The sequence below is a fragment of the Drosophila yakuba genome, chromosome 2R (genome assembly GCF_016746365.2).
Source record: "Drosophila yakuba strain Tai18E2 chromosome 2R, Prin_Dyak_Tai18E2_2.1, whole genome shotgun sequence".
NCBI lineage: Eukaryota > Metazoa > Arthropoda > Insecta > Diptera > Drosophilidae > Drosophila > Drosophila yakuba.
Window position 1 is genome coordinate 7,393,982 of NC_052528.2, and position 142,754 is coordinate 7,536,735.

The 142,754-nt window shown below is 39.6% G+C and overlaps 5 protein-coding genes and 6 long non-coding RNA genes across 17 annotated transcripts; 6 read left to right on the top strand and 5 right to left on the bottom strand.

Moving 5' to 3' along the window:
- Positions 1-2,447: 2,447 nt before the first annotated feature.
- On the bottom strand, positions 2,448-2,992 carry LOC120321128. 2 transcript variants are annotated; one of them, XR_005560697.1, is made up of 3 exons: positions 2,931-2,992; positions 2,532-2,872; positions 2,448-2,462 (listed from the first exon to the last, which is right to left on the bottom strand). XR_005560697.1 is itself a non-coding variant. In XM_039372785.2 (2 exons), the coding sequence occupies exons 1-2, from the start codon at positions 2,959-2,961 to the stop codon at positions 2,799-2,801; spliced, it is 105 nt and encodes a 34-aa protein (XP_039228719.1). In that variant the 5' UTR covers positions 2,962-2,976; the 3' UTR covers positions 2,644-2,798. The 2 variants fall into 2 exon arrangements, 1 of the variants encoding a protein (XP_039228719.1); XM_039372785.2 differs by lacking the exon at positions 2,448-2,462 and having other exon boundaries at positions 2,644-2,872; positions 2,931-2,976.
- A 138-nt stretch (positions 2,993-3,130) lies between these two features.
- LOC120321129 lies at positions 3,131-4,281 on the top strand. Its single transcript, XR_005560698.2, has 3 exons — positions 3,131-3,349; positions 3,458-4,043; positions 4,102-4,281. It is a non-coding gene; the product is annotated as an uncharacterized LOC120321129 (long non-coding RNA).
- A 2,346-nt stretch (positions 4,282-6,627) lies between these two features.
- Positions 6,628-9,077, top strand: LOC6529568 (cell division cycle 7-related protein kinase). Its single transcript, XM_002090529.4, has one exon. The coding sequence runs from the start codon at positions 6,900-6,902 to the stop codon at positions 8,871-8,873; it is 1,974 nt and encodes a 657-aa protein (XP_002090565.1). The 5' UTR covers positions 6,628-6,899; the 3' UTR covers positions 8,874-9,077.
- A 12,330-nt stretch (positions 9,078-21,407) lies between these two features.
- On the bottom strand, positions 21,408-21,628 carry LOC26534681. Its single transcript, XR_001454192.3, has 2 exons — positions 21,560-21,628; positions 21,408-21,501 (listed from the first exon to the last, which is right to left on the bottom strand). It is a non-coding gene; the product is annotated as an uncharacterized LOC26534681 (long non-coding RNA).
- A 164-nt stretch (positions 21,629-21,792) lies between these two features.
- Positions 21,793-23,204, top strand: LOC120321169. The gene is made up of 2 exons (XR_005560757.2): positions 21,793-22,397; positions 22,607-23,204. It is a non-coding gene; the product is annotated as an uncharacterized LOC120321169 (long non-coding RNA).
- A 9,204-nt stretch (positions 23,205-32,408) lies between these two features.
- LOC6529570 (fasciclin-3) lies at positions 32,409-104,406 on the top strand. Of its 6 annotated transcripts, XM_002090531.4 has the most exons (8): positions 32,410-33,045; positions 94,753-95,070; positions 95,216-95,557; positions 95,758-96,192; positions 98,578-98,608; positions 102,540-102,852; positions 103,477-103,547; positions 103,658-103,844. In XM_002090531.4, exons 1-7 carry the CDS (start codon positions 33,003-33,005, stop codon positions 103,519-103,521), a joined length of 1,527 nt encoding a protein of 508 aa, XP_002090567.1. In that variant the 5' UTR covers positions 32,410-33,002; the 3' UTR covers positions 103,522-103,547; positions 103,658-103,844. The 6 variants fall into 6 exon arrangements, with proteins under 6 accessions (XP_015052386.1, XP_015052385.1, XP_002090567.1 ...); XM_015196900.2 differs by lacking the exon at positions 103,477-103,547 and having other exon boundaries at positions 32,409-33,045; positions 103,658-104,406; XM_015196899.2 differs by lacking the exons at positions 102,540-102,852; positions 103,477-103,547; positions 103,658-103,844 and adding an exon at positions 99,637-101,639 and having other exon boundaries at positions 32,409-33,045.
- Positions 68,184-70,445, bottom strand: LOC6529572 (accessory gland protein Acp36DE). The gene is made up of 2 exons (XM_002090533.4): positions 70,199-70,445; positions 68,184-70,141 (listed from the first exon to the last, which is right to left on the bottom strand). Exons 1-2 carry the CDS (start codon positions 70,433-70,435, stop codon positions 68,267-68,269), a joined length of 2,112 nt encoding a protein of 703 aa, XP_002090569.3. The 5' UTR covers positions 70,436-70,445; the 3' UTR covers positions 68,184-68,266.
- On the bottom strand, positions 88,234-89,553 carry LOC120321212. The gene is made up of 2 exons (XR_005560801.2): positions 88,706-89,553; positions 88,234-88,639 (listed from the first exon to the last, which is right to left on the bottom strand). It is a non-coding gene; the product is annotated as an uncharacterized LOC120321212 (long non-coding RNA).
- LOC26534894 (trypsin-2) lies at positions 90,034-92,915 on the top strand. The gene is made up of 3 exons (XM_015197364.3): positions 90,034-90,327; positions 90,381-90,654; positions 90,713-92,915. Exons 1-3 carry the CDS (start codon positions 90,101-90,103, stop codon positions 91,085-91,087), a joined length of 876 nt encoding a protein of 291 aa, XP_015052850.1. The 5' UTR covers positions 90,034-90,100; the 3' UTR covers positions 91,088-92,915.
- Positions 104,407-104,822: 416 nt separating the features above from the next.
- Positions 104,823-106,527, bottom strand: LOC120321213. Its single transcript, XR_005560802.1, has 2 exons — positions 105,256-106,527; positions 104,823-105,182 (listed from the first exon to the last, which is right to left on the bottom strand). It is a non-coding gene; the product is annotated as an uncharacterized LOC120321213 (long non-coding RNA).
- Positions 106,528-117,453: 10,926 nt separating this feature from the next.
- LOC120321143 lies at positions 117,454-118,089 on the top strand. The gene is made up of 2 exons (XR_005560718.1): positions 117,454-117,593; positions 117,671-118,089. It is a non-coding gene; the product is annotated as an uncharacterized LOC120321143 (long non-coding RNA).
- The last annotated feature ends 24,665 nt before the right edge of the window (positions 118,090-142,754 follow it).

A 142,754-nucleotide genomic window follows, 5' to 3' on the forward strand; every position in this document is an offset into this window, starting at 1 on the left:
GACAACTTGAACAAGCATAAAATGCAATGAAGCAACAACTTTCCGCCGGCGAGGGCGGAACTGTGAAGGCAAGGACATTGGTGCAGCTTTGGAAAAGCTCTCCAAAGTGCTTCTTAACTAAGCTTAAAAGCAATGCCATCGGCCACAGAAGCAACTTCGATTTGGTGTAGAAATTGCAGTTCACTCTAAGACTTGCCCCTCCCACTGAATGGCTCCGTACCACAAGCCGGCATGGCTTTCCTTGACAACTTTTCAGCTGTTATTTGTTTTTATTGCTGTTGTGGCCCATTGAAGTGTGACAAAGTCGCCATCGTTGCGGCTATTAGTTGACTTCAAAGGTGGCCCGAAGGTTGCAGGAAGTGTGTGTAAGGACACAGTCGAAGGAGAGCGCCGCTGCAACTTGGTTTATACCGAGCTGGAGAAAGGAACTAGGTTCTAAGCATTCTGTTGATCTGTCAAATCCCATTGAGTTTATTATCTGTAAGTCTGCCGATGGAGTGAAAACTTAGATGCTTCAGGAGTGAGCTAAACTGGAATCACAGTGATATTTAAGCATAAACACTTAGTGATTTTGTTTATTCAATGTGTCTTGTTTTATTTTATGAAATCAAGGCTAAGCCAAAAGCTACAGTATAAGCCCAAGTGTAGAGTCTTTCTAAACACTTTTCCTATTGACCCATGCCCACAACTTCGACTTCTGATATCCATGGCCAATTCACTTAGGTCCAAACATCAGCAATAGGATTCCTAGTGTAAGCTTCAAAACGCCTACAGACTCATCGCATAAACCGGCCTGGGTGAAAAGCAAGCAGAGCAAGGGAAATGAGCGGAAGGACTAAAACATCAACTAAGCTCATTTGTGGCCGCAGTTATCCGCAAGTGGCTGCCCAGGAAGCCGCTGAAATCCTTAGCCACCCAAGCGCAACAAAGCCGCGACATCCTTTTCACCTGCTTTCGACTTCGATGGCGAAAGTTTCACATTTCTCGGCACTGTCATCATTTGTGGTTAATTTTGTCCCGCTGCCTGCGCTTATCCTTTGCCAACTGTCACAACTTGGCGACAGGAGCGGAGTAGAAAGTTGCAGTTCGGGCTTCAAAGACTCGGATCGGGATGCACTGGGAATAAAGGATGATACAGCTTCAAGGAAAAGAGCAAATTAGATAAAACATCTCCACATAAGGTTAAACATTAATTAAGTGCCCTTTAATGAATATTTATTAAATGATTATCTCATTAAAACTGTGTCATTTCAAATTTATTTTTATACCCGTTACTCGTAGAGTAAAAGGGTATACTAGATTCGTTGAAAAGTATGTAACAGGCAGAAGGAAGCGTTTCCGACCATATAAAGTATATATATTCTTGATCAGGATCAATAGCCGAGTCGATTTGGCCATGTCCGTCTATCCGTCCGTCTGTCCGTCTGTCCGTCCGTCTGTCCGTCTGTCTGTCCGTATGAACGTCGAGATCTCAGGAACTACAAAAGCTAGAAAGTTGAGACTAAGCATACAGACTCCAGGGACATAGACGCAGCGCAAGTTTGTCGAATCATGCTGCCACGCCCACTCTAACGCCCACTCTAACGCCCACAAACCGCCCAAAACTGCCACGCCCACACTTTTGAAAAATGTTTTAATTTTTTTTCATTTTTGTATTGGTGTTGTAAATTTGTATCGATTTGTCAAAAAACTTTTTGCCACGCCCACTCTAACGCCCACAAACCGCCGAAAGCTGCCACGCCCACACTTTTGAAAAATGTTTTGATATTTTTTCATTTTTGTATTAGTCTTGTAAATTTCTATCGATTTGCCAAAACACTTTTTGCCACGCCCACTCGAACGCCCACAAACCGCCAAAAACTGTCAGTGTTGAAGACCTCCTTCGCACTTCCACTAGCTGAGTAACGGGTATCAGATAGTCGGGGAACTCGACTATAGCGTTCTCTCTTGTTATTACGTATTTTTCCTTAGTGTTACTACTACATGTCTATTATCCTGACACAAAAAGGGAAGAAGAAGGGAATGGGGAGGACACCGAGGCACAGTGCCTGCACTCTTTTTATTCCCCTAATTTCCGTCGCTTTTCCCGTGTCCCCCGCCTTTCTCTTGCGCTAATTGGGGACACCGAAAATCCATAAACAGTCCTCTCAGTTCCGCAGTCCTTATCGTTGTCCTTGTACTTGTACTTGGTTTTCGGCGTTCTGTGTGAGTACCTCCGGCCCGTTTAACGTGCGTCCTTAAGCACAATAAATCTGTTTATCTCCGGCAAATGTCCTGCGCTCCTCTTAAATCGGGAGTCCTTGTTGGTCTGCTTAAAAGTTAACCTGGCCGGCGATAAAAGTTTCCCTTTGCTGCTGCCTGTGGTGTTCTCTCCGTTGTCCTGGGTGTGCTGGCAGACAAAATTTGCTGGCTATTTGTGCGGTATTGTCCTTGCTGCCAGGAGTCGGGGAACGGAATGGACACTGAAAAGTGAACCCTTCGCACGGTAGCATCAATCATCGACGGGGAAATTAAATTGCACTTCGGCTTACCTCAACCCGAGACTGGGCTACAACAGCCAAACAAAATTTACAGCAAAGATAAGATCGATCCAAGCTGAGGCCACATCCCAATACCCTCTATATAAGGTCGATACATAATTAGTTCTTTTGAATCCTTTTTATTGTGACTTAAAAAAATATAAAAAGGTTTATTAAATTTTTAAATCTTTTTCTACTACTTTTCATGCACATGCTTGTTTTGTTGCAGTTATTATTAGGCAAATATATCACTTCCTGTAAACCTGACGCACACTGAGATCAGATGTAATTAGCCGAATTAAATTTAATCCTGCTAAAACAAGCCGGAGCCCTACATCCTTGAACTATAATCGCTAAGAAATGTATTATTTTCGTAAAGTTTCTCCAGTTTTATGATTCTTAAAGACTTACCAATGAAGTAAAGAAAATTAGCGAAGCTCATATTGTTTCAGGATGTAAATAAACAGTATATTAAACGTTTTCGTCTTTAAAAACTATTTTTTCATCAATATATTTTAACCGAAAAATTTTAATTTCCACACTGAAATGTCTGCTGTTTTTAAATGCCAGCATTGCTAAATATAAAAAAATAAATCTAACAAAAATATTACTAAAAATGCTCAGTGCGATTGTCATTAATATTAGTTGAAAATACTTGTACATAAAAGCTTTGAAAGACATAATTTTTTTTAACGAAAGGGTATTATTTGGCCAAAGCCTTAGCAATGATAAAATCTAACAAAAGGAAGTAGACCAAAAAGTGTCGGACACCTGCCCCAACCGAAAGCCAAAGAAGTGACTTTGCCATTGTACATTTTCCACGAGCTTCAGTAAGGACTAAACCCGTCTACCCAAACGATTCTTTTGTGGCCTTTAAGACTGCCAGAGTTCCTAAATTTTGCCCCTCAAAATTTCCACATGCGTTCCCCTTTTTTCAGACGCACTGCGGTCATTTGCAAGGCTCGGCAACATACCCCACCACCTGTGCCATCATTTGCAACCGCAAAATGGCAAAACAATCAACAAGCAGCACGACGGGTGTGCGGCCCAAACAAGATTTCGAGTGTCCAAACCCACCTTCATATCCATTCCTACACCACCCCCATTTCAAAACCCGATCGGCGTGCCTCTGCTGACCGCAACATGTTGCGGGTAAGAAAGGCGAAATTGTTTGGGCAAAACTGCAGGGAAATGGATCTAACGGCGAGCGTAGGATGTGGTGTTGGGCTTAAAGGAAGTTATTAAATGTTAATTTACAATAAAAAAAAAAGGCGTGAAAAAAGTTAATAAATATTAATTCACATTCAATTACCCTTATGTAAAGGTGTAAAGCCATATTAGCTATTGCCCCTAATGTAGACTATTAAATGTTAATATGAATAAGCTGTATTAATCAAAGATTCGATGCGCTTAACTGTAACTAAAAAGTTATCGACACTTATTAAGCAATTCTTAAAAAGCCCTCAACTAGTCTATGAAGAGCTTATAACAATATGAGTTTTGGAGGCATCTTATTCGTTCTGGGTAAATATCTGCGCATTATAGTCGTGCTGGAAAGGTCTAAACATTATTTTTCTCATAGCAATCTTGTCGCACTCACCAAGATCTCCAACTAAAGTTGCAAAATGTAGTCCTTTGGATTGTAGAAACGGGGATTAGCTATATTATGACTATATATGATAAAACACTACTGCAACAAAGTACTTTGTTAGTTTATTTAAACCTTACACTGCTGGAAAATACACTGTTCTTCTGACACTGACGTAATAGCAAGTGATACAGCTGGGAAACTGAAATTGAAGCTGACAATCGAAGAGAAATATGACCGAGCATCTAGAAAACTAGCAGAGCAGAATACTATTAGTTTGCGTCTATGGGGATGAGAAAAGTTTTGGGGGTTAAAGTATTACTCATGAGCCGTAGTGAAATTAAATTACATCATTTTAGTTTAATCTAGGACGAATTTTAACTTAAACGTATATATACTTTATATATATATATATATACTATAGATAATTAACTAAATAAGACAAAAGACTGATTAAGAAATTTAAAAAGTCCTAGCACTGCTTACCCTAAAAAATAAACGTATAACTTTGTATTCCTCTTGCCTCATTACCAAGGCTTTTGCAACAAGCGTTTCGGGCAAACCTATTTGTACACGGCAATCTAAGCAAATCGTTTTGTCGAGCTTAATTTGCAGTTTGCCACCAAACGAGTGTCTAACCTGGATCCCAGGCTGACTCGGCTCCTTCTGGCCATCAAGGCTAATCCCAACTGACTTGGCTGGGAAAGTTTCCGTTTGGCGCTTGCCACGACGGAAGGCGCCAAGGAAATTCGGTCAAAGGGAGTTTCGCTTGATGAGGAAGTCGTTCTCGGTGGGCGGTGGAACTCACACCACCCTTCACTCTCAAGTCTCCATTGAGCTGTGGGGAAGGGGGAAGCAGACAAGTGTTGTTCTGCATTGTGTTTTGGCCATTCAAGAATTCCCGGAGCCAGCTCCAAGTCTCGTTGGGCCCGGGCGCAATTGACAATAGTTTTGCACAAACTTCGAAAAGGCCAGTTGCACTTGACTGCCGGCAATGAATAAACAGGAGGTTGTGGGGCGGAAGAGCGTGGGTCGTAAAGCGGGGGAAATCTAAATGAAAACAGCGCCAAGGAAAGCATTGGGTAATTGTAATTCCCGCTCTTACATAAATGCCAGTTAACCAGTTTGCCTTGTTGGGCAATTACTTTGGGCCGGGTGAAGTACCTTCTTTTGCTCACAAAACTTTCGTAATGAGTGAACACATTCAATTCCCTTTTATATTTTCGACAGCCAAATGGCTTTCTAATGGGCAAAGCCAAAATTGATTTACACAAATTTAATCAGCAATGTATACACAGTGAGAAAAGCTCTACTGCTGTTACTGTAGTTGCCTAAAAGAGCATTAGTTGTAATCAAGTGTAAATTGATGAGTGACGTTATTATATTTAGTTATATTTTTAAATGAAGACAAGAGCCTTTGAAACGAATGGAATATTTATTAGAAATTCGTACCGAGTTCAACAGTAGGAAATGTACTACAACTGATCGGCAAGACCCAATTCGTATTTTTATTTTATCCTTGATCAGGTGGATCACGGCAACGTGGTCTTGTTGGAGGACATTGATCCGTTCGTAAAAGTACTAAAAGGGCTTATATTAATTATGTTTTTGTTCATTTACAAATACGTACCAAAAATTATAAAAAGCGGTAGAATGTGCATAATGATCATGTCTAAAGATCTGCTTTAGTGACTCGGTGCTGTTCTTCGGTATTTATAGATCAACAAAATTAGTTCCGGAAAATATTACATTATAAGGTATAATATTTTATAAATAATGTCATGGGAACTCAAATGCCTTTTGGGTTTTTAAACGTGATTGTGCCATAAAATATTCATGTAAAAATCGTGTAAAATTTGGAAATGTATTTTATTATAAAATATAATATAGTTACTGTTATAACAAATAATAAACGAGGTTTTTCTATGTTCATTGACCACACTTAATATCCTAGAGAATAATGTTACAAAAGGTTCAAAAAGTCTTTACCTTTGTGCAAGAAATGGATTTCCTGTAAAAGAGTGTAAAAAGCAGGAGGATTTAGATGCAGCTTAGTTTCGCCTACAGTTTCAGCTGTTGCCGCGGAAAAACTTTAAGCATCAAGTGGAAAACAAGTGGACATGCAGCTGTTGTTGACACCACCCTTTTTGGACGGGCTAAACTTCACCTAAAATGGGTGAACACTTTTAGGGTCTGAGAACAACAACAAACACGTTGCCGCTAGGTGGCGACACCGTACAGGCAATCAGACTCAACAACAGCCACATCTGCTGTAGATTTTCCACAAGAACCCAGTCAAATAGAGTGGGGAAAATTTGAGTAGCGTGAGTGAGTCAGATGCCATAAATACATTATGCTCTGGGCGGAAAAAGGCATCGATCAACGGCTTAATGATACATATGAGTTTAAAAATGTACCCCCACTCAGGGCACCACTAAAGTTGACGTTACGCATAGAATGCAAAAGGTTGCTTTGGGAAAACGTAATTTTTTCTTATTAAATCAAAAGCTTTGCTTTTATTGTCAAATGATGATTAGAAAAAAACACAAATACATAGTCTATATTTAGTAGCTGATCATTTTTCTAACACCAAATTCGGACCAAAAAAAACCCCGAATACATTCGAAATTATTGTGTTCTTACCGCGGTTTACCGCTTCAGCTTAATAGCGCTGTACCCCAGAAACAGACCAAGAAACCAGCGTTAAAACTAAACGGTTATAAGCCAAATTGAAAGAGACCTTGGATTGTAAATGGGTGGCGCATGTGCTTACTAAAATTCCAATTAACAAAATGGACAAGAAAGAAGTGCAACATCATCGCAGTCAGCAGACGATGACAAAATCTCTATACGCCATTGGGATGGGTCTTCTGGGAAAATCGGCGACCAACATGGGTGGTGCTAAAACGAATTTGGAATCGGCAGGGAAGAGCTCCTCAACGAATTATAACAAAAATCGGCTCTATAACGAAAGGCTCGTTGCGATGGCCTCCGGAGCTCTGCCTTCCGTTTCGGGGACTAACCATCATTATAAGCAACAGCAGCTCCTAACTCAACATGCTCCCAAGTGCACTGCCGATCTCAACGAGAAACTAGTAAAGATCAACCGGCAAAACGCCTATAAAGAACTTTCCACCATGCAGGCAAGGGATATGCAATCCGTTGACAAAAACGAAGAGGCCCTAAAGGAATTGCAGGAGAGCATTCCGGAAATCAACAAAATCTTCGATGTGCACTGTCGCATCGGCAGTGGAACCTTTAGCACAGTTCTCCTGGGAACCCTGCAGCGGGAAAGATGTCTCGTGGAAACCCAGAGGAGGAGATTCGCCATCAAACATCATAATCCCACAAATCATCCGGAGAGGATTCTTAAAGAGTTGGAGTGCATGTATCGCATTGGTGGAGCGGAAAATGTAATCGGAATTAATTGCTGCATTAGATATAATGAAAACGTGGCCTTTGTCATGCCCTATATGACCCACGATCGCTTTCATGACATTTACCGAAGTCTGAATTTTCCAGAGATTCGCGACTATCTGAGGAACTTGCTAATCGCCCTGCGACATGTTCACAAGTTCAATGTGATTCACCGGGACGTCAAGCCAAGTAACATTCTATATAACCGCAGGACCGGCAAGTTTTTACTCTGCGATTTCGGATTGGCTCAAAGGATCGCCGATGATGGCAGTGTCGTGCAGTCAAGTGACCTCAGCTCCCGGGAAGTATTCACCTTCCTGAGGGACCTGGAGAGTGGTAGAAACCTGATGCTGACGGATGGCAATTCGGCCCAAGCCGAGGCTGAGGATTACATGGCCCGTCGAAGGATGCGGGCTCTAGGTGGCGGTGGGGGCGTGGAACGGGCTCTGCCTGGACCTCCGAGTATTCAGAAACTACGCGAGCAAGCGGGTGGCCATTTGACCAAAAAGGATGTGGCGAACCAGAGGGCTGACACCATGAGGCTGCTGAACCGCCTGCGACTCATGAGCCCGAATGTAGATCCCAATAACTACGTGGTCTCCACAAACACCTCGAAGAAGGAGATGCACGCTTCTAGGGCTGGAACCCCAGGATACAGACCCCCGGAGGTTTTGCTTCGACATCCCCAACAATCCACTGCGGTGGACGTGTGGGCAGCTGGCGTTATAATGCTCTCCTTGCTCTCTGGTCTTCATCCGTTTTTCAAGGCCCCCCACGACTGCGGCGCTCTAGCTGAAATAATTAACTTGTTTGGCGATATGCCGGTGCGGAAAACTGCCTTCCTGCTGGATAGGCTGATTTTGCTGGCGCAAAAGGTAAACACTTTGGATCTACGGAGGGTGTGCATGAGATTTCGCCATGCGGACTTTTTCCTGGCCCCCGAAATACACCGTAAATATCGAAGGCCCGATGGCACTACGGAAATGTGCCGCAGTTGTGAGCAGCCCACGTTTAATTGCCTTTGCAGCAACAGTGGGCATAATTTGGAAAGGTACGATGGGCTGGACATGTTTCCCGCCGTGGCCTACGACTTGCTGTCCCGCCTGCTGGAAGTTAATCCCCAAAAGCGTATCACCGCCGAGGAGGCCCTGAAGCATCCGTTCTTCAGCGACCAGCATCGCATTACGCCCGGAATACCTCTGCACCAGCAGCAGCATATACTGCAGCATCAGCAGCAGCTGAGAGCCAGGGAAACACTTCCTTCGTCGGCGGCCCGAACTCTGAAGGCATTCGTGTGCTACCCCATGGAGTTGGCTTCTACGGCAACACAGGCAGCGGGTAATACCTGACTCTGGTCTTTGGTCTCCGATATTTCTTTGTGTGTATCCTGCCTTCTTTTGAGTCGGCGATTTGAGTCCTGAGAACCAGATGAACTGGAAGAATGCTTTCAGCTTGGCCTTTTGTGGGCAATTAAAATTGTATTGTGCACAAACCAAAAAAATTGAATATATGGAAGCTGCAAAATGTTTACGAAATTAACATCAAAAATAAAAGGTATATTTATGTTTTCGTTCATTTCAAATTTATCAAGGCACCTACATCACTTGCGCTATCTTTCTTCTTCAATTATTTTTCTGGGTTTTAATTGTACCCTTTTCTACAACGAGCAACGAGGAACTATAGAATTCGACCAAAATTAAAAAATAAATTAAGACATTCTAAAAATGCGTTTTTATTCGACGATAGAATATATTCCAGATAAATGAATTCTAAAAACGGCCATCTTCTATCGTCTTTCAATAAACATCAATGCACGAATGTCGGAACCAATTTCTGCCTTCAAATGATTTTGTGACAATCAGGTTTCCTTTTAATATTTTACACGACAGCCATTTTCACAATTGGCTTTTCTAAGGCCTGAACAGAGGAAAAATTTTCCCTTTGTCTTATCAATTTGCATTTTTGACGCTTACAACAAACTTTACTTTGTTGTTGCACACAAAAAGGTTATGGGAATTTTTCCTTTCGGTTGAGTAATTTTTTCATTTTAACATTTGTTTTTGTCCGTCGGCAGCCAAAAATGCATGGCTCACTGCGAATTATGTTGACAATTTCATTCTGTACCCCAGAAAAGAAATCAGATTTCTATCTTGTTTGAATGTTTAAAAAGACAAATTTTGGGGGTGATGGCGAGTCACCAAGAAAGAAACTTCCAGCTGTCGACGCTGCAGAATAGTTTATTAAAAAGTTTTCCCTCCTTTTTTTATCGAAGTGAAAAATTGTTGCGGCCAAAAGCATGCAGCAGTTTTTTACTCAAAAGCCGTACTCAGCGTATTATATTGCATGCTTTTGTGCCGCCGGCTAAATGGCAACAGCCGTTTATTTAACAGAGATTATAGAAATATTAAAACAATCCTTTATATGTATACAATATAATAAAGTAATACTATTTTAATTACATTTGTGCTAGGGCAAAAAACTTTAGTGGACTGCGGAAAGAATGCTTCACCAAAACTATGGAAATCTGCCGCATGTAATAAAATAGGGAAATACCGCCCAGATCTGCTGTTTAACATCTTCCGGCCTCCAGTATCCACTGTTCATCATTCCGCGGACAGGGGGCACAAAAGGCTTTTAGCCGCTTCGTTGGGGATCAACATGGCCAACTCGTTTGGCCAATACCAACTGCGCCATGGCAGTCACACCCACTACTGACACGCACACCGACACACCTATTCTTCCACTCAAAAACAAGTGCACTAAAATATTAATGAAAAGAAAATATGATTATTATATGTAATAGTTAACAACTGGGATAAATCAATATATTTTACGATTAATTAAGTATTTAAATTGCTATATTCAACGGTAGAAATGCAACAAATCGGTTGCTCTACGAGAAGCGGAAATATTAACTAAACATCTTGTGGTGAAATCTATTTCTCGCTGTGCATTATCGCACTCAAGGATACACCTCACACGCCACGCCGACAAACACTGAGCCCCAGCTCCCCGCGGAGCCATAAACATTTCTAGTGCTGCACGGACCGCTCGACCACAAAAGCCGCGTGCGCAACTCACCGGACACAATGCGGCTTATCAACACGGATAAAAGGAGGAAAGGCGGGAAAAAGCGGGAAAATACGGGAAAGGTGGGGAAGAGCGGCAGGAAAATGGCCGAGGATGGCGGAAAACTAAAGAGACGGCTCCCACAGCTCTGCTTCCCTCTGTTCCAGCCGGCTCCTCGCATTCCGTTTAGCGCTTTATGGCACATGATAGATTAGTCTGGCCACAGGTGCAACCAGTGCGGCTTTTTCGGTGGCTCCTGCTGGCTTCTCTGCTGCCCGGCCTGGAATCCTCCATCCGGATGCTACACTCGGTTTCCCAGCGATGGCGAGGCACGTAATTAAGTAATTAGAGGAGGCAGCCCAGCAAAAGCTGCACGGGATGATGTGTTGGATTGAAATTGTTGCAGTCGCTCAAAGTGAATACGTTACGTCCAGAGGAGGTATTTTTATACCCCCTACTCTAAGAGTAAATGGGATATTAAACTCGTTAGAATGAAGCGTTTCTTATCTAATATTCTATTTATTCTATTTATAGTTATTTCTTGGGGATCAAAATTATGGAACTAACTTTTAATGCACTTATAAGCTCGCAGCAGCGCACTTATTTAAATTAAAAAAATAATTATCTCTATTACATTAAAACATTTGCAAAAATTTATGATCTCAATGACAGCGTTTCTAAATCAAAATCGTACAGTATACGTAATTTCATAGTACTCAACACCAATAATTGGATTAATATTTTTCTGTTTTAAGTAACGGAAAATAGATTTATCAACTGCTCAGCAACAGTTTGAGCTCGGCAGTAAAATAATGCCTAACTCTGCCCTTTCCTTTTCATAGATTTTTAAACCAATCAGAATGTAATGTTATATATTATTCTTATATGACACCCTCCATCTACCGATATTTCCCCCTGCTGTAATGTAGGCAACACTTTAAAGGCGAAAAATGGAGAGCAAATACCGCAGGGTGCAATGTCCTGGAACCGCAAGCTCCGTTTGACTGTTGACTTCGTTCGAGGGCCCAGTAATGCCATCGCCACCCCCTTTCGCACCACCCCCTCTGGTGCCCACACCCCTGCACCACCATTCATCTGTCTCAGTGGCGCATTTCTGCTGTCAGTTGAATGTTTGTTTGTCCGCCTGCCGCGCATTGTTTGTTTTCCGCATGCGTTGCACACGTCCTCCCATAACCATCTCTTGCCATATGATGTCACTGCTGCAGCATCACCACCCACCACCCACCGCCCAGCCCCCCTAACCCCTGGAAAAGTGGGCATGGAGGTGCAGAAAATGGAACCACATCGATGATGATGATGATGATGCTAGAGCCAGAGCCAGAGCCACCAGCTGCTGACATCCTACGCTCGTGTCGGGTCACTAAATGAAGAATGATGGACACAAGGCGAGACAAAGATGGCACCACAAGGAGTAAGAGAGATGGCTAGAGGGGAATTCCCTGAATATTTTGTCATCTTCAAATGGGATTTATGCTGCACGGCACTAGCAGCACGACGGTGGCATTGTCATTCAACGCGGTCAGCATTTCTTCGTGGCACTCCTTCAACTTTAAAGTTAATTGGAAAATTTTAGCAATTTCCCTGGCCTTCCACCTATGATTTCCGCTGCTTGTTGTTGTCGGCCAATCGTGAAATTCGCTGCAGAAAATATGGATTTATGTCAGCAGCAATAACAACAAGTGCAACAAAAGACGTGAGTCACAACAATGTCATGTCAGCCACATAGATGTCATTTTCCCCGCTCTTTTACACAAATAAAAAAGATGATTTAAATGTCTAAGGTTCTTTGAATATCTGTGTGGCATAAAAAATCGATGTTTTGAATAAATGTAAAAAGTTAAGCAAAGCGGATTGTATTTCGCCATTCTTTTCACAAGTCTTTGCGGCATATACGAACCTAAATTTGGTAAGTCATTTGGGCGAAAACAGGTCATCGCAGTGGATTCAGTTTCCAGGTGCCTCATTTTCGCTGAGTGTAATGCTCTTCATGGTTGTCAGCTGCTGGCTGTTGGCAATGCATCACTGATTATGAAAAGCTCGCTAAAAGCTGGACTCGTGATATATTGCTTTTGTTGTTGCCCCCCGCCGTGTTGCACGTTGGTGTTGCCGCTGCTGCTGCTAACGCTGCTGCTATTTTGCGGTATCATTGCCGCTGATGCGACTGCCAGATGTTAACGGCATTCTATTGCCATCATCGCACGTAAGCGACACGACACAATAATGAAGTTTTATGCTTTGCCACCTGCAATACATATACTCGTACCACATAAACCAATCCACCATCCAGTGGCTCGGTGGGCGGCTGAAGGTGGCACAAAGAGGCGTGGCAAAAAGAGACAATCCAACAACAGCACCTGCAATCAACTGAAAACGCTAGAGATTTCTCCTGACTTTTATATGTGCGCGATAAGTACGAGCATGTGAAGGAGCTGAGCTGTCTGGGAGTTCGTTAAGGGAACCGTCATCAATAATACCTGCAACGGGTCAGAGAGATAGTGTATCCAAGGAAGAAGCTGACTCAAAGACAGGAAGGTATCTGCAAATAATGAAAAATAATAACCTGTGGTCCTAGCTGTTTCGTAGGGTTCCTAGAATGTATTTATGACAGATGCGAGAGTCGTTCCCATTAATTGCTGCTTTAAATTATGGAAAATGTTGAAATGTGAATTAAGAAATACAAAATCGCTTAATTGATCCACTTATTTAAATAAAATGATTGCATTTTATTGTTTCACATCCTTAAGGCATATTCCATAATGAAAATGCAGTGACAAAAAACATTCACAAGAATTCCAAAAATAATGTAACCGACCAACTTATTAAGGTCACATGCGAGTTAATTTCCCAGGCAATATTAACTATTAACCCACATAACCTCTTTGGGGCTCGTTTATAAATTAAACAATGGTGCTCAGCCACACCCAATTCAATTCTCTGGACGTCTCACCTGAAAAGGTGTGAGCTGACATGACGTCAGGTGGCATTAATGGCAGCAGAAATAACAGCAAGCCCCGCTAAGCCAGAAACTTCAGGTGACAAGTGACAAGATTAATTAACTGCCTCCGACAAACAGAAAAAAGGACGCAACAGAACGAGGACGACAGGACAATGAAACATAACTGAACATGGCCATGAAACAGTTGTGAAATCACAAACTGTCCAAGGACTCGCAGGACCCCCACCCCACACACACACACACACACACTCGCACTGTGCAGTTGCCACGTCACACGCCCTGGATTGCGGCTCGCTAAGGGCCACATACAACACACCACATACAACAGGATACGGATACGAGTACGAATACGAATACGGATCCGGAGTCAGAGCCAGAGAATCCCTGCGCCTAAATGACAATGGCAAAAGTTGCCGGTGCCAGGTTTCGTTATCCTAATTTTAATTAGCTGCAACAGGAGACCACAACAAGTTGGGGAAAGCGCTGCGCACGCGGATGCTAATTCTTGATACCTATTGATATGGGAATAGCCAAAATGTATCTTATTTGTCTAGCTGTTTTACATGGGAGTTTGACAGCAGACTGCCTAAATGATCGATACTTAAATAGCATTTTAAAAAATTCAATACTCAGTTGGGTTGTATTTAAATCAATGTAACAATACAAAAGCAAACATCGTTCGTAAATAAAAGGACAATTATTACCTATTTTATGTTTGGTAAACTAAAGTTAAATAGTTAAGTAGATAAGCATTTGATTACATTTTGAAAGGTTTCACTAACAACCATATGTTTATATAATTTACATGTAATCGCACTAATAATAAATATAGTAATTTTTGCAGCAACCATAATTAATAAAATCATTTTCTCCTTAGGTCCACCAGTCCAGCAAAAGTCCGCCAAAAAACGCTAATTCGAGGGTATTTGGGTCGAAACTGTCCCCGCATTTCTTGCCACATGAGTTTGCCAAGGGGTAAATGCCGCTTGCTGCAGGTGCGTGTAGCATTTATGAACTCGTTACACGTAATTAGGGTCAGTGTGTCTCTCCCGTTACGCGTTACCTCTATCGCTCTATCCATCCCTCGCCACAAGTTGCTATCTCCCTCTCAGGATCTCCTGCGTTTGTGTTCGTGCGCGGAGTGACAATTAATTACTGAACTGAAGTTGGGATGAACGGACAGTTGGGCCTATTGAAATACAAAACCGGGTTTTTTGGGCGCCGCCATAGTCATAAAGCTTCTTTATGTGTTGACTTTAATTATGAGTGCATGCACCTGGAAAAAATCTACTTATAATTTCATTTAAAAGTACGAATAATTATTGACTTACTCTGGTACAATTTTATGTGCAATATTTCTACTAGGTATTACAAATTAATGCTATAGAATCGACTAAAATTATCTAAAAATATGTTTATATTTATGTAAGTAGTACAAAATCATAAAGCACTAATTTTTATAAGCAGGGGCACATGTAAATTGGGGAAGTTCAGGTGCCACGCCCCGCCAACGAGCCAACTATTTATTATGGGAATTTCATGCATGTTGAGTGGGTGTGTCGCGGTCCTCTTGGCCAATGGCCACCTTAATTGGCAGTGGCCAGTCGGTTTTAATTAGTTTTCGCAACGCTTGAAGCCTGCTCCTGTTCGGCGTTACTGTTCCCTGTTCAAAGTTCCTGTTCCACTTCCATGCGTGAATTATTATGCCCAGCGCAGTATATTTTATAAACCGTCGACTCCTGGCAGCGGGAAATTATGCAACGGCGAATATTTAAGCCACACAGTAGCCGTCGTCCCGCCGAACTTAATTGAGTTGCATGTGGCGCTCGCAACTCCCTATTTTCGCTGCCCTCCTATAATTTTCCCATATGGTTTTCATTTTCAGACCGCGGTTTTGGCCCCGTTCGATTCAGTTGACCAACAGCAAGTTAAGCTGTTAATAAAGCGGACGAACGCACCAGCGTTCCAAACCGGGCTCATTTGTCAATTGTGCCGGCCTGGATTTTGGCACTAATTACATGGCCAGCAATGGTTTATTGTTTGGGAAGAATTTGCATTGCCTTCAAACCGAAAAGGAATGCAAATGTTACGGAAAACTTTTGATCAATTAGTTGAAAAGCGGAGAGAATAGAAGTAGACATGATCTTTGAGATTGAAATTTATTTAAAAATTCTTTAAATACTTTAAGTTGTATATACAAGCAGTATTTGTTTGGGAATATGCCCTAAATCAAAAATAACACGAGAAATAACAAAATACTTTAAAATTGTAGCTTAAATATATTTGAATTTAGGAATTGTGTAAAACTTAAAAGTCCCATTTTTAAATACTTCAACAAAGCTAGATCCCAATTTAAGGAGTGACCTAAGGTGCGAGTTAGTCGGAAGTAGAGCCAACTTGTGATGTCAAAGGTGAGAGAATCAGTTGATTTCAGAAGTGTTTGTTTGAACTGAAAATCAGAAAAATTTGTTGCAAGCCATCGAAGCGTTAAGCCCACAACAATCAATTATTTGGAAAAGAAATTACCAAGCAAACTACGGAAAAGTGTTATCCCAGAAACTCTAGGCAGAGCAACCGAAATACTGAAAGAACCAACTCATGAAATTTAATGAAATTATTTCAAGCTACAGACTGACTATATGGAATTGGAATAAACTTTCTATGAAAGTCCCGGCTCACTTGGCTGTGCATTCAATTAGAAATATTTCCGATGTCCAAATGATGTGGGAAAGCATACATATATGTATGTATTTTACAAACAAATCAAAGACGAAAGGCAAGCGTTTTCCATACAAGTCTTGGACTATTTTAATATGGAAATTGATATGAGGGGAACACTTTGCGTTCGTTCTGCTTTTCATTTTCTTTACCTTGCTTTGCTGCCGAGCTTATTTATGCATGAAGATGACTTTACATTCCATGGCAACGGCAACACTTTTACGGTTGTCCGTTTGCTCATCTGTTTGGTTACGGACTGTTGGACAGTGAAATCCAGGGAGATATAGTAGAAAGGGCACGGTGGTTAAGGCGGAGAGGGGCGGGGGCGTCCTGAACGAGTTGTGTCTGTGAAAAAAATATTTATTTGACTACCTTGAAAGAAGACTGTCCGGCCCAGCGCAGTCCCTGAAATCCCTCTGCAATTTATAATGCTGCAGCTGCACTTGGAAAAAGCGGCATATACTAAATAAAAATACGAAAACCCATGTGTTTTGTTCTGGAATATTTAACAAGATTTGATTGAACTGTTATCTAAACTATTATCTAGAGATACATAAATAATATTAAATAATTTAAAACATTTAAGTGTATCACCATAACACGGATAAAATTATTTCACTAATGATAAAATTTTACTTACAATATAATATATATTTATATTATATATATTTTATTACTATAATTAAGCATTACACGTTCTAAAAACTTTTGGGATAATATTTTCGATTTTTCCAGTGTTTTCCCAAGCGTCTTTCTTCTCGAGTATCTGTATCTTTTGGAGCGTTGTCTTGACCTTTTTGTGGTCAAAGTGCATACAAGCATGAATCGAGAGAGGTCTACCTGGAAATGTTTTCCTTCTTGGCTCAACCCTAGCTGTCTCGCTGTCTGTTTGCCCTGCTCTCATATAACAGGTTTCCCGGTTTTCATATGGGTTTTCATGCCGTCCCCACACTTTTCCAACTGCTCATTTGATAGATGTTCGGGTTGTCTTGAGCCCCGCTCCCCCTCATAAATATTGATTAATAATATAGTTTTACATTCGCTGGAATGCACTTTAGGGGCAGCTGTCGGTGGATTTGCCCGGGATCATCATCAAAACAACTTCATTGTGCAATTGACTCACTCGGCGGACAATGGAACATCCTGGGCTAAGTAGCTCTTGGATAGTCGAATTTTCCGGGGTTGTTTCATTCAGTTACAGGTGTTGTTTTCTTCACACGGTTTCCTAGGGGTTTTACTTTCTGGCCTACATCTTAATCGAGGGTGATGTGTATTTATTACTCTATTCGGTTCCCAGCCAAATAATTGGCCCTGTCTTGAAGTCTAGTATTTTGGTTTGGCTTCTTGGGGAGTTTTCCGGCTTCGGTTCTTAAATGGAAGTCCTTCGAAATGGATATGAGTTGGTGGACTATATAAGTGATCTTTAGGAAGTTGTTTTGAGATCTTGAGTTTTGCATAATGTTACCTTGAGTTTTAGAGAATTTCTTATTAAACTAGGGTGAATTGGTCGAAATATTTTAACCAAGTTTCCGAAATGATATTTTTCATAGGCATTACAAAAATATTTATACTCAAAAAGTTATTCATTGAAACACTGTATATATGAAATTTTTGTTTCTTATCGTTCCTAAAGTTGATCGTCTAAGGTCTTAAAGAGGCTCAAGCTAAAACTGTCTAACCAACTAAAGCTCTGAGAGAAGCCCGGTGACCACTTAAGCGGCTGACTCATTGCTGGCCATTACCCAGCCCCCAATTGGACCTTAACCCCTCGCTTAAACCGCCTTAACACTCCAATTTAGCTGTCTTCGTGCCCTTTGGAATGGGTGGCACTAAACAATTAGAGAACTTTTGCAGTCATGCATTAACACAAGGACAACAATTTAAATGAGCTGACATTCGGGTGGGAAAAGGAGTCCGGGGAAAATCACAAGCTGCTGCTACTGCCAGGCTAAAGTAACAATAAATTAATTAAAACTTTTTAGCCAATTCAATTTGTGTTGTGTTGTCGCCTGTCGCCTGTCTGTCGACTCCTCGCTTTTCCTCCAGCCTCTATTGGGTTTTTATCTATTTTCCCTTTTTTCCTGTTGCTGTGTCTCTTTGAATTATAAATGCACATAAATTGTTGCGTACTGGCCAGGATTTCTGGTCCTCCTGTTCCCATTTTATTGCCTGATTTTATGTCTCTTCGTTCCCCACTGGCCGACACATGAATTTCAAAGTGATCTCGCCACTTAACAGATTTGAATAGCAATCAAAGTTTGTTTATGTGCAAAGTTTAGTTTTAGACGGAATTAAGTGAAATATATAATGTAGCTGGGACTGTTCGGGTACAGTTGCATTGGTCGCAAAAGGGATATGATTTAGTATTATATACGTAATTATTTAAGCTAAATCAAATTACGAGCTCTGCAGACTTAGATGAACCAAGTTGTGTGTGTTTCAAATAAATAACATGAATAACTAACATTTTCTATCCTAAGCCCTTTCTGAAAACATTATTACCTTGCCACCTGAGGAGTCTGGACCACGTCTCACAAAATCAAGGTTCAATTGCACAAACTCAAATAAAACCCACAAAAAAAGGGTCTGCGGCAAAAACTGTTTGTTGTGCTGTGACATTTTTATTGAATTTTAATTTATACCCCTTCGAGTGTCGGACGTTCAACAAAAACACACAAAACACGTCAAGTATTTATTGTCTCAGAGAGAGAGAGAGGGAGAGACAAATCACAGAAAGTCAATAACCTGACCAGATTTTCCCTATGATGCTGCGGCAACAAAAACCAATTCCAGCTCTTAAAGCGTGACATCAAATGACATCGAAAAAGAATCTCCATTGGACACGGGACACCCAGACTATCGAGGAGGAACGATTCAACCTCTACCTGAATGATTCTGGATAGATTATTGACATTCTGTCTCCCGTGGTGCGATAGTTGCCCCAGAGTTCATTCCCCCAGAAATCTGAGATTGAAATAGATAGGAAAACTTATTATACTTAGGACCGTCACTTTTGGAGGGCTAGGATAAGGAATTGTATTTTATTTCATTTGCCGAATATATTTATGTAAATTTTCCTAATCAGAAATTCCAAGCAGAGAGTAGAAAAATTCAATTTTCACACTCTGCTTGGTCGACTAGGCAAACATGTGGCATTGGCTAATAACCTAAGCAGCAAGTAAACAAGTGGCAAAAGTCGTTTGTCCTTCCCCTTATTGCTAAATCTCCTCCATCCTCTCATATCTCTCAACCGACTAACCAAAACCCCAAGTATGTCCAATGCACTTTATCCAGATCCTGTTGCTGACAAGAGAACAGTCGGCTTACATGGCGAGAAAATTATTTGTATTTTATAATAATAATTTTAATAATATATTGGATGCTCCATTATAAATATATTTATTAAAATATATTAAACTTTTTTTAAATCTTAACAAGATTTTGGTTTTATTAATTTATATTGCTAAAACCAGAGAATATTTCAATTTGATACCTTTTAATGGATTTATATTTGCTCGGAAACACAATTTTGCAAATTATGTAACAGTGCATTGGGAGACAGGAGCAAAACTCATACGAAAAACTAATAAAGACAAGTGGCAAGTCAGCACCAGCAACAGGACATATAGCTCCCCAGACATCAGCTTCCCGTTCCCTGGTTTTCCCGCAGTTTTCCCCCATTTTCTCCAGCATTCCGCAGCCCTTGTGTGGCCAAAGCCTTTGAGCAAACAGAATACTCTCGCCCATGTCTCTGGGTTTCCCCCATTAGTGCCAAGCGCTAATCGCCATTGTCCACCCTTGTCAAAAAAGAACCAGGACTTCCAATTTTCCTTCAGGCAGTCCCCTTACTAACCATCTAACCACATTGGCTGTCACAAAGATCGTAGCTAACAAAACCAGCGTGTGTGGAAAATTTATCTCAGTGTGTGGCAAGTTAAAAGCGCAAATAAATAATCAGCAACAGTTGCCAGATAGATCGGAACTTTTTCCCCCAATGATGTGCTATTTTTTTGGGGGGCGTTACTTACTAACGTGACTTGTCCGGGCGGTTTGTCACCATCTAATCCGTGTTGCCCCAAGACATTGGCCACCATCTCAGCAGCGCGGCACAATAAATTGCCAAAGATTATTGTCAGCAAGATTGCAGGAGCAACCCTCGCATTTGTCACACTTCTTATGTGGGTGTAATCTCTGCGCTGCATGCGGAAACCGAACCTAAACTATATATTGAAACAGATGTAAATCGTCGATAGCGGGCAATGAAACCACTTAAGGATAGCCAATGGTCCATGAGTGGCAGCGAATGGATATGGATTTTGTATGGCTTTGCTAATTGTTTCCAGGGCGCTGGAAGCCCCATAATTGAATAAGTCCCAAACGCAAAACAAACCAAATTTCTATTGATATTTCGTGAGAAATCACGGAACGCTGGAATTGCAGTGTGAAGTATGGGTGGTTGAAAAATTCGGATAAGCCCAGAAGAGATTATTTTTATGATAGGGAATGTAATAAATATGATTTGTGTCCGTCGCCTTCTGCGCCTTGAAACGTTACCCAATGCCCTCACCTATTATATATACATATGATATTTTAAAGCAAAGTATTCATAATTTTCTTGTTTGTTATACTCGCTAAAAAGCTTGTAACAGGTAAAAGAAAGCGTTTTTGACCCTATAAAGTGTAAGTCGCCCTGCTAACCAAATTTTTAAATTTTCCTAGCTGTCCTACTAGCAGTAAGAAGAAGCCTTTTCCTTTTTTGTTTTAATTGACTTTAAAATGTTAAGAGAAATCAAATATATAGAAGCTATATATAAGCAATCAGATAAAATTTAATCAATTCAAATTAAATTGTTTTCTACCCCAACAAGCTGGAGTCCTACATCCTTGAACTATTATCGTTAAGAAACGCATTATTTTCTTATAGTCTCTCAAGTTTTACGATTCTAAAAAACCCACCAATAAAGTAAGGGAAAGTAGCAAGGCTCATATTGTTCCAAGATGTAAAAACCCTCCACACTAAACGTTTGCGTCTGCAAAACCACTTTTTCATTAATTTATTACAACTTTTTTGCAGTAATTATTAGTCAAATGTATATAGGAAATTTATTATAGGAAGTAATAAATCTAAATCAACTGAGGTAAGATTTAATTATCCGGTTCTAATTTCATCCTGCTAAAACAAGCCGGAGCCCTACATCCTTGAACTATAATCGCTAAGAAATGTATTATTTTCGTAACGTTTCTCCAGTTTTATTGTTCTTAAAAACTTACCAATGAAGTAAAGAAAATTAGCGAAGCTCATATTGTTTCAAGATGTAAATAAACTCTATATTAAACGTGTTCGTCTTTAAAAACTATTTTTTTATAACTATATTATAGCCGAAAAATTGTAATTTCCACACTGAAATGTCGGCTGCTTTTAAATGCCAGCATTGCAAAAAAAAAAAAAATTAAAGCAAACAAATAAATTTCCAGTGCGATTGTTATTAATGTTGGTTGTATATACTTGTCAACAAAAGTTTTTAAAGATATGATTTTTTACGAAAGCGTATTATTTGGCTAAAGCCTTAGCAATAATAAAATTTAAAAAAAGGAAGTAGACCAAAAAGTGTCGAAAACATCCGCCCCAAACCGAAAGCCAAAGAAGTGTCTTTGCCATTGTCCATTACCACGGGCTTAACTTTTTGGTTAGGACTACACCCGTCTACCCAAACGATTCTTTTGTGGCCTTTAAGACTGCCAGAGTTCCTAAATTTTGTCCCTCGAAATTTCCACATGCGTTCCCTTTTTTCAGACGCACTGCGGTCATTTGCAAGGCTTGGCAACATACCCCACCACCTGTGCAAAACAATCAACAAGCAGCACGACGTTCCTACACCCCCAAAGATAATGAATGATTCGTTTCGCTTAACCGTAACTAAAGTTATAGTTATGCTGAAAATATCGAACCTTTTTTTCCCATTTTTGCATCGAAATTGGTCGTAGAAAAGAGGATTAGCAATATCATCATGCTAACACCATTAGAGCAATGTAATTTGTTAATTTCTTAAAACTTAAAGATTTGGTACATAGAGTGTGTTTTTTACATCCGTTGCTCTTAGAGTAAAAGGTATACCAGATTCGTTGAAATAAATGTAACAGGTGGGCGGCAGCGTGTCCGTCGCTATGCCAAGCCTTTTGCTGCACTTCCACTCAATCTGTTCAAATATTCGAGCCGCAAAAAAAGTTCAGCTTATGCAGACGAAAAGTTTACGCCCTTAATACATATCATATTGTCCAGGAATAACTTTTTACTGCTCCTTCTCTTACAAACTTCAGCAACTTTCGTTTAACATAAAACTGCAGGCCAAAAGCAAACACAGTTGGCTAATGTATTGCCTCCGGGTCGCAAAGCCCCGCAGCTGACCATTGGATATTGGCCAAACCCCAAATTTTACCACACTCTCGGCCCCAAGTAGTTGCAACTTTTAATTGCGCTCACGGATTTACTGGCAGCGCTCTGGACAAGGCCAAGACAATGGATAAAGCTGAGGCCCTCGGCTCAACTTCAACCCTAACTTCGACTGCGCGTAGACAAAACTACTAAATGTCAAAAGTGTCAAAATTTTCTTAGAATTATGTCTAGCGAACATCAAAAGTTGCCCGGGAAAAGTGCGCCATGTTGCTGTTAGCCGGCAAAAGTTGCGGTGGCTAATGCACTGCGAGCAATGTAATGTAGAAAATGAAATAATTTTCATTTATCATAGAACTTTGAAGTACGATTCACAGAACAAATAAGCACAATGTATTGTTCTTGAATTGTTAGGTTAGTTTATTCAGTAAAAAATATTTTTGGACTAATATAGAAAAATGCAATTTCGATAAAACGTTCATTCTAGCCTTAAAAATTATTCTGTGTATTGCATTAAAAAATTCAGATAATTTTGGTGTCTTCATTTCCTCGCAGTGGAAGTTCTGTTGCTATTTTGGCGTTGCTGCCGTTGAGTTGTGGAGCTCACAAGCCACATGTTTCTGCTCGTAACATTTTCGACACATTAACAGACTCTGGCAGGAGAACAGGGTCGCAATCGAGCCATGGCCAAAAGCAGAACACCCTGGCATATAGCACATATACATAGCATATAGCAAACAGCGCATATGGCAGGTAGCGAAGCGTCGTCTTGGATTTAAGCCTGCACGAAAACAAGGAACCCAACCGCTCCAAAGCGGGAGTTTCGGTGGGTTTTTGTGTGGCGACGAGACGCTTGTGCTAGTTGGCCATGCGATATGTGAAATTGAGAACAGTAATGACGTTGTCAACTGGCAACACTGCTGGCGGTGCAGTTGGCCAAGACTGCAACAGCAGCGCGGCATCAGCAACACATCACATCGCATCACGTACGCAGACCAGAACCAAAAACAAAAGTCGGGCCCCAAAGCGCATGGAGAATGGTAAATGGTAGACGGTAGATGGTAGATGGCAATGGCAACATTACAACTTACCCGGTTTCGTCCGACTCTGTGCAACTGCCGGCTTTTTCAATTATCCCCAGCGTATCAAGCAAGAAGCCAACTTTAAAGCCGGCCTATGACGAAATGAAATTTAGCCAGCCTGTTGCTGGCGAACAGCAACATTGTGGCCAAAACGGTCTCATCGGTGTATGTACATATGTATGTCAATGGGAAAACTCCTTTTTTATTAGCGGATTGTCGAAATATTCATACATAATATACATATGTATTATTCTTTGTTTTTTAATCATTTTAATAACTGAATATTTAGGAAGATGAATTAGGCATGTTGATTCTAGAGCCGTAGCCGCAGTGCAAGTACTTTTTGGTCTGTTTTACTGTAGTGTTCTTTCTTGTGTATTAAAGCAATTGTTAAAAAATATTTAGGAGAATCGTTGACCAATCCTTTCTTAAATACTAATCACCCTCGAAAACCTCGATATCCAGAAACATTTTTATGGGAGCACCTTTACTCCAGCAACATGCTAGCAGCAACATGTGCGTACCCACCGACAACATGTAGTGAGAGTGGGTGGCGTTTCTCTTTTCTTTTCATAATTTTTGTAACATTTTCTAAATGCGGCAATAAACACCGCAGGCAACACCGAAAACAAGACACCTACGGTGTGGAAGCAAAGCAATTACAGGGAGAAAGGAAAAGGGGGAGCACTGTGCTGTGCTGCGGACCAGGTTTGTTTAGTTTAGGCCAGGCCAAAAATAAAAAACTAGAAAAAACGGAGTCGAACTGAGAAGCATTGAAAGCGAAGCTTTAAGAATCAGCGGGAGATGCGAGGGAAAGATGACTCGAAGACGGAGTTAGAGTAGAGAACTGGGTGCGACTTGCAACAGTAGACGCCTGTGGTATACAATATGGTGCATGGTAGTGGGGGAAACCTGTTCCACGCATATAGAAGAGGGTCCCTCGGGGGAGCAGCAGACTTTTTAGTGACGACACAAACGGGTTTGGGTTTTTAGAGGGGCAGATATGGGGGCTCTAAAGTAAACTTCACACTGCCTTCGCCTTCTTATTGTTATGTTTTATAATATTTTAGAGACAAAAGACAGAAACGCAGACTTTTGGAGTTTTGGTTAAGGAGTTGCAGTGGCTGCACTGGGGAAATTAATCGATTTTAACTTAAAATGAAAACTTTAGCTGCACTTAAAGTGTGTTATATTAAAATCAAAATAAATATAAATAAATATCGATCGCTTTTTTAAAGATTGAGAGTTAAGCAAATCAAAACCTTTACTTTTTCTATAAGTTCTGCTAAAAAGGAGATAGCATCTTGAATGATGATGAAATTCAGAATACTTTTTTGGGAGTCCTTTCAGAAACTGCTGACGAACACTCTTATTGATTTCCAGAAAATTCCCTGATTACATAACGATTTTATCGCAGTGCAAAGTCGTTGAAGTCCGAGTCTCTGAGGCGACACTTTAGTTATTTTCCACTTCTTGCTGCACTCCACTTCACTTTTCAAAGGCCGCATTAAAATGCATGATAAAAACGAGCCCATGAGCCACATGAGTTGGATGAAAATGATGACGCCCAAGGAGGCGGTGATGATGACGATGGACGATGGACATGATGAAGAAGGTGGGAAGCTGGAGGAGCACGATGATAATTCTCGTACTGATGAGGCCGAAGCCTCCCCGAGGCAAATGCTGCAACTGGTTGGATGCGACCATGACAGGATTGTTGTGGGTGCAGCATATATAAAACATTTTACATGTGATGTGTGCCCAGCTTCTTCCCCGACCAACTTTCCCCGCCCTCCTTTTCCTTTGCGTCGGAGTCGGCGTGGGCGTGGGCGTGTTCCCTGGGCAATTGTTGAGCTTGAGCCTGAATCCGAGGCTGAGTCCGGAGCCGGAGTCTGGCGTTGGCGGGTTAATGTCAGTGTCGGGTTTTGGGTTCAGGTTCCTGGCTCCTATCTGCCAGCCATCTCCTGCAGTTTGGCTCGCTCGAAAGGTTAAGTAGTTGGGACAGACGACGCCGTCAACTCTTCCCCACTCTTTTTTAACCCTTTACTTATACACGGCTATAACATGCAATATACGGATATAACTTTGAAAGTATAAATATTATATGTTTTATTTATTTATTTCGTACCTATATACAATCTCCGAACCAGATTATAATGCAACATTTTTAAAGACTATGAAAAATATATGTGATGAAACTTACTAAATAGTAGATATTTTTCGTTATGTGTAAAAATCTGTAACTTCAAAAATACAAATTATAGTTAAGACTATTGAATGTGTATAATTATATATGGTAAATACTATTCACATAATTTTAAGTGTAGTTCTTCTTAGCCTTGAACATAGCCAGAAGTTAGCTCAAGACCTGGCTGTTGCTTTTATGTTTTATGTATAATTATTAGATTGCATTTTAGTGCTGGATGCTTGAGCGCGTAGTAGCCGAAGGGTTTGACCTTTTTTAGAGCGAGCAAATAAGTAAGCAGTATACATCTCTCAGCTTCTCCCCCTCTAAAGAGCAGCTCATGGAATCTGTATCTTTGTATCCGTATCTCTCGTATGTGCAGCTGTATCTAATCTAGCTTGGCGACCAGAAGAGAGAGAGACAAAGCTCAAACGTTGCACGTAGTTTTTGAAAAGGAGAGTAATCTTGCTGGCAAACAGTGTATAAATAAAAGACCAAGTCACAATTTGGTTTCAGCTGTCCACCCGTCTCTTTCTGGCCCGCAGTGCACCGCCTTCTCTTTTTAAAGTTTGACCGTTTGCTGGTTTTTGGTTAAAAAGAAAATGTGGTCTGGAAAAAAAAACGTAAGGCAAATGGTAGCAGCCAGGGCAAACAAACAAACAAAAGATACGGATACAAAGATACAGCTAACACAGATATAGCACACATACATGCACGTACTTATACAGATGACGGGGCAAAAGCGCGCGTAAAGAGCATTCGAAAAAGCCAGGGAAATAACAATAACAACAAATCCAAACCAACAACAGGTACAACAAAAGGTACAGTCACAAATGACGGGGCAGAAGTGGTTAACATTCTGTTAGCATACAGTCAAATTTAACAGAGCACTTTATTGGGCAGTACTCTATTTAAGCCATACTAAACTATTTATAAATATTTAAAACTATTCTGTTAGACAATAAATTTTATCCAAAGTTACATTTTATTCTATATATACAAATATATATAAATAATAAATGTAATATGTCATGAAATTTAAAAGCACAAACCTGTTAGAGCTATTTGAAACAAATGGAAGTGAAACTCATTGGTTGCATGTTGCCTGTGATCACTACTGCAGCTACAAAGTTGCTAGGCATCTCTCAGCAACATTTGGGAACCACTGGAAATAAGACTCTGATTTGGAAACTTATGTTGATAAAACACGAAGAATGAAAATGATTTAAGTAACATTAAATGCGACTCTAGGCTATTGTGCAACTGAGTGATTAATAACTATGCTATACAATGTTATATATGAGTTCTTTTGAAAAAAAAAACATTTAATTAAGAAGTTTTAATTATTTGTATCTTTACTTTAAAACTCAGCTTTAGGCAGCTTACATTTTCTCGTCTTTTCCAATTAAACTGTTCTTAATTAAATGAAGCTCTTCGTACCTAGCACGTGCCTCAACAAGTCTTACCCGTTCGTTAAATATGCATTTGTATCGTTAAGTGCGCAGATGAAGAGACTCCCAGCCAAGTACTTATGCACAGCCAAAATTCCCTTAACCCTTGGCCAAGAACTTTGTGCTGATCATTGCGCCCCCGGATCCCTAGTTCCCTGGCTCCCCTGACCTACCGCATCCGCCCTCAGCCACGCCCCTTTGGGCTAATGCGGCAGTGCCAAAAGGCGACAAGTTGGCAAAGTTTTTTAACCACAGCTGGAAACTGTTAACCCATTGCCAGTTGCCATTTCCCATTTCCCAGACGGTCACCAGGCCACACTCGCTGGAAGATGGTCGGGGGGGCGGAAGGGTAGGAGGGGCAGGGAAATGGAGACACTCACAGAAACACAATTGGCTGAGGTTGTGCAAGTTTCGCACACATAAATCTCAATTTGTAGCAACACTGAAAGTGCGAATAGTTTGCAGTTTGCTGGTTGCCCCGGCTGGGGGCTTTGGGGGGTTAGGGTGAAAGGGGGTGCGGTGCGCTAAAGTGGGCGGTGTTATGGGTGCAACGGCAAGGACAACTCATAAGCTCTCTCCCGCGGAGGACGACGTCTCTTTTTAATTTATGCTCACTCGAATCCCAATTGCACGCAGCCGACCGCAACATGTTGCACTGCATCAGCAAAGTTTTGTTTCAAATGGGCTGCACTCCGAGAAAATGTTGCTATGTAAAGCAATTTATTGAGTTTTGTATTTAAATAGGGCAATATAGTTTCCAAATATTTTCAAGTGTAGAATCAATCTTATCTATTAAATACTACAAATATTTTAATTATTTATATTATGGTTAAATAAAGTCCTCGGAACGATTACTTTTAAATCAGAACTGAGCTAATCTATTCTTCGTAATTGCAATCAAAAATAATAGTACGCTAGTAATTTAAAATATTAACACTTTTTAATTTTTCCAGTGCTAGAGCTGGATAGCTTATGAAAGGGCTTTCTTTCATCCAAACTAGTACAGTTCCTCCTACAGTCCATTCACAAGTCCTGGAACAGCAATGTACCCGACTCAGTAATACGTTTTTTCTCCTTTTAAGTGTGACATAAAATCCAAGCTCTGACCCGATACCTTTGCACACACTCATTTCGCACAACAAAAGGCGTGGGTGTGGAGGTGCAGTGGCAGGAAAAGGAGCTGACTTTAATGCAAATTGCCAGAGGCGCAAGCCTCCACCCACCGAAATGTGCAGCACCACCCACACATGCTGCACCACCCACAAGAGCAGCCTCCTCATCAGCAGCATCATCAGCGAGGTGGAGAGCAGAAATTCTCATTACAAGCACAGTTTAATCTGTAGCCTAGGGGCTGCTGGGTGGTGTGGGATGAGTGGTGTGATGTGGGTGTGGGTGGCGGGTGGTTGGGTGGTTCCACGGGTGGGTATGGTGCTGTAGGGAGCGAGTCGAATCGAGTCAAATGTGTTAAGCTGGCTGTGAGTGACCCAACTCCAGTATTTCATTCTTTTTCCGCCCCAACTGCACTTACTAGTCGCTTTCCCCAGTTTGCTACCCACTTTTCCTATATTTTTTAGGCCCAAGCCCATTCCGCCTGTGTTAAACCCATCACTTTTTTTATCCTGGATGTTTATGTATAACTAAGAAATATAACTCAACACAACAAAAAAACAAAAAACTGGGCAACGAGGACTACGAGTATAAATTCATTGTTTCGCACAATATGAACATGGTTCTCCTGCAAACCGCTCCGAACTCCTCGCCCCCCTCTTTAAAGGAGCCCAGGACCCCCCTTTTCGCACTAGTTACTGCCACAAAGGCAGCAGGGCTAAAACGTAACTCAATTGTAATGCAAGGTCTCACTCGCCCATCCGCACCACCAACATTTTTTCACCCCCGCCCCTGGATGCTTAATTTACATGTTTTCGGGTAACTTCATATAGAAAAGCTCCCCTGGCTCTTTGGCTTTACATGTTTTCCATAACGCCCACACCTTACGAGCCCCACATATTCCACTTTTGGACTTCTAAGCGCTACTCATTTCAATAAACTGTTCCCTTATTGTTTTTGGTTTCTGGTTCGGTTCTGGTTTTGCGGACTTTATTTATTTTTTGGTTGTGTGGTGTCATGGAAATGACTTGCAGTGCCATTGTAATGAGATTCACACGCAGTTTGACAGGTGTGGGAGATTTTCAAATGCGAGGGTTTGACATTTTTTTATAATATTTCCAAAAAAAAATGTTATTTGAAAACTTAAGTAAATGTAAATTGATCTTAGCTTGTTGCAATTTTAAAAAATATTTTCATATATTATTGATACACTTTGTAGTGCATATTTTTTTCTATTTGTTATACTTGACCAAGTCACTGGGACGCAGGCTTAAACTTGAAGTGCTAGGCCAGGGAAAATAACATGCAAAACAAAACTTAAACGAAAGCCTCAAAAATGCTCTATGTTTCTGGCTGCTTTGGGCCATGGCCACTACAATGCAGCCATCACATGTGGAGAATGGAGTGCTTCTGGAGCAGCAGGACCAGAAGCAACAGCAGCAGCAGGAAAATGGCAAGGAGACCAAGGATGTTGCACTGGCGGGGGAGGGGACGCCTGTTTGTTTTTGCCGTCTGCTGGATGCTATTCCGGCTGCTTTTCCGGGGCTTCACACGCCGCACTCAGAGCTACGGAAAAGCCACGCCCCCGCCTTCGGCTCCTTCCTTCGCCCTTCTGACCATTACACATTACGTATAATCATCATTTTGCGCTGGCAATAAACACATGCTGGCTGCTCCCAGCAGCTTGGCTTCCTTCCCCTTGTTATCATCCCCAACCGAACCCATCCCCTCCTAAGCCCGCCCATGGACACGAGCACACAGCAGGAATTTACAATTTCCAGTTCTGTGCGCCCTGAAATCACACGCCTTATAGCATGCGATATTTTTATTGCATGCTAAATACAAACCTAACAAACAAAAACATTTGTTGAAATTTCAAGTTGAAACTAAATAGAGGGGAACTTCACTTACTGAAATGCTCTAACGCCACAGAAGTAAATTAATGTGTTGCGATTTTGGCTACCATGTTCAGATTACTACTGCATTTGCACAAATATAAAAATGAGAAAAATTTGCATTTTAAAATATGATAATTCATAAACATCAGCATTATAGGAGCTATATTCCAACAAATAGGGTATGCGATTTCTATGCATTTTTCATTGCTTACCTTTTCAAAGTCCAAATATGGCCCAGAGCTTATTGAATGTGTGCGCTTTGATTAAATTTAAAATGTTTGATAATACTATTTGCTGCCTGGTGTTCGGGGCACAGGGAGTGCACGATGGCAAGTGTAATAATGCAGAAGTAAATACATTATGGGGCAATGAATCGAGAATGCAAATGGTACAGGGCGAGGGTGCCAAAATACGGGTCGCTTTAAATATTCCGCAGTTGATATTTTTCCGGCGATGTGACATTTTAGAGTTACGCAGGTACAGTAGATACACAACCAAAAGATGTGCTCAAATTTGCGCACTTTAATGCAATAATTTAGTTAAATGTGTCACGCTCCATAATTTTTAGGTAAGCTATACGATCGCTCTATTTGATACCCATTACAAACTTCCAACGCCGCCTAGTTTACTTTTTACTGTTTACTGTTCTCGCCATAAATCGAACCTGCACTCACATCGTTCCAATCGAAGTGGGTTTTAGGTCACAGTCCCTTTGCGGGCGACTCTGGGGACTCTGGGGATCTGGAACTGTGGCAACGCAGCGGGCAGCCCTCAATATTTGCGCCAGGGAGCGGGAAACCGGGAATCGGCAACCAGAACGGGGAGCCACTGTGCCAAAGATTCGCTCTCGGTTGGAATTTGTATGTGTGCCATTCGACAACACGACAGGCAAACAAAAGCCGGCGAAATCCAAGGAGGCGGCCTGCAAGGGGGTAGATTATCAAACGACAAATAGACAGAAATCCGGCAGTTGCAGCAGCAGCAGCAGCAGCGGCGACAGCCTGAAAACAAACTTGGCCAAATCAACAACAACAACAACAACAGCAGCAATAACAACAAGAGCCAAAACTGCAACGGCAATACACAAGAGCCAAACAAATTCAAATCAAACTGAACAACAAGAACAGCGGCGGCAAAAAATATTACGCTGTATGGAGGGGACTGTTTAAATTCTATTCACTGCTTTCCTTACTTCCACTTGTTTTTGTTGATCCAAGATTATTTTTCAGTGTCCACCTAATTTTTATTTATTGATTTGCCTAACCTAGTCTAATTGGGTTCTTCAAGTGGCACTATTGCCTGGTGTTTTGTTTACGCTTAAGTAATGAAATGTTCGTTTTCTTACACTCTTCCCATATTCACCGCCAAAAAACTCAAATCTTCCTAAGAATAAATCAAACATATGTATGTATATGTGGGTCAAATACAAGTTGTTAGCGGCTTCTAATAGGCTTATTCTACAACGAAGTAAATAATTTACTAGGCCATTTCCATAATAAATAAATTAGCGCCCTGCTAACAAACTTAGTTGAATCTCCAGTGACGATGCACAGAAAAATAGAACACGTTAGTCACCTAAATTTTTCCACCTAAAAATATGTGTCATCAACACCGGAGATGCAGCCTGAGCTGTAATGAATTTATTATTTTTAACAAGTAAGCACTATATTTAAATATAAATTATTAAAAACTCCAGTTTCTTTAAATTTGCAGCACTACTTTAGAATAGTGGATTTGAGTCGATACACCCCTGCAGTTTACAAATACCCTGCACACGAAGTCGCTGTAGGCGAAAACTAGAACGAGCAATGCTGCTAGCTCGTCGCGCATGTAGCGGCAGCAACATGCAGCAGCAACATCTATGAACGGCAGCAGCCTGCAACATGCAGCATGCAGCCCTGACGACTGCATATGTAAAAACGCATACGCTGCATGTTGCCGCTGCATGTTGCGGCAGCATGTTGCCGCTTGATGTTGCTGCCGCTTTGGCAACTTTATAAACACACAACGGATTCAGTCGTTTGGTAACTGTTGCTCCTATCAGTCGTTCTCTGTCGCTCTTGGATTGCGTGGGCACATCGGTCGTTCGGCTATTTGGGTTCGGCATTTCGGGATCTGATATCGTGATTCGGCTCGCCATCGTATAAACCTGCGTCCGTGTGCGTTAGCCGGCCATTGAGCACTATCGCTGCCACAGGCATTTGGCCCACCGTGTGTGTTTACCAGTGTGGCATAATCTTCGATTAGCGCAACCCGACCGATCGGATATACCCCTTGAAAATAAGATATAGTTAACTTGCGGTAGAGTTATCAAAAAATCAAAACACACATTGCGCACCCCAAGCACACACACACGTCACATATAAAATATAAACCCAAGCCCCAGCGGCTGTAAAGTGCCACCAAAAAGTACTTGGCCGTGTATTTTATGCATGAAAAGCTAAAGCAAGTGCAACCAACCGCCGAAGTGACACCCAGAAAAAATATACACATATAAGGAAGCCCAAAAAACAAACTCGGGATTACCGCACACTCACACGCTCACGCTTACGCTCAGACAGAAAAAATACGCGAAGCCAAAGGAAGTCAGCAGCAGAATCATGTCACGGATCGTTTTTATATGTCTCGCAGCCATCTTAACAGGTAAGAATAAACAACGGCTCAGCGGAAAGCAGAGCCAAAGTCCCGCTCATGAGGTGATATCACGCGCTCGTTTAAGAGCCGCGCGAATGTGTGAAAAAGTTTTGCTTACTGCCAGATACTTGTGTATTTGAATAAGAAGATGCCCCCAAAAACGTGTTCCCACCTCGAGCGAGCTGTATAAAAATATCATAGTTGAACGGCGAACTTGATTGATGAGAAGACATCGCCCCGCGGGGCTGCGGAAAGTGTTGTCTATATGAAAGTGATGATTGAGTGAAAAGTTCGCTGTCATAATATCCATGAAATTGATAGTTACTCCTCTTTTGGCGGCTGACCCCATTTGGTCCATAGCCCCAACTGCGCATGCTCAGAGTGTGACCGAAGCTGTTTCGAATCTGTGTCCGCGCCAAGTGTGACCTTTCTCATGTGGGGTTCAACTCGCATTTGCCATGCGCCAGCATCAGTTGAAAAGGTCAACCACACTTTGGTGAGGTCTTCTATAGTAATACCAACGAAATCGGGCTTGCCCGAAAGATCACAGCAGATGATTCACGCATAGTAATTGATAGTTTTAGTAGCTTTTTAATGGATTTTATTTGGCTTTCTGTTTATACGTGAGGGGGTTTGATAGCTTTGTGTGCCTATAAGAGGTTTGCTTGGCTATATGGCAGTAAAAGGCTGTTTAATAGTTTTACTTTATTGGTATCGGCATGTGATCATTAATGAGATCTTCAGATGGAATTTTTTTATTAAATCCATAAGATTCACCACATTTGCCCCCAAAAATGTAAGAAATTTAATACCTTGTGAGTGCAATACATATTAATACTCTCTCGACTGTAATTAGTCTTTATTCGCCTCTTTTTTAATATATTCTAAGTGCCGCATCTTGTGCTAGCATGCATCCTTGAAATTAGGAGACATCAGCATCCACTTGAGCATTACTTTCATCTCTTTGTGCCACGTACGAATGCGGATATAAATTCTATGCCACCATCAGGGCCCAAAAAACGCTGTCGGTTCTATTTAATTAAAATCCTTCAATGTTTCAGTCCGTGCTTATTATTTTGTACCCCCTTATTACGTCCTTGAAGAGCGAGAAGGATATATGAGTGCAGAGCTAGCTGGGGCAACTGAGACAGATTTCTCATTAGCTGAAAAGAAGATGCTGGTTTATGCCAAAGCCTAACAACATTAGCACAACACACGGCACATGAAGCTGTTGCTTTTGCAGCTGTCTCATTACTGCCACATCCCCTCGGCAAATTCAACAGCCCCTCCTGCTGGAGCCGCCCAATGGTAAAGCCACCCACCCCATGGAACCACCCACATGACGTGACTTTAAGACAGCCGCGTTTTATTCAGTTGCTAAGCCTGCCTGCAACCTTTCAAAGGTTTACGAAAATGTAAATGCAAAAGTGCACAGAAAAAACCAAACTAAAGTACACCAGGAAATCCACTGCAGGTTCAGCCCTTCTCCTTCTCCTTCTATCTATCTCTTTCCGCTGGCCAGTTGCCGTCTTTTTCTAGCAGGGCTTTGCCACTTCACACTGAATACTTTTACATTTTTATAGGACTGACGCATCGCAGACATCGCATCAGTTGACTGCCGGCTGGCTGTTGTCTTGTAATTATAAATGTTTAATGCAGCTCCGGCCATGGCATCATGGACCATTTTTTCCGATGGGTATGGGCCGGAAATTCAACTATCCGACCCAAAGGATACGCTTAAACATAATCAAATTATTAAACCATATATGGTTTTATAGGGAATTGAATTTCACATTCTTATTTCTTCTGTTAATATGCCATGGTTAACAAACCAAATGTTTTATTTCTCGCCCCTGTTTCTGGAGATACTTCAAATATACGTAGACTTTAAATTACTAGATCTTGAGATAACTATCCCCATTTTTTTATTAAAAATAAACTCTCCACGGCATACTCCACTTTCACAACTATATATATGACCAGAACCCACATAAAAATCAACCACAATTTCCTTTGCAAACTTCCCATTCAATTTTATGGACGCTCTTTGTGCAAGGACATAAAAAAGGGATGAAGGAGACACGAACTGCAACATGTGCAGCATGTAAATAAGGCATTGCATCCAAAAACCATTCACAGTAATTCAAATGGCCAAAAGGAGCTCCAGTCGTGACGTATTTAGTTATGACTGCCTCATCTAGGAGCGAACAAAAAGCGGTTCAGCATTTATGCATTTTAATGGCCACCAATTGAGGCATGTACTATGCTATATTTTGTACATATACATACATATATGCCAGCTGGTATGGTCACAAAAAAGATTCAGGCATTGAATTAAATACGTGCAGTGTTTGCCCTGTTTGCTGGTTCTAAATGTGACTCGGACAGTGACTGTTACTGCAAACTGTGACTGCACCTATATCTATTCCTTTTTGTTTTTCGGCAATCCAATTCATACCACACCACCCCCGCCCACCCATGACATACATAATTTTCAACTCTTTTTCTACCTATGGTAATTGCAATGGGAATCGCAGAGAAGGGCTAGCTCCTCCGTCTCTCATTCATATTCATAACATCGTTTCATTTTGGCTTTTTGCTTTGCTACCTGGTCAACAAAAAAGCGTCCAACGCTGAGCCACCAACTCAAAATTTTGCAGTAACTGAAACGTTGCGAAAAAAGGACTGGCCATGGGACACAAAAGCTTTATCGCGCTGGGTGCTTTAGTTTACCAAAAGGTTTTTCCCCAATGAAAAGCGGGAGTTTTCCCCGCTTGAAGCTGCGGAAGGAAGAGTCGGTTAATTGCTAACGGGCTTGCAAATGCCTTTCTTCGCCACTTTATTGTTTGCTGGGATTGTAAGTCCGTAATCAATATAGGATTTATGCTTGGGCATTGTACAATCCTCGGCAAAATCATTGTTGTTATATGAAAATGATACTTATTTACTGAATAAGTCAATGCACCCAGGAAAAATGTAGTTTTAATGTAAATATACCCAAATATTTGTCTTCTTCAATTCTCATTATAATTAAAACTACATTGTCATGCCGAAACTTTCAACGCTTATCCCTTTCCAAATGAATTGATTTGTTCCCCAAAATTTGCTCTATCATTTTTCAATTCGAATTTCCACATTGGCACTTATATATATTGCTGAATAATCGCCGGCAGCCAATTTTTATTTACAAATTTAGCAATTTGGGCGAGAGACAAATAGAAATGCACAATTTCATGACTAATTTGCTGAAAAATGACTGAACATTGTCAACAGCAACTCTTTGCATGCATCCGTTGTATATCTGCATATATGTACATATGTATATACCAACGCGTTTATCTGCAGTTTGTCTGTCCCTTTGTGAGCTTGTGTGCGTGCCCAGGAAGTTGGCAGCGCTTTGGGCCATGCTGGAATTTTCGGGCCAAAAGGGTTGGGAGAGGGGGAAGGGGCGTGCGATATTGACAAAGCGTATGCCAGGCAAATTAAATATAATGGGGGATCTACCCTATTTATTCTGCTCCTCTGCCGCACGACAAAACAGTTGAAAAGACAATAAAGAAAGAAAAGCGGGAAAGCCGGCAAAAAGTTGCAGAGCTTATGGAAAAGTTACCCGTTTCCTCTGCTGTTTTTCGGGCTGCAACTGCAAACAAGTGTGTGTGAGTCTCGAGCACAATGAAGCGAACTTATGATCGATTCGGCGGCACTGGGTTGTCTTTATGAGCACGTACCAGGAGCGTGAAAACGTGGCCAAAATAAGGGAAACCGACACAATTCCAAAGGCCAAAGGAAGGAGTTCCAAAAAAATTCGCCTCTGAAGGTGTTCTGTAATGAAAAGAGACAAAATTATGAGGATGGGGATACCAATAAAATGGATTTAAGACACTTTCTTGAAGTCATAAAATAATAAGATTTCCAAAAGTCCATTACAAATATTTAAAGTTGAATCAGCGGGACTTCCGAGACTTGATATACTAAAAATATGTGTGCCCTGAATTTGAAGGGTTATCAGCACGTTTCGTTGTAATTCCCTTTTTGTAAGTGACTTCCCCTTTTTCAAAACCACTTTTAATATCTACTTCAATGCCAAAGTTATTTATATGAAAGCGTACAATTGCGATGATAATTGCACTTATTGTTTTTCTCCATTTTCAAACAATTATTATTTATTCTGTGGCTGTTGGTGAATCATAAACCTCGCAGGTTACTCATGCAAGTGGCGTACAAAGGCAGTAATCGACTAATTTGACGTGAACAGAAACTCGCTTGATTGACTCAACTTTCTATATCCCCGCACGCTTCTTCTATATCTTCCCATGTTAGTCAGCCACATAAAATTGTGTCAGGTTTGTTTGGCTTTTTCCCGTTCTCATTGATTCTTTATATTTGCGCCCAATGCAGTTGGCTTTGATTTGGGTCACGATTTGAGCTGTTGATAAGGTGCACACTGAGAACAACCAGCTAAAAGTTCTTTACAGCCTTTGTAACCGAAATAAAAGTCTATAATGGTCCACCTCTTTAATAGAGTAGAATTTATGTAAGATATTGTTGTGTATTTAGAACGAAATTAAATCTACCATCTTCTTTAAAGTAGTCAGAATTTCACTCTGTGTACATCACCTGCAACAGTCCCACCTGCAATTACCTCTTCACGTTCACGATACACATTCAGAAGTTGCTCTGTATTCTGTCTTCTGGTTCTGTTTTTGTTTGGGTCGCATGGGGAAAATGTGAGCGATTAGATAAGGTCTACGTGGGCAGTACTATAGAGTGGGTGGTGAGAGAAGGTGTACAAGGTGTCCCTTATCTGCTGACAAAAACACTCACAGCTTTATGCTAAATGTTGATAATAGTTCTTGGGTCTTACTGGGTCACCACTGTATGTATGGTACATTAAGCATATAATGTGGCAAATGCAATTCAAATCGCACAAGTCTCTGCACGGCAAGAAAATATGCTCGAAAATCGAATTGCCAATAATTTGTTAAATACGTTTGATTCATATCAACCCAAACAATAGAGCCAGCTTTCAACCCTGCGAGAGCTGTCTATTCATAGTTGAATATTAGGTAATTGGAAATGTAAAATGTGTGCGGCAACACAATCTGGCCCATAATGCAATCTTTGGGCTTACGGCTACACACATATGCATATATCGACATTATTGGTAATAAATTCAATTAAAATTTTATCAATGTCGAAATTGCTAAACATTTGCACTTACATCGCTTTCAATTCATGTGCCACTCCCTCCGTTTCTCTTCGGAAATTAAATCAATATGTGAATATGATTTTTCTGCTATATTATGCCTCGCCATAAAATGACCGATTGAAGGAACACCAGAAATGCTCTATAATTGCTGCATTAAATCGTAATATGTAATTTGAGGGTGTGGGTGTGGCTTAGGGATTTCTATATACTAATTAAATGTGCAGTTCTAATTAAATTTACATGGCTGTGTAAATTGAATGGACTGGTATTTCAGGCAGGCTGACTTATTGCTGCGTTTGGGTAGGTGGCTTCGGGTTTTTGGCCTTTCGCTGGTATGAGGCTTCGTGCTAACCCCGAATGTGAAAAATAATTGAAAATAATGTTGCGCCGGGCATTATAATTATTAATTATATCAAATCATAATGCATTTGTTCACCGAACAGCACAGAAACGCAAATAGACGTCCAAAAACAGGCGTGCAGAAAAAACTACTGACTGCGGAAAATGCCAGCCGTTTATTAAATATATTTAGTATGTGTAAAAAACGAGGCTTAATAATACGAACCCCGCACATTAAATGCAGTAATCACGCGGCATTAACATTTGGATAAACAGTCAATCAATGAAATAAGAGAGCTGCGGCGAAAAGAAATAAAAAGATTTTGCAGATTTGCATGGAAATTGAACAAAGAAAATTGTGATTAAGAAATTAAAACAGATATGTATAATAAGCGAGTAAAAAGCTTTTAAAGAGGTAATGGAACTGATTGATGTGTGTAAAAACGTGTATTCATGAATGCGATAATTGGATTCATTCAAGATTCACAAAGAGCTATAGTTGGTTGCGACTGCTAAATACAAAGTGAAACCTGTTTTCAGTGAAATAAATACAGAATCATATATATTTATAAGCATATTTTTAGTAAGGGGTCATGCAAAATTGTAATTTTAAATTCATCCTTAATCGCAGCGGATCAGCTTACATAATGATTAAGTGATGTAATCACTTAAAAACGCCGTATGAACAGTAATCTGACTTTACCATATAGCCCCACTCTTTATTGTAGAACCTAGCAACAGGTACGAGCACCGTGCCCCCAAATCCCCATCTCAAAGTTCAGAGACTCGGCTTCTCGAAGAAGCCATTCATTGGCCTTATAACCATTTCTTGGTATTAACTCCCCGCAGACCTCTCCGTATTCATCATTGGGCTCGGAACAAAAGCTTCGAACAAAACGCAATCTTTAACCATACATCTCAGAAAACGCTAAAGTTTTGTCCACCTCTCTCCCTCTCGCACGCTCTGCGTTTGGATTTTTAATTTCGTATTTCAGTATCTCACGGATACACAACTTTAGCTCTAGTAGCTCCCGAACCGGTTTTAGTGCGGTTTTTCAGTTTTTTGTATTTCAGTTTCAGTCTTATTTTATTGTCTTTTATTCGACTTTTCATGTTGTCGGCTAGCTGTTCCAACTAGTTTCCATTTTTGTTCATTATTACTTGCTGTTTTTATTTCCCCAACCTTTTCTACAAGCATTTTCAACGTTGTTTCTTTTTGTTTCGTTTGTTTTTTAATTTGCCACAGTCTTTTCTCTTTCAAGCGTAAAAACCAAAGCACGCACACATGCGCAATGATTGCCGTAGCTGTGTGTGTTAATATTTTTAACTGTTATTATTGTTGGTTTTTTTTCCGTTCTACATTATTGCCTTTTATTTGGTTCTGTTGTTGCTCACTTCTGGTTTTTTACTTTACTTTACTTTTTTTTTGTTTATTCAATGGGTGTTGGCAGTCAAAGAGAGTAAAAAAGAGAGGGCGTGTGTGAGAGAATTGTTAAAGTTAATTATTTTATATTTGTATTGCCTGCACGTTGTATTTGCTCAACTTTTTTGTTCGCCTCTTGCTGTTTGACTTTTTGAAAAAAAGTGCAAGAAAATACAAAAATACTCGCACAAAAAAGACGAATTAAGCTCCGTAAAAAGTCTGTGTGTGCCCCCCTCGTTGGCACCACCCCCTCATCATCATTCCTGCCTGGGAGCCACCAATTTGACAGTTTCGTTTCAGGTTTCCGTTTTGACCCATTTTATTTTGTTTATTTTATTTGGGACCGACTTGGGCGTGGTTACTGAACCTAGATCTCAAGCAAGTCGAGCTTAAAGCCGAGAGAAAAAAATTAAAACGGAAATGAGGAATATTAGTAGGCTATTAACGGTCAAGAAATAATTTGAAAGCTGAGATCCTAAACAATCACATCTTATTGTGTTAATTGAAAATTAAAAAGATGGGAATATCACCGTTTTATTTGTATATTCCACAATTCATTCCACAATTTTTCAACTATCATGTATTTAATATATACATTTCTAAAAAAAACCTTTGTTATTCATACTATGAGAATGTAACTAAGCGAAGTACATTCCAATCAGGCACTTTCATTTATAAAAAAGTTGGCCTATACATATGTATGTTTTCTTTAATTCTTGATGTTATTTATTACTTATTTCCATTATTTATGTGTGCGTTTCAGCAAGCAATAACTAATCTCTAAACCCACCACACAGATAATTAAAAACATTTTCCGGCTTGCAGTTTTTCATTTGCTAATGATAATTCCTGGTGCGGACAGTGCCAAATATAAATGTCTAAATTTGTGTTCCTGGCAGCTAAAGCGGTTAGGCAGTGGCATTTTGAAGAGGAGATGGGATGACATGCCAGAGGCTCGTTATACGTTCATTGTTGGGCTTAACTCTCATATCACAGGGGCGATAGTGGGTTAAGGGGTTGAATCCACACCTTGGCCACACAAACAGTGTTCTCAGTGCTCCCGTGTGCTGGCAATCTCAGCCATCTCCCTCAAAACTCTGTTTAATTTGATAAATGTCTGGCATTCGTGCAACAAAACAGTTGTCAGCTGGCTGGCTATCTACTGTAACTGATGCACTGAAGAAAACTGTAATTAATGAATTAATATTTATATTTATGGTAAACAATTAACCACAGTCTATTAAAACTCGAAGGTGGCCAAATTAATGTTGATTTATCTTCAACTAGGTACCATAGCATATCCCAATTTCCTCCAGTGTACTGCTACTGGATATCCAGATTTACTGGTGTCTTTGCTATCGCAAACAAACGTGGGTTTGTGTGCCTGTCATTTACTCATTTATTGGCCAGACAATGGTCTCCACTGAACAGAAAGATTGACAGAGGGACTGGACCAAGATTAGGATTGATGTTACCATATTAACATGCCAATTCAAGCGGTTGGGGAAATTACTGCAGGTGGATTTTAGCTTTACAAGTTGCGAATTCGATTTCATTGAAAGGGCGGGCAGGTAAAGGGTTTTCACGACATTCCTCCTCTTTCACGTCTTTATTTAGTTTTCATTGCGGCCTAATGGCGTGCGTGACTAGGCCCTGAAAAAAGTGAAAGCTTTGCCCATAAAAGCGATTGCAATTTCGACCGAAAAACACATAGAATAGAAATTTAATTTAAATAAATTTCACAACTCACGCACTTCTCCTGGGAAATAGCCCATGTTTAGCCCTTCTTATACTTTTGGCCATATTTTTAGGCAATTACTTTCTAAGTGAGCGTGTGAGTGCGTGAGTCAGGCCGTCAGGAAAGTTTTTCACTTTATGGCATTTAATTTATAAAACTTGTGGCAAAGGGCTTGCCAAGGCAGAATAACTATAAAAAAGAAATGTATAGTAGAGAGAGCAAAATGTCAGCTGAAAGTTTCTCTGTCTGTTTTTTCTTAACTAGCTTTGGGCTTAGTCACGCCTGTTAACTTATCGCTCGGAATGAATATTCCCACTTCTTTCTGCTTTTTTCTGTTCGCGTCTAGCCAACTTTGATAGTGTTTACCTTGTGTGTGTGCGCATAGTATTTGCGGGATTTATCAGTCAGCGACTTGGCTTTATATAAATTCTATTTTTTATTTGCCACTTTTGGCCCGGCAACTGACTAAATGAAAACTTCTTGGCGGCAGAAATGATAAACAAAAGTAATGGCAGCAGAAAAAGTTCAAGTTTGCTGTGGTGGATTATGGGGGAAAATTCCGAAAGTTTAGATGATGGATGAGCAGAGGATGAGGAGGTGTTCTGTCTTGAGGGCAAATAATGGCAATTAAATATTAATGCAATGTTATGTCATAAAAGTCTTGGAAAATAATTTAACAAAGTCATTTACTTTCTCGTTTGATATGAAAATAAGCTGGCTTATGATACAAGGGAAAGAAATAAATATTTTAGATAAGTGTATTACGAAAACCTAATTTTTTTTAATATTAGATACCGCAATCCATATTTTTAGTTCTCACACACTTCGTGTAAGACGCCCTTTCAAAGTTTTACAAGATCTTCACATAAAAAAATTGTGTTTGTAATAAATATCAAATAAAATGACATGTTCCCAAGTTTATCATACACATACATTAACTCTCCATTTTTCTAATTTCCGCATTTAATTCGGTAATTAAAAGCTACAGCACGCAGACATAAAACAGAAAACTCTTTTACAACCGAGAAGCAGAAACAACTTTCACCTTGTATGCAGACAGTACAAGTATTCACCGACATTTACAGTGCCGACAAAAAGTTTGCTCCAATCATGACGCTCTATACGAGAAAAATACGAAATTAAAGGCATGAAAAAACTTTGCAAGGGGAACGCAATTCAACAGGCCGATATTGCATTTAACTCCCACCAAATAGGAGTAATGAAAATGTTTGCAAACTAAATAAATGCAATGCGAAATAAAGTGGTGGGCGATAAAAAATTTAATAAATTCGCGCATTTAAGCTGAATTGATTATGAATTTTATTTGTTCTATTAACAGGCAGTCTGGCCAAATTTGATTGCTGTAATTACGCCTGTAATATGATAAAAATACGAATTCCCGTGGCTACCACATCATATGTACATATGTTCAAATTATATGCAAGTGTGTTTAAGTGAAAAATTATTTTCATAATCGAATTATGGCAATTATTTTGCGCCACAGCCTCTGTGCTTTGTATAGCGCAAATTTCACTAAAATCATTTCTAATTTACCACAAAAATTCGAACGTTTATTCATTGTTTTTGTTACCCAAATCACGGAATTATAATTATGAAAAATTGAGATTTTTCATTTAATTTAAATATCAATAAAATCAGCGAGCTGGAATAATACCACTTTATTTGGAAGAGTCACGGGCAAAACGTTTAGTTTCAATATTTTTGTTTAATCAACAGATAGTTTTAATGCCAAGGGAGATTCTAAAAAAGAAGCTAATTTAGTCAACTTGTCTATATATGCTGGCAACTGTTTCAAGGTTGAACAGCAGCATTTAGAACTAGTTTTTGCATCTTTTGCAATCTAGTTTGCTTTAACTTGTTCTGCAATCTGCGCACTACACAAGTTGTCTGCTTTTTCTTTTCCCAGACAACGGATGGCTCGTAAATGGTTTACAACTTTGTCGCCTAACTAACTGAAAGCCTGAAAGCGGCTAAAGTGAAAGGCCAAGCGATTGTAGCTGACCCGGCAGTAAAACGTCATTAAGTGCCCAAATTCAATTTTCCCTGCAGTTAAGCGATTGCAGTAGACGGCTTAAAAGTCGGGAGAGCATTTGAGTAGGACCAGTAGCGAACCAAAACCAAATCAAGGCCAACAGCAGTTGAGCGGCATTTTGAAAATCTGCAGTACCAACAGCAGCAACACCAGCAAGCACAGCTTAAAGAAAATTGCTTATGGAACAGCAGCAACATCGGTTGTTTAAGCACCAGCAACATGGCTGCCAAGAGCAGCAACATCGGCTACAAAACAGCAGCAACACCAGCAGCTGCAGTGGCAACAAGGGTACACAGAAAAAAAAAGGGTGTTGAGAAATCGTTTTGAATTTGGTTTTCATAAAGAAATATCTTTAAATCTGTCCCTTGAATATATTAAGCACCATTCAAATAAAATGCTCACAATTAGTAGAGAGTATAAATATAGTCCTGAAACACAAAAGTGATTTTGCAATTGTGTTTTTCGAGTTCTCAAATTTAACCACGGACGCTCTTTTTTTTTGGTGCAGCAGCTACTCAAACTATAGCTGGTACAAACAAATCTCCGGCTTTGCTATAGAAAAGCTACTTCCATGGCAAGTTGCCGCTACTAAAGCCAAAGCCAAAGCAAATCGACCCACTTTGGCGTGCCCAACCCGAAGCCGACTGCTCCGCACTTGACTGGGTCAAGTAAAACCTTTTTGTCAGCGATAAACAGCGGCTGCAACCAAGACCAATTTAATGGTCGGCCATAAACTGAGCGACTGGCTTGACAGCAGCCCAACAAAAGGCAGCAAATTTGGCCAAGTGGTTCTAGGTTTGGGCTATTTTTCCCTATTTTTCGCGGCACACATTAAAAAAGTATAAATAAATGCGGTCGTTAACAATAAAACATTTTCCTGGTCTCCCTCGAAATTAGCGGTTTTTGCTGTAATTATTGCCACTGTTTTGAGTTGCTAAGCAAAAATACCAGAGCAAAACAAAAGGCAAATGGTGAATGACATAAGACCCTGTGACGTTCCTAAGTGAGAAATAATTGCCATATTCCGAAACGTAGTGAATTTTTTCCTTTCATTTCGCTGACATTGAACGTTTTTATGAATGGAAACTGACTCACCAGCTGTCGCCTCACTCGCATTAATTGAAAATGATTCACGAAGTGGTCGTGAGTGTGAGTCGCTCTAATCAAAGTGCTGCTCGCCCCGTTTTCGGTATTCGCAATTTCCCCCCCTTGCGGAAAAATCGCAGCTGCCAGTTTGTGGGACCCGTTTTAGCCGAGATTTCAGCCCGACCAGACCAGCAATTGTGGGCTATGAAACGTGTTCTTAGGCATGGAGCCAAATCCGGGCCAGGCCTTTCTCTGTGTGACGGTGGATTTCGCCCAGAAATGTTCGGTATTGCATTTTTGGGGAAATGTCTATAAATTGAGCATGCAACCGAGCAGCCCGAAACGAAATGAATTTTGTTGGCGCCAGGAACGCAAAGGAAATGCAATGGAGTTTACCAAATGCTGACCAACTGATAGATGAGTGACAGATATTTTTAGTGAATTTCGGTGAGCAGAACAATTTGCAAAAAAAAATATCAATTGGATTGAAAAACAAGCTCATAGACTAGGAGCTGCTTTCCTTTCAGATGAACCTTTAATAGATTTATATTCCAAACTTCAGGTTGGCTTTATGCAAACACGGTATCAATTTTTTTCAATATTCTAAAAAAATTAAGTTCATCAACAGGTATTGTTCTAATGGTCAAAAGTGTTGAAACATGTGTTCCTGCTGAATATTAACTTAGGTTTTACTTTGAAATTCAGACTATCCTCTTATTTTTAGAACATATGTACGTATTAACGCTATTTTATATATCTCCTGATAAATTCTAGAACAATTAATTCGTAAGCCTTAACTTTCCTAATAAATTTCCCCATTTTTCCCGATTTTTTCAGGTAAGCTGAACTTCTCTCAGATTTTATTCAACCTCTGTGATCTCACGTAAGTCAATTCGAAATGTATGTATCTGAAGCAAAAGTTCTGTGTGGAAATTTCGGGAGCCAAGACACGTTCACAATAAATGTCACTTGTTGGCGGCTGGCTGCCGGAAAAACTATTAAAAAAGAATTATCACCTTCTCGAAAATGTCATCAACACGATACACGAACCGTGAAAAGGGAAAAAATAGACGGGGCGAAAAAGAAAGTTGCTGTCACAATTGGTAAACAGAAAACCGCCTCAAAAGCGGAAGCGAATTGTAAACAAAAGCCGACAAACGTTTGCTTCTTCAGTACTTTGGTTTTTGTTTTTTAGAAATTTAGAGTTAAGTTTTTAAATGCTGGGCTGCTGACAGCTGTTTGAATTGGCCGAATCCCGTGAAAGTAAAAGGCTCTTCGGTTCGGGTCGAAAATGCCGAATTGTTTACATTTTCGCTAAGGAGAAGTTCGACCCAAGAGCGAGAAATGTAAACAAAATAGGAGGGAAAGCAAGCGAACACGCCCATAATTAAAGCAAAGCAAAAGGCGTGAGCCACACGCATATGAGGGCAGGTCGTAAATATCTTTTAACCCAAGTCGGAAAATCTCTTCTGTTCACTCGCACATGGGATTTTCATTAACAGGAAGGTTGCGGCCATTAACACGTCCCGCTGCGAGTTTTCAAGAACTTCAAATCTAAATCCACAAATAGCAATTGGTATTGGTAACTGTTAATGATTGTATTCACACACTAGTACTTTGAAATTTTAGAACTATTTTACCATTTACTAGTTCTTCGGACGTTCCTTCGGACCCCCATAGTTTTTCTCAGTGCAGGCCTCAATTAGTTTTAGCACGTGTTTGAAACAAGTGCAGGCAATTGCAATCCGATTACGATTCGAATCAACTGCAATCAAGTGCAGCAACTGCAAATGTCATTGCCCTCGTTTGAACTTCACTTGGCTCGCTGTGAGTGTTACCTTTCTATTTTCCCTCCCCGCTTTTCCAGCTGCCCTCCTTATTCAGCAAGAGTTTCCCAGTACGCTTTCATCAAATTGTTTTCCGGCTTTTGTTTTCGTTCGCTCCCTTAGCTGCCAATTTTCTCCCCCAATACTGCGGTTTCCGTGATATTTGCCTTGTGATATCGTTTAAGTACATTTTCTGGTTTTGGGGGCGTGGCGAAAGCAAAAGTTTAACATGAATTTTATGCAATTTCACTTGGGGAAAATGAAAATGTAAAAAAAATCCACCCAATTCAATTAAAGTTTTCGGCCCCAAAAAGTAACGTAACAAACTGAAGTCAACTCTAATTGAATTTCAAACGCTCACCAATTGCGGTTGTAGAATTTGGGCTTTTGGGGTGGCCTATGACAAATCAATTGACTTGCAACCGAATAAAATCAAATGTTTGCGGCCCAAAAACCAAAATCCGCAAATATTTTCAATGTGGTGCGGGTGTTTTGTTTTTAAATCTGTCGCTTCGAATGTGACACAAAACGCAAACAGCCGAACCAAATCCGCAAAATATTCTCAATACAGAGATTTAGAATGGTTGGTCAAACTGGTTGGGTTGAACCACAATCTGTTGCACACATGATTTCATTTTTATTTCCCATTAAAAACACATAAAAATCAAACGCAAATAACAATGGCTCGTGCAGGCAAACACAGAAATATATAGGAGAACGTCTAAAAAATATTTATTTGCCATATATAAATATGAGAGTAAGAAAATTGGATTGGGATTTGTGGAGCGATGGCGCGGGTTTATCCCTTTATTTTTTAATGGTTTTAGTGGTTAGGCGGACGTTTCGTAGCACATTTTACATAAAAGGTTTATTATTTTTAAATTGAAATTGTTTCGTTGTGGCATTCGGTTCAATGAGAGGTCCAATCGAGTTAGTCTGGCCAATATTAGTTTTACATATTTAACGTTTCTATAATGAAGTTCAAAAGTCATATACATACACAAATATATTTAAAAATATCCACTCTAATCATCGCTATTTAAAAGTAACAAATTCCCATTATCTGACTGTAACTTCGTCGCATCTCATTTGTAATTATATGTCATGACTGATCCAACACTTTCTTCTGATAATCTCTGAACACATTTTTCGACCCTATAAATAGACCCAAAAAAACATCGATCGATTTTAAGGGGCCTTCCCTTCTTTCCGACCGAAAATGATGCGTTCGAACGATCTCAAGCTTTCCGTTCTGTAAACACTCCACACAGACAGTGCACATCTTGCATCTTTCAGATTTTTCCGACTATTGTTCACCATACGGCCCAGCCCTTTTGTGCTCATTATTCTTCATTATTTGTATTTTGATTGTGTTACTGCTGCGCCTACCTCTCGCCCGCAATGTAAACTCTGTTTAATTTCAAGGAAAAATATTTATTGATTGCACTCCCAGGAAATGGAACACACAGATGTAGGAAAAACCTCTGCTGGGGAGGATGTGAATTTTTGAAGAATGCCAATTGTGATGGGTTTGTGGGTGGAAAGATAGCGAGTTTGGAGTGATTCCACTTGAGTGCCAGACAAGTGCCGAGCTTTGCATGCCAAGTGGGGCTTGCATCTGTCAGATTCGCTGATACAGTGGGACTTTTTTAACTTGTACTGACAAGTGTGTAGGTATTAAGAATTTGTATCTTCAAAAAACAACAGATTTTTCGAACTTGTTATCTATTGAATTGTAGTAAATGCTTTTCTGGGCAAGGATTGAGAATTTATTACACCCTCATTAGTCATAATCTAGGGGCTCGACATGTTGCAGCCTCTTGGGCTAGAACGTTTCTAGTTAATGGGGGGCGTTACATAAATCTCTGAATAATGGGAGGGCAAAATTGGAGTACTGACAATTGAATCTACCACATCCACGCCCCGTGCCACATCCCTTATCATTCTCGACATCGCATGAAGTTCTGCTTGGCGGACCGCCGGAATCACTCCTCGGATGCAGTTCGACATTCTCCAATCGTTCTCGTTTTCGCTCCCATTTCTCCAGCTGTATCTGCATCGGTACGTTTGTATCTTTGTGGCATTGTATCTGTATCTCAGTCATCCAGTGGCATGTTTCATTTGGCATGTGTGGCATACACACAAGTGCCTTTCTCTCAAGTGGGCTGCAGATTGTTTGTTCTTTTTGTTTATGCATCTTTGTCGATGCCTGTCCCTTTTTTCTGTGGCTTAGTTTTGCATTTCGCTTTGTTTATCCATCAATGACGCCTGACAAGAAACATGCAACACCACCAACGACAACAATAAAACCTACATCGAATAGGTATAGACAATGGAATCTGCTCTGTCGATTTATGTTTTTGTTGTCTCCTGCTCAATTTAATTTCCTTTAATTCCTATGGCATTGCGGTCCTCTCCTTTGCGGCTGCCAATGTTTATTCGATTTATTCTCCATAGGGTTTTTATGAAAATGTTTATAAAATATTTCCGTTCGATTTGACAAGGCGTTGATTGAAATGGGTTAAAGCAATCATTAGCCATCTTGAGAATTCGATTTTGAAGCAATTGATTTATGAGTTGTTCAATCATCGAGCCATTTGATTGCAAATTAAAAAAATGTATATTAAATGCGGAATGTTGACTGCTTCAAATAACTTATTTACATTGTGATTTGAAAGCATTATTAAATATTTGATGAACCCAAATTTGCTTCATATCTCTCTTAATTTTAAAAATCTGAACACGAAAATAGGTTTTTTAGTATTGGTGATATTTGGTTCTACACTGACCGTTAGGTTGTGTGGAGTAATCTAGTGAATAAAAAAAAAAACATGACTGAGCCAATTCGCGTGCTACTTATGTGAAACGAAGTCAATGCCCCAAAACAGTCAATTTTTAGCATTCTCATCACCTCAAACATTAAGAAAAACAACCAAACCAAATATCCCAGACCCCAACCAAATATTCCCAGGCCCAAGTCGATGATTTCATTTACCTTTATTCTTGGTCAGTGATTTAGATATTTTCTTTAACCTTAACAAATTTTTATGTAAATGAATGTTTTCTTTTGACTTACATTTTGCGTAACTCAGGCACCACAAAAGTTAATTGTCTGGCAGAAACTCATAAAAATTTCTGCATAACAATTATGGGAAAACGCAAAAAAGGTGAATTAATTATCAGGAAAAGTATACAAAAACGTGAGGGGAAGCTAGCGAGAACAAGGACTTCCTGGACTCCTAAACTTGCAAGTGCTGAGTGTATCCTTTCGAGCTTTTTGTTGCGAAAGTTGTAGTGGTTATTCGTGAATTTTATGTTGTTTAATTTCATTGTTCAAGTGACGAGTGCTTTTCACCCACGAAGGTAAATAATTAGCTCTCACAGCTGTCTCTTAATTGACTTGAATTAAAAAGCTCGCCTTAGTTTGTTACTGTGTAAACGTTTCTTTCAGTTTCAAATCGATTAACAGCGTATTCAAGGTGGAACCAAAATGCTTAGGGAATCACTTGACAATTTCCTGCAATTTAGCTGTTTGTTTTTTCCTCTTTTTTTTTAATTTTTCGTTTTCGTGTTTACGTATCTCTTGCCTGAATGAAGTTTTGTGCAAAGCAACAGACACAAAAAAAAAAACACAAAAAAATAAAAACAATTAGGTTGTTGCGAAAACACAAAGAGAACTCCGTTTTAGGGGGTAAAACGGGGTTTCGGGGATCCTCTACATGTGCTGTTGTTAAACTTTTTCTCAGTTTACTCGTTGTTCATGTTGTTTTCGCATTGCTTTTGTAATTGCAACATAATTTGCTATTACATGCTACTTTTTGTTGCTGCCTCAGTTTTGTGGGTCTCTGGGTCTCGCAGCTGTTGCGAATTGCTCATAGAGAAAGAGAAAACCCGGCAAACGGGTAAGAAAAGACAATTACCAGCAATTAGAAACGAATTGCTTAAGGAAAAATAAGAATAACTGCAAACGATAAAAGAATACTACAGGAAATTGAGTGCTCTGTAAAGTTATTTTGTAGAATTGCCAAATTAAAAAACATTTTTAAAACCAATCCATTTTTAATTACATACGAACTCTCTCTTTTTTATAAATAGCAGCAAAACTTTATATAAAATCAAGCCAAATACCTGGAGGTAAAAAACCTACAAAAATAAGTTGCTTTCTGGCGAAAAGATAAATCTGCTGTTTAAAGCCTACAAAACCGGAAGTTTAGCAGATTACAAATTGAAAATATTGAGTTCCGGCCAGAACCATTTGCCCATCTGCCCTCTCGCCATCCGAAAGATAATCCGTAATTAGTTGCATATTCAGTGGGCCACATATGCTGAACTTACATGGACAGAAAAACAAGCCTCTGCATTTGTATCTTTTACTCTCCAGAGGACGAGTACCGCAGGCACGAATACGCTAACTATATATAGATAGTTACTCGTTGTTGTAAATAAAAAATACCAGTTAAATGGCAATTCGTGTTCTGTGCTTTGCGACGGCACAGTACAAAAATAAATTCAACACGGTTCACGAGCTTAGTCAACTATTTTTATTTTCCTGTAGCATTTTTCACATTTCCACTGTTTGAGTGTGCGCAAGCATTTTGCACATACTGTGTGAAGGGCTGCGAATTGATGTTGCTGTGTATGAAAACGTAATTAACAACATTTTACGGTAATTTTTTCCAACTTTTAAATTCGCTGGAACGAGGGAAAATCTGTGGGGGTCCTGCCAACGCAAAATGGCATAACTTATGGCCTCGTTTGCTCACTTGTGTTTTTTGCTTTGTGCAACGGCTGCCTCGACAATTAACTCACTTAAAATACTTTTGCCCTAGAGTTGCATTTAATGATTAATTTTGCCTTTTTCCGTCAGAGTGGCAACAAAAAACAATTGACTGCAGGCTTTGCTTTGATTGCCAAAACAGGAATTAATAAAATTAATATGGAATGGCCCATCAAAGTCAATGATTGGCCGCTGTTCTCAAACAAATTGGGGCCCGTCGTAAAAAAGAAAACTATTTCCATGCTCAATTGATAAAGTTCGTGGCCCCGAAGAGAATAAAAACCGGCTGCCTCAAAAGGGAACTTGCCACTTGAACTTTTTTAGTGGAGGAGTAGAGAGCATAATTTAAATGAATATGCCAGAGGGCAAGCAACAAAAAAATGTTTTTCAAGTGACTCACTTGGGGATTAAGCTGGTTCATTTATGCAGAGGTTTGCTGTCCAAAACTGGAAATAGTCATATAAATTGGGGCAAGTCAGAGATGATTGGAAGAGCACAGGCCGGCAAATTGGCATAGCTCTAAGTCAAATATATTTATTGAGGTCTCAGACAACAAACAAATGTGGAAAATGGTTCTTTGGTATTGAATTCAAATAGAGCAGCTTTCGTTTGCTGCCTAATAAGACAGGTTTGAAAATGCCTAAAAATAAAACTGACGCTGCTAGAAAAATAGTCCGTTTAAACTCGAATATTTAAGTTGATATATATTTTGTATATTCATAAAAAGCAGAACTGTTGAACTTCAGTTGCTGTAAGATGCGAAAAAGTTTAAATACTAGTTTGGTTTTCCCTCGCGGGTCAACCGTATTATTAGGGTTAATTTGTGGGTTCTTTGGCCGACTTCTTTGCGGCAGTTTTCCACATACGCTCCCGGTTGCCACGCTTCTTGCATAACATATTATGGCTGCCCTGCCTGCGTGGATATATGTAATTATGCCTATTTCCTATGTGCGCCACATTTCCATGCGAGCTGCGCTGGTATATATGTATATACATATATGTTAATGCACATATTTTTTAATGCCACTTAAAATACAAATTGCCTGGATCTCAGTCTGAATGGCACACGTAGGGCTGCAGGGCTGTAGGGCTGCAGAGCTCCCCATCCGCCAGATACTATACGCTATATTCGTAATTGTCTCAATTATTCACCAAAATGAGCCGCCATGCAACTGCATTTGTGTGTTTGCTACTGATTTCATATGCGCCTTGTCTGCAGAATTTGCTTGCCACCAAAACCACCCACCGCCACCGAGCACCGCCGGCCCCTTAACCCTCGAATGGCACCCCCTTAACCCGTCTTATCCGAGCTGTTTGCATTTGGGGCAAGAGCGCGCGCGTTGCAAATTACATTTGTATGCGTTTTGTGCACGCATTGCAATCGCTTGCATATAAATTGCGCCGCAAATGCAAAGCCACAACAATTGTTGCCTCCGTACGTTGCAGCACCGCCCCTCTCCACAGCCCACACTCCTCAATCCACTAACCCACCATGAGCCTCCCCCAAATCCCCTGGATCACCCCTTCAGGCAGTCATTAATGCGCCCGCCATGATGATGACTATCTTATGCTTATGCATGTTGACTTCGACTACGGCTCCCTGCACACTGAGCGAAATTAGTTTCTCGTATGGCATCTCATTCATAAGTACTAGCTGCGATGAAGAGATAAAAACCATTTCATCCCCACCAAGTTCTTTCTGATTTAAGCACAGTTGAACAATATTTTTTAAAGCCATACTTGTTACTATACAAATCAAATTCTCAGTGAGAAAGGGGCATGAGGCAGTTGCAATTCAGACGGCGCCTGCTCCACATTTGGCAGTTAAAGCCGACTTGGAATGCTGTTTGCTGTTTGCTGTTGGTTGAACGCTGATGACTTGATGTTGACTTCGGTCGATTTATTTGCTGAGCTACGATTTACATGAAAATTTACCACACAAATTTAACCAAGTCTGATCCACGCCCCCTATGCCCCGCTTGTGCACCCAACCCTCTTGGCACTGCAATAAAATTGTTTTTTCGTTGGTGGCCATTTCGGCGAGCTAACTGGAAACTGGCCAAGAATGATTTGGACTTTGGCTAGCTTGAAATCTGTGTAATTAGTGCCTTCCCCTTCATTTGATGTGGCTAACCCCCAAACTACTCGACTACGTCTGCGGTTTATGGCTGGTCTCAAGCTGATTTTTTCGGAAGTTAATGCCTTTGGGTCGAATTTAAATAACATTAGCCAATATCCGGTCGGGAAATCGGAATGCAAATTGTAAATGGGTAGTCGTTGAAAAACATAGCATGACTCATAAAAAATATTATTTTATGTATAGCATATATAATCATTAAACCAGAATTGCCATTAAAATGTGCCACCCCTTTTTCTTTTTTAAATAGTTTACATACTTTACATTTATGTTTTGAGCAGAAAATAGTCCATTAACGTGTCTTTCAAATTAATTGAGGTTTAAATTAAAATTGCAAATGCCGCAAATAGCAAACATTTTCATAGCTGCGACTGAAAAAATGATTAATAAATAATTAAAAGTCAATTAAAAGCAGCCATCAAAGACGGCGACGACAGGCAATTGTCGCAAACTTTCACCTGAAAATGGCCACGACCACTTAACGCCCTCAAAAAGGTTTAATAAAATATGAATTGTATAATTTGCAAGACCGACAAGACTAAAAACGAAAATTACTTTCGCCCGGTAAATTAATCACTGCCAAGCGATGAATTTTCCTAAGGCCAGTGCAATCAATCTAATTACTGTCAATTTGCTAGCGACTCACTGCGAGAAAAGCAACGACACTCGCACTTCAGTTAGCCATTCGATCTCCCCACCTTTTCCACACTCAAAGTGCAACGCACCGAATTTAACTGGAAAACGCTGTCAACTGAAAATGGAAAGCTAACATCTATTATGCAGGCGACTTCGACTCTGGTCTGTCCAGTTTTCCACTCTTGGACTCCCGAACCGAGGCAATTAATTTACGAGCTCAGTGAACATGGGCTTAGCTTTCACATCACTCGTGGCAAATAGATAAGAGCCTGGCCAAAAAGTCGGTTTAATCCATGGCCTGGCCTACACTTGGATCTCGCGTCAGCTTTATGGCATTTAGCTGTTGCTTTTTATGATATTGCCACTGCTGGATATTTGCTGGCAACTCGGCCACTCCGCCTGTAAGTGGCTCTAATCCTGTCCAGCAGTTTGGCAGCAGTGACCCCGGCAGAGCTGCCGTTTCAAAGTGAAAGGGTTTTAGCCCGAACCGCAGTTGGCCATTGGCCACAGAGGCAAACAAAACATTCGAAACGAAACAAAACGCTTGGTTGTGTTGCCATTTTCGGGGTCACTTTGCAATCGTTTGTTTGTTTTTCCTATAACACTGCAGTGCTCCAACATTTTCATTTCCCCCCTCTGACCAACATCCATAGCATTTTCCGTGCTCTAGTGTAGAGCTCAATGTTTGGCTCAAAGCTAACTAATCTTCTGACATTTTTGAACCATTTTGAACCAGCATGCATAATATCAAAGGCATATACTATTATTTTGGCCCACAGAAATGACAGGTTCTCATTGGCTGTTACTCTGAATATATTTAGTGTTATATATGTTTTCTAGTGTCATGTTTAGTTTTTCCACCTTTTTTTATTAAACATCTAATGCAATCTTACTAATTAACTTGTTCTACATAAACGAAATTTATATTTCCATGCTTAAAAAGGAGCTCTGTTTTAAGCCCTTGGGGCAGACGTTTGCCACTCATTCAATTCCACCAAGCTGTGATCATGATGACAAAAACTCTTTTGATTTCCTACCAACTTTTACAACGGAACTCACTCATACACCGATTTTGCTCAGGTTTTTCCCGCCCCGCCCACTTTCCGCCTTAGCAAGTGCTGTGTTTGGGGTGTGGCATCAGGTGGAAATGGCAGCCTTTGTTTTTCCATTTGGACATGCAATGCCGCACTTTTTTGTCTCCTCTCTGGCAACACTTTTCGGTGTTGCTTTCAATTCTGTTTGTTTTGTTGCCGTTTTTATTATTCTTTTTTTGTGTTTTGTGTTTTTGGCCTCTGCAGTTTCCTTTTTTGGCATCGGTAGTTGTAGTCGAGTTTGCCATTTCCGTGGCGCTCATGCGAATAATTTTGCTTGGGGCTGTCGCCGAGTACGAAACTATGGGGGCTACCACCCCCAAAAACCCCACTTTTTACATTTTCTTTCCTTACTCCACTCTATCAGTTGGAAAAAGTCGAAAGTCTGAAGTGAAGCCAAAAACTGGGGGCCACCGTGACGTATGCGCAATGTGACAAAACAACAGCAGCAACCACAACAGAGAAGGAAAATGCCAAAAAAATATTGAACCTAAATTGCAAAATGTAAAGCATTCCAGATGGTGTGGGGCATTTTACTTTGCTTTTAATTTTCATGCAAAAATCAAAGTTCGTTTCGGTCTGTTTTCTCTGCTTACATTTTCCAGAGGAATATCGGGAATTCCCTCACCGTTTTAAACCTTAAATTATGGTCTTACATTGACAATTGTCACATGGCTGGACATAGCATCGAAACTGGTAGGAGAGTGGGACTTTTCCAGAAAAGCCTGGGCGGCTTTCCACGATTGAATGCCCCCATTTCAGGGGCTCCATTCTCGTTCGTGAGTGGACAATGGCTGTGTTAAAGAATCCGTTTTCCACTTTTTTCTGGACTTTTTCGCCGGTCTTTTGTTAGGGCAACAACGTGTTAATGCTGCTGCACAAAAATGTGCATTGGAAAACCTTTAAATATTTTTCTCTTGCATTTTTAACTTTTTTCCTTTTCTTATTCTTCTTGTGTTTGTATTTGCCTTTCGTTGATGTTGAAGTTTATTTATCTAAGTTTAAGATCAACACGAAGGCAACCCCTTGAGAAAGTCCAACGCGGGTTTCCTCCCCCTTTTGCAACATGCAATCATGCACCACCTGCTGCTGCTGGTTGTGTTGGTGTTGGTGTTGCATGCACGACAGCAACGTCAAAAACACGCAGAAAAAAATGAGGTCACTTCGCTATGGTAGGATTAATAATGACATAAATATTGCTGCAGGATTTGCAAGGAAGTTCTTATTTTCCAACTTTAAAGATTACGCACTCTATTTATATAACTTCGAACTTATATTTAATAATTTCTGGAAATCTAACTACAAATCGCTGTTTTGTTTCCTGTGCATCTGCACCAACAACATGTGGGAGTGCCTTCAGCGCCATCATCGTCGTCATCATAAATGGCCGATGCACAAAGCTCACGTTCTCCTCGTTACGCGGGTCTGCTTTTGCCTTCTCAGTTTTCCCTGGTTTTTCTTTCATTTTGTATTCTTTTTTTTTTTTGGTTTTCCAAGCTTGGTTTTTCCTTTACTAGTGGTCCCATATGCCTCAAAGTCGTTGCTTCTGGTTAAAGGTTTTTAGCACGGAGCCACTCTCCGCACTTTTGCGGCCTGGAATTGCCTGTCAGGCAGTCAACCGTTCTACCTCTTTCTACCTCAGTCTCTAAAATATTCCCTCCTCTTTCTATGCACCGCCACCCCTCCCTTTCTACTTCACACCGAGAGTTGGGGCATTAGGCAATTTCTTGCAGGCACATTACACGATTTACTTTTCCATTTCAAATTCGAATTTCAAGCCATGCAAATTGCCGAGCGGCACAGGGGGAAAACCCTCTGAGAAATAGACAGAGAAAAGTAGAGGCCCTGGTGAAAGAGCAGGAGAGAAAGGCAAGTTGGGCTAGAAAGAAAGAAACAAATAAGAATTTGTGGCTACCACAATGCGGCCAATGATGCACGCACAGTGTGTTCAAGCCGGGCGAAATGAGATGGCAATTTAATCGCAATATGGTGAATGTTTCATTAATGGAAATACATGTGTTTTAGCGGACAACATTAAATTCAAACATATGCTAGCAATAATTGAACCATACAGTTAATGCAAAAATTTCTGCAGAAGTCTTTCGATATGCCCGTTGAAATTTTAAGTTTCTTTCATACTCGTATATTGATCGTATTTTCTCTTGGTATGAGAGAAGTTGTCTGCCAAACTTTAACCACTGTCCAAGGCGCCGAGCACAGTCCCACTGTGCCTAGGCAGACTTGGCTGGCTTCTGCTTCCCTCGCTGCATTTAATGCACACGCTTGAGGGAGTTTATTGAAAAGTCTGTCGTGCCAAAAGCATTTCCTGCCCCTCGGTACAGCTCCCCCAACCAATCGCGATGTTATACAAAAGACAGGTAATACCTATGTCGAGCATATTGGGCTGGGGGTCCATTGTTGCCACTCCAACACACGTACGCACGCACACACACACTGGCAACGCAAACGGCCTCCGTAAGTAGCTCTGCGATTTGGCGGCTATAGCTTTCGATTCAGAGATCTTATGAATGCGAAGCATGCCGATAAGATTTCCTCCTTATTTTTCCGCCTCCATCCCAGTTCGGTGATAAGCGAAACGTGTTTGGGACGCGTTATGGGAGGGGGAGCGGAGTGTCGAGGAATGTCCATGGCGACGATGATGGCGATTATGAAGATGGAGATAGAGGTTGGAGATAAAGATAAAGATGCTGCTGCACTGGGGATTCCTCGACGTTCCCAGGTTTCTCGGCCGCCCTTCCATTCACATTTTCCTCCTTTTTTTTATTGATTTAGTCTAAAGTTTTCTGCACTTGTGCCATCGCCATTGTTCGACTTTGGCCCTTTTGTTCGCCCAGCGAAGTGATTGGCTGCGTATGGGAATTGAACGCGAAAATAGCTTCATTATTTAAAGTAGATCCCCAGTGCTGACTGCCGGAGATGTGAATAACTTCGCAATTGAGCTGTGCTCCAGGGACGGACTTCACTGAGTGTGGGCCCCGTAAATTGCCTAAATAATTTGTATGCTTTTGGGAGACTTGGAGCATGTGCGTGGGACTTGGCTAAGTGCCGAGCAGTCCACGAGAAGGAATTTAAAAACGGGTTAAATAAGTGGTGATGGGGTGTTGGATAACTTTCCTTAATTCGAATTTTTTCGGATATATTGAGAAAGGTTTGAGGCAGTTGAAGTTCCGTAGGCTTTGCATTCAAAGCGAAACCAAACTTAAATAATTAGGACGTACAAATGTATAACCATAATTAATCACTGTCATAACAAAATATAGGTACAAATAAAATATATCATTTTGGCTCCCATGGAAATTGAAAACTTTTCTGCTCACAAAATAAAACAACAAGCTTTGGCAACAGTCGAAGCCAAAGTTCAACTGCCAATCTCGAAACCGGCGCACTCAATGCACAAAAATGGGAAAATAAACGGGAACAAAAAATGAGGGAGTGAGCTGGAAAAAATTTGTTTGAATGTGTGGCAAAAATTTGTCATCGCTACAGGAAGCCGGAAACTAGCAACAGTTGCTGTATCTGCTGCTGCCAAAGAACTTTTGTTTGTTTTTGCAAGTAAAACCCCAGATCCAGCACACACCGGTCCCCTTTTGTAGCTTCTGGTTTCTGGTATTTCGCCATTTTTTATATTTTCCCTGCCTGCAATCATTGCAGGTTCAATGTACCTGAAATACAGATGAGAGCAGCCAGAACATACATAATGTATGTAAATTATGGCATAACAAACAGCAGCGCGAAGCTAAAACGGTGGGGCGGATTGGGTGGAAAGTGCAGGAGAACGCAAAGTGCGAAAGTTACCATATTAACCACCTGTGGCTGCTTTTTCGCCCTTTCTTGGCAAAATGAAAACGTAAAAAATAAAACAATAACAAGCTGCGTTTATTATGTGTCTGCTGCTGATGTTGTTGTTTTTGTCTCTAGCTAGCTGTCTAATGGGGCGTATGTGTGATGCACACAATATTAAGTAAATAAATGTTCTCGGAGGAGCCTGCGGCGCCTTTGCATAGGAAAATAACTTGCTTTGACATGAGAAGTTTCTTTTGTTCTTATTCTTAGTCGTGGGGGATAGCTTCTCCATCTGCATTTCGCTGCGAGGGAATGGGTTTTGACATGAAATGAATAACACATGAGCTAAGGATATTTCAGTGCACAGACAGCGCATGATGGAGCATTTTGCGGAAGATTCTGCTTAATGATTTAACAATATTTTTGAGATATTTTACAGTGATACTAGCTTGTTCCCTATTAAACATACTTTTATTATGCATAAGTAAAAACACCCTAAAGCAGCATACAAATTTTAAATTCAAATTTCTTTTCGTTACAGGTATGTATTTCCTCCATCAGCATCCGATCAGTGAAAAGCTCCCTTTCAATTTAATTAAAAGTCAGATAATCTACACTTATAACTCAAACATTTGCTCGATTTCAACTTAGACTCCAACTCAGGTGAGAAAAAATGAGGGTATGGAAGTGTAAAAGCTGCGGAAGCAGAAATCAAAAATGCAAACGAAGAAAAGTCGCGGAAAAGGCAGAATCGCAAGTAGTAGCACTTTGCTGGTGGGCAGGGTAAAAGTGAAAAGCGAAAAGCAAAAAACAATGAAAAATCTTTGCGCCAACAATTAAGGCGGTGAGCGAAGGAGAGGTGCTGGCCAAAGAGTGAAAATTCGAGGGGATTCCCACTCAGCTACAGGCCATTTCTGGACAATTGGGTCAACAGGGGCCATCAGCAGCGCCACCTAGCGGCGTTAAGCGAATTACAAGCAAAACAAAAAGAAGTGCCAGAGCCAAAGTGGCATAAAAATAGAAAAACCATTCTCAAACGCCTGGGATTGCATACAAAGTGCAGTCTCCGACCATGGATTTCCCTCCCCTCCTCCCTTCCACCCATCCTCGCCCATTTTCCTTGCTTTTCTTTCCACCTCTGTCTAGTGTTTGCAATTAAAATGAGGCCAAGAATGGGAGCCATAAAAATGGTAACCAGAAAGTAAGTTTTCAGGTCTGCGCGACCAAATGAAATTAAAGAAAAAAGAATCTTGCTATGGCTTCGTTCCCTCTCCTTCCTCACATGTGAATGTCCGTGCTGCTGTCTCTTTCCTCGGTCATGCTTGACCGTAAAAGTAGCGTTCCTGACCCAGAAACGTGCCAACTGGTCCAACACGCATTCTCGACTCTTCGCCAGCTCCGAACTCCGATTGCGATTCCGATTCCTCCAAACTCAAAAGCCAGCAACGCTGACTATGATTGTGGCAATGATGACGGTGATGGCTTTCACATTCCAGAGGCTCCGCCGCTGTTCACTTGACCAAGCTTACTTCCATTCGCTGACAGAATTTATTCCGACCGACGCGAGTTTTCACTGAGAAAAAATGATTACAAACTGCAAATGGTTTCACAATAACTTGTTTAACAAGGCGCATTAGCTACCCTATGACAAACCTTGAATGGGGCTTTTCAAATATTAGGCATCTTCTTGAACAAAAAGAACCGCAGAACACCAATTCAGCCAATCTAAATTTATTGAAGTGCATACTCTACCCTAGCCAGTCCCGAGCCTCCAGAGGCACTCAGGCCACTTTCCTGACAACCATCCACTTGGTTTACTCAACCTCCAAGCGCTTTTGGTCCCCAAACAACCCACACACAATTGCAGTTTATTGGATTCCAGTGCGAGTTATCCGACTGTCGCCTGTCGGTGGTACAATTTTGTATTTTCTAAACATTTTTACATTCCATTCCCCGCGTATCTGCCCAATATCCGCGCTAAAACGTTTAGCGCTCTTTGTTTGAAACGAGTTTAGTGGAAGTGTTCAGCTCGACGCTTCGCGGTCAAACACTCTCTGTTTGCATTTTCCTTTAGCCGAACACACCGACTAACAGACAAACAGACAGAGAGACAGTTTTCCCCCACAGCAAAGACTCGCTTAGCGTAATTAAAGTTTTGGGGTTTTTCCGGGCGAAAGCAAATGAACATTTTTCTCTTCTAGGGGAATTAATGAAATGCGATTTTAGCCATTTTAAAATGCTTAGATAGCAAGTAAGTGCTGCAGATGCAAAGCAATTGACTAATTGTATTTCACTTGTACAGTATTAAGCACAATATTTGCTCAAATTCCCAAATTATTAAGTATAAGTGGGGTTAAAAATCAAAAGTCCTTCCACAACGAATAAAAAGCTTCTCTTGCTGTTTTTTTATAAACCTTTTCAAACTGTCTGTTATGCAATGATAAATAACCTCAGCCAAGTAAATTACCAAAAAAGTGCACGAAAAGAGCGTGAAGAAAAATGAAATTAATATAGCTCCCTCGCTTTTATGAAGAAGCTATTAATTAGCGTTGCTTACTTTCGGCTAGACACGCACTTTAATATCACAGCACCCAAGAAATAAAAGGAAAATAATACAAGAATACAAGATTTGGTTGTAAATTATGCTCATCTTTGAGTGTTTGGAAATATTAGAAGCTAAGACGGAATGAAGGAAACAAAAGTCGCTGGCTGGCAAATTGACTTTCACTTTAATGATGTCTTTAGCAATAAACTCGTAAATTAATATGGAAAACTAAAAGGCATAAAAGTGGAGAGGGGCTGGATAAAACAGCATTGACTGTCAGTAATAATTTATTTATATTTTTTTCGCCAGAGAGAGAAAAACTTTCAAATTTGAATATATGAAGTGCACGTGCATCGACTGCAGTTTTCTGTGCCCCTTTTGTTTACTTGACCGGTTTGCTGGTTTTCTGGTTTTCTTTTCCAAACGCAGACCATGACTTTCAATTGGGGAGCGGTTCGGCTCGGCTCCGTTCGGGTTTGGGATTGGGTTTTTGGTTTGACTTTGCAATCGGAGTCGCCATTGTGTGCCAAGTTAAACATGCAAATGTTTCGCCCAGAGTGTCTGCCATGAGTTTGCCATTTGTCTGTCGGATTTTCCGAGGGGTTCCGTGTACCGGGGCCATAACCATAACCATAACCATAACGAAAGCCCCAAAGGCAGGCGCAGTGCCATAAATGTCTTGTCCATCAGAATGTTCTATTTGGGTTACAGTCTCGACTCTCTATACTCATATATCCATCCGACATTCGGGACTCGCCTTCATTTTGCCTGCTACTGACTTCTCCCCCTCCCGCCAAAAATTGACACTTGGACAATGCAAGTTCGGAGCTTTGATTTGGCCTATTCATAAGAGCGGGGAAAACACCCTCCAATTGAGTTATTAATGCTTATTTCCAACCGACTTTGTTTTCTGGGTAGGCCATATTTCGTCCAGATTTATGACTCTAATTAGTTAAATATTTTCCCTTTTGTTTTGTGGCTTCGCAACATGCAATCCCCAATCCCAGATCAGGATTTTATGTGATTTATGGAACACATGTTGAGAGGGGCGCCTTTCTTTTAAATGGTCAACTAAGGCAATTGCCCGCAAAATGTAATGCTAATAGCACCAAACAGTCGTGTTAATTGCATAGCGTTGAAATAGCCAGCGATAAAAACGAAAACACTACAAGTGATAGTAAGAAAAAATGAAAGAAAGGGTAGGAGCACTCTTAAAAAGCCATCGAGAACGGTAACATTTCGAAGTGGTCTATAAAAGTGAATGGATACTTTTTATGATATTTTTAAACTAAAAACCAAAATACTCTATAAAGACAATATTCATTTCCTATCCAACTCTTTTAAAATATTAGGTTACGAATAGTAAAAGCTTTGCTAGATTACGAAGGTGATATTAAAATAAGAAATATATTTGCTTTATTGCACAACTTGAACATTTTGTTCAATCGTTTAACTTAAAGTCCCTTCCTCAATACCCTCAATGCAACAGAGTAACCACACATTCCACATGGCGATTGCAACGCCTGCTGTTGCAGGAAACATTTGCCACCGCCAGCATGCAACATCGAAAGCCGCTGCAGCAACCTGAAGCGATTGTTCAAGGTTTTCGCATAGAAAACATATTTACAAAGTGGCATTTGTGTGCTTGTTAGCAGCTACTATTATTAAATTTTCTTTTGGCTTCATGACTTTTGCCGAGCGTATCTTGCGGCTATTTGTTGGACGTTGCTGGGCGGTTACCATTATCATTTGTTGCCTGGCTTCACTTTAAATAATCATTGGCTCTTCAAATTGTTTTGTGTTTCGGTTGTATTTTACTCTTTCTTTCTTTACCTTTTGCTGTGTAATTTTTATCAAATTTCTGGTGCTTGTGGCTGATGCAGTTGCACAATGTGCAACATTTGTGTGTTTCCCAGGGGCTGGGGACAATGCGAAGATGACGTTGATGAGCTTTTTATGGCCCAGCCATTAGGGGGCGTGGTTGAAGGGGGTGGGGGGCGGAGGGGTCTGCGCATTGTTTTGTGAGGCATTCGTTGTCGCTGTTGCAAGTTGCAGCATTAGCCTCTCCTCGCCATGGTTGTCATCTTGATGTATCTGCATCTCCCTACCACGCAACCGGTTTGGGCGTGCCAGTTTGCGTGTGCCAGCAATTTGCCTGAACGTTTAACGATCTGTTTATGGGGTATCTCGTAGGGTGCCCACTTCTTGAAAAAGGAAAATTAAACTTTTAGGAACCCTTTACTTTCAGTCCGGCCTTTGCTAGCAATCAGCTACTCGAAATCTAAAATCGTTGGTTCTGTTTTCTTGCGTTCCCCTGCTATTTCTTTGATTTTCAAGTGGACAGCTTTGCATAACTGAAGCCGCATAAATTCAAATGAAGTACTCCAGCTGGATGCACAGCATATGTCGAAAGATTTCTAAGAGATTTCAAACAATAGTTGGCCCTATACAATAGTTTTTTTCCCTGTGCTGCCTACCTATTGCCTTTGTCATTCAAACATTCTCTGCTTATCCGCTCATCTTTCTATCTGTGGTCTGAAAGACATGAATTTCTTGTTAGACTGCTGCATGAGTTTTTAAATTTTTTATATTTTTTTTATCGATGCTGGTTGAGTTCTACTGCACTTCTGATGGCTAGTGTTGACCGAGAGTCAATAATTCTACAAAAGAAATCGTCGCTGCCTTTGGGCACCCACATCCACCAACACGCTCGATTAAAGCTGAAAATATATCTACAGCTCGCCCTCTTTTCCATTCATCTTTCATTTTCATGCACTTGGCATTTCTTTTTTCTCCTTCATCGCCCTGCTTTGTTTGCTTCCCATTCCCAATGCTCAACCCTGGCTATACCCCTTTTTTTCTCGACCGCATTCAAATGCTGTTTCAATGCCAAAGCTGCCCTCTTTGCATTCCGGCAACTTTCGAATGCCTGCAGTCAGGCTTGTCGGCTTAGGCCGCACTCTTTTAGCCAGCTCCCCCTGATTTGCACCCCCTTGCCACGCCCCTAATCCACCACCCCGCCCCTCAGCCATCTCCTTTAGCCCTTCTTGATTCGTTTCTAGCCCACTCCAATTCATTCCACTCCATTCCTCACAATGGCCACATACACGCTCTTCATTTCGAATGCTTTTCCTGCCTTCTTATGTGCACGCCCTTGTTTTACACTACTAAAAAACACTTCTTAAAAACTTTAACAATCTGGGTCATTACATAATATCAGTAGACACGGTACAAAAGTCTAGTTTACAAGTAATAAACCGCTTATACCGGAAAACTAAAGTGTACGATTATGTACAATTATTTAAATAATATATGAATTAAGTCAGCGTCATTTTAAAAGAACTATTTAAAACTTATTAGTTTGCCAAACTGAATACTCAAATAGGGCACGAACATTATATTGCATTCTCTGCGCTTACACGAATAAAATTTCCCCATTTGAACTTACTCCTTTCTTTGCATCAGTGTTGGCTCAACCAGTTTCGTGTCTTGCGAGTTACGGTAGTCATGTAGGCCTTGTAGGTTTTAAGTCCTGCAGCTCATAGTACTTCCTTCCTGGTTGATTCCGGGCCCCGAGGACTGGGATCCGAAGTCAGAGTCAGAGCCAGAGTTTCGCAGTTTATTCGTTTATTCGTCACTCAAGAAGCAAGTTTGGTTGTTCTCGGAAACGTTTAACTCCGTTGATTGATTGCAGTCAGCAGTTTTTTGTGCTTTATGCAACATTTATTTGCTGTTATGCGGTTAGTCACAGGTCTTAGACTAAATCCCTTTCCCTTATTTTCCGAGCTTTCCTCTTTTCCCAACTTTGTTTGGCTATGCTAATGCATTTTTTGCCGGCAAAGTTTTTGTTGCCGCCAGTTATCTTTAATTGGCTTTTGAGTCATTTTATTGTTGGTCGTAACAATGTTACGTTGTTTGTGTTCTTGTTTTTGTTCTTGTTTCCTCTGAATGTTCAACATATGCCCATAGCTATAGATCAAGTTACATAAACACACACACACGCACAGATACCACCATGTGCACAATCAAATTGACAGGAAAATACGCCTACAGACCCGCCCACAATTTTATAATTGGTTAAGTGCTATCCCCTTTTCTCTTCAGTGTGTTCAATGATTCATGACTAAAGATTTGAATTTGTTTTCTAGGCTGGAAAATGTTTTGATTTTCTATTGCGTGGAAAGCTCAAAGGGGAAGGCTTAACTGGCAATAACTTCTTGGTCTTACAAGAATTTAAAATGTTGTTTGCATTTTTAAGGCATATTGCTGAAGTGTATATTTGGGGCTCGGCTTTCAATATTAATATAGTCAAAGGCACAATATTTTCATGACTGTTTAGCTAAGGGAAATCCGGTGCATATGTGCGCTATTGTTTAATTATTATCGGTACGAGATTAGTTTCCTTATTTTTTAGAAAGCTTTCCAGCTCTATACATTTATAATATTTCTATAGAGGCATTGAACTCAACTTTCTTTGATGGAACAGCCCACACTAATGAAGTGAATTATTAACGACCTTAGAGTCAACTAACCAGCACTGTTAAACATCATTCAATAAAGTTGCATCGATTAAATTCGAGTTTTAATTAAATCCCGCTTCAACTGCAGGATCCCATAATTAAGAAGTGACTAGGAAAAAAGCGGAGGAAAACCAAAGCGCACTGAAAAAAAATAATATAGAAGGCTGAGTACTGCAAATTAAACACTAATCGAAAACGGACTCTGGCCGAGGGAACCGGTGGCTCTGCCATTCGTTTATTGGTGACTTTTTAGTTACGGAAATTGATTGACATAATAAAATAATCCTTGAGAGTTAATTGAAATGGACGAGGCGGCAATGTGATAAAGAGGAGCAAAGCGTGCGCTCCATTTGATAGACAGCTGGATCAGGTGAGACAGGTGCGCAAAAAGGGCAGCAGAAAACAGAGGGTATAAAAATGGCAAAGGCAATGGGGAAAAAAAATTACAGCAAATAAATGAAATTAATGCGACTTTTATTGAAATGAAATTTGCCGTAAAAACAAAGCTAAAAAGCGAAACAAAAAGGAATTGTGACAAAAAGAAAGAAACACTCAATGGGCTAATAAAAGTCCGAGAAGGACGACTCGTAAATTCGATTACTCGCCAGTTCGATTCCATTCTACTAAGCAACAATGTAATCTTTAAAGCTGCTTGCCTTCAATTGAATTTCAAAATTATTTTCCCGAAAAGGATTGAGGATGCAGACCCCGACTTATTTACCATCAATCAACGGGGCAAACAAAGCCAATAGCAAGTTCAGGCCCGGGAAAAACTTGGCTATAATCTGCCCAGGGGCTTACAGTACGAAAATTTTAATTATGCCCGGCTTAATGCTGGAAAAACTTTTGCTACGGTCAGTTTCCCTCGCCCTCTGCCTTTTGCATCTCCCTTGACAACACAACTCAAATAGCTAAACTTTCGCAACAATTTATTTATTTGCCAAAAAACGAAATACAACAAGCATCTAAGGAACCAAAAAAAAAGCGAAAGAGAAAAGTTTAATTTGGAAAACCCTTTTTTCACAAAGCTCTAGAGATTTTCCCGCCGGCGACCGGGGAAAACTGTCAACCAATTTTAATTGACTCGCAATCCCCAAAATACAAAACAACTGCTTAAAAGAGACAATATCAAATACGCATTACTTTCTGCACCCAATTTTAATTGGCCTTGGACCCAGAACATTGCGCACTACGAAGTTGGGGTAGGGAAATTTATTTCTGCCCACTCTGGCGTAAAATTAAGGCACAAGCTGTCTTGTATTTTCCTTTCGTTATTTTTATTTCCGTCTCAATTGCTGCACTAAATACTTTGCACAAACATTTCACAAAACTGAAGCGAAGCGAATGTGGGAACCAGTTTTTGTACCTCCCCGGAATCGCGTGTCCCAGCTCAGACATATGTTAATTTCTGCCTGAACTCCCGACAGGATGATACTTTTATCAGCCCTTTCAGCTGAGTATAGCCATTTCGCCTTGCCTGTTAAATTAGCTAGATATGCTTGTTTCCAGCATTTTCAACGCTCAAGCGAGAAAACCGTGGCTAAATCAACATTTGACCGGGGTTTGCGAGTTAACAAGGCTCGACAGCTGTCTTTCGCTAAGGGATGAAATTGCAAGTCAATCTGTGAGGGTTGTAAGCCGATAGAGAGGGCTAAGATTAGGCTACAAGTTAATCAAATTATAGCGCAGAAAACCATGTAATTATGGTTTGTAGCTTTTGGATGTTTTTGATTAAGTAACTAGTTGAAAATGCTTATATCTACAGTTAGTAGTTTAAATGGCAAAAAATCTGCAACTATAAAACGGGAAGTTATATTCTGGTTTTTAAAAGAACTTATCTATTTTTTTTATTATTAATGTCTTATCTGCTGGCAGCAGTTGCAGCAAAGATCTTTTAAAAAATGCCTTCCAAGAACAAACATTTTTATTTTATTAGCTTTTTTTCATTAGCATTCCAATAAAATGAAGTACACAATTTAAGCTTTTTATTCTGGCATTGCGACTGCTCTTCACCAGTGTCAGTACTGTGAAAATGGGAATAACTACTTAGCCTGCCAAACTATTTAGCGACACAAGGTTTCCTCCAAGTAGTTTCGACGATGACTGCGACGATGAATGAGACGAAGACTGCGACTGGGACTGCGACTGAGACTTAGAGCTCGATTGATCCAGTAGCGAAGAATTTCCGTTGTCTGCCTGCCGTCGTTGTGATCCAGATTTTGATGACTGTGATGACGAACTCTGCGAATTTGCTGAGTTGGTGTGTGAGTTCGAGGAAGAAGTTTTCCGTATATGCTCCGTCCGGAATTGCTCCTGCTCTTTCAATCGTTGAAAATCGGCGCTATTATCAGTCTGCGAGCCAAAGGCTCCAGCTTCATGACCCTGCTGTGACTCCAAATTCTGTTGAAAATCGGAGCTTTGAGATCCAATAGAATGCAAGTCCTGCAATAATTTGGTCTGAGAACTGGAGTCACCGGATTGTGACTGAATTTGTAGCTGCTGTAGATTGTTGATTGGTTGCCTATTCTGCAAAAGGTTTAATAAATTTTGATGTTTTCTGTGAATTGTGTTTTCTGGCTCAATTCGCTCGTTTAGATTATCTGCAGGTCCAGGTATTAAATAAATAGTGTCCTGGGGACTTTGACCGGCTATTGGCATTTGTTCCATTAACATGGGTAGTTTTACCAGTTGCGATAGACGAAGATTTTGATCCCGCTTCAACTGTAACTGCGGCTGCGACTGTGACAGAGAGTTGGATTGTGACTGCTGCAACTGTATCTGGATTTGCGAAGCAGATGGCTTATTTATATGTTTCTGTTGAAACTGTAGAAGGTTTTTCAGCTGTAACAGGATTTGCTGTTCTAGCTGCGACGGCGATTGTGGCTTTAAACTGGGCTGTAAGGCAGATTGGTCAGCCAACTGGTTCTGTTGCACTTGTTGAAGTTTTCGCAATTGCAAGAGTATTTGTTGTTCTTTCTGCGGCTCTAATTTGGAGTGCAGCTGGAGAAGTTGCAAATTTGACAGGATCTGTTGCGCTCCCTCTAACTGTGACTGAGAGGCAGATTGCTCATCTAATTGTTTTACATGCCCTTGTCGAAGTTTTTGTAATTGCAACTGTATTTGTCGCTTTAGCTGTGACTGCAACTGCGATTCAAATTGCGACTGTGAGGCAGATTTGTCATCTAACTGTTCTTGTAGCAACCCTTGAAGAGTTTGAACCTGCGACTGGATTTGATTACCTAGCTGTGACTGCGATTGTGACTGTGTTTGCGACTGTGATTGTGACTGGGATTGTGACTGGGATTGTGACTGGGATTGTGACTGGGATTGTGATTGTGATTGCGACTGTGTGTTAGATTGGGATTCTGATGGTGATTGAAGCTGAGATTGCTCATCTGACTGTTTTTGTAGCAACAGTCGCAGTATTTGCAACTGCGTCTGTATCTCTTGCTGTCGCTGTGACTGCTCTTTTAAACGCTTTTGTGACTCGGAATCGGACTGCGACTTTGATTCTAATTCCTTTGTCTGCGATTCTAATGCAGGTGGGTTTTCGACCAGTCGAATATTTTGCACTTGTGACTGGGATTGAGATTGTGAAGATCCAGATTGTCTCTGGGTCTGGGACTGAGACTGAGAATCTGCATATATTTCACCGATTTTATACTGAGGAATCGTTTCCAAATTTGGAATATTTGTTCCTTCTTTTAGTACTTGCCCATCAAATCTAATATTCAAGTTATTGTTTTGAACTTGTGCTTGTTTCTGTTCTTTTTCTAAGAGCTCCAGGGACTTTAACTTAGGAAACGGCAATATCTGCCCGCGTATTCCTATCTCATTTTTCTGAGATATAGTATCGATGCTTGGAAAGAATATGGGCTTAAGTATCACCTTCGGTTGATGCACGTGAATCACTCGTGAAGACTGTAATGTTAATATACCTTATTTCCGGATTTAGATTGGTGGAAACTATCTAATTACCTCGGGTTTTTGGGTCACTTTGGGTTGCTGAACTTCAATCTGTGGGGATGTGTGTTCAAATGTCGGATGAATGATGTCCCTTATAGATTGGCCAATTTTTTCAAGATTTTTCCTGAGACAATGTGTGCACAAAAAAGATTCACTGGGCACCAAACTGCCGAGAAGGATTATTGCGACAAACTGTTGCCACGTCAAAGTCCACATTTTTGGGTCAAGTTCTCCCGGTAAAGCGAACATCAAATTGAAAATATTTCTTATATAGGGCCTGGGGGCATAACACCGTGAAATAAAATAAGCCATGCTTAACGTGTGTTTTTTACCGAAGATAAGCCCATTACTATGCTTTTACATCACAAAAGGTTATAGATCTCGAAACCTTGAGGTTGAGGAAGTTCTGACCAAAAAAAAGTAGATTGTTAATCGTTTTACTTAGAACCTTATAATCCCTTTTCTTGTTGTCGGACCTGTCAAATAAGAATACATTTAAATAACAGTTAAGTTTAAACAAATTTAATAAAGTTCCTAGTAACTTAATTCCCATTTAAAACACCCCCAAGCCCATTACCCGTAACAGCCGCAGTGCATCTTGAAAAAAAGTATAAATTAAATAAAATGTAAAACGGGCCTGAACTTGTTGAAAAAAACTTAATTAAATTGAAGGCATTGAACGATGCAACAACTTTACAACGCTGTGCAACATAAATGGGTAAACTGTATGGAAAAAAAAACATATATTGATTAATAAAAATGGAAGAAAGAAAAAAACGTGAAATATATAAGTGGAGGCTGAAACTGAAACGCAGTCTCTTCAAACGGCTGACTCAATATAAATTTTCCGAAACTGCTTGTGTAATGTGAGAAAAGCAAAGTTTTCAGTCTGATTGTTTTGAGTTGCCTGCGTGGGGAGGGGGAAAACTATTTGGCGATGACAAAAGTCGGTTTTTTACCCGGTCCTAAAGATATTGCCTGCGGGGCGTTCGTCTATTGTGATTATGCGATGGCATTCCGCTCTGACAGCAAACCCAGGGGGCAATCTGCAGTCAAGTCAAGCCGCACCGAAGCAACAAGCAACAACCTCGGCTCCAGTAACGTGCAACAACAGCAGCAGCAACACCAGCAACACCAGCAATACCAGCAACATCAACGTCAACAGCAACTTCAACGCTTCATTACAAAAGTCTGGTCAGGAAGGAGGCGTTTCCCAAAAGAGACCAACGAGAAATGAAAAGCCCGATAGTGAGAAAGAAAAAGTGCAAATAGCAAAAGTCTCTGTACTTTTCCTTCATCTTCAACTTATCTGGCAGATACAATTTTCCAAATTGCTAAGTTACTCTCTCATGGCAAAAGAAAAGCAAAACATTCGGAGGAAAACCAGATGACTGCTTTCTGCTCGAGTCTCGAGTCTCGGCAGGTGGCAATTGAAATTATGCAACAGTTTTCAGCAAAGTTTAAGTGGGAAAGCTCTCTGGGCAGCCACAACATTTCGCAATTCTCTCACTTATTGCGGATTTTGTTTCTTTTTCGTCTCTGAACCTTGACATAGTTTTATTTAATTGAGCAAAAGAACCCATATAATGGAGTTAACTCCACAACCAGCTGCTAATCAGCCCCTATCTAAGACCTCATCAAAAAGCAAACACTGTTGACAGGGAGGGATAATAACAGGGAGTTAGTTTCAGCTAGATCTAGATAGCTGTGGCAGAGTCATTCAATTAAGGCAGTCGAGAGACTGTCACATCTGACATTTATTAAAGTGCAATTGTTGACAGTTCCTTTCGGGGAGACCCATTACATTTGACTCCTATTTCTATATGTGTCCTTTCTGAAGGTATACAGGTACAAGATATGTGCTCATGGGTTGCGTTGTCATGCGGGCTTTTGTTGGTTGCCAATTGTTGTCAGTTCTGCTTGGAAAATGAGTGTAATCTGCGGTTAGTTATCGCCCGGGGGTGTCTCGGGAAATTTTGAATGGTTTGAAGTAAAGGGAATTGGCCTACTGCTGGGCTTCTGCGTTGAATGGCCTAATAAAGTTATTGACAAGAAGCGGCTCTCACTAATTTCCAATTATAATCGCACAGATGAGCATTCCTAATGAGAATATGATCGGTCACATTAAGCCCACTCAAAAAAATATACCACCAAATTCTTTTCTCAAACAAATTATATCTTCAGAATTTGACTGTCAAGATTTATGCTATATTGACAAAACATGTGCACAGATAAATTAAAAACAGAATATCATTCGTAAATGCAAAATAAAAGTAGCTCATTTGGTACATATTAACAAAGTCTATATGAATTCATGATCTGCTGAATTCGTCTAGCTAATTCTACTTCACTCTGTGCTCAGATTTCACGTTGCACACAAGCAATTTCCTTCCGGCGCACTATCGATGCCAGCTCAGATTATATATATTGCCATTAGAGCGTATATCTCGGTATAATTCCTTTAAATCTGCTCATCCCCAACATATCTATGTATATACACGTGAGTTGGCTCTACCAAACAGTCGTGTTGACAGTGCATCTACGGGACCTCCGTCTTTCTCTAATCGCCAGTCTCCAGCTGAGCCAGCAGCTGAGTTTTTCCTGACGCTGCTTCCACTTGAATAGCAGGCTGTTAGCATGTTGCAACATTGCGCACACTTACACGCGTCCCCCTCAGGAGTTTCCCAGCACCACTGCAACCATTTTCCGTCTCAACTGATGTTGCTGCTGCTTTTGCTGTTGCCAGTGTCATCTGTCAATATTGATTTAAAATCAATTCATCTCCCGTTGCGCCAATGTCTGATTTTCGATGGTCCGAGCGCACAGCTTGAGGTTTTCATTAGCCGGGAGAATTTTTCACCAATTTCCCCCTCTAAGCAGACAAATTTTCCGCCATGGCGCTTAAAGCATTGCTAAACTTTCGCAATTCGGAAAAATTTTTACTCCTTCTATTCATATTATTCATGTGGAACTCAACAGAATAGGGCTACGGCTGTAAGAAGTTAAACCAATTTCTAAAGTCTCACCTTACTTCTTTAGACGCCCCAGGCGAATGCATCTTGAATTAATCAAATTTAGAGCCTCAACGACGCACCTAAAAATAAAATGGAGAAAATGTAGTTCATGTGTAGGACTGTGGGTCGATGGCGACGGCCGATCCCTCATTCTCGGCGTTCATGACACTTGTCCATCAGTTGGCCAAACAAAACGGGTGGAGGCGTCATTTGAGACGTGTTCACTCCACCCAAAACGACAGCGATGACGATTACATGGCGGACACAACCGGGAGAAACTACTGAAACTACTGAAACTACAGAAACTAAAAAGCAAAAACCAACCACCCACCCGATCCAGCGACTCTGACACGAGTTCAATGCTCCTTCGCAAATATGCAAATTCCAGCTCGATGCGATTCCAGGCTTTTTGTATTTTTTTTGTATTTTTGTGTTTTTTTTTTTATTTTGGGTAGCGCACGCACAGCCAACTTGAAAAGCGGCTTAAAGTTGTTCCACAGCCTTGTTATTTAAGAATTACTGGGTAAAAATAACGTTAACTTCGCTCTCACCCATGCAAGGACCCACTCGCAATGCAAACGAGTAGAAAATGCGCTTTTCATTTGCGATTCTGGACCCTCCGACTCCTCATTTCAATTGCATTCTACGACGCTTAACATTTTCACTACCAAAATGAATTGCACACACAACGCACTCATATCAATAAATTTTCGCACAACAAAAGGAGACGGGAAAAGGGCTTTCCACTACCGGGGGAAAAGCCATGAATGACATGAGGACTACAAGGCCTCGGATAGCATTGAAAATATATTATTAAATGGAATGGCCATTGAGTACCGAAAAATAAATTTAAAAAAAGGTGGACTGCTTGTAAATGTTACACGACAGTATTGCGGGAAGGCGGAAATAATTTTTTTCTTTATTTACTTGCACTTTTTTTATATTGAAGAGCTTTTCGTAATTGGTTTTTGATTTAACACATGCTTAATTCAATTGAGACAAATTTTTGCTTGTTCCTAATGAAACGCATATAGATATAATAAATTAAAGAATGTATTTACCCATTGTGGGACCATCTAAGCTTACTTAACTTTGTAAATGACATTTTAACCTCAAATCTAAACCTGAAAAGCTTATTTAGAATCCTTAAATTGTTAAACACAAAACCTTTTGCATATATTTCCATTTGCCGAACTAGTTGAAACAAATTTTGACAAATATCAACACAAACACAAAGTTTTCTGACAATAACAGAAATTGACAATTATAAAGCAAATTGTGGGCAAAAGTAAATGAAATTAGTTTACTGGTTTATAAGCCCAATTCAAATGCAAAATGCCTACACACAAAACTTTCGTCACACATGTTGGCCATAAAATTTGCATACACACAACTACAACCCTTTATGACTTATAGAGAGTCCCCAAAAATGTAATCAACATTCGCCAAATGTACCATGTGAATTTAAATTTGCGATTTAATTAAATCAAAGCATAAATTGTCTGAACTTTAAATGTGGTTGGGGCATAGATGGCCCCAAGGAAAATGATTTTGGTCGGGTTTTGTGTTAAGAAAGATATGCACGTGTTGTTCTTACAAATGAGTTTCCATTAAACGCAGACAATTGAAAATTCAATTTTAATAACTCTTGGTGTGTGTGTGTTGACATTTTGATTATCCATTAGATAACTTAATAAGGAGAGAAGTCATTTCCCTGAATGATTCATAATTACTCAGAAGTCATTTCCCTGAAGAATTGATAATTGTTCAGAGTCTTTGTCGGCTACTATAATCGTTAAATATAGTCCCACAGAGCTGTAAAACTATTTCGGGTTCTTAAATCTTTAGATAGATTGTATCTAAAAAGTAACTAAAAATTTGTTGACAGTTTCATAATATATGTATAAATGGAAAACATAAATGAAAACGCAACATAGTCGTTGCCGCAAGTTGTTTTGTAATACATTTTGGCCTACGTTGTTGGCACCTTAATTCACTTAGACGGAAAAACTTGTAAAAATGTAATTCCATGAAAATGCCAAGACAGCAGAAACATGTAAACTAATTTCAGTTGAGTGACATACATGGGAGCAGAGGGAAGGTAATGGTAAGGTAAATGCTGCATGTGCAACATGCACATACACACACACGTGCGGCCAATTTTGGGAAACAGAGAATTTTAAAGTTTTGCATCTCTAATCAAATTAAGCAAGAGGCCAACTAGAAAAGTTTTCCAACACCTGTGACAGCCCCTTTCGGACCTCCCGATTCATTAAAATTCCCATGAACAGTCTACCCCCACTTAAGAAGCCTTTCATCACCTGTTTCCGCATAGGGTTTTAGAGACCCAATTTACTTAAATAATTACTGAAGTTGCCTTAGCCAAAAAATTTGAGATTTATGTGCCTGAAGTGCAAAACTTTTAGTGTCCTTTCTTAAGGGACATTTCTCAGGGTACAGTTTTTGTATAAGTTCAAAACAAAATGTATTGAAAAACTGGACGTTTTTTGCCTAGTGTTTATTTTAAGTCGGAAAGAATTTAGTATTTTATTAATATTAAATAGCGCAGTAAGATTGTGAATAAGTTTCGCTAGTTCAAGGTTTTGCACCCATGTTGCGAAACATTGTTGTCGCTGCAACATTTTGCTTAGATACATTCGCAGGGGTGCAAATTCACCCCTAAAATTGTTTAGCAACTTTTTGTGAATTGCAGCCAATGGAAACTTTAGATATTGGGATCTCTTGGTGTGATGATGTTTGCTTTCTGGGATGATGATGTTGATGATTTGATGAGGATATGGTGGATATAGCGGCAGATTGCTCACCCTGAAAAGCCGCAGGAAACCCAATGGCCATCACAGGTTTCTGTGGCCCTCAACGGTAAAAGTAAACGCAATTTGGTAAGCGAAAATTTCATTAGAGCTAGCGAAATTTAATAAACCCATAGCGACATCGTGCGGATGGCAAAAATGGCAGCACAGTAAACATCAGCTTGAGGTGAACGGCAACCCCGGGGTTAGAAGCTTGCCATGTCCGCACCTTATCGAATAAAAAAGGGAAATGGTGGAAAAACCTTCAACAGTTGAAAATTAATTTTTCCAACACAGGGGTTGTGATAGTCGTCGTTTTCAAAAAAGGGGGATAAAATATACATATGTATGTACATATCTCTAAAATTGTTCATGGTACAGCTTGTTTAGGGTAAATTCTTGGCATATTTTTGCGTTCCATTTGCATTGAGGTCATAGGTCACACATTTCTCTCACACGGCGGGGCGGCGACCATTTTTGATTTATTCGACGCGCCCCGACACACAAACATAAAATGGAAATTTATTGGTTGCACCACACCATTTTCCGCAAAAAGGTGAATCAGAGACAAAAAAAAACCTAGCTTTACTTTGTGGATTTCAAAAATGGTGGCTTAGCTGGGGTGTGTGGCCCAAAATGGCTTTGATGTGGGTTAGGAAAGCATAAGCTTGTGCTAAGGATAACGAATTGCTTATATATCGATGATAGTCTAGTACAAACGATTTTTACTTTTTATTGTTTATTGAAATTAAAGAGATACGACATAGTTTCAATTAAAGCAGATGCACCACCATTCATCATGCCAAACAAAAAAAATAGCACAAATAGATTCACTAAATAAGTATGTCACTTAGAGCTTCACAAATTGGCGGGGAAGGCAAACTCCTATTCATCACTTTGTGTTGTAAGGAGCTCATTTAATTTTGTCGTTCAATTGCGTTCAATACCCCGAGTCACAAAATGCCACCTCCGGATTAACCCGTTTGTTCTCACTTAACCCCCTGGTCCACACCTTGTTAACAGCTATCTAAAATTCTATTCGCTTTGGTTGGCAATCAAACTATGCGAATAGATTTGAATGTTTTGAACGTTACAAATTGAAACCCTCATCTGTGAGTGAGAGAAGTTTAGAAAAAGTCCCGAGGACATGTAAAAAATCCGACTTCAAATGCGACTTCATTAATTTGGATGTGCAAAATAAATACGTGAAAAATTCTCTCATTTTTTTTGAACAATTTTTGGGGTCTTGGTTATCCCAGTCGTTGGCTTCCACTGTAAATAAACGTAATTTGTAATGAAAATCATCGCGAAATACAGGCATCAAAAGTTGACTGTGGCGCTCCATTTGGGCCACGGCTTGTGGCATTGTTGGCATTCCCAGTTTCCAGTTCCCCTGTTGTTTCAGATACAGTTCTGCTTTACTTTTTTAATTTTTTTGTATTTTTGCATATGAAATATTTCATGATGGCACTTTAAAGCTTTGTGTATATAAGGTGTGCTCGGTTTGGCGACGGAAGGGCAATAAAAATTCCGCAATGGCGTTAGCTTTGCATACGTACAGCAAAAAGCCCCAACACTGTCACACATTCCCAGTATTTTATTTAGTTTCTTTTACAATAAAATAAAACTAAAATCATAAAATATTTTTTTCACTATTTACGAGACTATTTATGCACCAGTCAAGATCTCTTTTCTCTTTTGCCGTAACTCCATGAAATAGTATTACTGCACGCGATTCCCCTGAAAGCCATTAACCCAAAACAAGCCCAAAAAAAAGCGTGGAGATACGGTAGCTGTATCTCTATACCTCCCTAAGCCGCAAAAGTTTTCGTCGGCAGGAGGGGGTGTGCGAAAATATTCTGGCCCCACAGTAATTAGAGTAATAAGTCGAGATGTATGACCCATCCGTGTGTTTCTGTGCACATATGTGGCTAGATGGGGTTTTGGAATGTATCCTTCCATTTTATGCCAAAGTCTAGCCCCGTTTTTTGGCTGGCTATTTCTTTATTTGATATCAGTTAAGTGATTATTTTCTCTTATATGATGCGTAAAATTAATTTAGTTATTTTTTTTGTTTCTTTACAGGTAATATCACATTTCAATTAAACCTCAAACCAGATTCTTCAGCACAATATTGCAAATCAAACAATAAAAAACCCTTCAAAGGGCCATGCATACATTTCGCAGAAGGGCCATAATGAATTTGCTCAATTAATAGGCAATCAGTAAGTGCCCCATCTTAACCCTTTAAAGCCATCGTGACCTCAAAATACACACACACATGCACAAAGGCCCTCTTGTGGTCGGTGCTCCTTCATACAGAAAAGTTAAAATGCAAATACAATTTGCCACTTTAAATCTACATAAATTGAAGTGTGGAAGGGGTTAAGAAAAACAGAGGCAAATCGAGGCATTGGAGAGCCTCTTGAAACAGTTTACAGTAAACCAGAGCAAAGGCTGGAGAAAAGCACCAGTTTCAAGGGTGTTTCGTGTGGAAAGAAAATCAATGAACAAGATAAACGCTCCCTAAAAATGAGTGCTATTACTCGGTTTCTGCGCAAAATGAAAGTGTGACTAGAGCAGAGGAGAAGTGTGTTAGCTAGCAGAAAAACTGTATGACTGAAAGGTAGTTGTGAAGTAAAAAAAGTAGATTTAAAAATGGTTGCCTAACTGGAATTGGAGACTCTATGAAAGCCTATAACGAAAGGTGTTTGCAAAAGCAAATGTGATTGATTGCTTTGATTTTAACTTGTGCGGATGCAAACAAGGTCATCATAGTTAGTAGAGAAATTTAAAACATTTATCCTTCTGAAATTAATCTGAGCATTGTATATTCCTCGATAAAAGTTATCTCGTTACCTGATTTACTACACATAATTTCATTTCGGGTACCCTTTAAACATTTTATTTTGCCAGCTGTTGGCTGACATTTCCATTTTGTCAAAGGCAAAAAATGCTCTTTGTAATTACCCAGAAATCGTAGACAGAAGCAATCGCGTTCCATAATAAATTCATAATTGACAGGGGCTCGATGAGACCGTAGCCTTCCCTAGTTACTCCCCTTTGTGGACTTTGTTTGACAAATGTCCTGACGCCAGACGAATTTCACGCATAAACAGGCTGTTTCCACTGCCACTTCCTTCACTTCCTCATCCTGTTCAGCCACTCAAGTTCTACGCCTCTCCAGCAGAACTTCCGGCAAAACACGGTGAGGGTTATTTTCCGGAACCCTTTTGGGTAATTGCAAAAACTATTAAGCCAAATTATGGGTTTTACTTTACGCCGGCGGCAACCCCTTTTTATTTTGCACTTGAGAATTAGAAGTGCCGTGAAAATCAAGAGCACGCCAAATTATTATATAGATTTACCCCGCTCAATTCCCAAATATAATATTTGCAGATCCTGTGGAATGAGGCTAAATAATACATGTTGTGCATGTGTGCGAAAAAGAGGTTAATATTTGTTTGCCTGCCCACGTTCACACACTGAATAATCTGACTGGATCTCGAACCCCCGATAATTCCCATGGCGCTCTTTAAAAGGCCCATAAAACTGGCAAAAAAGAAGAAGGGAAAATCCAGGGGAAAAAACAGTACAAAATTTGTGGCGCCAATTGATGCACAACAACAGGAGTCATAAAAGAAAAAACTGCAACCATTTACCCCAAACACACTCAAACGCGGAAATGTGGGTGGCGAAAAAATGAAAAGTCATTTTCACATATTTGTGGAGCTAACGAAACATTTTTCACTTTCGGCTAGTTCGGTTTGGTTTTTGTGCACTATGGATGCTACTTTTTTTCCAGTAAAGCTCATCAGCTGATAAATAATTTAAGCTACCGTATTTAAGAGGAATTATTGGCTGCAAAATATTCAACGGGGCAGCTAAAGGAAAAAAGGTGAATGATTGTTGCGACAATGGGTTTGAATCCGACCAAATTGCAATTTAAATGCAATTCTATATAATTTGATTGCAATGAAATTGTACTTATTTCGACGCAGAGAAATTTCCAACAGTGGAGTTTTTCCAACAGTATCCAAATTGAATAGTTAATGGAAAAGTAATGAACAGTTTTTCTGCAGTAAATTTACAACCAGAAAATATATTTTAGGATTCAAAAATTATGTTTTTTGCGAGATTTATTATTTGAAAATGTTATTAAAGTATCACAAGTTTTCGTATCATTATGTTTCTATATCTCTCCCCTTTGATGCTTTACTTAGCCGCGCGGAAGGAAATAATTTTCATTAGACTTGGTCATAAATTAAAATATAACTTTTTGCTACTGCAAATCTAGCGAAATCTTCACATCAGCGCCTCTAAAGTACGAGTTTTTCCGAATTGAAATTCCCTAAATGCGTGTGCGCGCATGTACTTTTTCCAAATGCCAGCCAAAAGGGTCCCATAGCCTGTTCACTGAAATTTTAATAACTCAATTACGCACACATTTGAATTCATTAGCGCAAAGCACCCGAAAGGGGGAAAATCAGCAGGGATAGGAAGGATGTTAAGGGTAGCCAGGAGGCAGTAACAAATATATACAATCAAATGTATATAAATCACATTTAGCGCTGAAATGGCGTTGAGAACCGGGGGTTTCTTTTTATTTCCTATTCTTAAAAAGACCCAGGGGTGCATACAAAAATTCATATACAGAATTCGGAAAATTATTACCTCTGCCAGAGGGAAAAGAAAAACTAATAACCATGTACGGATTTAATAATAAATCAAGCACGCGCGAGAGAGAGAGAGTGAGGACTCTATGTGGAACAGGAAGCGGAAGGAGGGACTCATGGCACATTCTAAATCCGCATTTCAAATAGACAAATGAAAGTACGAACAGTAGCCTGCATATAACAATGGCCATTAGCCGGAATTATTCCTCGCACTCCCAAAATCGGACATTTATCATGTGTATTGCACAATGCTTTCCAAACTGGCAGTTACATATGTCCCATTGTGGTGCTCTACGCATTTCATTCATGGGAGCTCCTGATCTACCGAAAAACCCCAGACAATGATCTCGAATCGAATGCGATGTTTTTTAGGCCAGTTTTCGAATTCAGGTAGCAGTTTCTAGTATAATCCTCTTCTTCGGCGAGTTTCCAAGTGGAGATTTTCTACCCTCTGATCCTCTCGTTAGGAGGGATTAGCAAACTCAGCTTGACTGCTATTATTGTTATTTTTTGCATTCACTGTTCAATGAATCGAAATTGGGTTGTTCCAGGCGATAATTGACAGCTCAATTGGCAGGGTGGTTCGGCCTTATGAGGTCACTTAGAGGTCACTCGAGGGCTTATCGCTACCCATGGAGAGGTAGAAGGTGCAGGAATGGGCCTGGTTCCAAAATATTAAATATAAATATTATAAATACATATGTTAATTTTGCGATGAACACATGGTATGCGCAATGATTGCTTTCAATTCCATAGATTTGGTAATACGAATAAAACAATAACAATACAACAACAATATAAATAAGACAAGCAACTTACTACTACAAAAAAATCGCAAACAAAAATGGTGTTTTAAATGTATATTCTTATATAAATATATATTGACTTGAAGTATTTTTATCACTTCTATTCCTATTGGTCACATAACTGATTAATTGTTGCTGATTAAGTTTAGTTTCATAACTAATCGCTCAGTCATGCCTCACACACATCTTTGTCGTACTTCGAGCACAAAAAACTTACACACAATTAGTGCTACAATTGAGTAGTAAGCCAAAAGCACAATAATCCGTATTTATGTAACTAATCTCATTAACACTTGAGTTAATTTTCTATCTATTGTGAGCTTATTCTAATAAAGCCTACTAATCAGTCCAAGCCTTTGATCAAATTTTCAACTTTTCAACGAATAACAAAAGAGGACGCCGCCCAAATGTTCAAATTTTGAGCTACTTTGTGCTACTGCCATTTAACCATTTAAAGTCATTAACTGTCATTGTGGAAATTTAAATGAAACTGAAACTGAGCACAATGCTGGCTCAGACAAACATTAGCTAAAATGCAATTTTCACAGCGCAGAGTGGGCAAAGAAGGCAGATTGTTTCAAAGTTGGATGCAGAGAGCACCTGTTTGCATTTTCCCCTATTTTTTTATACGTCCCACTACGCTGACACTTTTCCTGCTATTTGGCCTCAGGTAACGGAGAAGAGGAAAACTTTTTCCCTGCCTTTGTTGTGGCTGTTAAATCCAACCCGTAAGTAGCCCAAAAACCCCCGATCTAATCCGGACAAGAAACCCTGAGGCCCTCTTGACGTCTCAATTTCCAAATGACCAAGCTAATCACAAAAGGCTGAGTGAATGGATTTCCCATCCTTTTTTGTTTCGTTCGTTTTCCGCTTTTCCCTGATGACATAATTCGGAGCGCTCGAATTTCTGCCGCCTGACTTTACACACTCTGACATAATTAGGGTGAACTACCCCCTGCCTCTGGCCTTTCAAATCCCCTATTCGTGAACCCCCTTAAAATGGCAGAGACACACCCCTGAACACTTGTGTGCGCAGCTGGCTGTCTTCATTTAAAAATCAAATGCCATGCCCTGCAATTGTTTAATGAAAACTCCATTTTTTTTGTATAGTGTTTAATTTAAAATTATGCAAATTCTCTAAAGCATTTCTATGCACCCGACCAAATAATAAGGAGAAACATGCAGGAACAACGAAATTCAGCGTGAAGTGGCAATAGCAATAGAAGTGGCTTAGCTGGGTTTTGTTAATAAAAAAGATATGTCTGCCTTTCATGAAACAACGTATCTGAATAACATTGAACACGAAATCTGCATGTCCTTAAACTGATCAAAATAATATATTTCTCCTTCGTTTTTGCAGAGTCTTTTACGTTAGTTGTTGAATAAGGTATCGCATTATCCGACAAGACTTGCCCTCACCTCAACCGCAATAAAGTTGGGGTATTCCCCAGGAAGAACTGACATTTATTACGGCTCCATTTCCCTCTTGAAAAGAGTCCTGCCCTGCATAGAAATGCAAGTCGGTAAAGTCCTGGAAAATCCACAAGGATTTGCTCGGTGATAGCTGAAAGCTTTTTCCCATTCCCCACATAGAGGTTTGGATTTCCCTTTCGGGGATTTTCCACTCGTAGTTGATTGTTGTCAAAGGTCATGAAATATGCAAACAATATACCAGCACATTGTTTGTTTCCGATCCGATACGATTAGCTAATCGAAGCGATAAACTCTGTATAAAAATCACGGCTGACCTGCTTTCCATTTTTAATGGCATTGTAGGTCCCTGGCTATTAGTAGATTAATAGTTCGCAGGCTTTTAGTCGAATTGCAAGTGCTGACTTTTCAATTGTCTGATGTTTTGGCTAATGGAAGTAGCTACAGTTAAATGCTAATCACCAAATTGCCATTTGATTGATAAACTGGCAGACACCTACTCTTAATCGAAAGGACAAGCCACAAAAACCCGAATCGGAAGCGTTTCCATAGCCCCGACCTCAACTCCGAGCAGAAACCATAATTAAATATTGCTTCCCAGTCTGGTTGCAAAGTCCAAACTGGTTTGGGCAATAATTACGGAAACTTGGCACGAAGCCACACCAAAATTTCGATTTGCCAGGATGAGGAGCCGAGAACAAGATCGTGTGCACTTCAAAAAATAATGCAAATGTTTGAAATTAATCATAAATGTTTATAAAATAAGATTTATGTTCAAGAAGCGCATAAGAGTAAGAATAGGATATAAGGATAGGGATTTTTGAACCCTATCCCGAATTATCTCAATAGCTAAGTGCTCTGGAAATGGCGTAGATTTTTTTTAAGTGCCTCACCGCCATTGACAGGGATAGCTCATCATCATTAACACCCGTCCTGGAAATTCTCGTCGTCGATTGAGATGGGATGTAGACTTCACCATTCTGCTGGTCGGCGGTCGGAGAATTGTTGCTGTGCCAGCATAATAATAAGGCGACCAGGGGAATCGATGACAACGTAAATCAATGCTCTAGCTGTAAGCGAAGGCGACTCGAAACAATCATTAATTAATGTCAATCGAATCGAATTGAAGCGAGCTGAAATGAAATTTGGCGACAAACGTTTTCCGCCCGAAATCAACGTAAATGAGCAGGACTATGGAGCAGTTTCGGGACCGGGAATCTGCGGGCTCTGCCAGGTATGAGTTGCCAGCAATCCCTTGTATTCGGTTGAAATATGTAATTCGGATTGCTTCACAACTGCCAGCAACTTTTCATTTTCCCATCGCAAACGTGTTCGCCGTGCTGGCAATGGAAATCTCCTGTAAGTTCTGGGAATCGGAAACGGAAACGGGCTGGAAGACATGACAACAAGTTTTTGGCAGAGCGAGCATCAACAAATGTCCTGCAATTAATTATCTTCTAAATGTCTGCACAGACGAGTTGAATATTAAATGGTAGAATCTGGGGCAAGTTTAAGTAAAAAGGAATTTGTAAAAGTGCCGGAACAGTCATTTTTTTGTCTGATCAAAAATGCAGTGTTTTCGGATGCTTCAATGAAAACCACTTTTAGCTTACTAAACCGCTGGTTGAATACTTTATACCTATTTAAATTATTCATTTTCCTCAGAAATTAAAAAAAGAAAACATTCAATCTTTTTTATCTTTTTCACTGCGTTTTAAAGAACTGCCTTTAGATTGGCGTCGCATATGCAGTAATATTTACACATTCAAAGATAGCATAATAACCGCATGAACAACTCGTGCAGCCGATATTAAAATGCATTTTTAATGCACTTTTGCACTTTGTGGTTGCCACTACCCCAGAAAGCTGCAAGTTGACTTTGCTTTAATTAAAAAAAAGTGGTAAACAGAAAAGGAAGCGAGCGAAAAGGTTTTGTAAGTGCAAACAACAGGCATACGCACTGTAAGCCGCCTGACGAAATACTCACAGCCATTTATCAGGCTGTTGAATGCTCAATGTTCAATACTCGCCGGTGCTGTCAGCGAAAGCAACAGCATAATTGCAATTTAATGCACTTTTATTGGTATTCAATGGGCTGCGAACGGAGGATGCATCAACGTCATTAATTAAAAACACTGCCTCGCAGGCGGTGTTAAAAAAATAAACTTTATTCCCTGCTAGTTATCTCTCAACTGCTAGCCAGCCGCTCAACTAAAACAGGAAAGGCTTGTGTATGCAGTTGGTAAATGGCCTTGAGCCATGTCAAGCAAAATCATACAATTTATTAAAACGGCGAAGCTTTTAATTAGAGAGCTACCTGGTAAATCCTGTGTGCCTATCCCTCCGCCAACCCCCCTGCATTAAAAAGTTATTCCATCATAATAAATCTTTGGCTTGCGCTGGGTTTGCATAATTAGCCAGCAACTCGGACAACTTAAACTCCCACCTCTGCAGACGTTTCCCGGGCCATGTCATAATTATGCAAACAGTGTGAAACTGAAGCTGTAGGAGAAAAAGTTAACTAAACAAACCTTGCCTCATTCTGCTCAGGCTTTTGCTGCTGTAGCTGCTGTTGTTGCTGTTGATATCCCCGGCTCAACTTTCACAACATAATTCGTTATTTATGACTTCAATTATGTTTGCCTGTGGCCACACACAAAAAACCCAAAGGTTAAATGGGCGCAGCGAGGCAAAACTTAACCCCTGCTCAAGGCATCACACTTTAACCCCCTGTTGGCCCCTGGGCATCCTACACATTTGTCGCCACCTCAGTCTTTTGGCGAATGAGTGACCCCCCAGGAGAAAAAGCAAACGGCAGGAAGATAGCATTTTAATTACCGCTCTAACGAAAGGTTCTACCTCCTTGAATATTCTTGTGATAAATTATTTCAGAACTTTGGTAGAAAGCCGAATCTTGGCTTGGTCAAAATATTTCATTACAAAAATTTCATTACAGCTCAATTATTTATATCGTTAAATTAATATAAATACTATGAAGCAAAACAAAATCGTTTCAGAAACAAAAGCTTTAGTTCATTTGCAAACGCTGTGAAATGTGTGTATGGGAGTTTTATTTGGTTAGATAATGTCAACACAGCTTATGAAATATGAATGCCTGTGGCAAAAAAATCATACCGCTGCTCCAGCCAGTCTGTCAAAGCGCATTAATAACAAATGGGCTCCGCATTAAAAATATATGGTATTTTTTTATTACAATATTTTCACAGTTAATATGGCAATATTATTAATAAACTTTAATTACCAGAAGATGCCATTTTCTGCGCGTCTGTCATTTAAAATGTATATGGTCGGCGCAGATAAAAAAATGGATTTAATAAATGATTTCCCGGGCCGAAAATAACACGATTGTGAAAATTAAAGGCAGGTATATCGTTAGTAAGGTGGCGTGTCATACTAATACATGGGAGCCACAGTGGCTAGCCTTGGATGAAGACAAGCCACGTCTTCCAACGCCGACTGCATTGCCAGTGCAACTTGGACAACTCTCAGCCTTGGAGCTCGATTTTGTTGGTCTGGGAAAACATGTTTCCCACTTAGCGCTGGCACATTTGCATGTGAATGAAAAGCGAGTCATGGACGCCGACGAATGTTGCATTCAGCTGGTGTTGTTGATTTTGTATTTTGTGAAAAGCGCTTAGTTGCCAAACTGTTTTCAAAGTCTCTTCAAGTGGGCAAACACAAATGCACACAGGGCAATTAAATTAAAGACGAAAGGTAAACAGAAGGCAAGGCAAAAAGTTGATCTTGCCAAAGTTCAGACAAAGTTTAGTTTAGCTGGAAATTCAGCACTCAGCATAGTATTTTATGCTTTAATTAGCAAAGCATTTCAAACGTGGAAAAAATTCTATTTCGACAATTTTGAGTCAGCTCACACAGAATTAGTCATAGAGTCATACTGTATCGCCATATCCGTTCAGCAGATCAGTGCGAAAAACAAACAAAAAGCAGAAACACTTCAACTCTGAAAACTTTAAGCTGAAAGTGGGTTCAAAGACACACATGGCCCAGCCAACCGTTAAAACATAACTGTCAAGCTGTTACTCATGAGCAAGCAATTTCTTTTATGTGCTTGTGCGCAAATGAATAAAAAGAAATTTCGAATATAAATAATAACATATTTAGCATACAAATTAGTTTTGCATATTAATTATGCAATTTAACTGGGGCGCGCATATGGAATTCCACGGCGCGAAGAAAAGGTCGAACTTAACACAAAAACTGTCGCATTTAATTTGACCCCGTTAATTGTGTGGGCAATCAGGCGTTGGGCGGGAAAGGTTGCGCAATGTTTTAACTCGGATTGATAGATTGGAACTTGTAAGGTGTAGCACAAAAAAGTGTTTAAATAACACGCGGTTTTTGTACTGAGTGTAAATTCCAGAGGGTTAATTACAATCTAGTCAATCAAAAATTGCCAATAATTTTACGGTATTTTAATAAAGCCAAGTTGAAATATAATAATGCCTTTTTTTTTAATCACACTTATCAATAAGACATTCCTTTTAAATACAACATTTTTGATAACTATTTATTTAAATTTATTTTGACTTATTCGTATTGGCTTACTGCTAAACTTGCATCAAGTTTACCAAATTGTCTTTAAATTCCCCAACATTAAACAAGCCCCATCAACAAACAGCCATAATAGTCTGGCACTCCCCTAAGGATATGTCAACACCAATGGAAATCAATATCCCCCATCCACGTATATGCGTATTCCTTCACGACACAACACAATTGACAACTAGAATAATTAATTGATTTCGCTTGCCAGTAACATAAAATTAATGTCAGTTTCGTTAACATTTACAAGAAGAGCTATTCCATTTTTTGGGGGCGAGAGCTGGCATTCTCTGATTTCCAGCCATTTGTCAAATTTTGCATTCAGCACTTTACTCTCTTTCTCTCCCTAAGAAAGGCTCATAAATTATAAGGCCAAAACCACAGATCAATTTATTTTGTTGCCCGAGACAGGTCGCCGTTCCTTAACATCCTGTGAAAATGTCGGCGAAAAAGGAAAAACAATTAAAACCCACTCGCAGACGCTTTTTATGAGCACCGGCGACGTCTGGCCTCCATATATATGTACGAGTATATATGTATATAGAACTTCGTTGACTTTATCTACCTTTGGCCCGGGTGCTGATTTCGGTGTTGTTTCTGATTTGGCTGAGCGAAATTTCAGTCTGTCTGCATAATTTCTCTGTGGTTTGATAAATGTCTCGCAAATCGCCGGCGACACTTGGCGTCCTTCCAGCATTTATCCCTAAAAAAAGTAGGCAGCAACAATTGCGAGACAGTTTTTTTTGCATATATATTAATAACTGTCATTCGGGTGGGACTATGTCATTTTCCCATCCTCCACAAGCACTCACACAATTTCTATGATATTTTGTCCTTAAGTTAAGCAATTCATATGTCTCTTAGGGTTCTCGTTCCTTGGTTTTCCGTCCCCGCCAGCACTTTTTTCCTATGGCTAGGTTGAGGTGTGGTTGCAACTTTTGGCGCGTGTATATGAAAATTATGTTAATTTATACTCCGCTTCGCTGCGGATCCTGCTGTTTCCCTCGTTCTCTGGAAGGTTTGATGGCTGCTTCCCCTTGGGGCGTCTGTTTGGGCTAACATAATGTTCTAGGGGGTGTCTGCGGGGAATGCCCGACTTCTGGTTCGCTTTGACCAAGATCAGTTGAGATTGCTATTTGGAAAAACCGTAACTTAAAATCGAAATTCTAGTAAACAATTTGATTAAAACAGATATTACCATTTCTTCAGGTTTTTAAGAGCACAGATGGGTCATTATAAATTCAAATGAATCACCAACTTTGAAAATGGTACTGGGTAATACAATATTTTCAACTTCGTCCTAAACCACCAACCACGTCTGTTGCTTGCGTGTGCGTTTTTCTGCATTAAATTAGGCAGCCTTCGTCTGGTCTGGAATATGTTATTTCAGTCTTCTCCAGTTTGGCAGACGCTGTCATCGTCACAATTTGTATAAGCTTCTTAAAGGGTTAAGGCCAGAAAGCGAGTTGCACAAGCAGGCGGCCGCATATTAATTTGGCCGGTAACATGTTGCACAACGATGGGGAATAATATAAATTGCTAACTGCAATTTTGAACTAGTATTGTTGAATTTATGAGAAATATAGACCGCAATATTTATCACATGCCTAGTGCCAAGTTTAGCACTCCTTTCTCTTTGTCGGCTTAATCGTACGTGTAGAATATATTGTACAATAATCCTGGACTTAGCATAAGTTTCCTGATAGAGAACTGGACAAACTTCTTCAGGACGCACATGCACTTCTGTTCGGGGCATTAATTATGATAATATTTCTTTGACTTTAATAAGCAATTGGTATTCAGGGGACGCTCGAATATGCAAGCAGTACTCCCTGTCTTGCCAACGCCACTTAACTTCATTGTCCCATAATTACAATAAGACGCTCACAAGCTCATCGAAAAGTGGAGTGCCAAACGCAAGATGCAAATGGTAGAGGACCACAGACCTCATTGTCTCCTCCACATTAATTAACTGACAGATGTGGATGTCTGCTGGGGCAGTTGTCTTACTTTGTTGTCTCTGTGGCACGGCTCAGATAAATCTGTAGCGTTTAAATGGCCGAACGTCTATAATTGCGAAAACAAATGTGGAATGTTTGCATTGTAAAGGGGATATTAAACTGGAGCATGAATAATGCAATTGGTGTGCTGATGACTTGAAAGTTAAATAAAATATAACAGCATATGATTTATTGCTCCATATATGCAACAAGTTCAGTGATTGAATGGCAAAGCGACTTGAAATACAAATATATTATGGATATGATTTGTAATGTAATTTCCCAAACAACTCCAAATGTTGAGACAAGACTTGCAGATTCCAGAAACATAGACGCAGCGCAAGCTTGCTGCCTTATGTTTCTTCGCCTACTTCAACACCCAAAACTTTAAAAAAATGTTTTGGTATATTTTCATTTTATTATTTGTCCTACCAATTTAAAAAATGAATATTAAGTAACGGGTATCTGATAGTTGAAGGAGTCGACACTAGCGTTCACTCTTGTTAATAGATAATTTTATTATTTAGGTAGAAGTCTTGAATATGTTTCTTAACTTTGAAGCCCTGAGAAGCCTGTCACTTTTATAGCTAAATATGCTGCTTGCATACTTGCTTCTGCTAAAAATTCCTTTGGTTTTGCCTAACAATATTACCACGAGTAATATAAACCATTTTCGCGAGCCAACCTATAGTCATCTTAGTTCGTATCTGGTATCCTTGCGGACTCGCAAATATATCCACTCTCCTGGAGATAATCACTTCTGCACCGGAGTTATCCTTACCAATCGCCATGTGCTTACTTCAGCACACTGCATTACGGAGTGGGTATATCATACATATCTAATTCGTTACTAATTTTCGAATATTTAATTAGTAAAAACGGAGTGATGATGAGCCCCAAACGAATTGTGGTGGCTCTTTGCGCGGCTCTTTTTAGGACCCCAGAGTCAGAGGAATTTGTTGTAGATATTCATAACATGCTTATCCATCCGTACTACCATAGAAACCAGCACAATGATATAGCTATAATAAAGCTGAAGAGGTATGTGAAATTGGACGGCCATCACTTGGCTCCAGTTTTGCTTGGCAACTCCTCGCTGGAAGTGGGGAATGATTGCAAGACCATTGGTGGAAACTTCGGCGTACGAGTGGGTACTTTTCAAATACTCAAAACGTTACATACAATACAAAAACCATACCCCTTAGAGGCAAAGATTTGGATCATTTCATAGCATGTTGCTTGTGAATGTCGAACTGCGGCCATTCGACGATTGTCTGAAGGCGAAGAAGAGTCTAATGGATGCTAGACCAGAAAACGAGGACCTAATATGTGTAAAGTCCATGGATCATCAGATATGTACCACAGATTTCGGTGGTCCACTATTTTGCGATGGTCAGCTGTATGGGATAGCTCTGGGCTCCATTAATTGCTCCAGTCCAGATCCAGTGTTCTTCAGTGACGTATCGTTCTACAACAGCTGGGTGACCAAAATGATATCGGAGGGAGTGGACCAAAGCCCATTTATCGCAGCGAGGTTTTCCCTTTATTCCTACATCATTTTATTGCTTAACATTATCTGAAATCAGGACAGGGAAATATAACTCTCTCTAGAGAAAGGAAAATTTGACCGGCCCCTGTGATGCATGGAAAATTGGGGAAAGCCCTAGGAAACTTTCGCCTGTATTGCACCTGTGTGCCACGTGTGGCACGTTCACTTTCCCCCCAAATAAACCTCTCTGACTTTCCTTTCTTTCTCAACACTTTTGCATCAATCAAGAAGCAAAGGAAACTGCCGAAAAACTTAATAAATTTGTACATAAAACATGATTGATAAAGGCCATAAATAATCCCAAAAATAAATAGAAAATTGGTCAAGAAAAAAGTAAAAGGCCGCGACACGGCAATTTGATGTAACAACCAATCATTATTAATAGCCACGAAACGCCGGAAAAAACCGACCCGTTAAGGTAACAAGAAATTGCACACACACGCGATAATATTGGCCGAAAAAAGGAAAAGCCAGAAGTTAACAATAACATGTCTGCGCTGAACTCTTGTTGCTTAACTCCCATTGACTTTAGTTCAAGACTCGCCGTCAGTCGTCGGATGGAAAGCCAGCCATAAATCAGTAATAATTATATTTTTTGTTGCTCTGAATTGCCCGAATGCAGGTAGCTGGGTATCACAAAAGCTGATAAATCGATGCTGATAAATTGAAAATTACCAGCCAAGCGATATATAATGGTCTGGTTGATAAGCTCACAGATTGCACACACAAATATATACGTACTCTTGCATACAGCATTTGATTTTCCTTTTATACTGCTGAAATTGCATACCAATTTGTGGTAGCCAGCAGCCCAGACTTGTGTGCCTGATTTGCCTTTTTCATTCGCCTTGAAAGCCAACTAGATGTTGAACCCAGCAGTGGGATAAAGGAAAGAAGAAGAAAGGTGTTATAATTAACAAAAAACAATAATTAGGGGTGTTGATAGTTAAACCAGTAAATGAAATAAAACCTAATATTTATTTAAAAATCGAATATTGTGCTCGTGAATTGATATAGTGCCTTAATAATATAATATAAAATTCAAATTTTAAAGGAATTCCACATGGGGTAGGTAAAGTAAGCCGATGAAAACTAAGTGAAAAATATCATATTGTAAAATGGTATACTTAATTCCACTGTACGCCGGAAACCTTAAAAACACCCAACTAAAACTGTAGTTGAAAAATCAAAGTACCCGAACACAAAATTCAAGTAAAAATCACGTTCCAAGCAAAAGACGCTAACGTGGCCGAAAAATAGGAAACAAAAGCCACAACAGGGAGACGATGCATCGATATGGACTCACAGACCGAAGTTGATTTTTATTGGGAAGAGTGAGGGCATTAAATTAAATCTATTTGTACAATTTATAGAGGGGAAAAGTGAAGTGAAGTGATTTCTATGGCCACACACATGTGTGTGTTGCAAAACCATACAAAAAAAATCACTTAAAGTTGGGCCAACGTTTCCGCTGAGGCCAGACCACTGAACTGGACAAACGTTCCTGTGAAAACTGCAGACATGGCATCAAATAAAACATGGGGACCAACGAAGGAGGAGAATACAGTCGGGATCTGTAAATCCAACCCAGAGGACGACGATGGTCCGCTGAAATTTTCGCCTGCGAAAAAAAGCTAAATAAATAAATATCACCAGCAGGGGGAGTGGATAAAAAATAGATTTGTGCTGTGAATAAACTCATGGATACGTAGCATATGTCGGCGATAGAGGGGAAAGCGTGAAAAGTGTACTCAATGAAAATAGCCATCAGCAATGTGCTTGTCTTGTAAATATACCTTCTCAACAAAGATACAATTATGCAACTTTTAATAAATGGAATAAAAAGCTTGAGGACAGAACGTTTTGGTCTCGAAATAAAATTCTCCAATTGTATACAATTGGTGTTTTATCACGCGCTCATCTCTATTCGATGCAACGTCTCGAGTTCTGGCGTTTGTTTTCATAGCTGTGAATGTGACATTGTCCAACTTCCACGTTTCCCCCACATTTTGCAGTTTTTTCGAAACTCGAGCCACAGTTTGTTGCAATCCCCGTTTTTATATGTGGGAGAAAGTGTGAAACCGATTTTGCTGACTCTGGACTCTGGAAATTCAAGCTGCAGCAAAACTTCTCGGCGGCATTTCATGCAGCCCTTTTGAGAACCCTAAGTGGTTTTATAGGGTCTACGAATTCCAGTGTGAAAAAACATAAAACTGAAACAAAAAGAGCGCGGGAGTCTCATAAAAATATCACAGGCAGCAAAAAGGAGTCTGCAAGCGAAGCAGACAAAAAATTCACTCACAACTCAATTGTCAAAAGTTAAACGACAACTCATGGGGCGGTCGAGAAGTTTCGAATTACATGGCCAGCTGGCTGACCCGATTTTTAAAGTCGAATGCAAATGCTGTTGATTTTCCGCACGTTTCCGGCTGACCAAACAAAACTTCACTCAACCAGCCAGCCAGTCGGTCAATCCGTCATCCAAAAGCCAAAATGGGCAACGGGATCGAGCGGAGAAATCAATTCATTTTTGGCCAGCTGCCGTATTGAGGTTCCCCTCACAGCTCCTATTTTTTTCACCTCATGTTCCCATCAGCTTCAAGTCTGCAGCTGTTTGCGATGCCCCACCTCTCATATTTCTGCCACAATTTGAAATTTTGCTGCTTTGATTTACGGAAATTAGTCGGAGATTTCAGAAATCGTAGCCTGACGATACGAGAAAGCATTTATACCAAGAACTCCTAAGAATATCAACAATTTGTGCGATTAATTACGCCTAATAAAACATTATGAAGACATTTTGATACCTATTCCATTTCGAAAAATTTCTTTTGTTTAAAATTCATCGTTGAAAGAATAGCTCAACCTAAAACCATATAAATCATAAATGATCTTTTTAAATTAGGCTTTTATAGTATTTCTTTGACATCCTAGCTAGAATTAGTCATAAGCCGCTTATGTGTATGCTGTTCTGAAACACAAAACCCAAGCAGACAATCTAACTAAAATTAAAACCAAATCATTTAGCAGAATCTGGATAATCCCGAGTAAAAATTGCATTAGAAACTAGGCTCCACCGACATATTTGCACCGCCTAACCGACAAGGCCAAAGTCGAGCAAACAAACAACCAGGCAAACAAACAAGGCAAAGAGCTTCACTTTTGCTCGAACGTTTAATGCTCGACTTAGAAAATTACTCAAATGTCTTAATTGGCAAATGGGAAATGCTTAAAGAGAATGGCAAGCAACTGCAGTTGGGAGAACTTTGCGCCAAACTTTTTCAACTGCGGCAATGGGAGTGCGAAAACATTTCCTAACAAAACCGAGAAAAAAGAACGAACGAATAACTTAATTGAAACTTAATGAGAAAATGCAGCCGCATTGTTTGCAATGGCAAATAGAAAAACAAACAGAGGTCTCTGAGTATGCGATGCGTATCTTAAAGATGCAAACGTGCAGGTGTCTCCCGCTAAATGCTACAGTCATTTGCCTGATTGCCGAGACATTAGGACAGCGTGTAGAGTGTTGCATGGAACGTGCCGTTTTTTGTTGGCCCTCTGGCGAAAGACAATACCTCGGAAAATGCGATACCGAATACCCAGATAGCAGATACCAGATACAAGAGACAAGATACTTAAGTGAATTGCACAACAGCCACAACATAATCGCCTCTTTTGTTTGCACTTATCTTTCAGATGCACTCACCTGGGCCCAGGTGAACGTGGAACCCAACACAGCGCTCCTCAACGAAGGCGATCGCACTGAGCTGCTCTGCCGCTATGGCAGATCCATCAACTACTGCCGCATCGAGATTCCCGGCGAGCAGAAGGTCCTCAACCTGTCGCCGGAGTGGAGCAAGACCCCCGGATTCACGTACTTCGGAGCGGGTCTTACGGCCGGACAGTGCGGTGTCAGCATCGAGAGGGTCAAGGCCAGCAACAATGGCCAGGTCAAGTGCAGTCTGGGCGTCGAGGGAGAGGAGCTGTCAGGCATCATCGACCTGGTCGTGGCATGTAAGTATTCAGAAACCAAATCACTTGCAGTTCATAACATTTTTATACATTTTGGAAAATAAACTGCGATGAAAAAACGCCGCAAATAGAACAAAAACGTAGCCTTTCAAAATGCTAACATTATTGTCATCTACTCACCTTTCAGTGCGTCCGCAGCAGCCCATCATCGAGCTGCTGTCGCGGCCAAATCGCGAGGGCTACTTCAACGAGGGAACTGAATTCAGGGCCCGGTGCAGCGTTCGCGATGGTCGTCCGCCGGCGAACATCTCGTGGTACATCGACAACATGCCGGCCAACAAGCGCACCACTCTCCTGAACGTCATTTCCTCGACCACCGACAACGTGGAGCTATCGACCTCCGTGCAGGAAATCCAGTGGCACCTGTCGCCCGAGGACAGCAACCGGAAACTGGTCTGCCGCTCCCACCACCAAACCGATCGCGAGAGTGTGCCGCCCCAGGAAGCTGCGTACATCATCAACGTGCGCTGTAAGTGAGCCAGCATAACTAAGCACTAATTAGGCTTAAGCTAAGCCAATTCCTCCCTTTTTAAAGTAAAATCTTGAATTATTGTTGTCTAATAAGCGGTGAATTTCCTATATTCCAAGCTAAAAACATGTGCTGAAAACTTATGTAGTTTTGAATAAAATAACTGGTGGATTTTAATCTTAACTTGTACCCCTCTCCAGATGCTCCCGTCCACCAGCCAGATGCTGCCGTATACGGACTCTATCTCGAGCACACTGCCATTGTGAACATAACCATCCGTGCCAGTCCGCAGCCCAAGATCGAGTGGACCATCGATGGAGCAATTGTGGGGCAGGGACGCACCGATGGGCGCTACTCGGCATATGAGCCGCAGTATCTGGGCAACGATGAGTACAACGTGACACTGGCCATTGCCGGTCTGACCCTGGAAGATACCACCAAAATCTACAATCTGAGGGCCAGCAACGAACTGGGACTGACGGACTACCAGGTGCGCATCAGTTCGTCAAGCAAACCGCCCAGTAGCAGCCTCGATGTGGCCGCAATCGTTGGCATTGTGGTCGCCGTTGCCGTTTTGGTCCTGGTCGTTTTACTGATTGTGTTTGCACGGGCTACTGGCCGATGGTGTTTTGGCGGTAAGTAGACAATGTTTTTTTGTTTCCATTTTTTTGGTTTTCCATACACACAATTTCGCTTATTTCGTGGGTGAAACATCGTCATTAGCTTCTCAGCCACATCAACAAAAACAACAGCAACATCATCATCATTACGACCATCCACCGCCACTATTGTCTCATCATCAGCTATGCTAACAATAAATTTTGGCTCTAGGTTCCTCCCACCCAAACCGCTCAACTCCAGCACCCATTTCCCCCCGAAACTCCACCACTCATCCTGCAACTCATATACGTACTCTTTGGTTTTTTGGGTGGGCTATGGGCCCGGCGCTTCTGCCACAAGCCGTTGCTAACTTTCGACACATTGTGCGGCTCTTAAATTTTAATTAGCGTTAACATAGTATAAGGAGCAGCTGAACGGGCGGATGAACGCAGCAGCCCTAAAAAATGCATCTAATTAAAAAATTTCACTTGACTTTTCGGGTGAAGTTTTTGCGAAAACTTGTCTTTGCAAAATATGTGGAACGGGCAACCAATTCAAATTTGAAGGCCATTTAAAAAAGCAAAGAATTACTGGGGGGTTTAAAACAGATACAAAATGGAATTGGTTTAATTTGGAAAATGTAGTTATAAAGTAAGTAAAAGTGGACACAAGTCAGGCGACAATTAAATTAAATTAAAAATTAAAACCAATTGAATGATTGAATGAGTAAAAAGACTTTTTAAAGTGGTCGATTAAATAATATTCCCAATACATAAATTTAAGTGTATCCACTTTATTTTAATGCAAATCTAGTCGCCTATAAACGTATTATGATAAAATGTGAAACGCAACTCGAAATATGTAACAAGCTGAAACGAAGTATTGTACTTGGCTCTCAACCAAAATAAATTATCTAATCATATACCTAAGTTTAACAAAACAATTGTACGACTCTCTGTGAAAAAGTGTCTACAAATGACAACAACAAGAAGAGCTAACATTGAAAACAAAAATTGGTCACTAAAACTTGCCTAGAAAAATTCCAAATTATGTGTAAAAACGTGTTTTTGGCTTCTTATGTAAGAACATACATAAAGATAAATTGTATTTCTCTGTTTTTTTTTGCTTTCCGTACTTTTTGCCTGATAAGCTTTTTGGTAAATGGACTAACCTCGACTTCTATATGGAATTTTGGTATCTTCGAGATCGAAACTTCTCGCTCTGTCTCTCCTTCCTCCGCCTTTCCCCTTCTCTCTCTGCACACAAAGCTAAATGTTAGTTCTTGTTGTTGTCGTTTTTACAGGCGCCACTCTAAACACGGACATCGGTCCCGATTCCGAGGCCCAAATCCACCCGGAGTTCAATGACGACGAGGAGCTGGATGGTCGCGATAATGGCGATGAGCATATCGATACCACCCAGCAGTCGGAGGAGGCCACGCCCCCCGTAACCGATAAATTGGAGGCGCAAAAGAAGGCGGACCTGAAGAAGAGTGCGGCAGCCACAGCGGCAGCGGTTATTGCCGCTGGAAATGGCAGCCAGCACAATTTAAACGGGATCGAGGCTCCCAAGCCGCCAAATACTTCCGTTTGAGCCGTTTAGGCCGCCTTTGCCACTCCCAATAAAGGGGCGTGGCTCTTGGCCAGTTAGCTGTGTGCCCCATTTGCTGAAAGCAGAAGGGAAAAGAAACAAAATCGAATAATATAAAACCTTACCACTCTTTGCTCTCAAATAGTTGCTCTCTCATAAAAATTACAGAAATCTCGAATGGCGCACAACAAAAAGTTATATATAATCTTACTATAAACAAAAAAAACAACACTTTATCTTAGGCCAAGTAATTTTAAGTGACCAATTTCGTGAAATCGCGAGTCTCGCAAAACCTTGAATTTCCCTTTGTCCACTCGAAAACAACTTAAACAAAACGTATATAATATATAAATTACGAATAATAAATCCGCAATGTCCCATTTATTGTATTATATTTTGTCCAGCAATATTAATGTTCATCCATGTATTTATTTAAGCTATAAGAGCTGCCAGCATTTTGCATTTTGCTTATTCTAATTTTTATTTTTTGTCGATTGGCAATATCAATCAATTTGAACGTGGCAAGCAACGCAAATTAGAAAATTAAACATGCCTATGATTTATTTTAATTAGTTATCCGCGTCACACTTGTGTTTTTTTATGTTCTTTGGTAATTTTAGCAAGACGAAACAAATAAACAAAAACATGAAAAATACAAATTTGGTTTACGTTAAAGTTTGGTGTGGCAGAATGAAAGCTGATGATGGTGTTGTCAGGTGGGGTACCTATTCCCTGATCATTAATCATGAAAATCATTTTTATCTAGTATGCATATGACTCTGCAAGTATTAGAAATAAACTTAAAAGATTTTTTAAATTTCTCCCTACAGGCAAATCAATTAAGACGCCCACAAATGAAACGTAAGTACAGTGAACTCTTCCATCAGACCATCAAAAGTAAATATAAGTTCAGGAAAGTGCCATAGAACAGATGGGGCCATACAATCATAAACTGTTTTCACGGATCCACAACTAACTCCTCGACGGTATCTGGTTTGCTTGAATTTGCTTAATTTTCAAAGCCATTAATCTGTATGCATTAGTTTAATGTTGCGTAGCTCGGATGTGTGTTTGTTTGTCTACTTGCATGTGTCTCTTGAGTGCATTTAATTTTCGATCTTACATTAACCGTCTGCCGAATTGGCAATCATCTATAGATATATGTAGCGCAGCTCATTAGCATTTTAGGCTAGTTTATAGTTCATTTTAGTCCAAATTCAACTTAAACTTAAGCACACGCATACACATACGCATAAGCACACCACACACCACATTTGATAAATCCAAAAAATGAAGTTCGAATTCTAATTTCATAAAAGCAAAATCGGTTTAAAATGTCTCACGCTGTCTCACACACACCATACACACATACATGTGATACACTTCTGAACTTTCACTGTAAAACGCTCGCTAGTCGCTCTGCCACGCCCACTGTGCTCGTCCGCCCACCAGAAAAAATAAGCCGGAAGTGTCGGTATAGCTCTGTCTCTCTCTCTCTCTCTTACCCTATGAACATCATGAAGCTCTCTTGCTCTGTCTCACGCATTTACTAAAATGTCAAAAATGTCGCTGTCCCAGTCATTCAACAAAAACCAAAAACATAAAATAGAAGCCAACAAATGCATTGAATAAAAACAACTCTAGTGTTAGAGCCACTTTGCTAATGCATCACAAAAATAATAAATAACAACAAAAATGCTCAACCACCAAAAAGAAACGAAAACAAACTTCTTGCTATGTTTTGTCTTCTTTTTCTACTACTTTCATATGGACAACCACCCACCAAAAACTCCTCAAAAAATGTGTGATGGATCCCAAAAATGAAAATGTTTCCTTGGTTTTTTTTTCTTAAATGTTTCAAAAAACACCGATTTACAATCCGTAAATAGTCAGATCGATAAGCAACTGGAGTTGGGAACCCAACAGGACCATGGTCAAAACGTAGCGCTCTTGGAAACCCCCAACGGCATAACCTTGTTGGGAGCTAGCAAGCTGCGAGAGGTCAATGGAAATGGCCACCAGGATCGGTTGTCGGTTGAAAGACGCAATCACGATGAAGATGACAGTTTTGAATACGGAACGGATCGGGAGAGCAGTGTCTATAACCCCACCACGCGGCCTCTGAAGAGCATTCTGATGAGCCAGGCGGCAGGACGTAACTCCCGGAGCTCTGCCAGCGATAAGGAGGAAGGCAACGAGAACGCCGATCTACTGCAGAAGGGAAACCAACTGGGGATTCCCGAATCGCGCTTCTCGCGATGGCTGCCCAAGGATCAACGTGAGCTGATCGAGAAGCAGGCGATGTTGCTTTCGGGAAGGGGCAAGTCGCCGGCGCCTGCCACTCCCCCCAAGCCCCAGAGACCTCAAGTCGGAGGCATGAATGGCACACATACCACTAACACTACCATAACACTACCTACCACAACGACGACGACACCGACGACGCCAAAGTTGCCACAGGAAACGGAAATCTGAGTGTGCGCACGTGTTTGTGTGCGCGCACAAGGCGTTCGTATTTATTTATTTCTTTTTCGGTACAGGAAACGTCCGGCAGGATTAAGAATGGAGCAGTTTTGTGACCATCGTGAACTTTTAGGGGGCAGCCATATGTGTCAGGAGTTAAAGCTGATGTGTCAGAGCCAATTCAGCCGATAAAAGTTTAGTTTAGCAGGCATAGGCAAACCATTTCACAACCCACTCTGCATATTATCAAATGAAACCTCCATGATGTGAAAAGGATTCATATTTTATACTGTTTGCTAAGTAACTTTTGCAAAGTATTTCGATGATTTCACAACTGGAATATGAATATGAAAACCTTTTCCTATAATAACTGGACTTAATAAATAAGTACTAGGCTGATATACAGCCGTGGACGTATAAATAGCACAAAATGAAGTTCATCTTTCGGAATAGTTTTTTTAAATAACAAATACTTTTGAAATAATCGATCTAAAGTTACTGTTCTGATGTGTGCTATTTATACGTCCACGGCTGTATGTCCTAACTAATATTATTCGGAAAGAATTTGGATGATTAGTTAATTCCCAGATGAAAACCTATTAAAATTTAAAAAGTTCCGGCGCATGACTGTCCCCATATTAGATTCTAAGCTTGGTTTAAACTCACGAAAGTCTATTTTCCTGAACAACAAAAAACAAACGAAACATTAAGCCTACAATAAATTAACCAAACTGATTTATTTTATAGAGATTAAGCCGGCATGAAATTAAGTTTTTATCGAATACATTTAAACGAAAGAGTTTGCATGGCAAGCATGAAGCAAAAATATTGTTTTACGCAAATATTTATTGTAGTCATTGTAGAACAAAGTCGTCAAATGAGTGTTCAATTAAGACTCGCACAATTTACTCTAAGAACGAAAAGAAGCTTCCACTAATTTGCGATCGATTTAGTTGGTTACAGTTCAAGTGCCTAAAACTAAAAATAAATTTAGTATTTAAAAAAGCGAACGATATAAAATAGTTCAAAACTTTTGTACGTGTTGTTTTTCTTATTATTTTTTACAAAACGTATGTTTAATATTTAATTAAAAACAATAAATATTGTTAAAAGTGCGATAGCTTCCTGTTTTGGATTTATTTATTTTGCAAATGCCTGAATATGTATGCGTGTGTGAGAGGCGAATTTTGAATGAAAGGGAATTATGTAAAGTTCACCGGGCCTGAAAGGAAATTTCTAACAATGCGGCGTATCAAAGAGGAAATCCCCGTACAATATTCCATTTTCCATAACAAAAGCAATATCATTAAAATACGAAAGAAGCGTTTCATGCAATAAACATTTCATATATGAGAGACTAACACGCCACGCCTGAAACCAACACAAACTAAAGCACGAACACATAGACACGCACACACTGCTAGCAAAATGTATCCATGAGATACTTGTTGAGCTGGCCCAGACAGCAGGCAGACATACAAATGAGCCAAAAATATTTATAGAATATAGATGAAACTCATTTTGGCCAAGCGAAAGCAATTTACTTGACTAGCCCACTCCATGAAGGTTTAAATGGGGGATGGAACTGGTTAAAGGGTCCATAAAAGGTCAAATTCGGATTAAATTTTCCATATGCTATTTCGTACGGGCATTAGGTGTGGCACAGAGCATAAATTCTAGGTTATTAAAACTTTAGACATTTTAGAACTTGTGTAGCGACACTTGCGACGAATTATTAGTCTTAGGACCTTGATTTTAAACATCGCTTAAACACAAATATAAATTGTGAGCCACAAAAACGATAGTAATAAAAATAAAGCTTAGGAATTGTATACATTCTGCGTAACATTTTGTTATCTTTCTGTGATAGCATTAGAAAGAGTATACAAATTAACAGGGTTATAAACATTTAAAAGACTTAGTTCAGTTATATGGACTTTTTCCAGGTACTTTTTTAAACAAGTAAAATGAGATCTTTCCACTCAAATACTTTCTTTCCTAACACAATTTGGGTTTTAATGGTCCACACACGAACAACAATAACAATTACGTCATAACCAAAACACAAGTTCTTAAACCCACTAACAACCACCAGATAAGGTTAGTTCCAAAAAGGCAGAAAGTTGCCGAGAAAGGACTCTTAACCACACGACTAACCCCGAACACTACAATGGCTATCTTTTGTTAACTTATATTTTACGGGAAGTAATTCGCACAGCAGCGCACAGTAATATGTATAGTAAAAATAAACAGAAACATAAACTTTCATACCAAAACAAAATCATGAACCCATCCAAAACCTCCTCACAATTTCACAACCGACAAGCAGCAGCGACACCGAAAGCGCCGATATAAAAGCCACGTCAACAGCCACCGCCACAACCACCATGGGCGGAGTGGGCGTGTCGGCCGAGGGGGAGGAAACCGTTAACGAACAGGATGGCCCGCAGGAACAGCAACAGCAGCAGCAGAAGAAGGCCAAGAAATTGCCCGCGTTTGCCGCGGCAATTTTAAGGCGTTTCAATGAAAAGGATTCGCGGAAGTACAAGGATAATCAGGAATCGTTGAATATTGTAGAGGGAAGCGTACAGGAGATTCCAGCGACCAATAATGCCATCGATGGCAATGACAATGAACCAAAGGTATTGAAAAATGTTCCCGATTCCGTGCTTTCCATCTCCCCTTTCCAACTTCTCTGTTTTAACTGGGCACACAGAAAAGAATATCTTTAAAAACCAGTAGACAATCGATACTTTTTCCTGTTGATATCCATAAGATAAAAACTTAAACTTGTTGATTTATGATAAAGTTTTTTAAATGTTTAAAACTGTTTTGATAGAAGATGCACATCATCGTGCACTTTTAAATATATGTACCTCATTATTTAAATACTTTTATCATACATTTTTCTATTTAAAAATTAAAAGGTTTGATAAACATTCAAAACTTACTTATGGAGTAAAGTTGTATAGTTTTTTATAGTCACAATGATAGACATAATTATACATAATTTCTCGTAAATGTGTGCGTGTGTTTGAGTGCGAGCTGTATTCACCTTAAGCTTAGCATAATACTTTTATCTTAGACGCAAGCTTTAAGCAAACTTTAAATTCGTTCTTTTATAATTTTCCTTTTGCTATAATCACAAAATTTTCTACATAATTTTCTTTGCCATTTTCTGCTCTTTCCGTTAAAAAACAAAAAAAAAACCAACCGCATGCCAAATAAAATCCGTTGTATAACTTTGTATATATACGCAAGTAAAGGCTATAATTTGGCAGAGCACCTCACCAGTGTGGACATTTAAATAAAGAAAAGCAATAAGCAGTTGAAAAAGGTATAACAAATTCCCTTATATAGAACCTACAGTTATCCATTTTGTAGATATTCACCCATATAAAAAAAAAAAATTCTAAAAGAACCTCTCGTTTATTTCCAAAAATACAGCAAGACAAACAACTCGTCTATGCTGAACTTGTACTAAAACCAGCCAATGAGGCGACAACGGCAACAACACCAGCACCAACAACAGCAGCAGGAGCAGCAGCAACAACAACACCAGAGGGCCCCGGAGTCGGGGTCAAAAGTTCAACGGAATACGCCGAAATAGTCTATGTGAAAAAGGGAGGCGAAGGAAAAAAATAATCTAGCCCATCAATATAAATCCCTGGGAGGCTGACACAAGTAACAAATAACAGATGAATGCACAAAAATTAAGGAGCAGAAACGGAAACGTAAACGAAAACCCAGTGCAGAATAAACATAAACTCTACAATGATATTAAGAATGCAAAACAAAAAGTGAATAAAATGTCAAAAGTGGTTTTTCAAAAACTTCTTGAATGTGTGTACTAAAATTAAAAAAAAAATGTGAAACTAAGAACATAAAAGCGTAAAAATAAACTTATACAGAATAAACTTACTTCTCCGCACAGAAATCTTGACACAAGACACCCTCTCAATCAGAACCCCTCCTCCTCCCTCAGCCCACACATTAAATCAAATTTACAACAAGATAAAGATACCAAGAACCTTAAAAAAGCTAAAAGAAAATTTGCAACAAAAAAAACTAAATATATATAAATAAAATTTACATAAACATAGGCAAGAAAAAGAAACCATTTGAAAATCTCAATTATTTACATAAATGTCTCGCATTTAAGCTAAATGTAAATTTAAGACAAGAAGCAAGAAAAATATAAAAAATACGCGAAATTTAAGAAAACCTATTTAAACCATCTTTAAATTATTTTTACGCAAACATTTTTTACACATCGCCGTTTTGAATATGCAAAATTAGAAACAGTAACTATTTAGGCAGCCAGAAAAAGCATTTAAACAAATTAAGGGCAAAATTAAAAAGGGAAAAATCGAAATCTTTTACAACTGAAAGTATTCTATCATAAATAATTTTGTTTGTCTTGTCTCTTAACGACGTCCATCCAATTTCCTTACAACTGGCAATTTATGTTATTATTTAACACTTTTTACACAATTACGTATTAATTAATTATTGAATAAGTTAAGTGCATAAATAAATTACAATGTACTCTTACGATGACGATTGATTTTTGTAAGTTATAATTTGTATAAAGTTAAGCTGAACAAGAAACTTTTTGAATAAAATTCTTTACCGTATGAGCTGTGTGTGTTTATTATGCGAGTCCCAGCAAATTGTGTCATTGCTAAATAAAATGTGTAAGTATTTAATTAACAATAAATATCAGCATAAAATTCTGTGCAATCCATTATCAAATGCTGACTTCTCAATAACAGAATTTCTTCTCCAATGCCAAAGTTAAAGGTAAGAGAAAACTTGTTAAATGAATTGTCAAGTTTACAAATAAATTAAAATGGCTGTTGAAGCTGCCGGCAATTGTTCCCTGTGGCAACTTACTCTGGCTTTTCAAACACTGGAAGACTCACAACAAGATTGTCAATTACACTAAGTAGAGGCACACTTCTTATCCGATCTGCAACGGAAAGAACGATAATCATATCGCATTATTCATAGCCGCAGTGCGCCGAATATATTTTGGCTAATACCGAAAAAGAGAGGAAACAATAATAATAAAATATGGCGAAGTTTTGCAGTTGACTTGGCTTTCTCCACTGGCGGATTTTGGTATCTGGCTGTGGCTGCTTGTCAGTCAGTCAGTCAACTGCTCGGTACTGCGGCTCCCTCAACTTTTTCTGACATTTCAATTTATAAAGCTCAAAATCTGCACGCGTTACCCGAAGCGTCGCATTTTACATTAGACAAAAACAGAGTGAACGTCGTATATTTTATTTTCGCCAGTTCTAGGGGGCTGGTTTTTTTCCACTGAGTCTTCCGCGATGGGTTGAAAGTAAAATTCAGTTTGGCTGTTTTTCCCTTTGTTTCATGCCAAATGCAGTACATTGAAATAGACTTCAGGGCGAATGAAATGAAACTATCAAGGCTTGTACAATGCACAATGCAGAGAAATGGCAAACGGAGTACTTTTATTTGCATTTGGATAGAAAAAATTGGACTGAACCGTTTCCCTTGTGAATAGAACTAAACTAACATACTAAGTGTTCGCCATTGGTTTTTAATGATTGCATACATTGAAATACGAGTATGTGGAGGGTTACACATAAGACATATTGTATAACTCGAATATTATACTTAAATTTCTATTTCAATAGTAAGTACATATATATAAATTACATTTTTAAGCCCCCCTTTGGCTATCCGTCTTCCTTTAATCTATATCCCTGCCACAAGGCATATTGTTAATTATGTAATCAGGCTTAGAAATCCGCGACGCATTAATTTCGCTTAATTAGTTTGCCATTTGCAGTCAACTGACTAGAAACCAGGTTCGATTTGTCTGCACGTACTACTGCTCAAATTGCATATTAATAAACAATGTTTCAGGCACTGATTCAATTACCAGTTAACCTACAACCGCCCATAAATATGCATGCAACGTCAGTTTATTGTCCACTAACTAACCAAATGCGAATTGCTCTTCAGCTCAGAACGGCAGGTTCCCTCAATCTGCATACAATTTCGGCACAACAACTGGTCTAAAGTTTCTCCGCTCTGAAACAATAATGACAACAACAACTGTCATTAGATGAACAAACTAAACTCAAGAGGAGCAAGAAAATATAGAAGGCGGAAAAAGACAAATAAAAATCAAACGAAAATTCAAAATCAAGGGTCGAGCAAACTCTGTTAACAGCAGGGGAATCAACAAAGTCCCCGAAAATATGCAACACAAAAGTTTTTGCTCCAATACTAGCCGTTTTCTGGTTTCAGGTGTTGCAACATGTAGCCTTGCCAGCTAGTTGGCAACGATGCGGATGTGTAATGTCAATACCGCAATCCAAAGGAAAATAAAAATAAACTTGTAGCTTAAATACTTATAACCACTAAACAAAACCTATTTAGTTAATGCTTTATAGGTACATGTTCTACACAATACAGGACTTGTTACGTATACATATCTAAAATCTTATAGTTAAGTAAAGATTAAAATGGCGGACAGAATAAGAATTCGAATTAAATTTTGTATTACCTTTTCTCTTTTTGACCCAATTCATCAAATTTACATTTTAGCGATGCAATCTTTTGCTCCGGTTTACAGCAATTGAATTCGATTCAATCAACATACAGAACACAAAACCTGCACGCCATTCAATTCCTTTTAAAGCTTTTTGGGAATCAGCTGTTCTTGTAAATCCTTATCAGAAGCTTCCAATCCACAAAAACTTTCTCTTCGCTGAATATAAACAAAGTTTAAGAGAAAGTCAAAGAGAAATTGTGGGTGGTAAGCTCTGAGTGAGGAATACTCTTATCTTACAAGCTTTTAAGAGAGTTGAACAATATTTCGAGGTTCTGAAAGGCTTGAAATGAGTAGTTAGAGCTAAAAAACTAAGTCATTTGGACAATTGTGACAATTACTGTGGCAGGCACACCAAATGGGATAAGCTCTTAAAGTTCTCACAGCTCGATTCAGAGCAAGTCACAAAGTTACCGAAAACCCGAAAGAGATATTAAGCTGAATGTGAAACACATAAAGGAACTGTGCCACTCGAACAGCCCCAAGCTTTTTCCACTGTCATTCATAATTTGCACTGGTTGCCATTTGTTGGGCAGCAACAGGTCTGATTAAGTTCTCTTTCCAAAGGATGCACACAAAACATCAATATGACAAACTTTTATAAAGAGTTATCCTTCACCGCAGTCCGATGTAAATTTGCCAAACTTTTAGGTCAGTTTTTCTGCAACCCGCTTACAATTGCGCTTGATTGCCACAAATTGCGTAAATTAAAACGCGAGAAACACAAAAAATAAGATACAACAGATAAGGAGAGGGCAAGACGGAAAAGAGCACAAACTTTTGTTCTTTTGCTCCTGAAAGGGCAACTGGGCGCATACATAATTATAATTCGAGCTGTTTATATAACGCTTTCCCACTCAGTCTGCTTTCTACAACGTTATGGTTTCAATATAAGCAAAAAAAACAAAAGCAGTGCCTTATGGAAGGGACACAATTAATTACAATTTGGCACAAGAAATCCATAGAAAAGTCAAGAAACAGAAACCAACTGTGCAACAAGCTTAACTTTTCCTGCGAGTTCGGTCAGTGAAAATGTATACATATGTAAATACTTTCTAAAATAAAAGGATTCAACAGAATTGTTGCGAAGGTATCAAGTAAACTTTTGCTTTTCTAGATGGAAACCTGCACAGGTGAAAATGAGAGTGATGAATTTGATTGAAGAACTTGCCAGCCGCAAAAGGTGCGATTTTTAGTGGGTATCCATGCTTGAAGAATATTTTATGGAAATAATAATACACAGTTGTGACTAGGGAAACTAAATAAAAAACTGTTGTTAAAGATACGTATTGTATTGTATACGTCTGTACATCAACTTAAATGTAAATTAAATACGAGGAGTCAGACTTTAAATTTGTTATTTAAATTACTGAACTTAAATCACTGAACTTCTTCATCGAGGATTACGAGTAATTGATATTTAAATAACGGTTAAGTAAAAACTTTATTATTTATTTGTATTCTGTATTACTTTTTAATCTTTGGCAGCAGCGCAAATGCATCGACTAGGCCTACAAAAAATTAAAGTCAACCCGGCTCAAAATTTATTTCTCATAATCCAAGGGCATCGCTCAACTCGACTGACACTTTCGTTGGCCATTCGGAAAAACCCTTTCCCTTTTTCATCTCTGTGTCGCCTACTCATTTCATGCTACATTAAATATTTATACCCAAAAATGTTTGACCCCCATAGGGCCGCCGCATATTTGTGGTTTTCGGTGGGTTTTTTTCGAATTTTATGCTTGTTTTCATTACATACATATGTGCGCTATAATATTCGCATGCAAATGTCGAGTGTTAGTCAAGTGCATGGAATATTATTTACATTTTTGAGCTAGCTAAAATAATTTTAATGAACTCGGCATCTCCTGAAAAGCGGGGCACAAATCTAGAGCAGCTAAAACTGGGCTTCCGAATGGGTCAAAAGTTGCTTCTTTTTTACCCCTTTTCCGTGGCCATTTTCAGTGACATTCAATTTGGGAAATGTTCTCGGCGCTGCGGCTTGCAGCGCGGAAATTGAAAATGTTGTGCTGTCTCACACACAAAACTGAAATGCGGCAAGACATTGTCGGGGCATGTCGGTTAAACAATTCTGTTTGCTGATTTCCTTTTTAAGCGCCCCGCCGGATGCCCGCAACTTTTGATGCTGCCATTATAATTAGGCTCAAATTGGTGCACTTTGCTTTGCATTTTAATTACTCAACAACAGCTCGAGAGGAAGAAAGGCATCTCGCAAATGTTGCACAATTAGAGCGAGAGTGAAAACGAAAACGAAAACGAAGACAAAAAGGAAAATAGCACGAACGGAGCATCGCTAACAAGTTGCTGCCTCGCTGCCTTGTCATGGGCTGCCTGTTTCGTCCTTCCACTGTCACACCCACACCCACATCCACACCCATGCCCACCACCCACCGTCCCTTCCTCCAGCCACGCCCCCATCGAACGCCCACCGGCAGTCGTCAGAGTAGCATTTCAAGCAAAGTATTTAATTTCCACATCATACACACGGCCGCCCAGGCAAACAAAGGGGGGCGAAAAACATAAAATGTGTGCCAAGGCGAAGGCTGCCAGTTGATGGTCCGTTCAACTCAGCAGAAGACGAGCTCTGGCCTAAAATATAAGCACCTTATTTTCCAAGAACCGAAGAAAGTTGTTGTGATTTTTCAGAAATTTAACAATTATAAAAATGAATGAATTCCTTATAAGTCTTAGTTTAAGCCCCAACTTGGTTATGTTCTCCTTAATACAATTGTAATTTAGTATGTGAGCTAAAGGTGCGTTTTCTGTTTTACACTTCACATTTTTGCTATATCAAAAATATTTGGAATTTCTCAGCTCAAAAGAGGGAACACGAAAGGTCAACAAAAGTTGGCCGGTAAAAAACTATACCTGCTTTTGGTTCTCCTGGTTTTCGTTCATGAGTAGCTACTAGCCATGCCCTTAAGCACCAAGTAAACTACTTAATACAATTATTAACTTGCTAAACATTCATAGGCATTTTTCATAAATAATTTCAAACATTCTTTGTAGCTGATATGCTTTGTTTCTGATATGTACTTATTGCAAGGGGCGGACACTTAAAAGCTACGATCAGATTAAAAGTTAATATTCGTGTAACATTAATTGTTTGTCTCAATGCCAAGTGTGTTAATTCTGCGATACATTTAAAACAAATTTAATGCTGAGGGTACCAAAACTGACCTCAAACAATTCCCTAGCTTCAGTAAAAATTGAGTGGTATTTAACTAATCTACAACACATATATCAACTAATGAATTGAAAACATCTGAAACAATTAATGTGGGATTGGAGTAAGTTGGCATTATCATGCAGCCTAGATGTTTGGGAGTGCACACACTGTTTCCTATTTCACCAGAACCGCCAAGTATTTCATCAGCCAGATCCTAACAGCATTGCCAACAGTCTCTCTCCCATTGTGTCTCTGAAGTAATTCAGTCGCTGCAGTGCGAGAGTCGTAGTTCTTTTCATTTTTATAATTATTAATTTCAAACTTTGTGAGCAATACCCAAAATAATAAACTTAATTTGTATTATCCCTACATTAATATTTCATATTTTTTTATATTTCAACCTGACAGTTGGTGATTTTTAAGAGTAATTTTTAGTTTTACCAGAGTGAGCTTTTTTCCTTGCATGCGGCTATTCATGCAACCATTGCATCGAATACAATCTCAACGCCAAGACTGCCACAATACACAAAAAAATAAGGCACATTAATTTATAGGAAACATAGCCGAGTCTAATAAACTAAGGCTGGATTTTTATCATTTCCCCTGACATAGTGTAGTATAGGAATCAGCATGAAGATAAGCAATTGAAAGTTAATCCTTGTTATAATTGTTATTTTCTTGGTTTCTTAGTGCCCTAAAGTAAAATAACTTAAAGTATCTGCCATTTAACCTAAATAGCAATCACACATGTTTTAATAATTGATTAATGTAACGTGAAATTGCTTTTACGAACGAGGCCTAATTGGGTTATTTTTTATTACAAAAGAACAACTAAAAAATAACAATGTGTCCTTTAAACCAATTAATTTTCATTATATTTTGTATTTTTCCTTTTCGGTAGGTGCCTTGCAGGGAATGGGCTTTATTAAAAGTATTTTTTGGCTCTTGTCGATAACAGAATATTGCTAGTGCTTAAACGTGACATATTTAGACTTTGGTTCCGATATTTAACTTGAATCCTCAGCAAACTATAAACTCCTTACATGTTGCTTTGTATTGACAAGGAATTTTAATGTTTCCTACTAAGATGTAGGAATATTTTCAGAATCCCTCCTTTCTTCACTATTCAACTCTGCGATTCTGATTCATATGCTGTCGCTCAGGTTCCGCGCTTCATCCATTTTATTGGTTTAATTTTGTCACGTTTCGAGGGGAGAAAGTGCTGCCAAAGAAAAGGGAGATGGAAAATATCTGGGAAAAGGGCAGACAGGCAGGCCGGTGAAAGGTTCTTGCAAATCATTTCCATTTCTATTTCAGTTTCCTTTTCTTTTGCCTCTGCGAATAAATATAAATAGCGAAATTTGCCATTTTGTGCAGCGACTTTAGGAAGTTTTCAACGAAAGTTTTCGTTGGGCAATTGGGTTTTTATATATTTCCATTTTTTGGGTAAGAAACTGTTTTTTCCGGCACTCAAATCAATTCGGCGCAACTGAAGTCCTTAAAGCTCCAAATGATTTAAGGATTTGTGTGCATTATAACGCATATCCTTAATATGAAAAGGTAGTGAGGTGAGGTCAGGTGGAAAATTCAAGGGGAAAAGGGCAGACGTCGACGGTGACCCGCTGCCAAGTCAATAAATTCTCATTGCCTAAGCCATAAATCAGCATCATGGTGCGCTAAGTGTCATTTTTTGTGACGTTTGGATGGCTTTTTACCTGGTCAAACAACAGGGGCGGTTCCAATGCGCTGGGGCGTGGCAGGCGGGGATTGAGGGAAGTTTTACACTGAAAGAAACACAGATGCCAATCCTTTATAAAATAAGTTTATTATAAGCAATGGGCCAGCTATGCTTTCCTAGTTAATACAATTCGATAAAAACAGAAAGAGTAAAAATGAAAGAAAAGTTGTTCATCTACTGTTTGTTTCCTGTTTCCCAGTGTAGATTGGCGGAGAATTGGATCTGTTACTGGCAGCTTCACAATGCGCGTTATAATTTACACCGGGCCAATGGCGAACGGCAGTAGCAGCCAGCCGCCAACAACCTCAACCAACTACAACTGTCATTTGACCTTAACCAGACTTCGGGTTCTGGGGGCGGGGCGAAACGGTGGGAGGGAATCGGTAATCTTTGTTGCGGTTGAGGTTGGCTGAATGGGGTGCAGATCCACACACTTCGGGGCGTTATATAGTACCATGATATATTTTTCACCTAAAAGAGCAATTGCTTCATTTGAAAATTGTCAACTGACAAAGTGGAAACGAATTGGAGGGAGACATATGGAGACGAGATGTCGTAGGTGGTTTGTCTTAACTTCTTCGGTGATGGATGCCTTTCAACCTCAGTTGTGCAGCAGAACATCCCTTGAAATGTTGCTGCACTCTCAGCAATGAGATGGAAAAACGCGTACCTGTAAGGAGGATAATTTTATTAAAAATAAATACCTTATTGGTTTTGTTCAACTAGTTCGCTCAACTCCTCCAGCTCACTCAGCTTTCCTGAAATCGATGGACTGTAAAAGGACTAATAAAATGTTCCAATTAAACCAAATGCGATCAATAAAGGACACAGGCGCTGGCAACTTAAAGCTTTACGCTTATTGAAAGCCCATCTATCTGGCTCTTACTGCCAGTCGTGCCCCCGGCAACACTCGCTCTTCATTCTCCTATTACTCCAGGCAGCTGCGTTGATTGCCGTAACAGCTTTTGAAATTAAGTCGCTGCAAGTCGGCTATAGTTGGGGTACGGGATTGGGGCGACAAGGGTAACGATTGCAGTACCGGGGGACAGTTCCCAGAACGAGGAAATGAGGCTCAGAGCTAGCTCAGGCCACACAGAGAAAATGTGTGATTCAAGGTGCTTCTATACTATTTGTATCTTACTAATGCTATTGGATATCATAACTACCTCTAGGTTAGTTTTAATACTTCTTAGATAATTTTGTAATTAGGCAATCACTTTAAGAATATTTGAAGTAAAATATAACCGCACTTCATACTTTAAGTCTCTGTGTAGGTCTACACACTAGCACAATTGACGCAATTGCAGCGATACTTTGATTTTATTTCATTTGCCGAGAACATCTGAGGGTATGCCATGGGTGTCAGGGTCGGGAAATGAACGGGGCAAGTCCTTGTGGCCCAGAGGAGGGGGCTGAGTATAAAATGCAGGCAACAGAGGAAGAGATGAAGAGCCAACCGGCGAAACAGTTGCCAATAAAAATTGCATTGAAAACGCTTAACCAAGCAGCGTGCATCAAATTGATTTCATGCTCCTCCAACGTTGACTGTAGTTTTACAACGTGCATCATCCTCACTCGCGCAGATAGCGCGATAGCGCGAGTCCCAAAAAAATATGCTACGCTTTTCCCGAGTCACACAAAAATATTGTCTGTCAATATTCGAATACCGCACATCGCAATCCACACCACCCAAGCCCCAAAACGTGGCGAAACCAACCCAAAAACCATTGAGGAGCGAACGGTAACGAAATGTAATTTTTGTTTTCCCTTCGCTTTTCCACCTCCCAATCTCCCCGCGTAAAGCGCTGAAGCAAAATAAGGGAAAACAAGTACTAACATTTTCCGGTTGGAGACAGCCAAACTACGAATTGTATTTGCTCTGGTCATTTCAATTGGTTGGAATCTTTAATTGCACCAAAGCAAATACAAATCTTATTTACTTTTACTCAGTTGCAAGAGATATTTTTAACACTATTAGTTTTATACTGGCCTAAAAGAGCCCTCAAGAGAATATGTTCATATTAAGTATATACCTTCATTGTACTTATTTTAAATTTTAAAAACTTCCAATTTGGAAATATTTTGAACATAACAGCCTTTGCAATAATAAACTTAAAGAACGTTAAGCTCGCTTTACTTAAAAGTAGAGACCTACTCTAGCCAAGCATTAAAGTGCGCATATCTGGAATGTTAGATATATTTTTACCAAAGTGTTTGTGCCACTTTTTAAGGGTATTAAAGGGGGAAAGCAAGGATGGCATGCGTGAAAAACGTGAAAATTGCCGCCGTTGTTTTCGATTTTTATACTCAATCCCTCAATCAGTGGCCGCCTTCACACCCCGCTTGCCCCCCGATTCGATCAACCAATTCATGGCGCCAAAGAGGGAATCCAGTTATCCTGGCATTGAGAATGGCGCATGCCTTTAAACTTGTTATTTCAAGGATATGCACAGCGCTTTGGTTGCAAACCGAGAAACAGACAGGAGCTGACTCCCGAAAAATCTGACAATCGCGGCTTTGGCAACAATTTCGCTGTGTTGTTGCCAGATTTCTTTATCTGCACATAAGCATCGAATAAGAATGAACTACATACTACAATCGAGTTCAGAATAATAGTGGTTTTACTTGAAACATCAAGCCAAATTTATTCATATCAAATACTTTTAACTTTCAATTCAAAAATTGTATTTATTTTGTATGTATCTTTAAAATTACCACATATTTTCGGGAAATTTCTTTTTAAACTTAGTATTATATTCTAGCAGCTGCACGTTCAAACGTCTATACAAACTAGCTTCTTTCAGCATCATATCTATTCAATTTGCAACTCTCAGCGTTGTTTGGCATGTTTAGCAGCTCACTGAGCAATTTGGATACCATACCAATGCCGAAGCAGTTGCCAATTGCAATGTGAAACTCACCAAAAAAATGCGCTTGATCCAAGCCGAAGAATCAACTTAAGGCACTAACGTATTTATGGGAAAATATTTAATATGCTTGTTCAAGGATTAAGGTTGGTAAGCTTCGCATATCTAGCTCTTTCTTTTTGCCCAATCCTTTGTTTTCAAGTGCATCTGACATACGTAAAATTTCATGTTTATGACAAAAATAATATTTTATATGCTTCAAAATGCAACGCAGCTGGATTCGAAGTGCAGTTTGGCATTTTCACATCGGGAGGTATGTGCTTTTTGCTAAATTGTTAGGGGAGAACATTGCATTGTGTGCAATGAAATATATACCAAATGTAATTTACATCAGAGAACTGCAGCAAGCCACCGGCACTCTAAGTGCACCCGCTAAACACCCGGGTGTTGCCTCGTTGACGCACAAGCAACGATCGGCCGCTGGTACTTTAGTGTATTTATAAAATTTGTATGGGTGGAAGCGAGAAGGTCTAAGAAATGAAGGGTGAAAGGGAAGACCCAAGAAAAAGGTCGTGCACACGTTTTTGCGTTTTAATGTATCTAATGTTTTAACAAATAACAATTTTATATATTATTAAAAAATAATATTACTTAATTAACACTATTCTATATCTATTGTTCTAGCTGACATTCAAAGTGAAATTATAAATTACGTTACTAAGTGCTAAATACTAAATAATACTAAGTACTAAATACTGAATAATACTAAGTACTAAATACCTAATAATACTAAGTACTAAATACTGAATAATACTAAGTACTATATACTAAATAATACATAATACTAAATAATACTATATACTTAATACCAAATAATATCAAAATATATGAGCCCTTCTCTGCGCTTCTCCAAAGTCCTATGTTTATAAGCAAACATTTTTGATTTTTTTATACCCGTTACTCGTAGAGTAAAAGCAAAGACATTAGAATAATGTCTTTGGTAAAAGGGTATTCTAGATTCGTTGAAAAGTATGTAACAGGCAGAAGGAAGGGTTTCCGACCATATAAAGTATATATATTCTTGATCAGGACCAATAGCCGAGTCGATATGACTATGTCCGTCTGTCCGTCTGTCTGTCCGTCCGTATGAACGCTGTGATCTCAGGAACTACAAAAGCTATTAAGTTGAGATTAAGCATACAGACTCCAGAGACATAGACGCAGCGCAAGTTTGTCGAATCATGTTGCCACGCCCACTCTAACGCCCACAAACCGCCCGAAACTGCCACGCCCACACTTTTAAAAAATGTTTTGATATTTTTTCATTTTTGTATTGGTCTTGTAAATTTCTATCGATTTGCCAAAAAACTTTTTGCCACGCCCACTCTAACGCCCACAAACCGCCCAAAGCTGCTACGCCCACACTTTTAAAAAATGTTTTGATATTTTTTCATTTTTGTATTGGTCTTGTAAATTTCAGAAACACCACACTTTTGAAAAATGTTTTGATATGTTTTCATTTTTTTATTAGTCTTGTAAAATTCTATCGATTTGCCAAACAACTTTCTGCCACGCCCACTATAACGCCTACAAACCGCCAAAAACTGTGTTTAAGACTCTCCTTCTCCCTTCCACTAGCTGAGTAACGGGTATCAGATAGTCGGGGAACTCGACTATAGCGTTCTCTCTTGTTTTTAATATAAATAAATACTTATTGTGAGTGAGTGGTGCAATGATTTTATGTGGCAGCAGGGGATATCAATAATGTGATTTGAACCCACTGGAGGAAGTGCCTGAGTTAGCTTTCCAAGAGCTACAACCAGCTCTGACGTGGAAAGGGGTGAGTACCTGGGGGGAAATGGAGAGGGACGCTTAACTTTCTGACTTTTGGCTGCGGCTTCTGTGGCTGCTTGTTTTTTTTTTTATAATTTTAAAAAGAAAAATTATTCATTTATAAAGTTAAATATGGAAAGCAAATATTAAAAATTTTAACACAGCTACGTAGAGTGCGGCATTGATTCGGGTGCGCAGGCACCAGGGTGTTTGCAGACACCCGAATATTTTGAGCGGGTGTTTGTATGTACCCGCGAAAACCGGTGTGAGTGGCACGCGCACTCAAAATTGTTGAGTGTGATCAGGGTGGCAAAAAATGCCACTCTTGCAGTTCTCTGATGTACATACTATTTGGAAATAAAAACAAAGGAGTTTACACCTTATAATAATCGCACCACAGAATTTTTGAAAGCTGGAATGCATTCCAACAGTATTTATACGGCAATTATAGTTAAGACCCGACTATTTGCAGACACTTGTCAGCGACAGGTGATTTTGCACCTGTTCATCACACACGCACACCACATCAATCAAACCACGAAACGAAAGGGATACCCAACAACAATCGTGTGGCAACCACAAATTGGTTCTGGCAATCGAAGGCTAATCGAAGGAGGTACTCGGATGTGGGGCTGCTCGAGTTGAAGTGTCAATGGCAACATTCCATAAAGCTCAACCAACACTCCTTTCTGTTCTTTTTCTGCACCCCATCTCTCCAACTGAATTTGATTTAAGACCAAACTACTACTAGATTTTCCACGATGAACACACAAAAAAAAAACCTGAAATAGAACCCAGAAAAAAACGCAACTGGAGTGAAAAACTGACACTACTCAAACACAAACTCACACACACATACAAACTCGCATATAAGTTCGGTAGATACACATACATAGGCGATGGGCGGTAGGGGCGGGCGTTAGAACTAGTGGGCGTGGCGCGTCAAAGTCAGTCAAAGCGAAGGCAGAACCTTTAGTCAAGTTTGAAAGATTGATTAGTTTTTAACAACTTGTGACTGGGAGCGGGAGCGGGAAAACTGGGTTGAAAAAGGCGGCGAAGGATATCGTTCTAGTTCTGCTTATGCGTGCCACTTCACCGATAAACTATGGGAAATTAGAGAAATGTATAAAGGTGAAACTGAAACTAGTTCGACAAACGTATTTGTGAGTTAAACGTTTCTAAAGTTTTAGTTGTATGACGAATGGGCTCTTCAGTATTTTTTAAAAACCATTTTTCGCAGTGCATAGGGTGAGCTCAACACGTGCACTGAATTAGCCCAGACTGGATTGGAGCTGGGAAACAGACATTGGCAGGCCGAGAGTCCTGGGAAGGATATTTGTCGAACCAGGAAGGCTGAATGGCAGCAATTAGCCACAAGCCAAACCGGCCACATGCAAAATGTCAAAGAAACTTGAAGAAGGACTGTTTCACCCCCTGTGGCCTGCCATAACTCCGCATTTCGATCTTGGCTAGAAAGTGTATTTTAAGCGCCCCAGAAAGTGACCACGTAAATCACGCTGCACTCCCACTTTCACTCCCATTTTAAATGCATGTGACATACTCTTGCATTTACGGAGCTGCATACGGAATCACATTTGATATTTGCATGCGAAATGTATTTGCGCTCCACGAAGCACAACAATAAACATTGTAAATATATTTTCCCCGCATTCTTTCCTTGTTTTTCCCAGCGTTTCCAATTTTATTTATGTTTCATGTTATTCGTCCTTTGCTCTTTTCTGCCTTCGGTTGTCGCTCATCGTTCTGCTGGTGTTAGTTTTTATTATTATAGCATATATTATTCAATTGTCGACCAGGACCATTTGAAAAAATGCTCTGTTTGCCCCGGTTGGTGAAATTTTTTTTTTGCATTGGCCGCAGAAAAAGCAAATCATATACAATCACAAAAAATTGATCAGAAACAGGAAACGATTACATTTAACCCTTAAATCAATCAGGTTGAGTGATTTTTAGATGGCTGAACAAGAAGCATTTAAAGATATATTAGGTAAATCACTTTTGGCAAAACATCACTTAAATAAATATATATTTAAGTATTTTTAATATTTATATTTACTTGTGCAGTCAGAGCGTTAAAAAATTTTCTGTAAGCTAATTATGATTTAAATACAAAATAGAAAGCAGTCGACTTCCCCGACTATCTGATACCCGTTACTCAGCTAGTGGAAGTGCAAGGGAGAAATATCAACACTGACATTTCTTTGGCAAGTAGAGAGAAATTTACGACACTAACAAAAAAGTGGTAAAATATCAAAATATTTTTCAAAAGTGTGGGCCTGGCAGTTTTGGTGCGTGGGTCAAAAGATTTGCGCTGCGTCTGTTTCTGGAGTCCGCTTGCTGAATCTCAACTTTCTAGCTTTTATAGTTCCTGAGATCTCGACGTTCATACGGACAGACAGACGGACAAGCGGACTTGACCAGATAGACTCGGCTATTGATTGAGAATATAAATACTTTAAACACTTCCTCCTGCCTGTTACATACTTTTCAACGAATCTATAATAACGTTTATAAGTAAGTATTAATATTGTTCATTTATTGTTTATTTATTGTTCTCTGAAGAACTCGTCTTATAGATTGCATTCCCATTTATTCCTTTCCTCTCTGTTAGCTAATAAAAAGGTATCTAATAGTCGCGTCCTTCGCGTTTATAAAACGCGTCATTTGCTGGAAAATTTCAAATTGCACCAGCTTATTAAAAACGAAAGGCAAAAGCTCTGAGCGTAAACCGCTTCCTCCATTTAGTTGATTCAACTAATTTGGTTAAGTTCACATTAACTTCACTTGCAGCGGCGGCAACAACAACAACATCAATTAGCATCACGTGTTGCTGAGCAAAGTGGAAAATTCAAGTAATTGGAAAAAAGAGCGGAAAATAAGGTCTCAGCGGACCACGGCAAGAGAAACAGATCCAGAAAATAGCCTGGCCAAAACCCAAGGAGCAGATTCTAATTAAATTCGCGCTCGCACTTTCATTTAAGCAAATTTACAACGTGGCAACTGCAAAAGGGAGGCGCAAAGGTCGATGGGGCGTGGGCCAAAGTTGAAGGCAACATTAATTGCAAATCCGCACAGGCCACACAGCTAGTGGGTGGGTGGGGATATAAATGGGTGAGAAACCAAAGCCGAGCCTTGTCAACCGGCGATGTCCTTTAGCGGCGCATCCTTGACCCGCTTTGCGCTCTCTTTGCCGCGCCGCAATGCCGCAATATTAAAATGACTTTTTCTTACTTCATTTCATTGCATTTCATGAACAATTTAAGCCAATTGTGCAGCTCGTAGTCGCAAAGTGTCCTTGCACACAGGACCCTATAAATTAATTTCGAAGAACGGTTTACTGCAGTCACAGAAACTGGCTAACAGAGTCAAGAAAACTACTAGCCTGGATCTAATTTAAATACATAACTTGAAGGGATTGACCAAGCAAATGAAATCAATAAAGCAGATTTAAAGCGAGAAGAGTTGAGTTTAAGTGGGTTAAATTCTTCTAAATGCTTACAAAACTAAATTTTACTTTACTTAAAGCAAATAACTTCGCACAATTTAGCATTGAAATGAATTCAATGACTTGCAGGATATATTTTGCATTTATGTATACATATAAGCCACACATCATGTCTGGGACCTCACACGGTTTTTAATTAAATTGGAGCGGCGTCTTTCGTGAAACTTAACACGAAATCTTATTTACACGCCAACCGCAATTTAATGTAGCATACATTTCAGCTCGCCCGTGCGGCAACCTTTTTATTTACGACTTCAATAACATGAAACGCGCCTACTTGTGTGGGCGAGGGGCGTGGCTCTGGATGGGGGTGGTGTGTTAGTGTGCGTGTGTGTATTAGGAGAGAGCGTCAAAAAGTTATTAAAATGTTCCAGCTTTGAGCCCCAGTCTTCCCTCATTCACTCTCGCCCACTGTCTGCGACTTATTTATTGGGGCTCCGCTCGCGACAGGTGGTTGCCCCACCAATTTACTTCACTTGGCCACATGTTCTAAGTGCTGCGGTGGTGTGGTGGTGCTGATAATGGGGGTTCAGATTTCTGTGAAGCCGCCACAGCGCGAAAAGGCGAAGATTTCAGGCAGGTAAGGGCTAACGCTTAAACAATTGCTGCAAGTTCTGCAACTAGATTCAGTATTTAATATTTTACACAAGCCGTCAATAAACTCATTCCAAAATAAAATGACACCAAAGGCAAAGAAAAAGAAATCCCACTTTTAAACCAACAAATGAAACGAATCTTTGAAGTTATTTTGCAACATTATTGACAGCAGAAGGCAACATTATGACGGAATTTTCACCAGGAATTCCATGTGGCTTAGTTGCACCTGTCATCTCTTTTGAATTCGTATTGACCTCAACCTCTTAACTGGTTTCCAGACGTGACACAAAAAGATATTTGCACAGCACTTGCAGCTAACACAAAAATAACACACACACACAGACGTAGGGGAGTGCCATTGAAGTTGGCTTTTCAATTGCCAAGAAAAACTTTTGCCAGAAGTTCACTCCTTTTCCTCCGTTGACTATTTTTATATAATAATTCTTACTTCAAGCGGACCGAAGAAAGAGAGCGAGAATTAAAATAAACATCGCAAGTCCTGTGAAATGCATATAAACAGTCGTGGGCAACACAATAGAACCGTTTGCATTGCTTAAACATATCAACATTGTACAAAATCAGACCTGCATAGGTGCTTAAATTGTATATCTGTTTGGTTTCACAAAACATGCTTGTGCGTTTGGATAAAATGAAAAAAATGTGGGCCAGAGCCCATAAGTATTTGTGTGACCACCATTGCATAGATCAAAAAAAGAAGTTCGAGTTGAAACCTTCTGCAAGGAATTTGAATATTTATAAAGATTTTTGCATTTTTGGCCGAGAGAGAATTTCTTCATTGAAAAATTGTTTATTTGCTCGAGTCGAACAACTGCCAGAGATCGTCAACGCCGCAGGGCAGCAGGGGGTTAAGGGGATGTTGGGGTCTAACAAAACTTTTGCCTAAGTCATGCAAATGCAACTTTGAAGTTGTATTAAAAAGTTCAAGCTCGTACCTCTTGTGTGCTCCGTAAAGTTGGCCATATTATGCGTCCAAGCGTTGCAAGTCTATTAAAAATTACTTGTACATTTTCCACAATATACAATCGCCACCATGGGTTAAAGCTGTCCCGGCAATTTGACGGCACGAAAATAAACACCAAACTTTTTCCCAAGTCCCATGTTGGAGTCATTTTCCTGTTGAGTTTAAGAGGCGTTTCTGGATGGCTGGATTTAATAGTTTTGGGTTCAACAGTTTGCTGTTATTTTTTGGATTTATGCTGGGAGTTCAAAAACGTCAAGCTTGACACTCACAAAAGTTTTATGGGTTAATTTGAGTTGAAACAGCTCAATTTGGCGAAAGGGAAATCTTTAGAATAATTTATTTCAAAACATGTACCTCAATCTCAGAATACTGTTCACTATAAATGCTATACAATATAAATACAGAAGTGTACACTGTTAGATTGCACAAAGTCAGCTCGAAATATTTTTTCTGGTTCGTGGACAATTACTGAAAACCTAACAACAATTTAGCACAAAGCTACCTAGAGCGCATGATTCTTACACCTAGGCTAAATAAATATTGGATATTTATACAACAAAATCTATAGCGACTAGCTGGCAACTAGAGCACGACCCATTCAACACTTTCAATTAAAATAAAGCACGGCTTTTCCGCCCTATCCATAAACAAGCGGCAAACAAACGCGCGTCGAAAGGCAACAAATGCGTTTAATCAAACATGCAAGAGATCAAAAAACTGTACAGAAGGTATCCCCTCCACTTGGAACGGGAGTGCATCAAAGCTGGGAGGGATTTTGAGTGCGAGTCAACCTACATAGTGGCCCCGAGCAATGGGAGAGGAAAAATAGAATGCGATCCGGGCATAAAATGCAGAAAAATCAAAAACCAACAAACAGCCTGGGCAAATATTTGTCAACTGTAATGAACATTTCATATTTTGCCCCCTGTGTTTGCCCCCTCGCTCCAACTCGCATTTCAGTGCACGCTTTTAGAATTCCTCAACTTCATCACCAATGTTTTTCCTGCCTGCTTTTCATAGCCCATTTTCTTTTCACATGCAAAAATTGTGTTCAGAGTCCAGAACTCAATGAGCGCATAGGCTCTCACACCTTCCAACCCAGTTTGTTCTCCGCCTGCCGCTCATGCGTTGCACTGAAGCACATTCCGCAAATTTTCGATAATAATTTATATTTTGTATACAAAATAATAAATTTTTTGATTGGGTTGTTGAAAAAACGAATCATTACTTTCACAAACCTACCTAACCCTTTTTGTAGCTATTGCTATTATGCATAAAATCAATTAGAAATTTAAAAAAAAAACACACAAGTGTATTTTACACTTTAATATCTGTTTAAGAATAGCCCCAATTTCGGGGCAGTGAATCCGTCCCACGTCGTAATAGAAATGCGACAAAACACATGTTGCTGTCCCGCAGGCAGATTTCACCAATTCCCCACCGCTTTCTCCTTTCTCCTCACGCTGCGTGGCACGTGTAGACAGTCGCACACACTCAAACACACATCCATCTGTGTGTGCTAGCTGTTATCACTTAACAACACAAATCGGTGCGAAATACGTAGCCAGATTCTAATTTATTTTCAATTTAAAAAGGTAAATGTGCCAAGCAGAAGCAGACAGAAAAGAGGTTGGAGAATGAAGTATAGATGGATAAGTGGGTGGTGGTTGCTGGTTAGGTGGTTAGGTGGTTAGGGTGTTAGGTGGCTAGATGGCTAGGTGGCTAGGTGGGTGATGCTTGGGCGGTTTCATGGGCCAGCCAACAAGCAATTGCCCCGAGGCAAACTATTTGAACACAAAAATTGTTGCCAGCAATTTTTCAGCAGGTGAGAGGCGATGGAAAAGGATGGTAAGAGTGGAGGGAAGGGGGAAAGCGGAAAAATGTGACACAAAGCAAATGTTTGTGTGAAAAGCAGAGGCCTCTAGCAAATAGCAGCCAAAAGAGGAGGTGGACCCGCAAAAAAAGGAAGGTTGAAAAAGAGGTATTACCAGACATCGGGATCAGCCTTTGAGTGCTGTGCAAATTGTTTAGCTGGCCGTCAGTTAGAGAAATTAAAACGCTGTGCACAATTTAACTCGCAGAGGCCGAGGCAAAACAGTATCCCTCCACTTTTGCCAGCTGAGATGCGTAGATGCAGTTCGAGATTTCAGTTGGCTGCTTTGAGATATTTCAGGCAGTTGCCTGTTTGCATGTTTGCTTTTCATTGAAATTGCAGCGCAACACAAGGAGCATGATGCATCTTTGGGATGCTTCTGGCACAGGAGACTAGACTAAAGCGAAGGACATTTGTATTCCAGTCGCTTAAAATTAGAATCCAACTCCGTGCTTCAGTAAAGAAGTCTTTGCGAAACCCAAATTATTAAAGTAGGGGTAAGTGTTGGATAAATATAATAATATGACGAGCAAAATGCCTAAACTGATAAGCAAGTGCCAAGTGTCGCCCAGCTTTTCAGCTTTTATTTTACAGAAAATTCCAAGTAAAAATGTTGTCCTCGGGTCCCAAAAAATGTTGAGATACAGGGCAATCTCTTTCGCCTGAATTTATAATCCATTTGCCTAACATTTCATCAGCTTTGGCGCTGCTTTTTACAAACACAACTCACGTACTTCACCTGCCACTTCTGCCGTCCTCCGACGTTTTTGGCCAAAAACAGTTTTAAAGCCCTAAAACACTGACAGGCGACAACAACATTGAAGTGGCAACAAAACGGGAGCGAAACAGCAAAAGTAACAGCAGCGACCTCAACACGCGGCTTGCTTATCAGAGCAACAACAGCTGCGACCAAGACACAGGTACAGTCAAACGTCTACGGGTCGAATTTAATAGCTCCGACTATCCTAGACAAAAAACTTAGTCTTAAGCTATATACTGTATTTAGTTTAACGGTTGAATGTCTACAAGCTGTTGTGTGACTATTTGAAATAAAGATTGCTATGAATATTATTAGACAAATTTTATAATTGAATATAAAATGGATTCTTCTATGGAACTAAATGCAAACAAAATTGGCTTTGTTAGAGGAGTTAAAATGATTTAAAGTATAGACGCAAGGCTATAGAAGTTCGACTGTAGACACCAACACAGTCACACATGCAGATTGCTGTGTTACATTTTGTGTTGCATAAGCCAAGGCGCGAGTGACTCTAAAACAGCCAACAGCCATTTTATTATTATGTGCAAAGTTTTTCAAGCGCAACGCTGCTGTGAGAAATATAAAATAAATAAAAATAAAAAGGAAAAGGAAAACGAAAACACAAATTCTGTGGAAACTGGAAGCTGAAAACAGAAAATACGAGAGGAAAAGCGTTGGCTCATTTATAACCGGCGGGTGTGAGGGTGATAGCCGACACAGCGAGAGCGAGACAGAGAGTGACAACGACACTTGATGCATGATGACAGCAGCAGGGTAATAATGACAACGACGACGACTGCAATGGAGCAGACAACGCTCCAAGACCCAAAGACCCAAGACCCAAACGCCGCATCCCGTGCACAAGGTTGAAAGCTGCAAGCCCGCTGAAGATGGAGTGCGCGCGGCAGGTAGGTGGAGCAGTTTAGATGCATTTCGCATGCAAATGTTTGCAATACCAGATAAAAATGACTTTCACAGGAGTCGCTCGGCGCAAATGAGCGAAGGAGGTGGGATGCAGATGGAGATGGAGATGGGACACAGCGAAACGGAATTGCAGCTATTCCGCAATATATTTCACTGGAAAAAACTTTATTTAATAGAACTTTGGACCAAACTAAACAGCTTAATTACTAACTAAGCCTAATTAACTAAAATTTGTGTGTACGTTTTAATCAATTTCTAGTTTTTAAATTCATATTCGGCCAAGATCAAAAAGGTGTTTTGCCGTTAGATTCCATGACATTCCCGCACCATTTCAAGATATTTGATATTAGATCTGTCGCTTACAACCTACAAGTTTTTCAAGGTGTTCCATTAGCCAAACCCGCATTGACCCCAATGACAATCAACGAGACACAAAGCAAACTTTCGGAAAGCACAAATGTTCCCCTAAAATTGCGATAAGGCAGAGCCAACTCAATAGAGGAAAAACTTTCCCCCACTCACACACACACACACACACCCACACTCAGATGTCCTGGTCGAAAAGTTCATAGAAAAGAAATTACGATTTAGTTTTAGACCATTGATGGATTGTTATGTCTGAGTTCGCTTAGCTTGACACAAGTTTTGCATGGCACTACACAGGCAAATTTAGATTGATCTGGCTAAAGAACTTGGCTTATTAATTTGCATCAGCTAGGAAGCTGAAAGAGCAGCAGCTGCTGGGTAAAGTTTAAATGGCATTGAAATGGCGGACTAACTTTTTGTCAGCAAAAGCAGTTTTAGGGGCAGATGAAAGATACAGACAGGTGGAGAAGCGGACAGGGAGAGTGAGAGAGAGATGGCTAGAAGGTGCGCGACAGAGAGGGAGACAGGCACACACGTTGGCTCACTTCAATCACTTTAATTGAAACACGAAGTCTACGCATTTATCTACATCAGCTGCAAATATTACTTTTTTGCCCCAGTCGCCCGCCTGGCTTCCTCATTGCAGATAATGATGAAGGATCCCCCCATTTTCCACCCAACTCTCCAATTTCGTACGTGTGTGTGGGTTGCGTGAAAAGACTTCAATTAGGCGAATTGTGAGCAGTGGATGGGTAGAGTATTTCCCCAAAAATGTTTATCTCTCAGACAGGAAATTGACACAATTCTTTCTGTCGCCTGGAATATAGGAACTTGTGGATGAAACAGGGATGCAGATTCAACAAGTCCTTTTGGCTGCTGAATTAGTGAAATAATAATGACTGCTGATAATGAAACCAATTTAAATCACAGCCAGATTGTAGAACAATTTGCTGGTTTTTAACCTTATAAAAATTACTTAGATCCTGAATCTAAATTATCCAGTTCATTATTTAAAAACACGTAACAATATTCGCGGTGCATTCAACACACACATTACAGCTAAGCCAAAAACCAATCGTTGGCCAGTAAAATACAAAGTTTGAAATGTGCATTTAATTAAATCGACTTAACATAAATAGTAGGACGCAAAAAACCAATTTGCCAATTCAAAAGGCCACAATAAAACAACATGTTTGGTGGCTAAACAAAAAATTCCACTTTATGAAAATAAGCAGCGCAAGTCGGTGTAATGACACATGCAAATTGTGGTTATCAAATTGTGCAAATTAAATACAGTATATTTTAAAATCTACATGGCCTAAGTATGTTGTACAAATGGTCTAGCAAAAACACAAATAATTAATAAAAACAAGAGAGAACGCTATAGTCGAGTTCCCCGACTATCTGGTACCCGTTACTCAGCTAGTGGAAGGGAGAAGGAAAGTCTTAAACGCAGTTTTTGGCGGTTTGTAGGCGTTATAGTGGGCGTGGCAAAAAGTTTTTTGGCAAATCGATAGAATTTTACAAGACTAATAAAAAAATGAGAACATATCAAAACATTTTTCAAAAGTGTGGGCGTGGCAGTTTTGGGAGGTTTGTGGGCGTTAGAGTGGGCGTGGCAACATGAATCGATAAACTTGCGCTGCGTCTATGTCTCTGGAGTCTGTATGCTTAATCTCAACTTTCTAGATTATGAAGTTCCTGAGATCACAGCGTTCATACGGCCGGACAGACAGACGGACAGACGGTCATATCGACTCGGCTATTGGTCCTGATCAAGAATATATATACTTCATATGGTCCGAAACCCTTCCTTCTGCCTGTTAAATACTTTTCAACGAATCTAGTATACCCTTTTACTCTACGAGTAACGGGTATAAAAATAATTATTTCAAGATAATACACAAGTATATAGAAACTATAGAAACTTTTGTTATTTTATTCAGAACTGTTCTTTCTTATTAAAAAGTATCAAACAAGGTATTTTCAAGCCCCTTCAACCCGAAGCGTATTAATTTCTCCCTCATTAATTCCGACCCTTTGGGTCACATTTTCAAACTTAGTTTATTGGTGGAAAATCCTTAACTGGCCATACAAAAACCATTGCCATTTATGGCCGCCAAATGGTTTGAGTTATAATTTAATGTCGGCCAAGGAGAAACGCCGCTGGGCTTGTCGTTATGTCTGAGCCATAAATTGAAGGTATTAGAGAGGTGGCCAAAAGCTTTGCGAAGTGTCTCAGACGGGCGAAAACGGACGCCCTAACCCCAGGTAATCAAAGAAATTTACTCTCTTTGCGAAACTCTGGTTTAAAATGCCAATAATATTTCGTTCATTTTTCCTTGTTGACAGACTTAGGACGCTATTAACGACACGCAAAAAAATATTTACAGCATGAGAAAAATATTTTTAAATTAATGCGCATAATAAATTTTTTCAAGATTAAGGCAAATGAAAGCAGAATATTCAGATAGGTGGTAATCTGTGCATGTAAGTCAATAACCAATGCTGATTAATCGCAATGCTGATACTGATTATTATAAATCTGAAAATATTTCTTAAAGCTTTTTCCTCTTGTCGGGGTGTTTTCCCCATTAGCGCGGCTGCTGAGTCACCAGACATCTGGTGGCTCTGGCCCATTTGTCCGGCAGAGTTCTACTTCCCTCCCAGGGCGGGCGACTACTTTTATCACTAATAGATGCCACTTTGTTGGCGATGTTGAGGATGGTCAAAAGTAAAAAGAATCACAAGTTTCGCTGGCCAAATTGTTGACAAATTTCAAGGCGCACCTGGAAGACAAATTATCAAAAAAGTGGGGGGGGTACAGCGACAACTTTCTGCACCGTAATGAAATGATGACAAAGCTACCAAGGAAAATTGGGAGAAAGTGGGTGGTAAATAGGAAAACCAAAAAAATTCCCCTTTGTTTTGTTGACTTAGCTGTGGGATGTAAATTTTCCTTTTCTTCTATTTTTCCTTCCAACGTCATTAATTACACACTTTGAAGGCACGGTCAGTGTGGGAGGTTGAAGGTGAAGCAGGGGCGTGGCAGCCATCCGCCGAGAAGGCTGTTATATACCTTCGAATAGGTATTTGCTCTGAAGTCTGGATCTCAGGCTCACTTCGCTCGTAAAAGCCAAATGTCTGTCATTTAGTTGATTACAAACACAATTAGCCAAAGGTTTATTTGATTTTCAAGAAGCTATGCAAAGAATGTCTAAGATTTATTTGCCCATTGAGGCGAGAGTCTGGAGTGGACAAAGGAGGACCCTTGATGCTGGGCAAATATCAACGCGTCTGTGGGTAACAAATTGCGATCAATCATCTCAAGTAACATTTGCAGGTGACAGGTGCAAGTCTAGGGAAGAAATTCTTCTTAAATGACATTTAAGCGAATGAATTTGTAATATCTTAGGGAATCTGTTGAATTGACAGCCAAATTAACACAAATAATAGACGAAATTTTAGTCGTAAACAAAATTTCAAATTTAATTGTAATTTCTTATACCCACTCATTCAGTTAAAGAATATGAATTTTACTATATAATATAGAGGTACAAGACACAAGTTCAATTGAGGTATCCGGATCGTCATGTCATGTCCATGTCCAGATCTCAAAGACTAGGGGAAAATGCAACATTTACTCAAAGCCAATAGAAACACACTGCAATGGAAATCCATATCGGGCAGCACTTTGCAGCTATGCAATCTATCAGTGCAATGTGGAGAATCCGGGGCGAAATTTCTGCCTCTCCATTTCCATTCACCCATCTATCCCGGCGACCTGTCAAAAGTTGGTAATCCGGAACTTCATCCCCCACCAGACAACAAAACCAATATCAATTTCAGGCTGCAAGCAAGTGTTGCCTGGACAGGCTCATTTTTAATGCTCGACGACAGCGTGCATAATTATGCATGATCCTAAGGCAAGTCCGGCCATGCCACGCCCCTGGCCATTATTCACTTAGGAAAATGAAGTGAGTTAAGTGTGAAATTATCATTGCAAAGCTACTTTTGAAATAATAATGGAATTCTAATTGTCATTACAAAGAATACAGCAAATTATTGCTAAGCAAGTAGGTTAATCAAATGAATTTTTGGGAAAAAAGAAAAGGAAAGAATTAATATATATGTTTATTTTTTAGAATTATATAATATATACTTCAGCAATTTTTGTAAGCATTAATATAACTTTTTTTTCAAGTGACTCCAGGGTTTCCGTTTTATTTCCCCCGCAACCCCGCAATTTAAGCCACCAATCAGCGTCATTGGCAGCAGCGCCCAGTCGCTTCAGTTGCCCGGCTAATGCCAACACGGCTGGTGCCTGTTTTGAATTTTCAAAAAGTACGTGAAGGACTCCCTCTATCCACAGGCTCCTCCTTATCAAACACCCCACAAGCCCTCTGCACCCTGCCAACAGTGACTGCATTGCCCAGGACCAAACTGCACCAAAGTATGGCAATCATTTTTGCTTTAAGGCTCGCGCTGAGCTCCTGGGCTCAGATCCACGGACTACGGCTCCATCTCCATAGCTGCGCCATCTAGGAATGACCAACATTTTCAATTACAACAAAGGAATGCCGGTCATTATTTATTATGCCGACCGCATGGCCTCCAGACTCCGAAGGGAGGAGACTACCTCTCATTTCCTTGCCATCAGCCGGCGGACTTGGATCGTTGAATGATGCACAGCGAAAAATAATCATCAGTAGACCTAATGAACACATAATTCATTAAATGTGTATTACAAGTTTGAATCCTCTTAAATACACTTATACATTTTATCAAATTCATTATTCATTATCTAAAATTTAAAGATTTAAACACAAAGTGTACACATGAACTCAAAACAAACAAAGTGTTCCCACTTACATTTGCTTTTGGACAAAGGAAGTAATTACATATTTTCTTAATAGATCGTTTTTAGTGTTTAAATATTAATTCTGATCTAGGGCTTTAACGAATAAGTGGTCAGAGCATGTTGCGGGACCTTAATTATGTTAAGGTGTATTTTTGCATTACTTTTCCCTCTTCCACAGCTCATTTCAGTTGGCGCGAGAACTTAAGCCTTCCACAACTGTCCCTTAGCCTTTTGGCCCTGCCCCACCCTCGATCCAGCCATCACCCACCCACCGCCCACTGACCATCCGATATTCATGAAGAAAGCGCTGGCTGGTATACATACATATATATACATTTTGCAGCCACTGTCTGTGCTCCGTCATTTTTCAGAAACAGCCGAGCAGAACTCCGGCTGCCCCTCGCCGAAAAGCGGCTTTTCATAATTTTCCGTTTATAAGACGTGCAAGCTGCAGTTACCACCCACCGTTTACCACTGGAATCCCCTTTAGTCCCGTCAATTTTATGTGTTTAAGGAATTTTTACGCTGCATTTTTCTGTTTGTGTATACGTATTACATAGTTTTCCACAAACAAGGCAAAACTCCCATAAATCAAGAACAGGCCGAAAACAACATCCCCCATCCTTGAGAGCGAGTTTTGGCTCTGTTTTTTGGCCTAAAAAATGCGAAGTTCATTTGCTCCTCCGAAAAACAGGGCGAACATTTTAATTGCATTCTGAAATACTAGTTTATTTCCTTGCTGCCAAACGCTTCAAATGCACACAAAATGTAGTCTGTGTCTGCCTGTTTAAAAGGACATAGGGTCAGAGATATATTTTAATATTCATGAGCCATAACGGCAAACTGCAAAACAGAATCTGGCCTGGACATTCATAAATGCCCAACAAAAGGGCATGTGGCCCTGACTTGATTAAACTGTTTATGGGCCATAAAACATTCAATGCGATAAGGCTTAAACTTTCTAAACTGAAATCTCTTTGATTGGGATATTTAAAAAGTGACTTCTTGACCAAGTTATTTGAATGACTTCATAAAAGCCCTTGGCCTTGCCCTCCTTTGGACTTTGTAACGCTTACTAGCTACTTTATTTATGTTTGATAAGCCTTTCCCTACTTTAATTCGAATCCATCAAGTAGGTCGGCTTTATTAGAATCCATTCTAATTCGGAATGAACAACACATCAACCTAAGCTGATGCAAGGATATTGTATTTAGAAATTAGAAATACTCCTTGAGTTAAATAATGTTTATAGTGTATCGCTTTATTAAATGAGAAATACAAAAAATATGGATATTAATATTATAATAAATAATACAATAAAATAATAATATAAATTTCTTAGACATATATATTCGTATCCATTTTAATATAAGTCCGCATGCTTTCAGACTTTTGTCAAAATAAAACCACCCGAATAAATAAGTATTTCAAGGAGAACCTCGTCATCGCTATTATTTGTGTGTCCTGGTTAGCTTTCTTTTCTTTTATTGCGCGTTTTTTATCCTTTTCTGTACTCAGTGAACGCAAAATTAAGTTGTACAAGCTAACCCCAAAAGGCAAATGAAAACAATGATGATGACGACGATGACAGACCAAGAAAACGCTACTAATTTGCTCGTTTTGTATTCATGTTGATATTTTCCCAGCCATCAGCCATCGGCCGACAGTAGAGCCTGCCTAATTGTTGACCAGCCCTGACACAGATAGCCCAAAAACAACAACAACGGCAACAACAATTAGGGCGGCAACAACTGCCGAGAAAATCCAAACAAAAGTAAAAACCCTTTCGGTAAAGCCAAACAAATGAGTTCGGTCAACAGCAACAGAAGCAACGTGGCGTATGCGTAATATTATTTGTGCTTGCGGCCTCTTCTCTGTCTCACGAACTCTCGATTTGATTATGTAACAAATAAGCCGCACAAGTGGTTACCCCAAACGCAACAATAAGTTGGACAACAACAATGGATAAACCATATATAAATATATTTTTGATTTATTTGAGCGTGTAAAGGGACACAGGAAGTGAAGGCAAACAACAGAAGCGCCGAAAAGTTTGTTCCTTTTTGGTATCCTTTATATGTTCGGTGGTAAGATATGTCAGATGTATCCTAGCAAATGTTACGGTGCGCTCTCCAAAATCTTAAAAAAATGAATACTATTTTTAAAGCTTTTCTCAATAATAATCTAAACATTTTTAATAAAGTATTTGTTTAACAAAATACACTCTTATCCGTTAGCATATCATATAACATATATTTTTAATCGGATAACGGAATAAAATTTATTAAAATTTTTTAAGACATTTTAGACATACATAGTTGTGAATTCGAAAAATCCTTTTTTTCCTGTTTGCAAGCTGTTCTCTCTTTTTTATGGCAGACAATTGTTGGCCGTGTCCCCACGCTTCATTCGCGTCACACCTACGATAATCCTGTTAAAATTTGTTTGTTTCAAATCGTAAAAAGTTTTTTCTTCGCCGTCCTTTTTTCGAGGCACCAAAACAAAAACTTTGCCAGGTTAACCAAACTCAAATCGATTTAAGAACGATGGCAGGGGCGATATAGCATCAGCAGGAAATTGATTTCGTATGCCAAAGACCCATCACGTATTCAAGCCCGCCCCACTGAAATCCCCCCGAGTCGTGTTCTTTGGAAATGTTGCAATAAAAACACGCCAGAAATCCGAAGAAAAATGTTTCTTTGATTCGACGCTGAAGCGATGAGCAAATTAGCCAGCTCCATAGTTGCAATTTCCCAGTGCTCCCCTTACTTTCTCCTGATTTTTTTTATGACTGACCATAAAATGTTTTTGCGCGAATTTTAATTTTACTGAGGAATAGGGAAAAGAAGGAAGTGCTTCCCCATCAACATACATTTTCCTTTCTCTCCGGGTGTTTTCATTGTTAGCTTGTAACTCATTTGAGCGTAAAACATTGCTCCACTTTTCTTTTGGTTTTTTTTCCCTGCCAACATTTTGCCTCAAGAGCTGCACATGGCGCACTTGTAAATGCAATCGATGTGATTCAATTTGTGTGGACATTAGATTCGATTTATTAATTAATTTTGTTACTTCGCACAAACACAGCTTGAAACAACTTTCCCAAACTAAATAAACGCCGGGGAAAGCTGGGCTATAGATGAATGGTTTAGGGAGAGTTTTGCCGGTTTGTACCGTCGAGCAATTTAATTAGTTTTGCACACTCGGCTCATTGAAGAGTTCATGAAAATAATTTGTCATATAAATAAAAGCCCAATTAACATAACTGCAAAGTAGTTATTAAGTTGAGGTCTGTATGATTATATTAATACAAATTAGGCAAGTAAATAACACAAATTTAATGATTTTAAAAAGCTGGACTTCTGTAATACAAGATTAATTTGAATAACATTTAATAAAGAAACGTGGTTTTGCAGTCATTTATTTTTACATTTTTGGAATATACAGTTCTAAAAATTGCAAAAAGCTTAAAACAGTGCAGCTTTTATAAGCATCTCAACTATTTGTATAAGTGATTGCAAAAGCCCACAAGTGAGTGTAACTAAGATTACTCAGAAATTGTGGATACAATGCTTACCCCAAAAGGACGACCTACTTTATGGGCAACTTGAGGACAACTTAATAACTTTGGCGCAAATGGGACTGCCATTACTACCGGGGAACTGCTGACGGTTTATTAAATATCCCGGCCAACAGTAGACTGAAATTACTTGTAACATATTTAACAGACCCAACCAGCAAATGTTTCATTCGGCCAAAGTAACACTTGAAAGTCATTAACTTTCCCTCTTAAGCTGAAACAAGTTGGTGATGATTAAACGCTTTTCCAGTTCTCCGTTTCGGGAACTATTTCTCAAACATATTAAAAACCACTTATTCGACTATTACAGCATTTTGGACTGACACAAATTTATGTAAACAGCGAAAAAATATTATTATTATTTTTACAAACACAAATCTTCTATATCATGCGAGCGCATAATTTTCTTTTTCTTCGTGGAAAAAAACTTTTGCAAGGTGAGAAAACTAATCAATCTTTACGTCGCAAGCGAGCAACAAATTTGCGTGTTGTTGCTGGCGTCGTTGTCATTAGAAAATGTTGCAGGTAAATGAATGACTGCAAAAAAATATATTAAAAAAAGAAATGTTCACACAAGTGTAAGAAAGATCGGAAAATGTACAAACTTTAAGGGGGCGTGGCATCGAGTGAATTTGACAGTGCGTATTTTTGGGAGAATGACAAACGCGCAGCTTCGTGATTGATGTCACATCATCCAACGGGCAAAAAAGAAAATTCCTTTCTTTTACACAAAATTTAAGGTTTTCCTTTTCCCCATGTTATTTTTTTCCTTCTTGTTCCACCACCACCCTTTTAAAGCAGCTTTACAAATGTTTACAATGTTGCGTGATTTGCAATTGAATGAGAAATGCGAAGATAGGGAAAATGTGAAGAGGGAAAGTCAGTGCAACAGGGAGAAGAAATGTGAGAAAATCCTTCTCTTGAAATCAGATGGGAGATGGATTCGTGTTGGGTCACAGAAAGGTGAGAAGTTCATTGTTGTGGAATCCATGAAGAGGGGAGAGAAATCTCAAATATTTATAAGTACAAAAATGACTTGATATATATTGGGAAGAGAGTGCGTTTTGTTCTTGGATTTTTAACCAATTAGTTTAAATAACAAAAAATTACCTTGATAAATTTAACTCACTTAACTTAACCACTTTCCGTTTTTTCTCCGATCCATGCCAGCCATAATAAATGTCCTTTAATAAATGCCCTTTACTTCGCCACCTTGTTCAACACCATTTTCAATCCCCATCGATAGAGGGTCGTCGTGGCAGTAATGTTTTGCTATCCAATCAGATTTTTCTGTAAACTGACAAAAAAATGTAAAACGGAAATCGCTTAACCTTGAAAGCCATATAGAAAAGGCAAAATGACAATGAAAATAGAATTTATAAGAGGGCTACATCGAAATCCAGAATCCAGAATCCAATTTTAAAATTGTACTTTCCTTTGCTTAAATTATTAAAAACAAGAGAGAACGCTATAGTCGAGTTCCCCGACTATCTGATACCCGTTACTCAGCTAGTGGAAGGGAGAAGCAGAGCCTTAAACACAGTTTTTGGCGGTTTGTAGGCGTTATAGTGGGCGTGGCAGAAAGTTTTTTGGCAAATCGATAGAATTTTACAAGACTAATACAAAAATGAAAACATATCAAAACATTTTTCAAAAGTGTGGGAGTAGCCGCTTTGGGCGGTTTGTGGGCGTTAGAGTGGGCGTGGCAAAAAGTTTTTTGGCAAATCGATAGAAATTTACAAGGCCAATACAAAAATGAAAAAATTTCAAAACATTTTTCAAAAGTGTGGGCGTGGCAGCTTTGGGCGGTTTGTGGGCGTTAGAGTGGGCGTGGCAAAAAGTTTTTTGACAAATCGATAGAAATTTACAAGACCAATACAAAAATGAAAAAATATCAAAACATTTTTCAAAAGTGTGGGCGTGGCAGTTTTGGGCGGTTTGTGGGCGTTAGAGTGGGCGTGGCAACATGAATCAAAAAACTTGCACTGCGTCTATGTCCCTGGAGTCTGTATGCCTAATCTCAACTTTCTTGCTTTTGTAGTTCCTGAGATCTCGACGTTCATACGGACGGACAGACGGACGGACAGACGGACATGGCCAGATCGACTCGGCTACTGATCCTGATCAAGAATATATATACTTTATATGGTCGGAAACGCTTCCTTCTGCCTGTTACATACTTTTCAACGAATCTAGTATACCCTTTTACTCTACGAGTAACGGGTATAAAAATTAATTTGAGTTATGTAAAAGGACTACACGCACGGAATATCTTTAAAATACCAAAATGAACTACGAATAATTATAGATTATAGATAGCTTATCTGCTTAAGTAACTTTTATTTAATCCTTATATATATTATAAAACTGTCAAGTGGGTGTGCCAGTATTTATTTAATACTCGTATATATTTTTTTTAGCATTTCCAATTTGATTCCCATCCACAGAGGCAAGCCCACCGAAAATTTCACACGCAAATCCCATAAATACAAGTAGCAGCCGCCGATGCCAAAATAAATTATCTGAAACGTCCTCCGAGCCGCCGCACGCACACATGCACATATTTACCCCACGAACATACCGCCGACGCATATGCGATAAACAACAAATACAAATACATACTCCAGATGAAATTGGCATGCAACATCCGGTGGCGTCTGCGCTTAGAATTGCAACAACTGCACAGCCCCGAAAACAAATGTCGAACTGAATGTCAGAATATTGTTTGGCTTCTGAGGGGGCGGAAATCAGGGGTTGAGCTGGGGAAAAACGACAACAGGATCCCGGGCAGCTTTTGTGTGTAAGCCAAAATGCATGTCAATGAAGAATATTTTTGGCGTGAGATATGCAAACATGGACCAAAAATGAATTTACTATACAGAAGGCGGAAAATCGGAGGTCAGGATATTTCCAAATATTATGAGGCGCTGCTTTTTTTATATTTTTTGGGTCCGCTCCCGTTACGCTTTTAGCTATTTTTATGCATTTGTCATGACTTCTGCGGGCTTTCAACTTTGCACAAAAAACAATTCAATTTGTTTGCAAACTTTGCAGACAGGAGATGGAAAAGTGGCTGGCATTTTTAAATGGAAATCGGAATGACAACGTTCAGTACTAAGTCTTACATAGTTTCAGTTTTTTTTTACAGTAAAAATATTAAATAACTACACGAGTTTAGAAAGTAAATTTCCATATATTATATATAAAAAATCATTGGTTATTTAAAATGTGGAACATGTTCATGTAAAACAATAAATTAAACAAGTGAAGCGTGTTCAAAGAATCCAATTAAAAGGACCTAATACATGTGCCAACCATATGAAGTGTATTTAAAGCATCCTTGAAATTTCACAACATTTAATTGGAAAATCAAAAGCAGCCACCGCAGCGGCTGGAAGCCATTTTCCAGGGAGCCCAAAAGGCCAAGTCCCAGCAAAGTTTCTTTTCCATACAAAAACTCTGTCAGGACCAACCCTTTTTTTGACAGTTTGAGCTGCAAGCTTCAGATACAAACAGAGACAAACAAGCTGCAAAAGAATGAGCATTTTCAACCCACACAGAAGGCAAGCAAGAACGGAGCGAAATACTTTTCATATTACGTATACGATTCACATTTGTGACCTGATTTCGGCCTTATCAATGCAATGCTTTTTGTTATCTCTGGTTTTTCCTCCTCCTGTGGCACTCACATGACAGTCTGCCGGTACACGGTCGGAAAATTAAATGTTTGTGCAATGGAAAGATCAATCCGGGAAGCAATAAAAATAATAGTAATGTTGTTTTTTAAACTCACTTTTATGACTTTAACAGACAGAACACTTGGTTTCCCGCTGATTTTTGTAAAGCAGAATATTTTCATTCGCATATAACAGATATTTATTGGTATAAGCCCGTACTTTCAAAGCTTATATACTTAAGATATCACATTGAAACACATTATTAAATAATCGCCACAGCATAGGGAATTTTGCTCTGTGCCTTCTTGTGGCGTTGCAATCTGCAACACAATCTCTGCTCAACGACGGAAAAATGAAGTTATTGGAAATGACTGTCAAGCAAAACGTCCACCAGCTCGGTCTACACAATCCCAAGTTCCCGGCATCTCAACATATTTTTTTACTCCCTCCTATAGATATTTTTTGTATTTTCTTACACATTTTGCCCGGCCTGCACAATACGAAATGTTTGGCATCCTTGGATTTCCTTTTCTTGGGCATTTGTTGTTTTTCCGGGACCACATGGCAGAATTTTTTACTGGTAAGCAACAATCCCAGAACCGTGTCGATAATCAAACGTCAGCGTATAAAACTCAGGGCTTTACTATTCCTGGCATCTCTATTCTTGCCGGTGGACACTTCTCGGGTTATTCGGTGCGATACAGGGCTTTTTGTTGAGAAATTTGTTGGTTTTCTTGGCTCGAATTGAATTTGCGAGAATTCAATTTGGTAGCAGAATGAATGGGTTCAAGTAGTTGCTGTATGAAGTGGCCATTTTATAAGGAGTTGCTAGAGTCAAGTTTAATGTTTCATGTTTTAAATAACCACCGGCAAATCCTGCTAAGCTGCGAGTTTCTCCCGAATTTTCCAGTTTCGATGTGCGGTTCATAATTAATGCCTAATTGAACCACATAGACTTACCTCTTAACCCAACCTTATTTCTATGAGCCTTTTATTTATTTTTCATTTAAAAACACACCTCCGCTGTACTTGATACCAACACTTTGATTACATTGTCAATTAAATGTGCATTGAAAAACCGCAATTATATTTGCCATTCATGCCCTTCCTTCCGCCCCTCCTATCATCCTTAAAAATGGTTAATTGATTTTGATCAATGAAAATAATTTTACATCCATTGAAGTAAACAAATGAAAAACAAGGCTTGAAATAATATTTAATTAATTAATAACATATTGACAATAAATGGAGCAATTAACACAGCTTTGATTATGGGACAATTCTATTGATTATTGCGAGAAATCCAGATAAACAGATAAGTATGAGAATGGGATTCTCATTCGCCGTCCCACGTACGCTTTTTATATATTTATTCTTGCATTTCATTGCACTTTGCTTTTATATTCAGCCATCGTACGGTGCATTAATGGGCAATTAATTTTTTATTTGTCAAACCAATGCCAATTGAGGCGTAAACATTTCAATGGATAACCAGACAAGAGAATTTTGACCAACCGACAAATTGTCCCCGTAAACAATGTGAATGGAACATATTGGCAGCAAAAAAAGTCGAGTCATTAAATAGTTATATAACTGCAAAAACGGAGACCACCCCGCTAAAGACCAAGCTGCTAAATTCCATTACATTTTGGCTTAATCAATTGCCTGAAAAAATGGTTGTCGGTATGGGGACATTTAAAACTGCATCAATATGCATCCAGATGAGTTTCCAATTCCACCCCACCATTTTTAAATAAATAATGCAGCGACACCAGATCGAAAACGTACCATTGCCATTGCTTTCGCTTTATCGGATGACGCATTTTATAAACCAAATACATTATAAATATATATATAAATGTACTCGTACATTTGCCTGATTTCACTTCCGTTTTCAACTGTCGTGCGCACGTAAAATTTCAGTTTTTTTATCCTGTTCATTAATGAATTAATTGTTGCACCGGATATTTCAAACATTTTAGATTTGTGGTTTTTAATTTCCTGCAAAATAATCGGCCAATGATTTTAAATAACCACCTCTGCCTCGTGCTGGCGAAAATCAAATGAAATTTTATACGAATGTAAACATTTTGCGGTAATTTCGGTTTCGGCCTTCCTGACTTTAAATTGCCAATGGAGGGAAACTGGACAACAGCAAGGTGTCGGGAAACGGGGGAAAATGTCGGAAAATCGAGAGAGATGGCACAAATGTTGTGACAATGGTTGGCCAGAGCTGCCAAATGACTGACAGAATGTGTTTCCCTCGCCTATAACTATGTTTGTATGTACATCCTGTCTGTTTTTTGTGTTTGTTTAGTGGTTAAATTAGACTAAGTGCAGTCAGCCAAACGTCAGTGGTGGGGACATTTTTACGATCTGGCAAAACTTTCCACTAATAGAAATGATAAAATTGTGAATATGCTAAGTGCCTTTTATCTAGCTTATGAAATTCTAAAATGAGTAGTAAATCCAAAATACTCTGACTCTGGTTTTGAAGAATTGATATTTATACTCCCAACTATATATACTTATTCCCAAAAATGTAACTCCATCTCTAAACACAACACACTTTTGCATATTTATTTTCGCAGAATTTCAGTTGAGGCACCTTCATCAAAGATGATTTCGCTAAGCCGCTTAACGTAACAGTTTTTGGCTACAGCTTTTGGCATTTTCTTTGGACCAACTTAAAGACTTTCCGAAGAATTTTGGCAACATGTGAGAACGAGAATTACAGCCGCCCCCCGAGTTGGCGAGTTTACCCCTCGAGTTTCCCGGCCGGCCAAGTTGTTTGCTTGCCATGTGCAGCGGGCCTACAAAACATATTTCCGTTTCATTTACTGGCCAAAAAGAGAAAAAGTAAATATAAAAACCGAACCCCAGAAAAGGAGATATGAATATCGCCGGCCAAAAAATACCAGAACAACAAATTCAGAGCGGACCGAAACTCCATAAACTGGTCGACCCCAAGTAGAAATTGCTTGTAACCTATTTGGCAGCCAAATTTCATCATCGAAGCCCAAAAATTTGCTCGACCACAAAAATGTTCTCTTCTCAACTTTCTTTTTGGCTTGGGTCTATTCTTTCCTCGGGTTTTCCCTACCGATTTCTCCCCGCTTTCCGTCCTCCTGTTGTCCCACAATGTTAGCATGTCCTGCGAAAGGGGAACTGTGTTCCCGTTGGCCGGCTACTTCATTTTCAGCTTTATGTTTTCCATCGTTAGCACAGGCGACGCCAGCGAACCTAAATGCGCTTTTCCCCGCATTTCTCGGCTTTTCCCATCGTTTGGAGAATTCTTGGCACCAGCTGTAGGTGCCGTCCGTCTCGCTCGCACACCCTATCCCCGTCTCATTCATGGGCCGACAAGATAAACAGCATTTTAGGCAAAGGTCCTGTCCAGGACTTTTTTCCTCCTGCCTTTTGTCGCGATAGCTGCAATGACTATTGTTTTTTTTTTGTTTTTTGGTTTTTGTTGGTCGCTGGCTTTGTGTCACATACATATGTGTTCATTGACCGCATTTTAAACGAACGCTTTTCATTTTTTCCCTCACTTTTCCACCCACTTTTCCGGTCACAATCGCATTGAAAGTGCATATATCTAAATGGGCAGTTTCACATTGATTTCGTTTTCGCATAAAGTTCAATGAGTTTCTAGAACAAACGGAAACATTTTGGCCAGCCAAGAAAAAGCTGCATATGAATCGTAGAAATATTTATATGGTTATATGGAGCATAGAGATTATCCTGATAAACTGTAATTGGTGAACGTTTTTGGGATGCCAAAATCTTGGAATCATATTTAAATTATTTGGTTTTGGGTGCTTCATTAATACTTTTAAAAGGTTTGTAATTGAATTGCTTTTGTTTGACCTATGTTTAATAAAAGGCCTAAAATGAATGACAAAATCTTGATTATATACTTTTATAGCTAATCGTTTCTATTTAGTTTATGACCTGACATGTACTTGATTTTATGCTAAACTCTTTTTGCACTTACCATAAACGCCTGAGCAATTAACTTATCAACTTAGAGACAAACATAGATTAAAATTTTGCAAGTCTGACGAAGCTGAACCACAATTAAAGATGCTAAGCTGTTTGCCAGAATAACACACACTCAGCTCAAAATAATTTTATGATTTAACTTCTAATAATGAACAGGAGGAGAGGATGAGAGCAAAAAGCGCCTTGTGTTCAGCAAACCAAATGACAAACCACAACAAGTCAGCTGCCATTAGAACCGAAATAACCGGAAAAGCCATGAAAAGACAATAAATAATTTTAAAATGACCGCAAGATTTCCATGAGAGTAGGCAAACATTCTCGCTGGAAAATTCCTTAAGAGATTTGCCCAAGTGTTAATAGCTCATAAATATTTGAAAATGTTTTGCATTTTCTTTGGTGCTGCAAAGCGAGTCGTAGCGGACCGATGGAATCCTTTTAGCAAGGACACTCATGTGGGGTCATAAATGGAAGACGACAACCTACACACGGCCTCCCTTAAGTGTGACATAATATCTAAAATATTTTGTGCAAAGTTACACAAAAGACGAAGGGAGTCAAAGGACCAAGGGCGCTCACATGTGCTTGGCTTGCATGGCCATTTAATTTTGCAAAATGTTTGTTTGATGTCCTTAATAGGCTTAGAGACGCTACCTTGCAACCGAAAAATGATGAAATATTCAAAAGCTCGTGGCTCGTGGGGAGGGGAGGTGGGTAAGCCAAGAAAGCTGCAAGTCAAACACAAGTTTCCCCAAGATTTTTTTCCCATTTTCCTCGGCCCGCTTCCTTAGCTTTCCACATATTTCACTTGATAATGCCACGACAAGCAGTCCAAGTCCACCTTTAGATATCCTTTTAGCCCAACCTTATCCTGCTGCTCTCGAATTGCATTTGCCTTTCCACATGTGTGCACAGAGAAGATGAATAGTACCCTCCAGAAAAAATATATACGTAAGTACGAGTATTTATATGTAAAACATAACTATGTTTATAAAGTAAACAAATGTTTATTTAAAAAAGTTGTTACTATATTTAAGAACACAATTAGAGATGGTTAACTAAAATACTACTTTATGCTTTACGTAGAAGTTTGTTCCAGTGTAACTCTAGGATTCCGTGTGCAGTTGTCGCGGGCGAACTGAGAGCAAAACTTTGGCACATTGAGGTTGTCGAAAGTTT

Excerpts from the sequence above, each read along its gene's own strand:
- LOC6529568 (XM_002090529.4), top strand. The coding sequence starts at position 6,900 with ATGGACAAGAAAGAAGTGCAACATCATCGCAGTCAGCAGACGATGACA.
- LOC120321128 (XM_039372785.2), bottom strand. The coding sequence starts at position 2,961 with ATGAGCTTCGCTAATTTTCTTTACTTCATTG. Across the intron at positions 2,873-2,930 it reads TAATTTTCTTTACTTCATTG|CGATTATAGTTCAAGGATGT; the intron begins GTAAGTCTTTAA and ends TACATTTCTTAG.
- LOC6529570 (XM_015196899.2), top strand. The coding sequence starts at position 33,003 with ATGTCACGGATCGTTTTTATATGTCTCGCAGCCATCTTAACAG. Across the intron at positions 95,558-95,757 it reads GTACATCATCAACGTGCGCT|ATGCTCCCGTCCACCAGCCA; the intron begins GTAAGTGAGCCA and ends ACCCCTCTCCAG. Across the intron at positions 96,193-98,577 it reads TGGCCGATGGTGTTTTGGCG|GCAAATCAATTAAGACGCCC; the intron begins GTAAGTAGACAA and ends TTCTCCCTACAG.
- LOC26534894 (XM_015197364.3), top strand. The coding sequence starts at position 90,101 with ATGCTGCTTGCATACTTGCTTCTGCTAAAAATTCCTTTGGTTTTGCCT. Across the intron at positions 90,328-90,380 it reads TCAGCACACTGCATTACGGA|TAAAAACGGAGTGATGATGA; the intron begins GTGGGTATATCA and ends ATATTTAATTAG. Across the intron at positions 90,655-90,712 it reads GTGGAAACTTCGGCGTACGA|AGGCAAAGATTTGGATCATT; the intron begins GTGGGTACTTTT and ends CATACCCCTTAG.
- LOC6529572 (XM_002090533.4), bottom strand. The coding sequence starts at position 70,435 with ATGTTCGCTTTACCGGGAGAACTTGACCCAAAAATGTGGACTTTGACG. Across the intron at positions 70,142-70,198 it reads AAGTGACCCAAAAACCCGAG|TCTTCACGAGTGATTCACGT; the intron begins GTAATTAGATAG and ends TTAACATTACAG.